This window comes from Parus major, chromosome Z (genome assembly GCF_001522545.3).
Source record: "Parus major isolate Abel chromosome Z, Parus_major1.1, whole genome shotgun sequence".
Lineage (NCBI taxonomy): Eukaryota > Metazoa > Chordata > Aves > Passeriformes > Paridae > Parus > Parus major.
In genome coordinates, this window is record NC_031799.1 from 24,913,809 (window position 1) to 25,018,632 (window position 104,824).

General features: G+C 38.7%; 2 protein-coding genes and 1 long non-coding RNA gene across 4 annotated transcripts; 1 reads left to right on the top strand and 2 right to left on the bottom strand.

The window, feature by feature from the left end:
• Positions 1-3,977: 3,977 nt before the first annotated feature.
• On the bottom strand, positions 3,978-20,752 carry LOC107198159. Of its 2 annotated transcripts, XR_001518866.3 has the most exons (6): positions 19,315-20,750; positions 12,279-12,608; positions 11,532-11,674; positions 11,139-11,206; positions 10,866-11,038; positions 3,978-7,946 (listed from the first exon to the last, which is right to left on the bottom strand). It is a non-coding gene; the product is annotated as an uncharacterized LOC107198159 (long non-coding RNA). The 2 variants fall into 2 exon arrangements; XR_001518865.3 differs by having other exon boundaries at positions 11,139-11,674; positions 19,315-20,752.
• An 11,310-nt stretch (positions 20,753-32,062) lies between these two features.
• PTCD2 (pentatricopeptide repeat domain 2) lies at positions 32,063-49,774 on the bottom strand. Its single transcript, XM_015653381.3, is given in 11 exon segments — positions 32,063-34,174; positions 34,176-34,264; positions 35,643-35,756; positions 36,513-36,587; positions 38,019-38,132; positions 41,318-41,409; positions 42,522-42,600; positions 43,842-43,959; positions 44,766-44,857; positions 44,859-44,896; positions 47,179-49,774. Coding segments are annotated over 11 exon segments (1,032 nt in total). The 5' UTR covers positions 47,279-49,774; the 3' UTR covers positions 32,063-34,053.
• Positions 49,775-49,809: 35 nt separating this feature from the next.
• Positions 49,810-93,153, top strand: MRPS27 (mitochondrial ribosomal protein S27). Its single transcript, XM_015653380.3, has 11 exons — positions 49,810-49,914; positions 51,756-51,833; positions 57,332-57,402; positions 59,290-59,348; positions 81,021-81,135; positions 81,624-81,702; positions 83,003-83,118; positions 84,555-84,657; positions 86,838-86,980; positions 88,469-88,624; positions 92,749-93,153. The coding sequence occupies exons 1-11, from the start codon at positions 49,851-49,853 to the stop codon at positions 92,986-92,988; spliced, it is 1,224 nt and encodes a 407-aa protein (XP_015508866.1). The 5' UTR covers positions 49,810-49,850; the 3' UTR covers positions 92,989-93,153.
• Positions 93,154-104,824: the final 11,671 nt, after the last annotated feature.

The following is a 104,824-nucleotide window of genomic DNA, read 5'->3' on the forward strand; positions in this document are numbered from 1 at the left end:
GGCAAAAATCACCCTTATAGAATAAGCAGTGCCTCACAGAGGAAAACCTTCTTCTTATTGGGGTCAGAAATATTCTCTTATTAAACATATCTTGAGCAGTAAGTTGCAGGCCTTTCAGACAAATTGCACTCATGCTGTTTTTGCAGAGTAAAACTCAGATTTTCATCCTCTGATTCCCAAAAATAATATATTTATAACAAACATGGAAAAAGCATATCCATTAAACTTCATTAATTGCATGAATACTTTGAACAATGTATTAGTTCCTGCAACTTGAAGAAAGATGAAAAGCAGCCATGTACCATCCTATTAATCACGAAATTTGTCTTATGTCCTTCAGATATCCCAGCTCAAAATATATATGGTGCATGTCTTCCAAATATTACTACCTTCTTCACTTACCTGCCAAGTTCTTGATTTGAAATCATTGCAATCATGCTCTCTATGTAGCAAGCTATAATTAAATATAGTTGTCTACTTATGGCTTGCTAAGACAAGTCATTTAGCTTCAGCTCTCCTATAAAAAAACACACACCTTTCAAATTAATGAACTTCATGCCTACCAGTTAATCAGCATTCACAGGGCAACATCCCTATTCCTCTCATAAAACTGAATTTGTGTAGTCCAAGGCTGCAGGCAGTGCTTTCCTTTTTCAAGGCTCAAATGTGGCATAACACATGCAGAAATTTATGCAGAAAAAGCTGTTGATAAAAGACAGAGTAACATCCAGGTGATTCTTCTAAATTAACTCTATGTCTGATGTGTATATTTTAAAAAATATAAATGTTATGCCAAATTGAACTGGAAGGTAGGTCACTTTCAGCCTAGAATTTAAAAAGTCTTTGAAAGTGAGGTGTATTTTAGAGGTACATAGTCATGTTTCTTCAGGGATAAACTGTTCTACCATAAACATTCCTCTTCCTTGCTTTAGCTGTAAGATGATGCCTACTGAAAAAAAGAACCATCTTTCTTTCAAGGTAGATATTGAGGACAAGCAAAAAAACTAGAAAATTTTTAGAGTAATGAGTGGAACTGTATTCTTTCTTAGACTATAGGGGAAATGATCAGGTAGAAATTCAGCATGGTCTAGTAGATGGTCTGCCAGAAATGGGAGCAACTCCTTCAGTTATATTCTTGGCTCTAGCTTGTCTCTGACAGACAAAAGCTCCCATTTGAGCATGTATACAGCCAAAAGCTGTGAGTAGTTAATTCTTAGAATTCTCTCCCTCCTTGTGGTGTGATTTCCAGCTGTGCACAGTTCAAGATCAGTCGACTCAACCTTTTCAGATGTATTAGTTCCCATGATAAGAAGAACAAGCAAGGAATCAGGAATCTCTTTGCAATTTCTAGAAAAGTGATCATGCAGGTGGGTGGAATTTAGAAAGTCCTTTGCTCCTGTGGTGTGTAAAGCAGGAAAGTATACAGCACTTCTATTGCAAAGTTTTGTCTATTAATTGGAGAGTACTATAGGACAGCTAAACAATCCTTATCAAGAAAGAAGCAAAATATTACATATCATTTGCAGTCCAGACAAATGGAGCAAAGGAGACATTTTCAGCAGAGTTCTACTCCCAGCCACTAATATCAATGAATGTATTCTATCTGGGCTTCAGCAAAGCCTCTGATACTATCTCCCATGGCATTCTCCTGGAAAAGCTGGCAGCTCATGGCTTGGGCAGATGAGCTCTTCACTTGGGTAAAAACCTTGGCTGTATGGCTGGGCCAGAGAGTGGTGGGTAATGGAGTTAACTACAGTTGGCAGAGAGTCACCAGTGGTGTACCCCAGGGGTCAGTACTGGGCCCAGCCCTGTTTAATACCCTTATTAATCATCTGGATGAGGGGATGGAGAGCCCCTTCAGTCATTTTGCAGATGACACCAAGCTGTGTGGGAGTGTTGATCTGCTGGAGGGCAGGCAGGCTCTGCAGAGAGATCTGGACAGGCTGGATCATGGGCCAAGGCCGTGCTGTGAGGTTCAACAAGGCCCAGAGCTGGGTCCTGCCCTCGGGTCACAACAGCCCCAGGCAGTGCCACAGGCTGGGGCAGAGTGGCTGGAAAGCTGCCCAGAGGAAAAGGCCCTGGGGGTGCTGGTGACAGCGGCTGAACAGGAGCCAGCAGTGCCCAGGTGGCCAAGGAGGCCAATGGCATTCTGGCCTGTGCCAGCAATAGTGTGGCCAGCAGGAGCAGGGCAGGGATTGTGCCTGTGTAGCGGGCACTGGTGAGGCTGCATCTCAAATCCTGTGTTCAGTTTTGGATCCTTCACTCTAACAAAGACATTGAAGTGCTGGGGCATGTCCAGAGAAGGACAACAAGCCACACAGCATCCTTGGAGGTGTTCAAGAAATGACTGGATGTGGCACTTAGTCTAGCTGACCAGGTGGAGATTGGTCAAAGGTTGGACTTAATGATTTTAGAAGTCTTTTCTTACCTAAATTCTTCTGTGTTTATGTGATTCTGTCACTGCAAAAACCACATCTGCTGGAAGCATGCAGTCCAGAGTTTCCTCACTCACCTTGTAAGAGCATGTGCCAGATGTGTCCTTAGGAAAGGAAATCACTGCAGACAGTTCTGGGTTGTCTAAACAGTTAATCCAAATTCTTTCAACCACACTCACTGCAGTCCCTTTAACCATTTCTACAGTTGCAGTTCTCAGTGGAGCAGAAGCACCTGACAACCACATACAGACAGATGGAAAAGAGTCCGAGAATGGTAATACTATTTGCAAGTAATTCATAATATGAACCCCTTTTTGTTGCGTTTTCATAGAAAGCAGAATATTTCTTCACAATGAGACTTCGAGATCCTGCCCAGTCACAAAGCCATACTAAGCTAATTCTAAAACACAGAAGTCTAATTCATTTTGAAATAGTTAAAAAAAACTCATTTAAAACTGTAAACTGTCAATAGGAGAAATTACAAACAAAATTATTAGTGAGGTAAGAAGACAGTGCCAAGTGACCCAAGCGAAGTGACTAGAAGATGACAGTCCTCCCTACAGTAGAACATAATGCAAATAGGTCTAAGATACATGTTACAAAGAGGCCTCAAGAGACAAATTAAAAGTGAAATAACAGCCTTCATTGTGAAGCACCTTGCTTTTCAAACATAAGTTATTTTCACACTATTTACATTGGCACCACTTTGAGAACAGACAGTAACAGCCTTTGCTTTTTAATAGCTTTGAAAATGCTTTATAGAAATTTGCTCTCATTATGAAGCTATTTCCCATTTGTAATTTTCAAGGGATTAGCTTCCTTATTTTGCCTTGTGTAGAGGCTCAGAAGTCCAATAGAGACATTACCTGTGTCCTGGACATTGGGGGATATTTTCTTCTTTTTCTCACTCCTAATGTGAGTTTATCTATCGTCTTTTAGCTATGTTGTGGAAAAAAAAGTATTTATCTTACTATTATTCATTGTTATTTGGGTCTTCAATTTATGGGGACATATGAAACTAAAGCCCAGTCTCCACCACCTCTGTATAACAGCACATCTATACCATTTCCCTGCATTGTTTATGCAGCCTTGTTTCATCCTTTTGGAGAGCATTACAGCAAATAAGAGTGACTACAAACTTGCATGGCTGAGATGCTTCCAGAAGTCAGGCTGAGAAAATATAAATTTGCCCTACCACAATGTATCTGAGCAAGTGAAGGCATGTGGTTTGTTAAGTTGAGGCTTTTCTGATGTTAAGGGTAGCAGGAAGAGTTCTGCAAGACACTTTGGAGTACAGAGGAGGTGGAGGAAAAGCCAAAACCTGGGCTAGTAAAGTTTAAGGGTGAAGATAGGCAACATATTTACAGGGAAAGCAAAGTTGTAAGTGACCTTGGAACAAGGTGTTTTCAGTCTGACCACAAGGACTCAGCTGTCTCCTTGTGAAACTGAGGTTTTCTGGCTGACAGACAGCCTTCAGTTTGTGACAGCAAAGACATGTGCTCTGTGTTCAGAAACTCAAAGCGTAAAATAATTTACAATAATATCATAATTAAAGTTTATCCTGTGCTGTTTCCTGTAAAAAAAGATACTGGAAAGACCAAGTAATGCTACTGCACCCCATGTTTTTACAATTCTGTGTTTGTCTACTACCTATTCTTTGACTTCTTTCTTCATATGGTGCTGCTGGACTCTGCTGTTTTGAGTGTACAGTTAAGAGGTAATATAAGTACTGTATTTATTATTCCTAGAAGTTTTAATAATTAACAGTTTTGAAAATGTCATGTCTGCTTAGCTGAACAAGATGTAACAGAGCTAACATTTTGTACTCCTAACAGATTTTGCAAATACTGTGTTGCATATTTATTTCACTTAGAACATCGAGTTCCTATTTAAAGCCACTGCTCATGAAGTGAACCAACTTTATTTGTGAATCTTTCATTTCCAGCTTTCTATCTCAATAGTAAAAGCATGCATGATGTATTGTATTAATTTAAGCAAATAAATATGTACTGGAGAAGCTGCTGTACTTTGTATTGAAGTGGATGTGGAGTTCTTGGCATACTAAGTATTTTATATGGCAAATGCATGGGTTTGGTCTGACAAGGTCATTCTTCACTGAGCACCACTGAAGAGTGGTTCTTGTAAAGGGGAGGTGAAATCAGTGATGGAGGACTAGTTGGAAGGCAAGAACAGAAGAACTGCCAGAGAGATCATTTTATTATTACAGACTACACAGGGGACATAAAAAAATGCTCTGGAGTGATTCCAGTATTTGTCAGCTGGGCTTCATATAAGCTAAAAGAGAAAGGTTTTTATAGAGACTTTTCAAAGAACTGCAACATGTAAAAAAAGAGGAAAAAGCAACCAGAAGTACTGTAAGACTGAAGTCAAGAAAGCAGATATACCATTATAGCCTAAGGAATAAGCAGAAGACTAGAATAAGAGACTTATTATTAAATGTTACTTTTTCTAAAGGAAAGGGTCACTTTTAGATTTTAATTAAACTCTTGAATTTGTTTGTTTGAATGAGATCCTGATTGAATTGGCATCATCAGACTTCACAGAGAGCACTTCAAACTTCTTAAGCATAGAGAAAGCAACAGGAATGTTTGCCATAAAGACAACTCAGTAACAAAGATAGATATTTTGTTTCTAATTCTGAGAGGTATATTCCTTAAGAAGTGGAGGAAGGCTTAGGCAAACTCTAGAAATACATGCAGGAGGCTAAAAAACTCCCCAGAATTTCTTCCCTGTTTTCTTTTGTTTTCCCGGATGCTTTGATGGTAGGTAACAACTACTATAAGGATTATAGACTACCTCTAAATGAGGAGGATGAGGATGTGTTGGAGAGTGATCTAGCTCATTCCCATGTGCATTCCCATTCAGTATCAGTGAATCTCAAAGCTTCTCCTTTCTCAGTCACAAAAATAGGATTTAGAGATATATATGTTTAGTATTTTTCACAAACTTAATTCAAAGCTGAGCCATGTTCACTTAAGTTTTCACTTACATTTTCAATCAGAAATTAAGTAGAAGAGAGAGACTCTCAAATGCTCCCAGGGGGGCATTTCTGAGACAGTAGTGACATGTTGAAAGGCTCAGAGTATCTAAAGGTATGGAGACAGCCAATTTAATACACAACCTCTTATCAAATTTGTCCCATTAATACACTCTTAGGCTCATGTAGCAAAAGTCTGGTCTAAAAACACATGCAGGATGTCAGTAATTTCAGCATTTGCAAATGATGAAACACGCTGCTAATGCTGCTTCTATATATGATAATGTGCAATATGATGGTGTATGTTATATGATGAATCATATAGCATAAATTTTCCTAATGATTGCCTGTAATGAAACAGAGATCTGTTCAGAGAACTGAACAGAGAACAGATACATTATGAATAAGTCTTCTGGTGTCCTATCATTTCAATTACCCTTTTTGATAAAATACATCTATCCCATCAGAGAAGTGTATTTAATTTGGGTAAAGCCAGACTTTCCCTTCACTGAATTATTTCCTGCACTGACATATTTCTTGTAGTGGGCACATTTTATGCAAAAGACCTCTATCAATTTACATCAATAGAGAACGTCAGCTTGCGTTTTTGGAGTTGGGATTCTCCGATCATATACCCTTACACTTCTGAATGGAAAATCACTGAGGAATAAATCACGTTCAACATACTAATTACCCAACTAAAAAATGGGTTGCAGTAAAACTGACAACGATGGGGTTGTGTGAAATCTAGAAAGGTATTTCTACTTTGTGGAGACTACTATGAAATTAATGGAAATTGAAACTGTCTAAAAATGTCAGAGAAGGTGTCACATTGATATGTCTTAAAAAATACAATTATAAAAGATAAGGAGCAGATATAAATCCACAAGAGTATTTATTGATACAGAGTGTTATGTTGCAGGGGAAATCTGCAAGTTGCTTTATTGTTTACGGAATTTCTACTACAAATTATAGGACTTTTCTAGAAACAGCAAATTATGAGCTTTTCTATTTGTTTCAAGGGCCAAGGTGATTTTTCAAAATCAGGTTATAAATCTAGACAGCAACATAAATATAATGACAACTAACAACAGGGCTGTGAGGAAAGTTACAGTAAAATTGAAACAGTATTGTGCCTAGTACAATCTATCCTGGAGGCCCATGAGAGCAGCACCAAGATCAGACAGGTCCAAAAATTACATAGGTATGATAAACACATGTGCAGACACTGCCTGAATCTTGAACTTACTTTGTTGGAAAGCATTAAAAGTCATTCCCTAATGAGAGTTTTTATTAAACTACTATGTAGCCGGTTCTAAAAGGATAGAGTTGCTGAAGGACACTAAATGATTCACACGACCATTCTCAGTGTCAGAACAAAAACCTGTCTCTTTATTCTCTGACTCCAGTGTTTATAGATTCTCAACAATGACCTGGGATTGGATAATTAAGTTACCACCTTCCCAAGCACACTAGTCATGTGAAATGTCCGTCAAAAGACATTTCTTAGAAGGAATGTGATAAACAACTTATGTTTACAGGACTTTCATAGGAAAGTAACTAAAACTCTGAAAACATTATCAGAAGGCTTAATTTTCAGGGTTTTATGAGGCAGACTTCACACGAACAGTCAAGACTAGACACTTGCAAAACAATTTCCACTGGAATATTTCCGACAGAAATGCCTGGGTTTGCTCATGACTACAGCGGCTCATACATGTTTGTTACCAGCGCTCTGTGGAAGGAACCACCCCCAGCTAGCTGGCAGAATGGATCATGGTGGAGCATTGTGCAAATGTCACCCATTACATTGCAGCTACTTTGTTTTAAATACATTATCCCCAGGTTAAGCAAACCTGCCTAATTTCACTCTGAAGGGGATGAAGCATGCTTGTGCTGCCTGTTCAACCCACTCTTTTGTAAAATGCAGCTGTAAGACAAACATTTTAAATAGTTGGACCCATTTCACTAATGAACATCTGATGCACTAGCATTCCTGATTTCAGTAGTGATGTCAGTGGTCTTCCTACCTGATTTGTAGACTTGTACTAGCAGATCCAATACCTGTACAGCATGAAACCATGCCACTACCCATTCCTTTTGGATACTTTACTTATTTTATTCTAGGACTTTAATTGTGCATTTTTAGTCTTTCATGTAGGGAGAATTTTTGTGTAGGTCCTATTATGCATGCAGAGGAGAGTGAAAGATTATTTGCATATGTTTTTGACAGATAGTGGCAAAATAGCAAAATACATTTTCTTATTCTTCTGCTCTGTTTTAATAAAAAATATTCTTTTTTCATTTTACTTGTTCTTTTTAACCCTTTAGGACCCTAGTGCTTAGACCACCACTCACCTTTCTACAAAGGATTCTAAGTAGTCAGGATGATCTCTGAGAAAATTGCTGCAGACCCATTTCTGGTTGGACTTGATGATCTTAAAGGTCTCTTCCATCCTAGTGATTCTGTGACTCTCTTTTCTGCAGCTCAAGCACCTCAATTACAATGTTTTCTAAAGGAGAGGAGCAATTGCTTGTACATTAGAAAATTTCCTCATTTAGATTTCTTGTTTTCAAGCATCTTCAACTTTTCACCTTAAAATCTTGTCCCAAATAGCCACCAGTCATACAAAAAGAGGGGAGCAGAGAAAGATAGCATAATCATTTTGGAGGTCTATTTGATTAATAAAATAGATAATCTTACCAATATTAAATGCCTTCCAAACTGTATAGTAAACATCCCTAAACTTTCTTTGTTTAGAGCTGCTTTATGTTGTGGAGACACAAAGACAAGACCCAGCAAGTAGAAAGCTACCTACCTACCTACCTACACTATTCAAACCTGAAAACCCCCCCAAACCATTAATTAAATATGTGGCTTTTCAAGACTTGTTCTGCATTTTTTCTTTTCTTTTCTATATTTTTTATTTTCTATATTTCTATATACTTTCTCAGTTCAGTCTCCCCTGCCACTTTCTGATTCAGTTACACAGGAGGATGCCGGGAGGCAAGGCCTTCAGAAGAACCACATCTCCCTTGCCCTGTAGCCCTATCCTTTTCAGCCAAGGTGTTCCCTGCATTTTACAAACTGGTTATGGAGCAAAACCTTTTCATCTTGATCTTGTGGGATATAAGCCTTTGCAGTCAAGTTTGTGGCAGAGATGTGAGGCTTTTCCCCACTGTGACAGATGGTCACAAGCTTCAGATCCTGTGGCTCCCACGGAGAAAGTGATCAGGGTTGCCCTGTGGCACGCAGAAAAATTGGGGTCAGCCTTGCCATAGAGAAAAAAAAAGGGTTGAAAAAGTGTACAAAAGACAGCTACATCTGTATGCCATGACTACCATGAGTCAGCACTTGTAATTTCTCCCATAAATCTCAGACTGAGTGGATGCGAGAGGCAGTGTCTTGATTAGACCCACTCTGTACAGTCGCTGGAATTATTTTAGGAAAGGTCCCTTTCAGGAGAGCATGAATACACTCAGGAGCAGAAAATTAGGCTGAAAACCAGCCCCATAGCTCAATCAGGGGAGAAAAATGCAGTCATAACCGAGACACAGCTGTGTATTTCACTTCTTCTAGCTCCTCCCTTCAATAAGCTCTACCTCCATTTTCTCAGGTCCTTCACCACTGCAGGCTACAAGCCTTTCTCAACACCTTCAGCAACCATCTGACAAGGATATCCATTCCTTGTGCTCCATTTCTCATTTTACTGTTATGGCTTTCCAACATGTGTAAAACAAACATACCACACCCTCAGCTTTAGCTCCAAGCTCTGGGGAAACAGCAGTTCTTCTCTTCAGCCCTCCTGAATGCCTCTCTCCATCTTGCTGCTTCCTCAGCAAGGTGACTGACTGATCTCCCTCACTGAGTGTGTGAGCTCTCATGTTTTTCATACTGACATAGAAATTTTAACCAATTTCTTGCCCATCTCCTCAAACCTTTATTTCTGCTAGCATTTTTGTGTTTGACTTTACAACCTGAATAATGTTCTTTTTGGGTATACATTTAGTTGTTATGGAGCTCTCCTTTGTGAGAGGGGGAATAGCATCACTTCCCTCAAGTGCCAAGAGCTATCTTTTCTAACAATCTTTTTTCCCCTTCTGCTCTATCTTCCCTTTGGTTATTCTGTAATCTAGGCAGCTGCTACTGGCACATCCTCTTAACAAGTGGGAAGCCGTAGGCGGTTATGTTAGTCAGACTATAAGACCAAATATAGAGCAAAACTGCATGCTGCTCCAGTGTGTTACGGTTCACTGTGTAAGAAAGCAAGAGTAGCTTGATACATGTGGTGGAAGGGATTACACTCTCAATGTCTAAATGAAAATTTAATTCTCTTGTCTTCAGCCATTCTATTAATGTTACTTTTTAAAGGGTAAATTTTAAAACCATGATCTATGAGAAAGCTGAATTGACTTTCAGAACTGACTTGCTTTACTACTAGCCAAGTTTAACTCAAGTTCTTACTCATGTGAGAGCAAAGAGGACTTCATGGACACAAATCAGCATACTTGAACAGCATCTTAGGTCTGTCTCCTGTCTTTAATGGGCAGCAGATTGGGCCTAATATCCAGAGCTGTGGTCACCTCATCCAATGGCAATGATGATACCGACCTGAGCTGTTTGTCCTTAGGCAAGGCATGCAGGCAGAACTTACAAGACAATATAGCCCAGCCCACAGCTCAGATGGAAAATGCTTTTAGCTCTCAGTTGAGGCTGCTGTCTGCAGCTTACATTTTCAGCCCATTACTGAGGAAGGGATGTACCTAAAACAGGTGCCAGTAGACCTTTCAACTTTGAATGCCTGACCAGCTGCCAGTTGTGTATTTACAAGAGAAGATAAAATAAGGTTTCTGACAGCCAAGTTTCCTTTGCCCTCTCTTCCTTCTCCCATGGCTGAGCAGACTCTGATCTGAAAATGCTCCTTTGCTGGTATCTGACTACACAGCATTACCCTGGTATAGTGCAAACCTGACCCAGTTTGACTTGGCTGTTCAATTTTTAATGGCATACAGCCAACTTGCTACCAGTTAGGCTATTCATGCTGCAATAGGAAGCAATCTTCCTGACATGCAAACTTCCTTCTTCTTCTGCCTGAGCAACACTGCAGTCAAAGATGCTGAGCTAGATAAAGAACTATTTGACCCTATAAAATATGAGTCTCGACCCAGGGGTTTACTTCAGCTTTATTGTGCTAGCCAGCAGAAAAAACTATCATTACCCATGGCAAACCAGAAAAGACAAAAATGAGTTCTTGCAGTAGAAAATCACTGTTACAGCTCCTAGAGAAGTACTTACTCCATATTCAAATGTAAATTTGTGACTTGCAAATCCCTGGGGAAGTTTGGACCATGAAAGGTGGTAATCAAAACAGGAATTCAAGGTGCCACTGCAGAGTTTGATTACATTTATCCTGCTGGCTAGGAATACTAACCTAGTAGGAAGGGCTTCATCACTTGTTGGTTAAATTGGTTATACGAGATCACTTTCTTCCTCTTCTTCTCTGTCCTCATGGAAGCTCCTAATCCAATTAAAGAAAAGTCTGCAGTGGGTTTCATGAATGGGTTTCACTGGTCTTGTCACTTGAGCTGATATACAGTATTCTTCCTGGAGAACAGCAAGTTAGAAGGAGTATCTGTTCCATCTAAGAACATCATGACATTAATATAAACCATGTGTTCGAATAAAGGTCTCCTTAGGGCCTTACCTGAAGGGGAAGGAGAAGCTTAGAACAGCAACAGGAAAGAAATGGGGAGCCTTTATTTTAGTCTCCAACTGAAACAAGAAAAAAAACCAATACAGCCTATACCCTAACACTTATATTTTTAACTATTCAGTTGAGCAATTGGAAATTAAAGTCACTGATCAGAAAGAGTTTAAAGAAATTAGAATAATTTTAAGTCTGTAATACCCGATTATAGGCTCTGTAGTGTACTCTCTATTTGCCTAAGCCAGAGAGAGATACGAAATCCACAACAGGAATGAACTAAGAGTATTCATAGAAGAATATAATACTTTTGTCAGAATAATTTTCCCTCTAAGCTGCTTCATCACTGTGACTGTGACATTTTTGAGTCAAGACCCCGTAAGAATCTTTTACCTCTTGCTGATCATTTCCACTAGTTTCTACCAGTTTCCCAGAAAAGTCAGAGGTGAATGAAGGCAAGGTACATTCTCACAAAGTTGCACAGTAGGATGTGGGTCCACACTGGCTTAAAACAGCCCAGGCCAGCACCTAGGAAGCTTCAACAGGAATGAAGACTCTGTTAGCCAATCTCCTCAGTCGGCTCACAGACAACACCAAGCTGTGTGGGAGTGTTGATCTGCTGGAGGGCAGGCAGGCTCTGCAGAGAGATCTGGACAGGCTGGATCATGGGCCAAGGCCGTGCTGTGAGGTTCAACAAGGCCCAGAGCTGGGTCCTGCCCTCGGGTCACAACAGCCCCAGGCAGTGCCACAGGCTGGGGCAGAGTGGCTGGAAAGCTGCCCAGAGGAAAAGGCCCTGGGGGTGCTGGTGACAGCAGCTGAACAGGAGCCAGCAGTGCCCAGGTGGCCAAGGAGGCCAATGGCATCCTGGCCTGTGCCAGCAATAGTGTGGCCAGCAGGAGCAGGGCAGGGATTGTGCCCCTTGTACTTGGCACTGGTGAAGCCACACCTCGAATCCTGTGTTCAGTTTTTGGCCGTTCATGACAAGGAAAATGTTGAGACGATGGAGCGTGTCCAGAGAAGGTCAATAAAGCTGTTGAAAGGTCTGGAGCACAAGTCCTATAAAGAGTGGTTGGGGAAGCTGGGGCTGCTTAAACTGGAGAAAAGGAAGCTCTGGAGAACATTATTACTCTCTGTAATTACCTGAAAGAAGGCTGTAGCCAGATGTAGCTTCTTCTTCCAAATAATAGAATAAAAGAAGAAGTACTCAGGTTGCTCCAGGGAAGGTTGAGATTGGATATTATGAAAAATTTCTTCACAGAAAGGATTGTCAAGTATAGATGAGTCTGCACAGGAAGTAGTTGAGTCACTGCCCGTGGAGGTGTTTAAAATATATGTAGACATAGTACTGAGGCACTCATTTTAGTGATGGACTTGGCAGTGTTATGACTGGATGATCTTAAAGGTCTTTTCCAATATAGATTCTATGATTCTATGCCTTTCTGGAGGCGTGCTTGACGTCACCAGGGAGCACTGCACGGAGAGAAAGATAGAATGACGTGTTCTGTTATTTATGTCAATGCACAGTATGCATGGAGAAAAAAACAAGTTCCATTTAGATCCTTGAGTTGCCTACATTTTTCTGCCTAGGATAAACACTCACTTGTAACTGTGTAAAAAAAAGCGGAGGAGGAGAGTTTGAGAAAGGCAGTGGATTTTAGAAAAGCAGTAGATTTGAATCAAACATCAAGTACCCTGAGGTGCATATATCTGCTTTCTGCCAAGAGACTTTACATAAAACATGCTAAATCTGGAAAGTTTGCAACTTGGGGTGTGTGTTGCACTCTGTTTACAAAGAAAGTACACAAAATTCTCTCTCTTTGAATACAGTAGGGACAAGCAACAGGAGGCAGTTTCTTTGTTCCGAAAATCAAATCTGTTTTAAGCCAGCATTCTGTCCAAAATTAGAACTCTCTCTCCCACTCTGGATCTTTTCCAGGACCATCCATCCTGCTGGTACTTCCTTGGCTCATTCTGGCTCTTTTTTGACTGCATTTTTTTAAAATTTGTGTCACACTCACACCTCATGATCTGGTCTCAACCAGTCATCTGTCTGCAGAATGTCTCAACAAAAGCTTTTTGACTGGTACAGACCAGGTTTTCTTCAGAATCTTGCTGTGACTTGGATAGCAGTTTCTACTGTTCCATCTCTTGCTAAACAGAAAGGGTATCTGATAATTTTCTTAGTGAGATTTATATGAGAGTCTTCTAGACAGTTATACTGAGGTCTGAGAACCACCAATATGTCAAATTATGAACCCTGATAGTTACTAGCATCTTTTAGCCTGGAAGTATTGTATTTGTTAAAAGAAAACAAATTTATGTATGCAGGAGTTCAACTCGCAAGGTGGCCATTGAGGAGATGAATATTAACTATATACAAGTACATATGTAAAGAGGAGAATTCTTATAGATTTAGATAGTCAAATGCTACAGTACTGTGAACAGGACTTGATTAAATTCCCTTTAAATACAAACTAAATTAGATAAAAAATTGATTCTTAAAAAGAGTACACAACAAGCTTAAATGCAACTTGCCTTAGGTGCTTTAAAATTATGTTTCACATCTTTGAGTGTCATCTTTTGCATCTAAACCTCTCTGACTCCTCTGAAATGAAATGTCTGCTCAGTGTAACATTAATATATACTGACATACTTGAAGCAGTATGTAATAAGCATTCAGCATTGTTCTGAAAAATTACTCCAGCTGATGATACACAAACCAGAAGGTATAACAATGCAACCTCTCTGCCAATATTGCTCTTAGCAGCAATGGCTATTAGCTGAGAGTCAAAACCACTGTGATTTAGAAAATGTTTGGCTGCTTGGAAGTGTGGCATATCCCTAGCTAGCCCAGTCTAGGAATCAAACAGGAGAGTTATTGAATTCAACACAGGGAAAAGAGCAAGCTGGTGTGTTGGTCCTAAAGCCAGCTGAAATCATTAGTGTAACTGAAGAGTAAATTGAAACATTGCCTCAGAAAAATGCTTTTTGAGCTCAAACTATTCTAAGATTCCCTTTCAGCAAATGGATGGCAGTAATTGTCTTAGCCTCCAAATCTGTTCCTGTGATTCATCCTCAGAGAAAACAGACACACATAATATATTCTCTGCTGGTTGTATAAGGAGACTCTTAGTGAGCACCCAGCTTACCTGGATAAAAGTTTGCAGCAAATATACCAACTTCTTATCCACAAAATGTTTCAGTATAATGCAAATCTAAGTCACACAATATGCTACAAATAAAGAGCTACTGATGTTTCTAATCAGTGCCCAGAAACATCTATAAGTACAATTTATGCTACTTATGTAATACAATTACATCAAGTAATATTTTCTTTTTTCAGAATAGATTCCAAAACGCAGTCTGAAGCTTTTCTGAATTAAAAAACTTTCTGACTGCAGAAATTTTCACTGAAGCCAGTACAACTTTGCAGGAGAGAAACAGGTTGATTTGAAACAACTTTTTTGGACAGAAGTTACTCAGAAAGCAATTTTCAATCGTAGCTACTCCTGACCTTATAAAAACTTAACTGTTCTCTAAGACTTGAAAGCTGTGATGGTTACATGTACAGTACTGTGTTCCTTTGACTTTTCCCCTTCCTTTAAAATGTAAACCCATGACAGATCCTTCTATTTGTTTATCTTTCACAGCACAGAGCCATGCACATTTCTTGTCCTATACAAATGATTAATAATGTCATGACATTTTAGCCACTGACTATGAAGAAAGACTTTTCTTCTTACCCTCTGCTTCATAATTTGGAGTCTCCCACCCCCATCCATGACACACAGGTCTGTCATTCTCTTTCACTGTCATTTCCTTCTATTTTATCTAAGTGTTTCAGGGTTTTCCCCAGGAAATTCTTTTCTATTCATTTTTAGTGCTTTTAAGGGAGCAAACAAGATGAAAGCTTAAGGAAAAAAAAGTTGTCTTTCTTGACATTGTAAATATAGCTGATGTTTCCCTTTTTGTAACAATTTGGGATGCAATCCGAGAACTATTAAGGTAAATAGCAAAAATACTTAGTTTTACAGCACTGCAAACACTGCTGAAACTGAGTATGTTTCTAAATTACCTGAAAAACAACAAAAATCAGAGAAACAGAATAAGGGATTTCAGTGGATATATGGAAACTAATTGCTCCTTTCCAAAGCAAGTAATGCAAAACATTGAACTATTTGCTGGTTCTTAATAATACCTTTAAATTCAGGAATATAACTCCATTGCCTTTTTTATGGTATAAACCAGGAATAATAATTTTATGATGAGTTTTTCTTACATGAGAGGCTGTTAATGAAACTCCAGTAAAAGAGATGAGTAGTTTCCTTTTCTCTAACTACTTTTGTGCAATAAGCAGATGATAAAATATCTCTCCACGCATTTTACTGGCACTAACAGCCTTGTGCAGACAATTTGCTGAACATCGTCTTCCAAAATCCCCATCTGATAAAGAAACAGCATGGTGAAATAAAAGATAATCCTGTGGTAATCAGGAATTTCTTCACCTTCACTTAGGTCTTCCTAAACTATGTTAATTAATCTAACAAGTGGGAAAAATTGAGATATAGGAATTCCCCTTGTTGCCATGGAAACTACCAGTTGTCTGACTGACAAAGGAAAATAGATTTGTTGTCTGAAAAGAACATAATATTTATGGAGTTGGAGAATCACAGGTTAAGTGAGGTTGGAAGGGACCTCTGGGGGTCATCTAGTCCAATATCTTGCTCAGAATGGATCCAACCAGATCAGGTGGCTGAAGGTGTCAGTTGAGTTTTGACTACCTCCCAGGGATGAAAACACCATATCAAGGAAATCTGTTCCAATGCAGTGGAAATTCTCCAATGAAAAGAGTTTCTTATTCATGTGTTCTGATTTGTTCCTGCTCCTCCAGTTCTGTCACTGTGAACTTCCATGAAGGGGGTGGCTTTGGCTCTATCAAAGATGACTCCTAGCCACTCATCTCCTTCTCTGTAGTGTTGCCCCAGGACGTTGGACTTGTCCTTGTTAAACTCTCTGAGGCTCCTGACACATCATTTCTACAGACCCTCAAAAATTTCAGCCTCCTCTCTGTATGCCCCCTGGCATATGTGCCATCCCCTGGCTTGATATCACTGGCAGGCTTACTGTGAGTGAACTTCCAATCATTAACAGAGACATTTAGCAGACAGGTCTCGTATAGGTTCCCCGAGGTGACACAGTGAGGAACCAGACAGCACTGTCTGTACTCATGGTCACACAACCCTGGAGTCCTGCAATCGCGCTACTTTTCCACATACTTGACCATCTGCATATCCAATCTCTAGCTCACCAGCACCTTGGGTGCTAGGACACTACTGGAGATCATGTCAAAAGCTTTGCAAAGTGTGGTGCAGCTATCTCATTATAGGAGTGAGTAGGTTTGGGAGCAGGGACATTTGAGCTGGTCATTTTGATTTATTTTGATTTCTTGATTTTCACCTATTTCTTTTAATTTCATTTCTAGTTTTTACCCTGATATTTACATGCAGTTAAAACTTCTGGTTTCTGTTGTCCATTGACACAGTACTGTCTGAAATCTCAAAAGTCATGTGAAAAGGGTAAATGGAAGCACAGGAGCTCATGGAAGGAGACCTGTACTATTTTATGGCTCCTGCTAGTTGGCACAACATGCATATGAAATATATTTTTTCAGTCGGAATGCTATTTTTCTTTACTGGCCAGGTTCCCTGGCTGCCTGAAGCCTCTGGGAAGGCACTGTGTGTTCTCTTCTGGAAAGAAATTTTTTTGCACTTGCAAAGATATGTGATAGAAGAATCTGTTTAATCATTGCTGATAGACAACAGTTTGCAAATACACTGTTCAAAAAAGAGGTCTTTCATTTCAGCTACAATAGAGTAAACTTCAACCACAATGAAAACCTTTACTGATTTATAGGAATTCCATTTTTTGGTTAAAACAAGGGTTAATTTTTCTTCATGGAAGACAGAATGTACTTGGGGAAAACATTCATTAAAAAATCTAGTTTTCTGCCAAAGACCAGTTTAGCCAGAAAATATGTGCAATCTGTTGGCTGCGGCTAGGTGTGTTGAATCCCTAGAACCTAGCTGAAAATTAAGTCATGCCCTTTAAAAGTAAAGATAGAACTGATGACCTTTATGTACCCTTTTTGTAATGCCCCAAGGCACTTCTAATAAAATGTCTGCTTGCAAACCACTATTGAAACTTTTGTTGCAATTATTTAAATAAATATTTCAAGTATTTTTATGAATACCCAATACTACTACTACTACTACTGCTACTACTACCACCAACCTATAATAATATAATTATCAGATAATTATTAAATATAATTATGAAATATTATATTATTATATATTCATTATATAAGTACATTAATTTATTACTATACATTTATTATATAGAAATATAATAGTATTTAATGGTATTGTTTTTATATAATATAATAATTATTATTTTTTTCATAGTTGTTGTGGTAAAACACATCAAACAGTATGGATGGTCCATTTATTTCTTTACAAATCTCTATAATGTAGGAGACCAACACAGATTTGCAAAAGTTTACATTGTTGTGCATTATGTCCAACATCCATGCGACCTCATGAATGACTGATGTGCTCTAACAAACCTCCATTGCATCCTTTCTCAGGATGTTCTACTTCCTTGAACTTTGCAGCAAAAGAATTCTAGCTCCTGTGTCATCATTGTATGACATCAGTTCTTGCAGATCCCTTATTAACACATATCTAAGTAGTTCCCATTTGAATTTGTATAAAGGTTTTGTGCTACTCAGCTAAAAATCACTTAATTTTGCACCTGTCCCTTCCTCAGTTTAAATAATGCGCGCATATTTCTCCTTCCTGCTATTGTTCTCCCATATAGGAAAAGTAAGACGATCCACAGTGGGTACCTTGTAAAGGAAATTACATTAATGTACATTGGAAAACTGCATTAATAATAAATGACTTAGCACGGAGTTGTCAACGTGTCTTGGTGTCAGCTTGCCTCTTAAGGATGACTATTTATATTGCACAGATGCTTATTCTCAGGGAAACCACATTCCCTCCAATCACATGCAACATAGGAATAATTTTAAGAGTACAGGTTCCAAAAACTTTGTTTTTAAAGTATGAGTAGAAAACAGCTATTGGAATGGTTAAGATTTTTTAGGTTTAACGTGGAGTCTAAAGCACCTCTAGTCACCCCTGTAGCAAATGTGAGGGAGAACATTAGTACCTCTCTGGACAAGCTGCAGATTTCATATGATACCAGCCTTCATAGTTGAGCATCCTAAATATGTTGGAAAAAACCCCATTTTCATACAATGATATAGAGCCTTGGGGAGAGCATTAAGGACATAATTCCTTCAGTGATGAAACTTTTGTAACTAAGGTGATGTATGAAGGTCTATTTTAGTCCTGCTGGAGAGACAAGTTTCAAGAACAGGGAACTCTGACTTTCTGAATTTGAGTTTAGTGAAGACAAGTTTCAGTTTTGTTCACTGAATATATTTGTACAGCATGTGAGCATTTTTCAGACATTTCAGGAGTTTTTCATGGTAAAATATTGCTCACATAATATTTGACTCCTTGCTGCTGAGAATCATGAACATCCAACTTGGGGCACCAATACAAAACAGTGTAACATATATTCAGAACAGAAAACCCCATCATGTTTAGTACATATGATGGGATTATTTTTTTTTTTTTACTTTATTTTTTTATTTAGCATTTTGGTAATGTGTGTACTGTGAGTCAAGAGGAGTAAATATCTTTAATCATAAAATTCTTCTAATTGCTCTTTTATGGGTAGAGGTGGATGGATGAAAGTCACTATAACCTCTAGGGCATCTTTAAAACCATATATAAATTATTTCTAGCATTATTCTGTATTTCCATTACTGCTTGAAATGATTCAAAAAATGCAATCACTTTGCTGGAATAACAGTTTATTACGTTCTTTAGTGTAAACATCTTATGCTCTAAATGATAGAGGGTATATTTTTATTTTATCAGAGTCACAGTAAGACAATTAATTTTGTCTTTTTTGGACAAAAGCTTTTACACATGAACATGTTTCCTTAATGTTCTGTCTTCTGATACCTGAAACTAAGGTCACAATCCCCTGAAGTTAAAAAAGCAGAAGTGGGGTTTAAGCAGACCATCTTCTAAATACTTACAGGTTTATTGTAGCCAGTAGATGCCTGTTCTGTCAGAAAATGAAGTACAGAATTCAGCAGGTATGCAATACAAGCCAAAGTGCGTATTTACCTGCAAAGTATCCATAACAGCACCTGTAGAACAGAGAGAAGAATCATGGTGAAAATACCTCTTGTGGGTTGACACTGGTGCCAGGCACCCACCAAAGCTGCTCACTCACTCCCCTCTGCAAATTGTCCAGAGGAGAGAAAATTTAACACAGGGTTCATGGGTTGAGATAAGGGACTGGGAAAGATCCCCCACCAAATACCATCACAGGGAAAACTGGCTCACCTTAGAGATGTGAAGTGAATTCATTACTAAAAAATATCAGAGCAGGACAATGAGAAGTAAAAGAAACCCTTAAAAACACCTTTCCCCCACCCCTCCCTGCTTCCCACCTCCATCTCCTCCCCCAGTGGCACAGAGGCAGGGAACAGGGGTTAGGTCAGCTCAGGACCTGTGGCTTCTCCCACTGCTCAGGGAGAGGAGTCCTTCCCCTGCTGCACCGTGGGGTCCCCTCCCACGGGAGACAGATCTCCATGAACTTCTGCAGTGTGAAGAAGGCAGCAGTCCTCCCCAGAGTGCTGCAGCTCACACTTGAGTGCTGTGGCTCACACTTCCACGGGGTGCAGTCCTCCAAGGACAGGCTGCTCCAGCCTGGGAGCAGGGCCCCTCTCTCCATGGGTCTCCCATGGGGTCACAGCCTCCTCTCAGGCATCCACCTGCTCCAGCATGGGGTCCTCCATGGGCTGCAGATGGATCTCTGCATTCCCCATGGATCTCCACGGGCTGCAGGGGCAGGGCTGTCTCACCATGGGCTGTCTCACCATGGGCTGCAGGGGAATCTCGGCACCTGGAACATCTCCTGCCCCTCCTTCCTCACAGGCCCTGGTGTCCACAGGGTGGTTGTTCTCACATCTTCTCACTCTGCTCTTATCTGGCTGCAATTACAACTGCACAATAACTTTGGTTTTGATTTCTTCTTGAATATGTTATCACAGAGGCTTTACCACCATTTCAGATTTGGCGAGCAACATGTCTATCTTCGGACTGACCAGGGATTGGCTCTGCTTGATATGGTGGAAGCTTCTGGCAGCTTCTCACAGAAGCCACCTCTGTAGCCCACCTGCTACCAAAAAACCAAGCTGTGCAAATACAATACATCACCTACAATATGGCAAGTAATTGGACTTAGGCAAGCCATGCTTACTGGGTCAATGAAAAACTTGCAGTTGTTCTTCTAACACATCAGAAATATTAAATACATTCCTCCTTACATCTAAAGTAGGTAAAGAATTAATCTTATTTATATGTCATACAATAGACACAGTAAATTTTAAGTAACTATTGCCCAGATGAAACATTGTTTCCTAGTTGTTTTGTTATGTTTTTGTGGGGCTTATTTTTGTTTGTTTGTTTTTTGGTATGTTTGTTTATTTGTTGGGGTTTTTTGTTTGGTCTGGTTTTGGGGGGTTGTTTTTGTTTGTTTGTTTGTTGTTTGGGGTTTTTTGTTTGGTCTGTTTTTTGGTTTTGGTTTGTTGTTTTTTTTATTTTTTAGGGGGGTAGGTTGTCTTGGTTTAGTTTTTTTCACTGTGCAAACAGATTTTGTTCTGTGGAATAACCAGTATAACTAGCACTTGCTCTCTGGGTCCCCAGCTGAAGAAAGTTTCTCCTGTGCAGATATAGTATGCTCTAACTGGCCACTCTGCATGTGACATAGAGGTACATGTGAGATACAGCTCTTTTTTCATTGCCCAAAAACTTCTTGCTGTCTTGCCTTCTGCTGTTGCTGATTCAGCATGATGATGATATCTGTATTGCCAGGTCTGATTCCAGATGTAAATGCTTTGTAATACTGTGAGCTGATCTCACATTATTTCATTTACCATATTTCAAAATGCACATGCAATTACTCGGTCCCATGAAACAGCAAAATACCATTCTGTGGATTTGCCCAGTTTCTGTCCAGGCTGCCAAAATTTATGGCCTACGACCACAGTGTAAAGTTTACGCAGACAAAAAGATGTTCTATGCCAGAAGAGCAGTGTCACATTCATCATTAAGGAGAGGAAGTGCACAAAGCACCAGCTGGCTTCAGCAGAGTATGCAAGCAGAACATTTTTTTTTCTCAGAAAGCCCTTTGGCCTTACTAGTTTTCAAACATTTGAATCCATCAGTAAGCTTAATTAGTCTCACCCTAGCTTTGCAGAAAAAGACATAGATGAGCCCAAATGTAGCAAGACATCTTTACCATTGTTTTGCTGTAAAAATGGTGAATTCAGAGTCTCAGTTTAGTCCATATATGTAAAGGAACAAGAAATAATTAAGAATGGCTGCATTTACCAGTAGCAGCAGCTGCAGTTGTGAAATGCATGAAGAAAGATCCCTCTGTAGCAAAGGTAAAAGTCTCTGCCTCTTCTCTGACCTGGCAAAGCAGGAGGCGTTGCTGAGTGATAATACTGTCCCCATAGAGAGAGACAAATCTGTGTGCGGAGATAAAGATCAATACAGGGAGAACTGCTTCCCTGAAGGTCAGGGCATACCAAAATAACCTTGCCAATGATGAGGCATGAATCTTAAAAAAAAAAAAAAAGTATTTATTGACTCACATTGTAAGGAAAATAAGTGAGATTAGACGATTAGACCAGGCCAAAATTAGGTTTGTGCAATAAATTGAAAATCTGCTGTGGATTCTTCTATGCTTCTGGACTGAATTTGTCTCTACTCAAAAAGACTGTTTTAAAGAATGTCTGATATTCTCAGTTTTATACTTTCATTTGTCCCCTCAAGGTCATTTAGAGAAACAGGAAGCATTTTTCATGTATTAAGTTTCTACTTATTGTTTAAACAATAGCATTTGCTGAGCTGGCCTTTTAAACAAATTTACAAGGTTTACAGATTGGATGCTTGGTGTTGGAACCCAGTGAAAAATTCTCTTACAGCAGAAGCAGTCAGAGCTGAAATTAAGTGGCACACAGTAATTTACACCAGTGGGTCTGACTTTTATATTTTCCTGAGCTTCTACAAAACTTCAGGTGCTTCTTGTATTTGAATGAAGTCATCTGAGATACTGTAATACAAAATTAGCTCTATTTCTAGATAATGTATGTTTTATGGAAATTTCAAGATTTATTGTCAAGGTTTCAGGATCTTTGAATTTACAAGGCATGTAGGAAAAATACAAGATCACACTGCTTCCCATCATCCTTACACACATATAATTCTGGCACAAGGAACATCTTGTGAAGTAAACCACCCTGGTTAAGTACACTTAGAGTGACTTGACTGCCAAGAGCTTTGAATTAATTTCACATAAGGAAGTCACCAAGATACCATATAGCTGCCAGCCAAAACTGCCAACAACAATTTTAAGGAAGGCATCCAGTCTGAAGTGCCTCTTTCTGGGACACCTTACCTTGTTCAATTTTCTGAACTACCAAGCAGCACAGAAAACCCATGTGAAACAGCATCTGAAATTCTGTTCCTAAATTTCCAGGGATGGTCTCTTTAAAACTGAGGCAAATATCAACATTTTGGCTTTAAGTACATATTTGTACATAAAATACATGGAATAATCCCTTTATATTAATATTTCTTAGACCCTTGGTGTTTCTGGCTAGAAGCTCAGGAATCAGGATGGCTAAATTACCTCAGATGTTTCTAAGGAACATATTTCAGTTCTCCCATGAGTTTTTGGTTATGGTCATAGCATCATTTTGAGAATACACCTTGTCTTGCACTCAGAAACAGAGAGAGATGCCAGTCTCTCATGCTATTTACAGGAAATTTTCTAAGGTATGGCAGAGAAGATCTGATTCTATTATTCATCATTACAATATTTTTCAATGTGTTTCCTTTTAGATGTGTATATTTATTGGAAGTATACTGGGCTATTTAGTAGGGTATCATGGGTGCTGAAAGAAATGGGAAACATTTTTGGCATAAATACAAACCAGATGATTTGCTATTACCCTTCCTTATTTCTTTTATTTGCCCTGATTCATACCAGGAATTGTGACTGCAGCCAGGACAGCTCTACTGAAGTACACACACAGTGATGTGCTTTTCTTATGCCATGGAGAAGCAGCTCTTGTTTCCTCTCCCCCAACACCCTGTTTTCATGGATCTCCTTTCTGAGCGTGCAATTTTAAGAATAAAATTAAGAAACCTAACAGTAGAACAGAACAGTATGACTCTAACTTGCCACTCCTAGGCTGCCTGCATAAATGTCTAGACTAATTACAGGAGCAGTCTTGCTCAAAACACACACTAATGGTCTGCCTCACTATTTATAGAAATGACCTTGAATATCTGAAAGACAAAAACCACACGTGTAAATTATTCTCTGCAGCTAACAGGAAGACTTTCAGCTTTTAAGCATGTAGGTGAACAAAACATGCATGATAATTGGCAAATGGAACACAGTTTTAGACCTCTTACTAAGCTATAGGGCAGGAATAGGACCAAACAGCACAAGGGAGGAAAAACAAAAAATCACACCTGGCTTTATATATGAGTACAAAAGAAAAGAAACACACTGACATGTCACCTTGGGACTGGAGCAAACATCTGACCGCTCAGATTGGGAAAGAAAGCAGCTTGTTGTTTGGACATCCAAACCTGGGTGAAAGAGAAGAGACAGCGCAGCAAGATCAATATTATTTATAAGCCTTGTAACATACTCTCACACAGGAATAATCAGAGGCATACTGAAATATTGCTTTTTATTGCAGCTATTTTGGCAGTGTGAAAAGCCTTTTCTTGATCTGGCTATTTCTAGATATGTCATCGGGATCTGGAAAAAGCTCATCAGACAAATATCCTTGGGAAAAACACCATGGACACTCCAACCCCTAGAAAAGGGTTTTTAAAGAAAAAGTGGTTAACTATGTAAATATTCCATTAGATGATGGACATGGGAAGTATTGGTTCAGGAAGTTGTACATATACTCTGACCCTAAGGAAAAGATATTTTCAAATAATAGTGTAAATATAAAAAGAACATTAATGAAGTATATGGGACTTACTGTGTACTATTTTTTGTAGAGATTCACCTGTAGCAGAAGGTGACTGATTATATCTACCCAGTAGGTAAGAAATAGTCCGTAGGTAGAACAGAATGGAGTGGCAGTGAGCTACCAAAAATCACCTGTCAGTGCATGAACAGCTCTTCACTCCACTCTCTGGAGATCACAGGATATTTTAGGCACCCTAACTCAGGGACAAAACAGTAAAAGTTAGTTACTATTACAAGCCCTAATTTGGAGTGGTTCTCAGCCCATACTTAAAATACTCCAAGTCATTTTAGGAGTAGGCAAGAACAGGAGCTACCTGTTTGAAGAGAAATGTACAAGCAAGACAGTTAAGTGTTTATTAAAAGGTATAAAAAATTAAAGAACAAGGTTGATTTCACTGGAAAAAAATGGAGCTACTTGCACATGGCTACAATTGCACAGGGATGGGTTTTTATTTCCATTCTCTGATGATGTTTCATGCTAGTCTCTGCCGATATGTAATGGGGATGGGACAGGGTGACCTTCCGGAAAACTCTCCCATTGTAAGTTACTCTATAGTTCAGTGCTTTGTTTGTAAGAAATAAAAAAAAAAAAAAAATCAACCCAAAATAGAGGTGTCACTAAGACAGTTACAGACACATGTAAAAAAAGTAAAAATCTAAAACTGTTTTTGGTAATGTAAATATTACAAGGTACCAGACTTTTCCCATCACATTCTTCAAGGTAGGAATCTAGTTTGTCTGTAAATGCACAAAAGAAAGATACATGACAACTCAAAGAAGAAATGCCTTTCAGTCCAGTTGAGCCCATGCAAAGCTGCATGTGATGAAAACTCTCAGGCCTGAAATTTGACATGCTTGTGTTTTCATCTGTGTGACTGTCCATAAAGAGCTGCACTAAGGTAACAGACACTTCAGGTTCTTTCATAAATTCAAGCATATGCTTTTCTTAGCGTTTTGTGAGAAAGTTTTCAAAGCTTTTATTTGCCAATACTCACAAATCTTAAACCCATTCCAAAGGGTAGTAAAAGTGCAGAAGAGTAAATTTTGTGGTCTGAATTTCCCCTGAAAGTCCCTAACCACTATGGCAATTCTGTAGATGTATCATCCATTCTCCATCACAGTTCTCTTTTTCTGTCATTCTGATGTGAGAACTGATAAAGCTTCAAACATAAAGAAGAAGTTCTCAACAATGTCTCTGCCTTTTATTTCTCCTTTTTATTCCTCCCTTCCCTTTACCCCTCCCAAGTGATGGCATTCTAGAGAAGGAGGATGAGAAGTTTCCCAAACTATTTTGCTCATGTTTAAGCATAAACTTAGGACTTCTTTAATTATGTAAAGTGAATTTGTGAACAGATTCTGTTCTAATAAGGGATGCTGGATTCTCTGTCTCCAGTTCTGCAGCACATGGTGGCTGAAAGGACTGCAGGACCTCTCCTTCTAACACTGAAGTCAGCAACAACAAAAAAAAAATTGTTAAAATCTTGCCATCCAGGGCAAGATTCATTTACTGTCGTAAAGCTGAAAGAATTGTTAGAGCACTTGTAAGTACTTATGGATGCAATAATTGCAAGGGAGTTGTTACTTGGTGTGTTGGTTTGGGTTGAGGTAGAATTATTTTCTTCTCAGTGACTGACATGGATTTTGTGTTTTGGATTTGTGCTGAATACAGGGTTGATAGCACAGAGATGTTTTTGTTATTGCTGAGCAGGGTTTGCACAGAGCCAAGGCCTTTTCTGCTTTTGGTACTGCCACACTGGTGAGGGGACTGGGGGTGCTTGTGAGGCTGGGAGGAGACAGAGCCAGGACAGGTGACCCAAACTGACCAAAGGGAGATTCCAGACCATGTGGCACCAAGCTCAGTGTATGAAATGGGGACAAGAAGGAGGAGTGGGGGCACACCTGGAGGGATGGAATTTGCCTTCCCCAGTAACCATTTTGCATGATGGGGCCCTGCTTTCCTAGAGAACTGCTATAGTATTGCACACCCATGAGAAGCAGTGAGTGGATTCCTTGTTTTGCTTTGCTTGTGTGCCTTGCCTTTCCAATTAAACTTTTAAACATTTAAACCTATTAAACTTTTTCTCAGCCCATGAGTTCTCCAGCTTTGACCCTTCCAATTCTCTCCTTGTTCTCTCTGGAGGGTGAGTGAGTGAGCAGCTGTGTGGTGCTTGACTTCTGCCTGGGGTTAAACTATGGGAATTCTTACTCAGCTGTTTCAAGTGTTATTATTAAGTTATCTTTTCCAATATTCTTTTCTAAAATCTTCCGTTGGTGCTACCAAGTCTCCTACTACAAGACATGTCCAGTTCCTAAAGTAAATGGGATAATTTGCTAGCCTGAATTGCCTAACAGCCACAAGAGTGGTGATTTTATATCTCATTTTGATGTTGCAGTTTTTTCTGGATATGATTAAAGCGCTAATCTCTCTTCAAGCACCACACACAGCTCAGCAGGAGTGAGACTCCACAAACTTCCCTCAACTGCATAGAAACTGAAAACAAGGACTAGCTTACCACTTAGGAAACGACACAAATAGTCTAACTTACAGACTATCTAGAATAAAAACCTTGAAAAAAAACACCTTCATGTAAACCAAGATGGCAATTTCTTTTCTGGACCAGGTGCTGGACTGGATACAGGGGCTGGCTCCTGCAAGCATACACGCCCTTGAAATGGATTTAGCCAGACTAGCTATTATCATGACTATTTGTAAAGCACATGGTTGTCATGATTTGGGAATTTGCACTGCTATATTCTGTATAGAAAAGGGGTAACAGAGATTCCAGGTTTGAGTCCAGAACTTCCATTGTAACTCATAACCCTCACGTCTCAAGTGAGCATTGGGGACAGCATAGGTAATCACCAGTCTTAGTATCAAAGAGACTAAAAAGAGAAGCTCTTCTGTAAAATTATGTAGAAGACAGCTACATCATGGTGTTCTGGGAATATTAAATCTTTGTTTCTCACAAGACCGGATTGTGAGTAGATCATTCAGGTGTATAACAGAACAATTCAGTTTGAATGGACCTCCAAATCACAGCTCAGAGCAGGTCTTATCAGGTTAAGTTTCTTAGGGCCTTGTCCAGGCTCCAGGTGAGTCTTGAAGGCCTCCAAGAATACAGATTTTACATCCTCTTTGGGTAAATTCTTTCATTATTTGATCTCCCTCATGATAATTTCTTTTTTGTCAGTACCTGACCAAAATGTCCCAAGTTTCAACTTGTGGCCATTGTGCCCAATCTTATCATCATACATTTCTGAGAATAGTGTAGCTCCACCATCTCTTTGACATCTGATCAGGATACTGTAGACAGAAATAAGGTTTTCTCTAAGCCTGCTTTTCTTAAGGCTGAGCAAAACCATTTCTTTCAGCCTCTTTTCCTCTGACAAGCTTGGTGGCAAAAAGGCAGAGTGCTTTAGTCTTCTCCCTGTCACTTGTCACCAGTTCCCCTGTCTATCTGACCAGTAGGGCCAGATTCTCCTCATACTTTATTTTGCTGCCAATATCCTCAGAAAAGACCTTTCTTGCCATCCTTCACATTCTTTGCTACTTTCAAATTCAACTAAGCTTTGTTTTCCCTGACTTAATTTCTGAATGTACAGGCAATGTCTTTGCATTCCTTCTCAGTAGTCTACCCTGCTCCCACCTTCTTTTTTGTGTTTGAGCTCAGTCATGAGCTCTGTATTCATTATGGCCCTTTGCCAGCCTGCTAGACTTTATACACATTGAGACAGATCATTCTGGTGCCCTGAGAACATTGCCTCTAAAAATCAACCAGATCATCCCAGACATTCTCCTTCCAGGGTAGTTTCCTACAGGAACTTGTCTCTGAACATACCAAAACCTACTCTTCTGAAGTTTTGGATCTAGATTACTTCTCTCAGGATCTTAAACTTCACACTCTTGACTCCAAAAGAATCACTGTTACTGCAGCAAGCAATGCTGCCCTTTAGACTATCAGCAACTGTTGTACATTTATGAGTCACAGGTCCAAGAGGGCACCTTCCTTTACCTGTTCCTCTGTCACGTGCACCAAGATAACACCCTCAGTACATTCCAGAAATCTCCTAGGCTGATTGTGTCCAGCTATGCTGTCCTTCCATTAGGGTGACTAAGGCCCAGACAGGAACTTGAGTCTGTGACATTCTCCAGCTGCTTCAAGAATGCCTCACCTGTGTTTGTGTGTGCATTCACACCATCTTTATCAGGCAGGATGTAGCAGATAACCACTGAAGCATCCCTGTCCTCGTCTGTCATCTGATCCTTACCCAAAAGCTCACTATTCACTCATCACCTGTCCCAAGGCAAAATCCATGCACCTCCTTCATACAAAGCTCAACCTCTCCTCTTTGCTATCCTTACCCACCCAGTCTATTCTGCATACCTCCACTGCAGCACTATAGTCATGAGAATTATCCTACCACATCACCATAATCCTAACAAGGTCTTAGATCTCCAGTTGTGTATCACAATCCTCCTGCTTATCCCTTATGCTCTCAGAGTTGTGTACAAGCATTCGAGATGGGTCCCAAATTGCACTGCTTTTACAGGGAAGTGAGCGAACCTTCCCTGCCATGCTGTTTGCCACATTTAGCTGCACTTTCTCTCTTGTGCCTTTGGTTCTCCCCATGTTGTGGTAACCCTCCTGGCATACCTCATGCAAAGACATCCTCACTAGGTTAGAAAGCTTGTTTGCAAAGCTTCCTAAGAACCCTCTTTGTCAAGCAAACCCCAACCCACCCACCAGTTCTCACTATGATGGTGGTCACAGAAGCCAATGGGCTGTCTGTGAGACCAGCCATGCAGCCAGGCTTTGCCAGTCTGTCACACTCAGTCCACTTACACTTTTCCCTCTCTCCTGGTCGGCATCAGACAGACATCATCTGTTCCACTTGCCCTTTACCCTTCTCTCAATTGCAGCCATCCTTAATGCACTCCAGGTTGCTCTCAGAAGCATTGCAGATGCCCACATGGAAGATCAGCAAAGGGTAAAATGAAAAGAATAAACAAACCTTCACACATTCCAGACTGGCTCCTGTATTACTGCCTTCATCTCCATAGGAAGGAGTCTCCTTTAACTAACAGAGGGCTTTTACCCTTCATGCAGACACACGGTTCAGGCCCAGCTGACTTTGATCCCATACATCTGATCTGTGCCCATGGTCCCTAACTCAGCTTCCTTCTAACATCAGTGCTCCTGCATTTATTTTGAGCTGCTGCTTGGCACAAGAACTTTGAAGCTGACTTTACTTGATGGTACACAAGGGCACTATACACAAGGGTTTGTAACTAGAGCATCTGTACTTGGAAAAAACAGCATCTCTGCTTGGGGAGTTGAAGTCAGACTATCTCAGTTTTTACTGCACATGCTGGTGGAATCATTAGGAAATCCAGACAACTGCATAAAGACACAATAAAAGCCCCTGAAGGTCTACAGCCAGGTATCTTCAATAGCACAAGCAAAGATAGGTAAGAAAATAGCACTTTATTTCACATTAGAAAACATGGGACCAGTAGTACCAACAGCAGTTTTAAGCGCCCCTAGTTCATGTTGCTGTTTAAATTTATCATTCAGATAAAAATGAAACTACTTAAAAAGGAGTCTGTGAGTAGGCAGCTAGACATTTGTTGAGTTCAAAATGTTGTTCATAAGCAGCAAGTTAAAAGAAACAGAAGATGAAGGTGGTGAATGACATCTTTTAAAAACTTCTTCTAAGGAGAATGTGACAGTAGAAGGACATGAAAGGAGCCACAACAGATGTAGTTTAAAAACAAATAAACAAGTCTCTTTCACAGTCAAAAATTTTTAGAAGGATGCAAACCTGAAGCAACCTTGAAAAAAAGAAAAACAAAAGAAAAACAAAGTTGTATATCCTTAGACTTATGTGTGGTAGGTTTGCCTCCTTTCTATACTGCTGCAAACTTCTAACAAATCTTTGTTTCATATTATTTGAACTTGTTTAGAAGGTTCATCAAATATATGAATACTCTTCTTGAGGCCTGAAAGCATTCCTGAGCTCTCCTGCAATGACTAAGCCTTTCACCTTCCTTTTTTATTGTGCTGAAGAAGAAAATTAACTTGAGAGAAGCACAAAAAAAGGTGAATATTACTCACAAGACTCAAGATGTTTGTAGACAGAAATATTAAAAAAAGACAAGTATTAATTCATGGAGAAAAGCAGAAGCATCTAGAGCAGAGGAATGTCAGTCCTTTGAAGACTGAACACAATACAGACCCTCTCTGAACATAGAAATTAATGCTTTTAAAATTCAAGTCAGAAAAGGGACCTGACTTTCTCTTAAAGGCAATGTAAGAAATTATAATTGTCATCTGTGTACAAGAAGCAACATCAACAGCCTGTCATCTAGGTCATTGATTAGGATTTCCACAGAATACTGTAAACACTGTAAGGTGATCATTGTCAAAAATGGTGTTTCAAAAAATGCTGTAAATTTCAAAGTAAGTGCTGTATATCTCTAGGTTTGCAGTCATTGCCAACCATTACTAACAATTTGAGACAGCTTTCAGTTGCCTGGATTTTCCATTCTAAGATGGCACACATTAAACAAAGGCCAAACCATTAATTCTGCCCTGCCCTTACATAAGTGACACTGCAGGCCATGCCTGGAAATAATGTTGGCCGGACAGTATAGTCAAGAAACGCCACCTGCTGTCTCCTGGATCACTCTTTCAAAAGCCTGCTGCAATGCAAGGAGATGCACAAAACTCATGCTTCATTTTACTGGAGGAAGAACATTTGAGTATGATAAAGAGCAATCCTTTCACACACAAGAATACCCCAAAGAGTTCTCAAATCCTCACCATAGCTACTTACAACACATAAAATTTTAAGCAGCACTTCCTACAGAATCTCTTGCTGTAAAACTTAGAGAAAAAGTGCAGCAATTCACTTTGAAATGTAAATGCCTTTGTTTTTTTCCAGATTGTTAAAAAACATTAATTGATCTTAAGAATGTTGACTTCTTTTTGAGTTCAAGGTTCATCATTGATAAAAACTGAGTATCAACTGCAGTAACAACGCATATACTATTCTCTGAAGCTGTCTCCAGAGAGAGCTGTCTAGCATCTCAGCCCTTGACATTCCAGCCACTCTAATCCAGCAAAACCCATAAGTATTTGCTTATCTTTAGACAAGTTTGGGTTCCTGATCTTGGGTGCTGGGATACCAAGAGTCAACACCACCTAAGTACACTCAACTAAGCATCAGACTGGAGATTCTTCAACGCAAAATCCAGTGTGCTAAGAATCGTGATACACCAAAAGATGAAACCATAAATAATCACCCAAATCCAAGATTACCCAAGTAACAGCCTCTGGGACTTACATGACACAAATTAGACTTAGCTGGAAATTATCTGTGTAAATATCAGAACTTGCTTATTTCTCCCAGCTTTTCTTCCTAAGGGAAAAATGTTAGCAGTCTTCTACAACAAAGCAAGAGTTAATATTCTAATCTTAATTGTCTGAATTTTGTGTGTGTTTCTTTGAACCTATCCTTTAATCTTAAGCTTCTGCTTTCCACTTCTATGGAAGTACTATTAGTTAAGTGCATCTCCTTTCTTTCTCAAGACAAAGATCTTATTTCTTAAAAAAAAATCAACTTAATACTTTAGAGTAAACAAACTTCAAGAAAACAAGTAGTCAAGCAAAAAAAAATAATGGCAAACATCAAGTATTTTGACAATTTTAATAGAAGTTATGACTACTTCAGTTGCAGGTAGGATACAGCCTTAGTTAGGGACCTAAACAATTCTGATTAGAATGCATGCAAGCACACATGCACAGTCCAAGAATGCAACAACTTCTGGCAAATAATACAAGTTTCAAAGTGCCATGACAGGAAATTAAACAGAAGTGAGTTTATGTATTTGCTATGCAAGGCTAAATGGGTAAAACTGTCTTTGATGGCCTTTAAAAATGTGGTATGTATACACTTTTAACACCAAACAGTTGTCCCAATCGTACTGGATGAGACCAGATGGTTTTCCTGTTCACACAAACAGAGTAAACTGAATTGTAATTTTGCCACTAATCCTTGCCACGCTGCAAGTAGCCTTTACAAATCTCGTGTCAAACTTATTTGTGGAGAAGAGATTGGGAACTTCTCAGTGATCCACATAGTACTGGAAATGTTGAAAGAATTTTCAATGAAGGGAAATTAGAATTACATACTAGAATATATTACAGAAAAGGTAATAGCTATGTTCTTAGATTAATGCATGTAGTGCTTTAGTCTATGCCACCAATCATAAAAAGGTAGACAGGATTCACAGAAGTGTGATACACACTTCAAATTATTCTTCACTTGCATGAAATTCCATCTACTTTGTAGTAGTTTTTGTACATTTTAAATATTAACAGAACACACTGTGACAAAAGACATAAGTTACAGAGTTAGAGCCTCAGAAGGAAACATCCTGCTGGCTGTAGCCTCATCTGTTTTGAAGCATGGATAGGTTCTTGTTTCTTTGGCGTCTCACTGGTTTCAGTGATATTGATGCAGATATTTATTCACAGAAAATATACTCTGAGTTCTGTCATCTGCTTGACAGAGTCAAGACAAAATTTGCAGAGACAAAATAAATAAGCAGAAGGGAGAGGAGAGATAATGCAGCCCAACTTGGCAAGTACCAAGCTGAGTTCCACCTAGTCTTGTGCTTAAAAGATTGCCAAGTTCTCTTACCACCATGTTCATCATTTCACATGCAAAGGCATCCAGAGGAACAGGAATGCTAGTCAAGGTATGTGTTTCCAATTCCCTCTATTCTGGATGGTGAGAGGGTTCAGATTATTGGGTATACAGGACTCACAGACACAAACAGTTTTTTATTGCTCGAGTCAAGCACATTTGATCTATAGTCATTAAAGCTGAACAAAATGAAGCTTCTTTGTACTTTTTATTTGAACAAAACATAGGGTAAACTATGCAGATGGTCTAATTATAGCTAAAAATGTGATCATAATTGCTCTAACAAACTTCCTATTACTTGCAAATTTGCATCAAGATTGGCTTATCCTAGGAATCTTAATACCAGAAAATTAGAAGGAAGCAATTTGTGAAGTCACTCACTCTGAAAGTGACTTTTGATCAAGAATCTCCTTCAAGCAAGAAAGCAACCACTTGGTTACCATGCTAATTCCCATGGAATTCCCATGATCCCAGCTGATATGAAAAAAAATACTAATATATTTCTTTAAAAGAAAAAGATATTAAAGTGAACAAAAGATGCTTGCCTTCCCTCTGATTCTCTTGACATCTACAGACTTTGAATTAGTAGTTCAAGCACTTCCATGCCCTTTTATCTGGACTTCTGCCTGCCTCTATCCTTTCAGTCAGAACATTACATCTGATGAAGACCACATTTTCTTCTCCTGAGCCACAGAAGTCAGCTCAGATACTCATACCACTTTGCTCACTTCCATCCATTCACAAATCCTGATACAAGAACCTAAGGAAAAAGTCAAACCTTTCTATCACTCCCATTTCTGAACAATGCACAAATACAGCTTTTTCTTAGGATCAAAATTGAAACATGGCAGTTATATGATCTGTATTTAAAATGAAATTTTATACAAACAACTTCAAAACACTCACTGTGTAAAAAGGGAAAAGACATTATTTGAGCCTCGATTATAAGAGATGCTATCAGCAGTTCAGCTAGTCATCAAATACTGAATTATTCAAACAACAGATTTGACCAAAGTGGATTAGCACCCTGATAGCCCAACTGTTTCTGATTTAAAAGCTTTGCAGTGGTCTTTTTTGAACTAGAAATCTGAAAAAGCATGTTTTCCAACATGATTATCTGCCTGTAGTTTTGTATAAATATTTCCTAATTTGACAGAAAGGTCAGGGTTCTCTTTCATCTTTTCCCTGACTGTAGCCAACTAAGGAAGATAAAGTGACAGATTGTTGCAGTTCGGCAAGTGGAGCTCTCATTTTACCACCAGACTGAAGAAAAGCAATAACTCACAGTAAAAAAAGTACACAGTGTAAGATAGGTGGCTAAGGCAATGACTCATAATGCAATGACGAGGATTTTATGAAGAGTACATTATGTATTACCACAAAAATGGTGGAAAGGCACTGGATATCTACTAAAGGGAGTTTATTAGATTTAAAACTTCCTCAGAGTTGTACAATCCTATTTTCAGTCCTAGTACAGACAAACACAATTATTTTCTATTTAAATCCAGGAAACACAATTGCTTCCTGGAATATACTTTCCAGATCAATTCTAATTATTATTACGTATCTGTGTAAATGCACAGTACAGTACAAATCCATAAAATTCAGACTACAGAAGACTGAGAAGGTCTGTTTGCCATATACAAGATTATGAGCTCAAGTATTAAGTAAATCCCTTTAAAAATATTATTATCAATAAGCATTTGTGAAAAGGGACAGTTAGGGCTAAAGCTTAGTCTTTTATTAGCAGCTAAAATTTCCCAAACAGTCAAAATACAACACTAATGCATGCAACATTTATTGCAATGACTTTACAAGATGAAATGCTGCTTAAAGAATTTTTCAATATAGCAGTTAATATATATGGGCTATGTTTGGAAAGGCTGGCCCTCCCCTTTTCCTCATATTTATTATTTTGCAAATTAGTTATTAATTTTGTTTACCAGGCAGCAATGAAAGTCTAAGTATTTAATTATTAACACAGTCCTAAATATCTTGTACTGTAAGCACATCCAAAATTAATATACTACATAAGCTTCAGGAAAAACAGCTGACAAACTTAGAGGGGCTACATATGTGCTCTGAAGGAAGCCTTCTTACTGTTCAAGACTGTAAAAAACATTTTTCACAGTAAAATACAGTTAAATAGCAAAAGCTACTATTTTCCACATCACACTTCCCTATATAGCATCATAGGTCTTTCATATATTACCAATCTAATAATATTGCTGTTACCAGAAACTTTATTCTCATTTCATATGAAATGAAAACAGCAGGGGAGGAAAGGAATTAAATAATTTAATGCCACTAGGGACAGTGTCATCTACACTCAGAAGAAATATGAGCTTCTAGAAGCAAGATCCACAATAAAAAATGAAGTTCTCAGCGAAGTGTTTTGTCCAAGAGTACAAGAAGCCAGCCAGCTGCTTTGGCAGTGGAATGCATCAGAACCCAAACTACTACAAAGGGCAAAACCACTAGCAGGGCAAACACAGTTATCTGCAGTTCTGTTGCTGAGCCACCACTGTCATGGCTCAGCCCAGTACCATGAACATTCTCTCATCACTGTATACGTACCACCTGCTCAGAAAACTCTGTTCTTTTCACAAAGGGAGGAGCATCTACTTCCACTGCTGCCTCTAATGCATTTATTACCTCTTTTAGCAAACCAGATCTGAGCTGGACGAGGACCTTAAAAATAAAATAAAAATGCACCACACAAATAGTACATATCATAATGCAAATTTTTATGGAAGAGTTAGAGGAAGACGGGAAGCAAAGCAAGGCAAAATACATCTCCAGATGGTGCCCTGAGAAAAATCTATCCATTGCAAGGAAAGAGATGGAATGATCAATTTCCTCAAATGTTTGGGGTTTTTTACCAGCTGGGACCTGGACAGGAAGGGTGAAGCTTGAGGTAGAGCTCCTCTGATGGAGCTGCACTATCAGCTCTTTTACAAAGTGTTTTTTACCATAGTTTAGAGGTCACCTATACTAGACATGCAGACTTTCTCTCAGATTGTAAACTGTATAGCTAAATAAAAAAATTGGTTTATGTACACATGTGGATATGGTTTGTAGTGCTGAAGGAGGCCTGAAGTGGGCAGAGCATTTACTTGGAGCTGGGTTTTTAAAATCTTTTGGCTCTAGAAGGCAAAAATCATAACTAGATATTGTTCATGGTTCCATGCTCACAGATGTAGGATTGGTCTACTTTACATTCCCACCTGTGGTAGAAAGTGATTTTAAAAGTAGGTGGAGACTGTTACCAGTTCAGAATGTAAGTCATCGAACTGACAGAAATTGTCTGTTGGCTCAGAAACAAGCTCAGCAATACTACAACACATGCCTGTGCCAGAGACTAGTCTTCTGTTACTTTGCACATGGGAGTTAATTGGCCACTGCAGAATACTCTGCAAGATTTTAATACAAGGCAAGCATACTTACTTTAAGATTATTGTATAGTTTGTTCTCTGTTCTCATTATCTGGGATCAATAAAATTTGGCTTGTGCTATATCATTCTGGGAAGGAATCATAAAAAATAAAAAATTAGTCATACATGTGTCAAAACCATGCACAATAAAAGAAAAACAAGAGTCCTTCACAACTTTTCAATAAATCACAAAGCAGCATCGAGAATCCCTTTACCAAGACTATAGACACCAAACAGCACCCAGCCTGCAAAAGGAATACCCCATGCCAGAGTTCCCATGTCATCAGGATCTTTAGTACTGTATGTCCATCACATGTAAATGTCCCACTATTAAGCATGAGATCATCTAAAAGATGGAAGGTTTACACACATGCTCAGTTCAACACATGCCAGAGTGATGAAGTGCAGCATATGTTACTCTGTATATTTATCCTAACCAGCCCATCTAACCTTTTGGACATACACATTTACAGTACTGTATCTATGTCATCAATTGATTTTTATAGACAGTAAATGTTACACTGACATTTACTAGACCAAACAATACTACTTGGGATCAAAAAATATCTTATTTACAGCAAGTAAGATGTCAAGATTCATTCCGCTTAAGGAACAATTAAATGTAATGCGGAACATTATTCCATTTACAAAACAGTAATTTTATCATGTCATTGTACTTCAGTGATGCTATTTTTCAGACTCTCCATTCACAGAGATAGAGCAAAAAAAACCACAGACTACATAGAAACTTTTAACAATTCTACTCCATTCATTTAATGGAATTACATTGTGAGTAAGACCAAATTTATAGCACTTCCAGTGTCCCTAACCTCTGTTTCAACATGGAACAGTGCAGATTCAAGACATACTCAACATACTGTATACACAAATAAATGGCAAAGAAATCCAAACTTGATTCCAAATTTCAGAATTCCCTAATAGTTATTCTTCTGCTCCATTTTCCACCCTGTGCTGCCTCAGCGCCTTTTCATATCAGTCCTTAGGCATGTGACGTATATCCTCATCCTCAAACCTTCCTGGGCAGAAACATGTTGTGGAGAAAGTCCATCTCTCCAGCAATAGGGAAATACACATCAAAGCCTTTGAGTCTGCTTCCCAAGACAAACATTTAAAAGAGATGGTTGTGCATACACTTTAAACTATCATTTTAATTCTATTTCAAGGAAATTGCCACTAAATAGCAGTATCTCCAGGACTAGGTCCATGGTGACACTTAGCGTGTTGGCCTAACTCTGTAATTTTTAAATATTCTACATGTTACTGTCAAAAAATATGTGTACATTAGACTCAAGACGTATGTTTAGATTTAGAAACTTCCATATCAATTTGTGTGAGTGCTGTCTATAATCCTACTCCTTCAGGAGCCTAAAAGTTCCAATACTTGAAGCTATTACATAGTTATGGTTTCTTCCTTTCACTATCTCTCTGCAACAAAACTAAAGCATATCTCTCTCTACAGAGACCCAGGCAAAGCCAAAAACAAAAACAGAGACTGTACCTGCTTGAGAGCAGTTGCCATTGCAAAGCAGTATGCTCTCAGTGACAACGTGTCCCCTTTAAGCTGAGCTTCTTCAAGCAGTCTCACAGAGGTTTTGGAAGACTCCAGGTTGCCCTGCATAGAAATAGCAGAGAAAGTTGTGCTTATTATTCTGGTTACCTGAAAGGACTATAAGCACCAGCAACCATATTCAGAAAGTATTCAGAAGTCAACATATTGTACAATCACAAAGTCAGTATGTATCTGAACCCAACCAAGCAGATTCTCTGCTTTTTGAGAAACACAACATCAAACTATGATACTCGCAGTGACAGAGGTCACAGAAGGGTAAAAGTAATTTCTATTATTTTAACAACTACACCTTTCCTAACTACTTTGGCTTCTGCAAGAGATGAAATAGTCACAGCAGTATACTAAACAAATACAAAATTTCATTTGCACTTTCAAATAATTTCTAAATCAGGAAGGAAGATTAATTTTGTTGTTATTTTATAGATAGTTACTATAGATACAGATAGTTACTGAAAATCAATATTTTCTAAGCTTGGAACTATTAAGTATCATTCCACTAAAGAAATCTGTGTATGTGTAAATTTGAACATTCAGCCATTTTTAGCCTCTCTTTATGATTACCTCTTAAAAAACATTTCTAAAGTATACATTCTAATATTACAGCTTATACATTTGCCTTTTTCCAACACAGAAGGCTTCCATTATTGTTCAGAATTTTCAACAGGCAATAATAAAAGGGAATGATTTTAGCTGTATGCTACCTCTCAAACTAGCAACTCTCCAAACCAATGCTGCTCACACTGGAAATTATGAGTGGAACTGACTGGACACCAAACAAAATAGCATCTGTCAAACCTAAAATCTGGCAGCAGGAAGGTTTTGTAATGATTGGTACTACCAATACAGATAAGAATCCTCAGATTTGATGTTGATTTCTATTCCTAGTATTCAAAGTGTCATTCCTGCAAAATATGGTTTAAAATATGTTCCTTGAAAATTTAGAAATATTTTCACCACCAGAAGATTGATTATTATTATATAAATACTTTTTCATCATCAAAAGGCCTATTGCTCTTTTCTGCACTACAAGAAAGACCATTTGTTACCATGCCTTATGGCAGTGCCTTACAGTGACTCAAACCATCCCAGAAGTGTTTTAGAGTTGTGTGGAGGCCAAAGAACCAGTCAGGCTGAAGCACACTGCTCTCCCTCGGAGAACTCATCCATAATCTACAGACCCTATTTTTATGGAAAGCAAAATTTCTCCCCCAGAGACCTTTGCAACCTAAGACTAATCTCTGGTTCACCATTGGTTCTTCCCTTTACTCTCCGCCCCTGTGTCTGCATCCTTTTGGCTACTGGTTTCTCCCCACCCCTCACCTTCCCTATATTGACCCCTTTTTTTTCCTAGTTTCAGGGAGTCTCTGTGCTGGCTCCCTTCACAGAGGGGTGTGCTATAGTGGAGGCTGATTTCTCTGTGGAATTGCTGGCCAGAGACCCAGTCCTTTCTTCCCTGCATTGCCTTCAAGAAGCTGCTGTCCAGCTAGACACCACTCACCAGGCTAAGAGAGGGATATTCCTGTGTCTCTGAGAGCCATCTTTCTCAGGATACTTCTTCAGAGAGGTCGTGGCACTCCTGCCACCTGCACCACCACAGCAGAGTTGACATCAAAAATACCTCTATGCAAAGATTAAACATTAATGCCTTTGTTTATACACTGCAAATAATTAGAGTTTTAAGCCTTGTACATTTTTCTGTATTGGTCTCTGGCAAGGTTATTCAAATGAAACCAAGAATGGTAAAAATCCAGCAAAGCTTTTAATGATACCAGTAGTGTTATTTCTATTTGAGTACTGCATCTTGAAGATACTTCATTTCAAAAATGAATAATTTTTTCTGACATATCTTATCTTGCATCATGAGAAAAAGCAAGTTTGAGCTTCACATTTTCTCCTCCTAAGTGACAAGTCAACAGATTAGGATTTTAAAAGAGCTCCACCTAATCCACTTTAGTGCATAAAGGGTTACTACAGTTTATTCCCCCGTTGATAATATTTATCTTAGTGAATAAGCCCCACAAATTCATTGTGACTATTTAACCCAACCAGTGCAGAATCATCTCTCCCTCTCTTTTTATCAATAGTAATAATGGGCTGGGTTCTCTATTGAAAACATATGTAGACAGAAAAGAAGCCTTGGTAAACTATTCATTCCTGTTGCACATGCATTGGATCCCAGCGTTCTGACTGCAGGCCATGTTAAAAAACATGGAAAGATTTTAAGAAAGAAGCTACCTAAAGCAGACCTAAAGGCAGCTTAATCCATAAAAATTGAGAATTTCAGAAAAACCACATTAACTACTGCAGGTTAGGCTAACTCCTTATTATCACATATGCACTCAGTTTCATTGTATGGTTAACTGAGAAGGCTGAGGAAGTTTACTCTAGTGGTATAATTTTTTTCCCCAGCTAGTGTCTTTATAAAAGATAAGGAAATGGAAGAAGAGTTTCCAAATTAGTTAGGGAAAGTTTCATATTAAAATTTCAAGCTGCAGAACTGACTCAAATCTGGAGAGGAAGATAAAAAAGTTCTAGGCTCTTACTTTGCTATGAAAAGGAAACAGTTCTAAGAAAACACTCACAGAACTGCTGTATTTTAGTTTCTTACCATGCTCATGCTCTTTTTCTTTGAGTTAAACATAAAGCTCAAGGTGCTGCCTGTTTACCTAAAGGCATTCATTTATGTTTCTTTTCTCTGCTCAGCTGTCCATCTTCATCAGGTGTGTAGGGAATAGATTACAATTCTATTCCTTGTCCAATTTGTGTACAATTACAGAAATGGTTCAAGACTGCTTGTAGGGAGAGGGGAGACATGCTAGGGGATGTTTGGCAAACAGAATATATCATGTATATGCCTTGAGGAAATGAGCCTATAAAACCAATACTGAAGCTGAAGCACATAGTATTGTTTGAAGAGATGCAAATATCACAGAGAAATAATATTCTAATGTAATCAAAGGCTGTATTAAATTTGTTCCTTAATGCTAATGTCCATGCAACTTCTTAGATATTTGCTTTGTGACAATAGCTTGTATGGGAAACAATGTATGTGCACAATATGTACCATGAAGCACCTTAAGACTTACATATGTTTAAAATACTTGCACTAGATACAAAATCATGACACAGAAAATACAGAAATCCAAACAAAATCCAAAATTTAAAATCCAAATAAAAGGAAGTGATAGATAAGGCATTTCAAACACTTTTTCATTTATAACACTTACCAGTTTATAGCATATTGCAACTGCAAGTAGATAGGTTTCTTTGTTGAAAGGTATACCTTGTTTTTTCATTTCTACCAAAACTTCCAAAGCACCTTTCAAAAATACATTAGTGTTACTCACTTCATTATTTTAGGCTATACCTCTCATAAGTGAAGAAACAATTCAATAACGTGTAAGTTCAATAAGTTTATTTGAAAATATGAATGCAAACCAAAATCTGTTATTTGAAAAATTCAAAACTTTTAACGCAGGTCATTTGGATCACTTTCAACTTAGCAAGGAGGTTTTCAGATCACATAGCATATGGCCTTATTCTTCTATTATTTTTATATGAAAATCTAAAACTAAATCCTATATACTTGAAAAAGCCACCCTCATTGTTCCTAATTGCCCAGAAAGCTCCCACCACTGTAGGGAAACTACATACAATCTCCTCATTAACTCACATGGTCACAATGCTGGATTTAGGTGGTGATCTAGGTTTCTTTTACAGTGGCTCAGTCTAAACTTTTAGGACAACTGCTGGACTTAAATTTGCCAAATGTTAACAGACCAGACAAGTTCAACAAATATCAAATAAAGGGATTCGCTTGAAAAGCTTTAAGGTTTTCTTATGGAAAGTCTTTTAAGTTAGGTCAGATGACTTTTCCTTGTCTTCACAAAGGGCCAAACTGATTTGAAGCAGTGGACTTTTACACTGCGGTAGCCATTCTGTGTAAGGATACAAGTAAGACAAACCAAAAGAAGGATATAGTGTGGTTTTGGAAAAAGGATACTCTTCCTTGCTCTGACACAAATGCAGAATGGAGAAAAAAATTGTTGAGGAAATTAACATTCCAAAGCTCACATAAAACAGATTTTGAATTGAGAAGAAAAAATGCTATGGGAAATTATGAAGCAAAGAAAAGTAACACTTTAGTGAAGAGGATTTGGGGAAAGACTCTCTTGGATAACAACCATTCTGTGGAACTTGGACGGCAAGAACTCTGTGGGAAGCATGAAACAAATAGATCCTTCAATTTTTTATTACACACTACACTGCAACTCATTCACATCTACAGTTATTTATACAATGTTTGGCCATCTAAACCCACAGCCCATCAGCAAATCCACACATGCCCCCCCACGCCCCCCCGCCCCCCCACACTTACAGTGAGAAGCATCCTCCCCAAAATTAATTTGTTTTAGCAAATACAGTACTTGCTTTCAAAATGGCCCTTTTAAAACAACATAGTCATCAAAATATGGAACGACGTACTGTCTGAGAAAAAAATATGCAATTTCTGGAGAGGAAATAGAGCAAGCATAAAAAAAGTCAGGACAGTGAAGAATCTTACTGTGAACAGCATTTAGCAGGTCTTCTTACTGGAATAAGTCTCATCTTTACAAGTTCAGCATTTAACTCTCTGGATTCCCTGACTGTCTATCTCTGTCAAATGACATCTAAAATACTAGTGACTCATTGTGGTCAAAAGCTCACTAAAATTAAACATGGAGAGTCCCACTACCGTTTTTTTTTAATGACCTCTAAGTCAACGGAACCATGAAATTGAATGACTTTTTGCTAATCACAATATCAAACGATCAGCACAAGACCTTGAGTGATGATGGTAAGAGTAGCAGAAGAGAGAGGAATTGAATTTTATGGTTCACTTCAACCACACTGTATGTTGGGAATAGACAAGTAAAATATCAGAGGTACTGAGCTTCCGAAGGAGAATCTGGAGAAGTGTTACTGTACCTTACTATCCACCAGTTACTATATACTGTAAGTACAGCAGCTCCTGTCTTAATGATACAGATCTCAATTAAAAAAACCCTCAAACCGATATAGAAACTACATACACTCTTTCTAACACATGCCTAAGTTAAGAATAGTAGCAAGACTTCTACCATTTCTGGCTACATATATGTCATGCCTTAATGAATTAATATCAGCAAGATTTTCACTGTCTGTGAGAGATTTTTGAAGTGCACACAGAATTTTAGAGATGTTCAGAAACAAGTCCTTCAGTTTCTTCAGTACTAAAATGGCCAAATTCCTCAGCTGATGAGTACCATACCACCTCTACAGGGTTCAGAGAGAGATTGATGTACAGAGCAACAGGTAAATCTGTTGGTGCAAGTAATCCAAGGAATTGCAGAGGACTAACAAAGAAAAACTCACAAGTGCTCATTTCCAAGAATGATATAATGCAACATAGGATGCAGGAAAACATGCATCAGCTGTATTAGTTTAAATAATTATTCTTTCATCAATACTTTTTATTCAATTCTTATTCAAATGATGCCATCATACAGAAATAAACTCACCAATCAAACTAATATTTAATTTCCTTTTAATTACTGTATTAAAATAAAAACCATGTAATCTGCATGTGTACACTAATGTCATAGACATCCTTGTTACTGCAATGCATCTTCAAGTCTATCAGCTCATGTAATGCTCATGTGTAGCATACCATTACTCATATTTGACTAACAATAAGAACAATAATATTTATAATATATATAGGGGAATTACCTGATCTTTGATAAGTTCTGCTGCAGGTCTTTCAAGGTCTAGCTCATAACACAGCCTCATAAAGAGTGGTCCAAATTTAAAATTATTTAAGGCTGTGACTCCATTCTGTTCATGGTATCTATGGGAAAGATTAGAAAATTAATCACACAGGGCAGGGAATTTACCAAGCTTTTTTTACAGCAAGATCTGTAGGTGCAATGATAGAGGCACACTTTCCTGGCTGCACCAGCCAAAGATATATAGATAACATGAAATTAATTTTAAGGAAAATTATTGTTTTGATCAAACAAGTAAGTTAACTGGTAAAAAGTAATCTCTTTTATTACCAATAAAATAACCTTCAATGGATAAATACTAGAATGTGCCTCTGCCTTGAAAATCCCAAGCTATTTTATCTTCTGTTCATGAAACAACAAGAAAGGAAGTTGCAGACATTTATTTTAGCAGCAATACCTGCTAAAATACCTCAACAAAAAGATAAAGCATTTAATTTTTTTCTCTATAATCCTATATTGTATTTGCTGGGAAAGTTTCCATTCACAAAAGCTCCTGTTATTGACTACTGGTTGCAGGCTACTTTATAACCAGGCATGTCTTGGCTGGAATGTCCCAAAACATGGAATGTCCAAAACATGTCCCAAAACCTCTGCCTCTCGGCTGTGGGATAATTTTTCTCTCTGGTTCACTGTACCGTAGGACACCACTTTGCCCTCATAGCTTAACTCTCCTTTGACCTGAAAGTCTCTAAAGGGTTGGGAGAGCCAAAGTATTTAAATAAAAATAGAGCCTTAAATTAAGGTATTAACTGTGCATATTGCGACTCAATCAGGACAAGACCTCAACTGCAGATATAACCTGGGATGATTTAATTAAAGTTAAAAGATAAAGACAAAAAAGAGACAAAACCTGGATTGTTAAAAATACCTGTAAATAACTTTTCTGGCTAGTTCCACTTCAGATGAAGTCTGACATAAATGCAGCAAGTTTTTTAATTAATTTCTGAGAATTATTCCATTTTTCCTTAGTTTTTTTTTTAATGTTTTTAAAATACTGATCTCAAAATAAAACACATACAGCAGCAGTCTATAGGCAATTCTATTCGCTGAGTTACATACTTGGTACCTGAGACATGAAGACTCAATGAAGCAGAACTCTTGCTTTTTTCACAAAGAAAACTGCATAAAACTTCTGACAGACAAGCATGCCAATGTGTTGCCATGAAGTCATGTCAGACTTAGAAAACCAAGGAGATGCTTACTGTGAACTTAATTTCACTAGATATGTTATGGAGCCTATCAGGAAATGCAAGTTTTAACAAGGAACAAAGTTTTGTGTTTATGTTCTTTTTCTAAAAAGCAAGCAAGCAAACAAAACCATTTCCACTCATCATTCAAATGACCATAAGAACTTCTATTCTATACTGCTCATACAGAAGACTCAAATTCCTTCACAGCTGATGAACACACAAGGATTTTCATACATAATCTACCTTTTTCTTAAACAGCCATAAACTTGGAGATGCTATCCTTCTGCTTCAGAAGAGAGGGTTCTCTGTCCAGCACATTTTCCTATGACAAAGCAAGTGCAGAGACTAGTCCTTCAGTTGGTAATTTCAAGCCTCCGACTCAGATATGCACAAGATTAAAATCACATATACCATCTGGCAGCTCCATTCCTCTCATGGTGCTGCCACCGTCTTGGGCTGGGAAATGAAATTTTTGTAGCAGTTGCTGGGTCACTGCTCTTCCCAAGCTAGTAACCTGCACGAGAGATGCAAAGTAGGCATCCCAAAGAACAACAGTGTACAGTTACTTAATACAAATCTGTTGCCACATGCAAATATGAATCCTTACTCAAGACTGAGGTGCAGAATTGAAGCCTGTGAAGCCAGATGATCGCATATGTACAAGTATGCATATATAATGGCTGTGACGCGTTCAAAGGAATTTCAGAATTTCAGAAATTAAAAAATATTTGGGATCTGAACTGTATTTACATAATTCTAGCTAACTGTTTAACTGCTGTAGCTAGTAGTATAACTATTGTAACTACTCTAAAATAATTGTAAATACTTGCCTCATGACAACAATAAATATTAGCTATTTTATATTCTGTATAACAGTTATTACTGCTTTTCCCTAAACTTTCTAAATCAAGTTTATTACTAGCCATAATTACTTCTTTTCATCTTTAAAGCACAACATTAAACATTCAATACAGAAACTGTGCACACGTACAGACAAATAGGGGCTTGGAACAATGCTTTCATTAGTTTTCAAAGGATACAGTTTGCACAAAACCAGAAGGTCAACTGTCATCTCTAGGGCAAAATATTTGGCTTCTACTAGCCTGCTTTAGCAGGAATGATTGACCTCCAGCAGTAAATTCAACATTTCTCAAGTACAGGATGAATAAACTACAATATATCATTATCCCAGCAAAATATAATGATATTATGGCTTACAACTGCAGATTTTAAATTCTGCTTAATATAGAAAAAACATCAGGGTGATTTTACTTCCCTCACTGTCCCAGAAGAGTGCTTTATATTAAACTAGATCTGATTATTTGTCTCTTCTTGCCTTAAAATTAACTACAACCCTTGGAATAGTTGTCAATTTGTATCACTAGCACACACATGCATGATAAACCAGGAGTTTTACCTTGATTTTCTTAAATAATACGGGCAGCTTTATGTTTATATTTGTGTTTCTTAAAGAAAAGAATTTGTATACATTTTAAATAGCATGAAAAAATTAGAAAAAAATCCACTGATCCTGCTCCTACATTTAGTTAGAAAACATGAATTTGGTTTTCCTATTCTGAGTAGCATATATTATTTGGATTTGGGTGTACAACTGAAAAATCACATTAAGCAAAAATAATCTAAAAAAATATGCTAACAAAATTTAGGGAGCAAATTTAAAAAAATAAATTACTGTGAAAGCCCTTTTCTGGTTAGTAGGGTAACTATTTAGCTTTGTGTTAACTTTCTGTGCTGATACTATACTTGAAGAAAGATTTGTAGACTGAAACAATTTTTTCTATTACACTACCTAACGAAGTTGGAAAAGCGAGGGCACAAACATTTCAGGTCTTATGTAAACACCTTACATACATGAAAGCTTCTCAACACGTATTCTCAACACACCATAACTAATATTACATTTCATTCTACAAAGCCTCAGATCTTCCAATAATGTTAAGTACAAATATTTGCAAGAGGAAAACATAATTTGTTTCTTTAAATCAGGTCAATTGGTCATATTATTATGACTTTGACTTTTTGTTTCCTAAGACTTATGCAAAAGTAGTGACTGCAAAACAAATGGTATGCCTTTATTGCCATGAAACTCATTTCTAATTGCTACCTTCATCTGCTGAAATTCTTGTAGCTTTATATCTTCTGCTGTTAGCAGATACCGCTTCCCTGTCATAAGAAAAAAAGAGGAAGGTTGAGTTTTATGTCACACTGTATGATTTGATAGTACGGAACCTGGCATGTATGAATTACTGACAACGATGTGATTCTAGACCATTGGGATATGACACTAAAAAACAGACTACAAAAACTGCAGTTACTCACAACACTGACAAAAGAACCCAAATAATACGTCAGAGCTTTCCAGAGCTTGTTTGTACAAAGTTGAAGAAGTATCTAGTTATTGGATGTGCAAAAGAAAGACTAGAGGCTCCATTCCTCTCCACTAAGCTAAGGCACAAGAAGGTTCTGCACAAAATTCCTGCCCCCTCCTTTGTACTTTTGTAAGGATTTATCTTGTTTTCTTTTGTTTTCCACAATTCACTTGTGGCACAGCTTGCTTGCCCCACAGGTGCTGTTCTTGCTGCTATAAAATGAATCAGTCTGGAAGCTCCAAATGCAGTGGAAAGACACAAAAAGCTTATTTTTTTTAGTTTATAAAGACAAGTGTATTATCTGGATTGTAGTAACACTTGGGAGACCTAGTAATGTTTTGCTGTAGTACAGACACCAGAGGTAAGACCGTCACTGAGTCTAGAATGTCAAAATTAACTTTGGGTGCTGACTTTACTTGCAACTTGTGTTGCAAGCTGCTTTAGAACAGCATCATACATAAAACTATTTGACAAGCTTTTGCTGTCACAAAAAGAGGTGTCCAGAGGATTTTTATTTGCTACTACTGACTTTGTAACAGAGAGTAACAGCTTACACTGTTACACTGTAATATTTTAAGGTTTTGGCCTATAAAAAATTATTCTAACCATGAAAGGACCAAGTATTGAACTGAGATAGATTGTTTATTCTCATTCTGCATATCCCTGGGAAAATGTAACTGGCCACATAAATAAAAACTCTTATTTTCTAAGCAAGTGAAGCATGATAATGACACACTTCATAAAACCTGAAGAAAAAGAAAGCCATTAAATGGCACATTTATCCATTAAATTTAATAGAAACAGTTTCAATGGATAAACAAATATATTTTATTCAGCATGAAATTGACCTATATTACACTGCCATTTCCTTCCCACAGACCTCTGCTGATCTAGCACTGAAAGACCTGTCCTTGTCATGCGCCTTTCCAAACTTGGTGTACAAATCATTCTGGTGTCTGGGGTGGGACTACTGCACCACACATCATGGGCAGTCAGTGGTCACAGTGTCAACAGAGAGTAGGGCAGCAGAATTTTATCCTTCGTGAATTCAATTTGCTGAACTACACAGTTTAGAATCCTTAGATTCATACCTTACTTACAGTGTTATAGAAATATTTCAAAACCAAGGGGACCACCAAGGAAAAATGAGATGGATATGAGAGCTGGCATGTGCAGGTGGTGCAGGCTACCCCAAGGAACTTAAACAACCAACCTGCTTAGCATCAGGCAAACTGCAGCCATCTACATGGTCAGGCCCTGAAAGTGATGGGCAGAGCACCACTCAGAAGGAGGGGTCTCCATGTCTCTGAGGGGTATAACAGAGGTGCAACCTGAGCAAAACTCTCAGCACTGCTGGCACAGCGAGCCAGGAGCCCGGCCAGGGCCTAGGCTGGGGAGCCCTCTGCCATACACCTCTTTTCCATGTGCCTCTTATCTCTGAATCTCAGGCGCTGGAGAAGTTTGTCATCCTCCCAGAATAAATACACAGTTATGAAGCTGCATGTTAATTTGTTTGTTTGGTTTTTTTAAAGTGTCATACCCTGACAGCAGCAAGCAGGGGATACGCTGACTAACACTGATCTCAGGGGTGACCTTATTTTTCAGTGGGGCCTACAAGAGAGCTGGAGTGGAACATGCACCAGGGCATGTAGCGCTAGGACACGTGGAATGGTCTTCAACTAGAGTCACAGGCTTTGATTAGAGAATAGGTTTAGGTAAGATAGGAGGAAGACATTCTTTGCTGGGGGGGGTGGTGAGACAGTGGAATAAGCTGCTCCAAGAAACTGTGGATCTAGCATTCCCGGATACGCTCAGGGCTAGGCTGGATGGGGCTCCGAGCAGTACGGTCTAGTGGAAGGCGTCTCCATGGCACGGAGTTCGAAGCGTATATTCAAGGTCCCTTCCAACCCATGGCATTAGGTGACTGCATCACCGATTCTGTGACGCCAACTCTTCTCGTGGGGCACCTCTGCCGCGCCAGCTCGGCCTGTCCACCGCAGCGCAAACCACGGCGCTCCCTGCCACAACACCCCGCGCCGAGAGGGGCATCCGCGCAGAACTACAGCTCCCGTCAGGCACACAGCCGGCACCAGCGGCCGGGCCTGCTGGGAGCCACAGTACTACTGTAGCTCCCCAGCCAGCGGGTATCCCGGCGCCCACCCCCGCCGCACAACCCGCGGTACCTGCGGGCACGCAGCCCCAGCCGCCGGGGGCGGGCGGGCGGACCGGCAGACCCCCGAGCGCCGCGCTGCCTCCCGCACCTCCCGCCCAGAGCCGCCCGCCAGCACCGTCGCCATCTCACGGCCAGGCCCGCGGGGCGGGGCGCTCGCAGCCTCCCCCGCGCCGCCCCCCGCCTCCTCAGGCCTCGGCGCCATGGCCGTCCCCGTGCTCCGGCGCGCCGTGCTCTGCAGCAGGAGCGCACTCGGTGCAGCCCCAGGTCGGTGCGCTGGTGGCGGGGCGGGGGGTGCGCCGCTGGTCGTCGTGGTTGTCACCGGCTGCGATGGGGATTATGAGCAGGGACGGGATGCTGCGTAGGGACTTCATTCAGCTTTCCCTCTTCCTCTCCTGTGTGCATGTGTGGAATAGGAGATAGCTCAAAAGGCCTTTAATGGCTAGTATGTACTGCAGGAGACTGTTCGCAGTTTGTTTTTTTAGTAGGTAGTCCCCCGTGCCGATTTCATAGGTCGACATGGTAGGACCTGCCTTTTTGGGTCAGGGGAAGCCACGCGGAATTTTACTGGAGGCCGCCAAACCGCGGCAGTGCGTGTTCGGCAACACTGGTACCGGCGGTGACGGAGTCCACACCAAGGCTGATGTTTTGGAAAAGCCAAGATCTGACCTTTGGGAAGAACAGCCCAGTAACGTTAGATACAGTGTGGTGGCGATGGGTGGCTGCTGCGCCTTCTGCCCTCGCCCAGTGCGCGTTTCTCTGTGCTGCCTCCGGGTAGCTGGAGACGCGCGGCCCCACCGTGCCGCCCTGGCTCTGGGCCTGGCCTCGGCCGCCCTCAGCGCCGCGCTCGCATACGCCGGGCCTGGGCTCCTGGAAAGCCCCGTGCTTGCTAGTGGCCTTCTTAGCTGTGAATGATGAATAAATGAGAGAACGACTTTTTGTTTATGCTGAAGGAAAATACCGACAATAAAAGACCCAACACCCGCCACACCAAACCTCCCGAATCTTTTGTGTGCCTCTTTTATCAGCGAAAAAGACTACTAAAGGAAACACCACCAACCAACCAGAATTACCGTTTTGTTTTGTTTTTAATTTTCTAACTGTTAGGTAAAGTGTTGTACATGATTTTGAAGTCTGACTGCGGAATTCTGTGTTCTGAATATTTTTGACGATATTTTCCTGAGGTGTTTAGTGCTGGATGTGTTGGTATAATTGCGTTTCAGAAGGATGACGAGAAGGAAGAATTGTTTCACAACCAAAACAAACTTCTAGTGCTAGCAGATAGATATTTAGGTAAAGGCGTTGAAGTAGCTGCTAAGACTTCTGTGTAGGATTGTAGTGTCTGTTTTTAAAACAGTCTTATTTCATAACATAAACTTCCTGCAACCTTCTGCATGACTTTGTAGCTTCCTTCAATAAATTTTATCCAGGTGTTCCTCATTCATTTGCAAGACCTCATCATCCGTGACTAATACACAAATTACTCCAGCTGAAGCATTTTCTGTTTTGTTTCAAAAGCTAGCACAGCATCTTGAGCAGTTTAGGTGGTACAAAGAGTGTTTGGAAAAAGCTTTCAAAAATATTACAGTGAGTCTGCAGTTCATAGGAGATGGAAGAATGGAGATTATTAAAATGAAAGTATTTTCAGTTAGATGTACCTTTATAGGTGAAAATAATAACCATTCAGCAACAACAGAAAAGCCTGCTTGTTTGTAGATTATTTTTTTCCTTATGTTTTTAACCTACATTTAGTTAATTGGTGATATTTGATGAAAAAGGTCTCTGTGCACAAAGAAATTGCTTTTATTGTTGGGGAGTTTTCCTACATTTACAAATTTGCTATTTTCTTAAATACAGAATTTAGGTTTGGAAATACTTGTTTCATACTGAAAAAAAATTTAGGGAAAGGCTTTCGGTTTTAAATATTACAATGTAATAGCTGATCAACATATAAAGAATCTGAATTTTTACATTAGTAGCTACTGATATAAAGGCAGTTTAAAGCATCCCACTTGGTAAATATGACAGAAAAAGGAGATACCTTATAAAATGTTTGTTTAGAGCTGTGTAAGCAACCCAGATTACATAGTGATTTCTCTCTTCATTAGGTCGAAGATCTCTTCTTTCCTCAGCCTATGTGGATAGCTCAAAATGGGAAAAGAGAAAAAAAGAGGATCATAGCCTAGGTGAGAAAAGTTTGTTTCTTGTCTCCACTTTGTCAAATTAATTGCAGCCTGAGCTTATTTTTGGTTACCTTACCATCTGTAAATCCTTCAAATAAAAAAGGGTGCGAAACAAAATGCTTCTGAGCTTCTATGTCAAAAAGCGCCCAACATGTTAAAATTTTGTCTTATGTATTCAAAGCTGTAATGTAGAAAGAAGTTAGAATTTGCCTGTTTACTTAATGTTCAGTTTCTACAAGCTGATTTTTTTGTTTCACAAAATTCAATGACTGTTTCTGACTGATGTCTTCATTGGCATTGTTTTAATAGTACTGCAGGGTGAAAAAAAAGCTATTGTATTAGAGGACAATCATATTTATGGACATTTTTTACAGAGGAAATTTTCCTCAGGGATTTTCAGTTTCTTCTTGAATTATAAATGTTTTTCAGAGGGGGTGGGGAATAAAGCTAAACTTTATTTTCAGTAAGTTACATGCTAAACTGTATCTGCACATGGTACTGAAATCTCCTGTGCAGATTTTATAGCTAAATTATTTGTCTGGATTACATTTGAAATGACATTCCACTCTCTTTTTGGTGGCTATGTTAAATATGAAGCATCTTGCAAAGCATTTTTCCATGCTAAAGATAGGTGGGTTTTTTTTATATTTTGTACCACGAGTGTTTTGGAGATGCCTTATTTCATAGTCTGTTTTCTTTACTGGGTCCCTGAACTGTAGTTGTTACTTGCAACACAGATTATGAGGCTGAAAGAAGAATCATCAGGTGAAATTCTGGGGCTTTTGTCAGGCAGGAGGACAGACAATGTCAGACTGATGTTTTTATGCACTAGTTTGTTTCTTTTATTTGCCTATGAACATTTAGGTGGGAATTGTCAACGAGTACTGTGCATGGATGAGAAAAAGTCAGTGGGTCCTCCTGTCTGCAGCTTGGATCCTGCAGAGACTGTTAATACTTTGTTGCACTTTGCTTTCAGTAGCGTGTAGTGTATTTTGAGCTGGAGCCGCAGATTTTTTGCCCTGGGATGCATCTGAACTAGTCACCTTCAGGTGAAGGTTCTTATTTCAACAAACGTCGTAGCCAATAGAAATCCATTGTAGAAAAAAACGTGCTGGTGCTGGTACAATCCATGTTTGGCTTTCTCCAGGCCTGGCAAGACTTTGTGTAACTATTTGGCAGGCACAGTTCTTGCTGCTCCTCTGCTGATGGTCTTGAGCCAAAGCAGATGTCTGTTCCATGATTTTCAAAGAACTGCTTTGCATTTTCATTTTGTGTTCACAGAAAAGAGAAAACAAGTTAACACTGTGTCAACTGTATTAGCATTTTCAGAGAGGAGACAGCCCTGCAGACGTCTGCTCTGTAGCTGTCAATTGTATGGTTGCACATACAATCTTGTTTGTACTAACTGGTGATCATAGCTAGAGTGAGCTCCTTGTGGTGAGGAAATGCTCTTTTATTTGTGTTTTTCAAACATTGTTTCAGAACTGTTGTTACACAAAACTATGTTATGAGGATGCTTTTAAAGCAAAAAGAAGTATTTTTTGATTTAAAGTCATTTCCATTTCTGTGCTGCAATGATGTGCTATCCCAGACACAAACTCATTTGCTGCATCCATGTAAGACATGCTTTATTGTCTTCTCTGTAACCTCATTTTAGAATCCAGGAATGAATGAGTTTAGTAAACTTCACTACTGAAGAATGTGTGGGAAGGAGCAAGACTGTGTTTCGTATACATGAAATGCTTTTGTTCAAAAAGATAGGAATTGAAGATGTGTTTATTTGGAATTTGAAAATTGCTTGTTGGTAGGAAGATACCTGCCTAGAAGTAGTTGGGATTCTACTTATTAAAAATGAAGTATGAAGGAAACCAGAATCTCAGTGGATGGCAGAACCCAGATGAGAGGAAATTTCTTTTTTTGTTAGATTCACAGTACCTAAATTGGCTCATCTGCAACACCAGGTGGCGTTGCTGCTCTTACAGACGTGAATAATTTCCATTCAAAGCCTTGTTCAGTACAAACCTGTTGTTCTTTCCAGTCATGTGGAAATAGAGATAAATGTGGAGCAAATAAGTTTGTAAGGCAGAATACTTGCATTGGCCTTTAGATTTTAGTTGGGTCTTTAAAATAAAACAAGGCTTTTTTTATATAGCACCGGTAGCCTGTGAATTAAGGTATTATCTCTGCCTAACACTCCCTGGACAGGTAAACTTTGCCTCTCAGTTGTATTGTCATTTCCCACTGCTGGATCAGAACTCTCTCTTGAATGCAGTGCTTCTAAGAATACAAGGATGTAAGTAGAATAAAAGTGACCTTATATGGTGGCCAAATGTGCTACTTGTTGATGTGGCTACATTCTGTGGATATGTACACACTGTGAATCAAACTGAAACTGTGATGATTTCCTAGGCTACCAAACTAGTATTAGAAGTCATAACCACTGACTTGGGAGGTGAGGGTCAGTATTTTCCAAGTCATTGTCATGAACTACCCTGTTGCAGGCAGCAAGGCGTTGAGTTTCTATGAACAAATGAAGATAAAAGTGAATGCCATATCTCATATACCAGTGTTATAGAGACTTCTGTGAAGTTACGGCCTGAAATTAAATCACCTAAGCTTATATTTATCGTTTGTTTCATTAATTTAATTAATTCTTGAATATGCAGTAATACATTTTTAGAGAAATTAAATTCATGGAGTTAATCTTATAGAAATGTATTTTTAGGCAGCATATATGAGAGATTGTATAGAGTAGTGGTTTTTTTTGATGAGTCAGATAACAGCATTTGCAGTATATATCTGTTAAAATGTACATAGAATTTTGATTTGGTCATTAAAGTATTGGTTTGGTTTATGGCTTGTAAGCACTCAGATTTTACCACCAACAATGCTAGGAGACTTGTGCATTCACAAGCTTGCATTCTAGTAATGATGCTTTAACTTAGAAGAAACGTTAATTTTGATTATTGAATAGCAGTTTATGGAGCAGACTTGATTTACAAAAGGTAGCTGAATTATTGCTAATAATAAATTTGAGAAAAAAAGTCTGGTTTTAGGTGTTCTCCACAGAAAACAAGCTAGGAAATAATTACTCATCGTTATTAATTATTGTAATACTGTTACTGCAGAAACAGCAGCTTGTCTGAAAACAAAGCTGAATTTCCCATTATCTTCACTGTCTGCTATTCCTTTAGATTTATTCAGCCCTCATTTTGTTGTGACTCTAACAATGGAGATGATAGATAAGTGTTTAATGTTTACATGGAGTTCATAGGTAAATACTTTCCATACTGTAGATCTGATGAAGAGTTTCAGCTTTGTAGACAGCAATAAAGGCCAGTCATTAAAATTCTGTGTGTGAAATCTCTCAGAGGATGCTGTTGTAAAGTGGGTAACAGTTGTGATCTTGTATTTGTGGCATTGTATTAATTTGATTTATATTCTGCTAAAGTAGTCAGTGTTTCCTAGAGTGACCTCTTCATTTCATGAGCACCTAGAGAAAAGAAATGCCAAGCTCAGGGCTTGATTGTGGCCCAGAATGGTCATAGGGATCACCTTCTAATTTCAGGAGGGTGATGCATAATAAAAACAGTTCTGGAATAGGTGAATCAACTCTTGAGTCTCAGGTCCACATTGCTGTATCATCAAAGAGACCAGGTTTACTGATAGGAAGTTTACTTCATTTAGGCAAGAACCTAGCTGGTGCTTTGATCTGGATGAGCTGAGTTGGTTTCAGCGTCCCTTTTCTCTAACTTCTAGTGCTACTGGGAATGCTCCCTGTGCCTTTACCCATGTGCTTTATCATGACCTTTGTGATTTCTGGAGACATTATGGGCAGTAAAAAGTCAAAGGCTCTTACAGGCACTTCTTGTAAGGATATTACCTTATAAATTTCTTTACCATTAGAAAATTGCATCTGTTGTTTTAGTGGTTATCTTGTATAGCATGGCCTTGATAGCCCACATCACGTCAGCATCTTACGCTGTCTTTTGTAGGAGCTTCTACTGGCCTTACTGACTTTGCCACAAATTTCTCTTTGCTTGCTTTCTCATGGTCATGAAAAGTTTGCCTTTCCTTAGCCAGAGGATAAATGCTCATTTTGTTTTTTGAAGACTTCTCAGGAGGAGAGTTGTTATGTAAACAAGGAGTACTTGCTATGTGGTAGACGGCAGCATTGTACAGGAGTCAGCTGTTTTATTCTAAGTCAGAGCTCTATCATTTTACTGAAAACTTCATCCATGTACTGTAATTTGACAGATTACTTACAAGGTCCGAGTAGCAAGGAATGCCATTTGTTCTGTTAAAACTGTACTTTCCAGTGTTCACTGTGGTACATGTGTTTTTAAAGTAATAGAATATGATGTCACTTGTTTTGTTGACAGCATCCCTCAGAGATAGAGCATGTTACTGATGAAGAGCTGTTTCCTGCCCCTGACAACTTTGCAAGAGTAAAAGGATGAGTCTGTTCTGATGTAGTGCTGCAGTTTCTGCCTACCTCACATTTCACTGACAGGTGTGGAGGCAGATTGACCTTTTTGGAAAATTGATTGTAAAATGAGCCAACCCATCAGCTCACCAGGGATGGCCAGCCCGCCATAGTGAGAGGCGTCAAAGGAGTGACTCACGGAGTAACGGTTGCAAAGGAGGAAGGGAGTTCTAAATGTTACAGAGGGAATGTGTTAGATCCTGGTCCTCAGGATGGAGGAGAATAGCAAGAAAGAGTATGACTGAAGTCTTTAAACCTTATGGATTTGATATCATCCATTCATGGTCAAATAGATAACATTGAGCATATGTTGAGCAGCTTACTCTTTCTAGGTAATCTTTATTTTCCAGGAACAGTACAAAGGTAAAACTCCAAATTAAATTCATTTAAGCTCCAATTAATTCATTAAATGCAATGGTTGGCTACCTGTTCGAGAGTCAGAAGTTGAAGTTCCTGCATGGTCACATTAATATTGTTATATGACTGCTGGACCAGAATGCTATAAAGCTACTTAGTTACTGGCACAGTGCCCCATTTGATTAACAGGATTTCTTTGAATTGCTGTTTGTGACTGTAAGGTTTATCAGTATGGTACCACATGTTTCTGTGTCTCATTGTTTTACCATAAAATAAAAATCCATGCCTAAAGCACTGTCCAGCATAAGCTAGGCTTAAAAGCAAGTGGGAATTGTAAGGACATCTGCTAATTTTTTGTTTTAGGTGATTTATATTAGTTATAATGATGATTTCATCCAGCACTTTAGAGAGTAGGTTTTTGTACCCTTTTTTTCTAGTAAGTTAGAATCATCATGTTGAGAACTTGATCATGTTTCATTTTCTGTTAAAGAGTTCAACAATAATTGTATGTACTGTTTTCATACAATTTTAAAATGCGATGTTAAGAACCCAAAATTTGATTTCATGGACATAGGTTCTATTCTAGGTTACATGATAGCTCTGCAGATTTTCTTGTTGTGTTAGTTGATTAAACACGTGCTTTTTCTGCTTTCTCCAGCTGAATTAGCCTACTTAATGGACAGAACCTATGAAAGAAAACTGCCTGTCAGCTCTTTGACAGTAGCTCGGGTAAGGAAATAAATCTCACTCATAAACTGGTAGAAGTGACTGTGGAATGCTTGTGTAGTCAAGTGAGCTGAGAGGCAATAAATGATACCACTTCTGTTAGAAGTTCCAGGATTGTAAATGTCTTGTTATACTATTAAATTGCTGTGTAAAGATGTTTTATTGATACTCATTGTACTCATTAGTTAGTACCCAGACCATAGGGTCTTCGAAATAGATTTCTTTTTAAAATCAGGCCTCACTGTCGCTGGGTTATGTATTTCCCGAGTATGTTTCTGTCATGCCTTCCTATGGCTTCTGTCTTTTTGAGAGTTTTAAAACCTCCTCAGGCACTGTGTAAGAACCCAGCCTACTAAGGGAATGCATTGAATTAGTACATTATACTGTCTGTCTTCCTCCAGTTCCAGGCTTCTTTCAGAGTGAGACAGAGGTGGACGTATTTTGCTTTTATAGCTTTCTTTTGTTGCAGCAGACTGAGACAGAGCAAATGCTGACATGGGTTAAGCAAAGCTATTATTTTTACTGGCATTAGTGACCAGTTCCATCCTCTGGATGGGTTAATCTGGAAAAGGGCAGCAAAAGCAGAGATATATGTTTTTAAATTCCGTGTGTAAATGACTGTAATGAAGAAGGAGAATAAATACATCATTTGTTTAAAAAACAAAACAACAAACTAATAATCAAAATTACCCAGAGATTAGTTATTTCAGTAATATCCCTAATTAGTAATATCACTAAATAGGATAATTTGCACCACCGAGGAGTCACAGAATGCTTTGTTTGGTTACAAGAGGAATCATTTATACAGATCAAGCATTCTTGACCATTGCTTCTGAGACAGTGTCCATGAGGGTGTTCCTCTCCTTTTTATGAATCAGATTTATTCTTTTCCTGCCTTGGGCTGACCTCCCTGGAGAAATGGCATTTTCAGATTGTCAAACAGCCCTGCTTTCCAATACCTGGAGCTAACATCAGATTATTATTTTCTGAAATGTAAAGAAAGCACACAGATGTGCCGTTGTCATGCTCAGAAGATGGGATCTCTAGGTATACAGCATGCAAAGAGAAGAAATGGGAGACCAAATACCAGTCAGCTGAAATTATTGTTTTCAGCTTAGGCCTAAGGTAAAGAGAAGTACTGACTTTGAGAACATGTTTGTTTATTCTGAACTAAAGGTATTGTATTATAAAGATGCTGGAGTATTCCATCGCCTTTTTGCTTATGTTAGTAAAACATACAGGAAAACAGGATTCACTGTTACCATAAGACAAAGTCTGACTGAAAACTTGGCTTGTATTTAAGTAATTGGTAGCTCTGGGAGTTGTGTGAGAAGACAGGATTGTAAATGAGAGGACAGTTGAGCATGGGGAGGGATGATTTTTTCTTACTATTATTTGTAAGTATAGTGAAATACAAAATTTCTGTCCTTGTGCTTCTGAATATATAGTATGAATAGGCACAAAAGGCAAACTATAGGAAAAAGAATATTTATTGGAAAAAGCAATGAGACATGTCAAGACTCAAAATTGTGGCAAAAAATATAAGTAACTGAATATATGCATAGAATAAAGGGTATGGTTAAAGAGCAAAAGATGTAGAGAAACAGCAAAAATACAGGATATTGAGCTATAGGTGTTTAATTCTCAGATGGCTTTCAAGATGCATAAATTTTCTCAGAATTAAGGAAGGGGGTTGTCTCAGTTTAAAAAGATTTGCGTTTTGGCAGTCTAGAAGAAACCAGAATTAGGAGCAAGCAAAGATGTGAAGAATTACTGTACTGTCAGACACCTAAATATGCCAGACAAATGTATTTTGCCACTGCATTTTCTTTTAATATGCTTCATGTGAGTGTGGCCTTTTTAAGCTTTTATTTCTTTTTTTTTAATCAGTTCATTGACAACATTTCTTCACGAGAAGAAGTGGATCAAGCCGAATACTACCTTTACAAGTAAGCATCTTTTGCCCCCAGCACAAACTTTTGAGTCACACAAGTAAATACCACAAAGTCTTATTCTTTGAAGACAGATGCTTTCCAGCTTCTTGGCTTTGGTTTTCCTCTTGCAAAGTATGCACATCTACTTGTCTTGCAATTCACAGTCAAGGGCTTTCTTGCCAACTTCTCCATGGTTATGGCTGTCCTTCTCTGGCGTTGTCTCCTGTCAAGCATGTTAATATGAGATACTGAACTAGCAGCTAGTGCAGCCTCCAGCTGTGGTTTATGTTAGAGATGCTGAAATTAGAAGGAGTCATGTTTGTTCACAGTTTTTCCTTCTGATACTTTTTTTCTTCTCTGAGTCATTATTTGTCTTAATTTGCTAGGTGATATTTGGATGTCTAAGTGTGGGACTCAAGGAAGCTTGTTTACTTAGAACACAGAAAAATGAAAATGGGCATCCTGTGGTAATAATCAAGTCAAGTATACAGGGAACCTGTAGTAGTATCTGACTGACCAGTAGTGTCAGTTTGAATGCTTGCTTGCTTCATGTCAGTACTTCTCAATATTGACTTTTAAGAGGGTAGCAACTGTTGCTGATCACTAGAATAAATTAGTTCTTTCATGACAATTGTGCACACATTTTGAAAACGAAGTTTTATAATGGGGACAGTAACATCGTCCTGTTAATGTGCATGAGTCAGCATCCTTACAAATAATGTAAGGTTGTTATTTGTAAATACTAATGATTTGGTTTTTTTAGTTAAGGTGTTTTCTGGATAGCTGGTTAAGTATATGCACGGTTTTAAATATGTGACTGCATTGGACTTCAGATGTCCCTGATTCTGTGGTACTATTGGGACAGTATCCAAACCTCAGAACTTCAAGATGGAAAACAATAGAAATGGGTTAATACAAGCAATATCCTGTAGTTTAAAAATAAAAGTGGGAAGAAGAATCTCTCACAGAGGTGAGTGTAGTGGAATTTCATTCCTTTTAATCAAGATTTCACTAGTCTTTGCAGAATCTGTGGTCAGAAATCAGTTTTCCATCCTGCAACAGCAGAGATGAAAACAGAAGAAGGTAAAGCCGGTTTAATGCAAGCTCTCTCATACCTTTTAGTAACATTCTTGTATGTGTTACGTTATGCCACATGTCCTTAAGTCCCCTCTGATGGAGGCCCTCCAGGGTCAGGGATTCCAAGAAACCTTTGACTTCCCTGACATGCAGAGGAAAGTGGGGTAGTTTCTAAGTCTCAAAATCGTACAGATAAAATCCAGATAGTGAGGTGTCTATAATGTATTTTACAGGTTCTTTCTTCTTGAAAAAAGTTCAGAAATAGTGAAAAAAAGTTAGAAACATAAAAAATGATACATTGTAAGAGGAAGAGAATATTATGGGGATTTCTGACATGTAAATATCCTTCATAGTTTTAATATATTCCTGGTTAGTACCTCAGGTAAAAACACAGGATTACTATCCTTAAGAACATATTCTAGTAGAGAGAGCTACAGTTCAAAACCGATCATGATTATTCACTATTTTCCTAAGATAAAATTCCAGTATGACTGGTGAGAGTATAGCTGTGTGCATATCAAGTATTATCATTTGTCATTCATGCAGATTTTAGTTTTCCATATGAAGAGAATAGAAAAGTATTGATGTGTGTCACATGGCTTGTCAGACATGCTCTGGCTGGAATTTTTTTTCTGTGTGTCCCTGTGATGCTGCTTTGTTTTGGTGTTGCAAAATGCTATCTTTTGGTGATATCAATTTTCAAGGAGACTTCATTCCAGCATTGATCCATGAAACTATTCTCAAAATTGGCCTGTATGCAGGTAGTGAAACAGTGTAGAGGGGTCTGTAATTCATGTAAAAATCCTAGTTATAACAGCATTTTCTCTTTCAAGCAAAAATAAGTGTTCTAGCTTTGGGATATAGGAGGTGTGGGTATTTGGAAGACCCTCTAGTTGGTCTTTATGTTTTACATTTGGCTGGAAGTAAAATGAAAGCCATTTTTATAAAGGTAGGTCTTTCCAGCTGTGAGGATGTTTGACAGAAAAATGTCCCATATAAATGGCCACACCATGAAATGAGGGGAGTAGGGAGGGAAAATTAAGAAGCAGAGAAGCTTTGACAATAAATCTCTCTTTTTCTGCCTTAATATGAAAGTTCCAAGTATGATTTTTCTTTTATTTAAGGAGATGAAACTTCTGAATAGGAGAAAGGCAGTGTCAGAGAAAAACTGGTTTTATGTCTGTTTCTTATGTTTCGTGTCTTCTGAGGTATACAAGTCCTTTGCAAACAAACGTTGTGTACATGGCCTGATAAGTTGACTATATGTGCATTTGCCTGAACATAATTAATCAGAATGCTCCCAAAGTCCAGTGGTTTTCCCCTTAGCTGCTTGTAGAGTATAAAGAGGGGAATTCAATACCTCTCTGACAACCTGAGGGAAAGGGTAATCAGTTCCAAGGCCCCTACAAGGTTGGAAGTTGTTTCTGGTACAAAACGCAAACTGCCTGTGGGAAGAATCAGAGGGAGGTAATGGCATTTCCATGCTTTCAGTGTGGGGTTTTCCTGGACATGGGAGTGACAGATCTTAAAATTGTTAGCTTTGTAGATTGGAGACTTTCCATCTATAATGTGAGGCAGAACATAGTTTCAAAAAGTAGTATTCTGGAGCACTACCATAATGCATTTAGGATCCCAAATAAAATATATGTGCTATATTTAGACCTGTTTCAATTTTCCATCCTTTTAAATCGGTGGATCTCCAGCCATATTGTCTCCACAGAGGATCTTGAGCTTTCAAGAATAGCTGTGTGGAAACTGCTATGCTACATTGTGGAACATGTCAGTAAGATGGTAAAGGCCAGTTTGAGGCATGATGTCATGTGCTTTCAGTGCTCCTCTTTTTGTTCTCTCCTGAATACCTCCCCGCCTTTGTTAACTGTTAGGCTTCTAAAAAATCTTTTCATCTCCTAGGATCCCAACAAAAATTCTCATCAGAATGCAGAGCACTTTGAGCCAGATCAAAGATCTGTAGTTCGTTGTACTTTGTCCTGTCTCACTGAGATGTCAGTATTTCACACATCAGGGTGTTTTTCATATGATTGAAACATTAGCATAATGAAGAGAGGTTTTGTGATGAGGTAACTGCTGATTTTTTATGTAGGTTTTATGCCAACAAAGATTTTTCAATGAGTGTGAAAAGAATTGGTGAAGTTTTTTTTATGTTGAGATTCCTCAAGAGAATTTTTAATTGCATTAAACCCGTGACCCACCATGTAGAAAAAAGTATACACAATGTCTGGAGAATGTGTGTTTGTATGTGCATGTCTGCAAATTCTTGCACAATCTGACTAGATCTTCCTATTACCTTTCTGTGATTGGCAATTTTTTTTTCAAAACAGGGATTTTTCTGCAGACTTCAAGATTTATTACCTGGGGTCCATAGTCGATACTTTGATAATTGCAAAACAGGGCAATAGCAAATTATTAGAAGTTATTCTTAAATGTACTATATTTTATAAAATCATAGCATTGTTTAATTTGGATGGTAGTAAGTTACAGGTTTGAGGCCTGATTCCAGCCTTTAAATCACTTTGGGGCTGTGATCTCTCTACATATTAAATTGTACTTTTCCCTACTAATACCTGTGTGTCGTTGCTTAGGGCAACGTTACATGCAAAGTAAGTTTCACCTGCACTCTATATTTGCATGTCTGTTCTGTGGGTGCAGGAATTGCATTTTTACTTTCATACCAGTCAAACAGCTTAGTGTCTGAGAATGTAGTTACTCTAAAGTGTAGTTTATAATAAATTTTCACAATGGACCAAAAAAAAAGTATTTCTGAATGATATTTGCCTGGCATTCATTCTCACTAGCATGGTACTTCGTTTGTGTATGTAAATCTACAGAAATAATGAATACCGTTAACCTGTTCTGGCACAAGTAGAAGAGATGTAGACACAGTCCTATAACATATTTAATTCTTTCTTTGAGATATTTTCATTCTCTTAAGGCTGTAGGTGAAATAGACATCATTAACTAATCAAATCTTGGTTTTCAATGCTTCCAGAGAAGTATATGAGTTGGAAAAAAAAGGTACAAAAATAAATGGGTCAGAAAAAGCTGCAGCAGTTATATTTTGAAATGATACTGAGAAGTGGTGGAAGCATCTGAAGAGAAAAATACACTTTGTTGGCAGAATGGTATATTTTACCAGTTCGGACATCTGCCTAGGCTGAGTGTTCTAAAATAAGTTCATTTGCAAAAGATTAGGGCAGCTCTTCAGGAGGTAGGGGGGCACAAGGAAGGGAAACACCAGAGAGCTGTACCTCATTAGAATATTTACTTATTTTCATGTGAATGACAGAAATACCAGTGTTTAGTGCTGTTCACTATGGTTGCCAGTGTGTCATGCTGCTTTATGTGAAGAGATATTGGTCACTATCCAAGCCAGTGCTGTCAGATGTAGGTGTTCTGGATGTAGAGACTTGACTGTGCTTCTGGCTTCACCATTCACTCATTTCTGCACAGAGGGGCACACGTTCTTACTTTCCCTCTCATCTTTCACAGTTTCTCTGTTGTGTTTGTCTGTCTGTGTTGAACTGTCGGAATCTTTGGAAAAAAACGTTAGTAACTACGTTTCAGAACCCAGAGCCAAATTTCAGCAAGCCTTATCCTGTAACCACATCAAAATTTCAGTGTGCTCAGTGTAACATGCTGTGAAGTGTGGAAGAACCATCAATAAAGATAAAACATTGAAGAGCATTCAGAAGGATCTTTATCTGTAATACATGCCTTTTTAGTAGTCTGCTTTTCATAGTTCATCTGTCCTTTTGTATATGTAGTTTTCTTTAAACTTGGCATAAACTGGTCAAGAATTTTCTAGGCATGGCATGTAAATGCACACAAAGTTGGAAGGCATTTCATTGATGCTAATTTTTTTGTGTGTGTGTGTTTCCAATGCTAGAAGGATAAGCATTTGGATTTTAAAAGCTTTATATTTAAAACAAGAGGAAAAGAAGGATTCTTCTACAAACAGAATGCAAGTATTGGGGTAATCTGTCCTTCTACTCATCCACATTATTTCTGGAGTCAATAGAAAGACAAAGCCAGTGAGATTTAGAAATTGACAGAAATTACTTGGTCCACACTCCATATGGATACATTTTTCATTTAGTATTGAAATATGGGCTTTCATTACAATTCTTGGAAGAAAAGAGTATTAATAGAATTTCCATATCTTTCACCCATCATCTTTCTTGCCAACAGCTCAAAGCTTTCTGTCTAGTAGCTTCTAATGGAAATACTCTGAAGTACAGTGTGACCAAATCTCTGCTTCATATGTTGAAGGAGAAGGGGCAGTTTTGTCTCAGTTTGTCCCATTCTTATCCTTGAAGGTCAATTTTGCTGTATCCAGTGGCATTCCAGAAGTTATTTCATGAACCCTTGCATCATCAAAAAGCTTGTCAGGAAGCAGATCTTGCATTATGTTTTGGAAATACTGAAAGTCCTGACAGAAGTTAAATGAAGCCAAAAATGTAGAGAGCATTTGTATGTGCATTTGTATGAATGCAAATAGCCAGGACAGACTAAAACCTCTTATAAGCTTCAGAATTTAAAACAACCATGAAGATCTGTTACTTTGCTAGCTTTAGTGAATGACTAATATGACTAATAATTGTAAAGATATACTGGACAATTATCTCCATCTGGCTTCCCCTGCAAGGAATTCCTGGTTCTGCTACAGCCCCTGAGCAGCAGCAGCAGTCAAAGACAGTCTCCAGTTCCATGTACACAGAAGAAAAAAGCATATGAAGTTAATGTTTTTATTGAGTCTCTTGTCCTTTAGCTTTCCTAAATAGTGTTAAATGCTACAGCAATCTTTTCTCTTTCAGTTATGTTGAAAGTGGCAGCTACCAGCATAAACCCATGAATTTTTATTTGGCTTGCAACCATTACTAGAACTGCCATGGTCCTTTCCTTAGGAACTGTTAATTTTGTGATTATTGTATCCATCAACCTAAATCATTCTTCTAGGTGGTGCAAGTAAGTACTTCCTTTTTGAATCAAAATAAATGCAGTAGGAAAAAATAACTATGAACTAGTCATTACTATCAGCTTGTTATGGAATAATCTTGACATGCTGTAGACCAGAGCTGTCTTATTGCAAATAGGTTGATTAGAATTAGCATTATTTGAACTGTTGACTTTGTCTTAGTTTAGATAAGCAAGCAAGAAACCTTAATTCATATAAAACATTTTAATAATGTTTCATCTTTATAATTTAAATTATATTTTTAAAGAAAGCCTTATTGCTGTTTTATGGCAGCAGGAAACAAGTTCTTTAAACCAGTTTCATTTCTTTGGAAGGATTGTACTTAATTTGGATCCATCTTCTTACTGAGCAAAGAGACAGTCTTGTCTAGATACTTCTATGGTTTACAGGTATTTCTTTGCAGCTTTGTTTTATATATCTGATATAAAACATATATATTATATGTATATTATATATTTTCTTTTAAAATAAGAAATAAATGTTTACCAAAATGCTATTTTTCCTGATGTGGACAGCTGGCTTTGAGAAGGAGCCTTAAATGAAAGTATTACTTTTCTGCAAATATTCACATTTTAATGAGTATGTAAATATTAATTATATTAAATATAACACAAGACATTTAGAACATGTTTTCTATTTAGAGTAGCAATTTAGGAAATCTTATTTTTATTTGGTTAGATAAGATTCTCAGTATGTCAGGATTTTTGTATTTGTAGGTGCTAGTTTTGATTCCTGTTTTAATTTAGATGTGGTAAGTATGCATTCCTGCTGTTTTGAGTCACGTATTACTCATTTTTGAGCTGAAATAAATACAGCATAGAAGAGTAAGGAGTATATTATGTCTGCAGCTGTAGAAAGGGCAATAGTTATTAAAAATTCTGTTTGCAGTTGCTTAACTAGTAACTTTCTCTAGATTGTTTTATGCTGCTTGTAAAGCTAGCTGTACAATATATGTTTCTTGGGGAAACAAATGCATTTAGTACTGATTTTTATTTGCAGGGCATGTGAGCTGATTGATTTTTTTCAAATAGGAATTATGTTGATTTTTTGGTTAGCTTTAATTTACAAAATTGTAGTGCTGAGTAGCACTGAGTTGTGGGGTAGCTATTCAAATGAAAGTATTAGGCGTTTTTAACTTCATCTATTCTTACACAACACATATGAAATAATAAAACCAGCTAAAAATGGGAGAGTGTTTATCCCATACTTTCGGAAATTCAAGTTTTTGTGCTACTGCAGCCAGTATATTCAAAATGCTGTACAGTTTAAATGTCATAAACAGAGGGCCAGGTAAAAAGTCGAAAGGCTTCCAGACCAGGTGGAAAAGGTCTTACGAAAGTCAGGAACAAGAAGTAAAAGAAAGAATAAAGGTAGTTTTTGAGGTAAGTTGAGATGTTACTTTGTTGTCCTTAAAGGTGATTTTCCAAGGGGCGAATCAAGATGTTCCTGGCTTAAATGAATTTTGCAAACAGCTGTGGATGAGCTTCTGATGAGAACAATAATTTTATTGGAAATCAGTTTTTAAGAACAGGATGAGTATTTAGAGTCTGTCTTGTGTTAATTTTATTATGGAAAAAATTAAGTTAGGAGCTGGAGAGTGAAGATATGCAGTAAATTGTATCAGCTTTCAAATGTCCTCAATCTGGGAAATAGGAGTTGCATAGCTTGCCGCATCTGTTGTGTTGCAAATACATCTTGGATTAAAGGTACATGCTGTTAAGTTGGCCCTCTTACCAGGATTTACTTTGTATTTTTTCTTATAATTGTTTTCTCTGACATGTAACTAAAGGAAGGCTTATAAGAAAGTGGGACTGGACATCCAGTAAGGATGTGAAATGTTTTGAAACATGCCTGGGCATATCACATGGTAGTTTAACATGGGAAGTGATATCTATCTGGTTTCCTATATTATTTTTTTTTTCTTTACAATGTTGGAGGAAAGATTTTTTCAGGAGACTAATGTGAGTGCTGGTAAGAGCTATACAAGCAGTGTCATGACATTTTTGGTTTTCTGCCGTGGTAACAGTATATGCTCTTGCAGGTTCCATGGAAACAGGCCTGGGACCAAAGTATTTCTGACATTCCTGCCTGAAAATTCCTATTCTGCACCACACTTGTTAAGAAAACTGCCAGTATGGTTGAATGATGGCAAGTCATGTGCTAGTTTGCAGGGTAGACTGACGGTGGGAAGGACAAAAGCATTAAGATATTTTTTCCTGTCACATCTCAGCCAACGTATGAAATACAAGGCTTTGCAGTAATTCAGTGAGGACATCCCTTCATATTACTATATGTAATGAGAAGTCCATATAATCTTAGTTTTAAATCATTGTTACATAAAATCTTGATTTATTTCACAGGCTTTTAAGATGAGTGTGGTCTGAACAAATACATTAAAAAGGGACTACACCATCTAACTGGACTTCACAGTCAAGAAAAGTGTTCTGTGCTTTGTTGGTAACAGTGAGGATGTTCAGCTTAGTAATATACAGTAGAGTGGATCCAGTACTATCTGTTGTGCTCAGACTCTGGTTTTGATGCACATTGCTGCACAGTGTGCAGGGATACCAGTTCCAGAAAGTGAAAGCCTTTGGAGATAGAAAGAACATTTAAGATGACCATGTTAATGGTCAGAGGTAGAGTGATGCACCACAGTTATAGATCTGATCTTACTTTGTTCTGTTATACTCCATTTTAGCAAAATAGTTTTATAACCAAAGGAAAATTACTATGATGGGGAGGAGGTAGGTTTACATTAGCATGCATCTTTATCTTGTAAATTATTTGGCATGTTAATTCTCAAGTAGCTGCTTTTTTATTAAAACAATAAAATATGTTTGTGCTTTTGTATGACTGAAAATGTTACATCAACATTCACTTATCAAGACATCTAGAAAATTATTTCCAACAGACTAGATTTCTTTTTTGCCCCAGTAATAAAGAAATTTGGGGAGTCTATTATGTTAGTCTATTCCAGTGGCTCCGTTTTTTTCTAAATAATTCCGTCTTCAGAAATGTCCAAAAAGACTTGACTGCAGAACAAAAATGAAAATAAGTAGGTACATTTATTTAGCTTGTGTATCTGCTTATTTCTGCATATACATTTGTGCCTGTGAAAAAGTTTTCTCCCTAAGGGCAGAAGCTTGATTGCAGACAGACCCACAAAACAGTGCTTTGCTGTAATTGAATCGAGGAGTATTGAATGAGTAGATAAACAAAGGTCATAGTTATTACCCATTGTTTAGCAGAAAAGGGAAGTTAAGGTGCAAATTGCTGAATATAAGATGCTCTGTAGCAAAATAAAAAAACAAAACAAAACAGTCATTCAGGATACTTAATTTTTTGTTGGTTGGTTGCTATGTTGGTTGCTTGGTTGGCTGTTTGCTTGGTTGGTTGGAGGATTTTTTTGTTGTTCAAATGCTGCTTTAATAGCTATTTTTAAAGCTGCATGCTCCAGATAATGTATCTATATTGTCTGCTGGAATGAGTCCAAATGCATTTTGTGTGCCTCTCTGTATTAAGCACTCTGCTGAGCTACCTGCAACTGTTCCTTCTGCCATTGTTTCTGTTAACGTCTTTCTGTTTCTGGGATTTACTTGGTAAATCCTTGGTTCCTAATTAGGTTGACTAATCCCTAAATAGTCCCTTTTTTACCTTTATTTTGTGTTTTGTTGTGGAGGGCATTGTGGAATGGAAGGACAATACGGGTTTGGAAAAAGCTTAGATAGAAGTCCAAGCCTCTATTGTCAGCTGATTTTTCCCCCTTACCTATTTCCTAAAGTCCTGATGTGCCTGTCCCTGAAGAAGAATGTCCCTAGGCTTTTCAGCTGCTGCTCTGTCTCCCCTTTGCTACATCAGTTTGAAAGCCTGAGGACTCAATTAAATGTGGAGATAGTAATTTCAGAAATAACACTATGGCTGCTTTCAACAATTGGTTTCCATCTTCACCACTGATAAATCTCTATGGGATGCTGGACTGCACATTCTTGAAAGGTGCTGGGGTTGTCCCTGCCTCTCAGCTTTCATCTAATTAATGATCATGTGCATGTGTGGTGTGCTAGGTCTTCAGCTGATTGAGGCATGTCCCTAGTAGCTTGGAGAAACTGTGTGTTTTCTCTTTCAGCTAGGTTGAGGATTAGACACAGGATCTGGTTTAGGGAGCATTTAAGCAGCATCAAAGAATGCTTTCTTGGAATTACTGTTAAAATTGGAAAAGAGATGTACAAGAGAGCAGCTTATAGAAATGCCTGTACATGCAGATGTAAATGTAGACCCAGTAGTAATTCCTTTCTCATGCTGAAAAGAGAATGGGGATTTTGGTTATTTCCCACCCCATCCACCTCCCTCCCTTCAGTCTAGAACTTTTCAAGCTGAAAGCACACAAATTTTGGGATCACCCTGAAATTACAGCCTTCTGATTGTATGGAGTATTGTAGTTTTCTATTATTTATTTTTTGATTGTTTATAATGCTGCTAGTTTCTTTGTTCATTTTTTCTTTTTTCATTTCTTTTTGTTAAACCAAAAAGGGTGAGATGTCGCCCTGAAAACTCAGCTTCTGAGCTTGCTGACATGGTTTTCTAAGGACTTTCCCAGGACAGTAACTGTAAACATAGATATGTGTGCATTCTTTGTGTTACACGTCTTCTGATGGGCATCTCTCATGGCCAGTGCAGTGAGAAAGTGTTATCCTGACCATCCAATCCCTGGCCGTGGTAAGAAGCCTATAAATCCTGGGGGGAAAAATAAACTCTGCTTTTTCTTTCACCACACCTCGACCTGTGTCTATGTGATCTGTTGATCTTCAGCAGTAACATTTTGGCATCTGGATTTGCATGCAGATTTTCACCTTTATAAGTAGTATCTCTTCTCAAGAATTGGTGTGGATATAAAGCTGCCTTTAATCACCAGAGTCAATTTTATGATGATCCCCTTTATGTTGATATTTATTCTAGTCTCTCCTCTGTAACTATACTATACTGTTTCGATTTAAAAAAGGGGAAAAATACTCCTTTCTTTGAAGTTCCACTAGGGACTGAGCTGAGCTGGACTAAATTGAGCTACACACTAAATAGATGGCCTCTGGCAGCAGACAGCTGGGTGTGAAATGGATACCATCTCCCTTCCCCTTGTCTACAAGACAACTGTGCCAAAGTCAAAAAACCAGACTGGTTGCTTGTATGTCTGACTGGGGGTGGACAAGGTGCAGCAGCTACTGAGAGAATGACAGCAGCGCATGTGCAGCAGGAGTGGTACAGTCCACTTCAGCAGCAAAAGGATTTTTTTTTTTTTTTTTTGTCTTCATTGAAGTTACTGTCCTGCAGTGATGACTTGCAGTTTTTCTTGCCCAGATTAAGTCATAAAGCAGCAAGTTCATCTTATGTAAGATACTATTGTATTGTTGTTTTGAAAGTCATGAGTCATGAAGCCAGGCTGAAGGGCATGCAGTACATAAATGCAGATAGCTGTAGTGTTTCTCCTGCTTTTCTGTCTCTTCTGTTTTCCTGTGCAGCGGGAAACATGATATGGAAAAGGGCTCTATAGCATGTCTTGGGGAACTGGTGCTGTAAATGTCAGTTTGGAGCCTGAATACAAGGTCTGAGTAAGCTGCTGTAAAAGGGCAAAGTAGCAAGTCATCCTGGCCTTCTGTTGTGGGCCAATCATTAGCAGAACCAAAAGTGTTAGTGAGCTATCATAGAATATGCTGAGTTTGAAGGGATCAATCAGGCTCGTGAGCCCAACTCCTGGCTTTTCACAGGACATCCCAAGAATCACACTGTGCCAGAGAGCATTGTCCAAATGTGTACTGGACTCTGGCACTCTTGGTGCTGTGATCAGTATATTTATAACTAGCAATCTTGGATGTGTTCCTGTCTCAAAAGGGGAGAAACTACAAAATACCTTTTTGCATTATGAAATCCTCTGCCTGTTTTGGGTAGCATGACCTCATTTTACCGTGCAGCTTTCAGCTACCTACGCAAGGGAGCATTTGTCCTACAGTACATGTAGTACTTGAAGAGAGGTACCTGCTGTCTCTAAAAAACCAATCTGATGGCACAGTGTTTTTATTAAAAGAAAAAGACTAAAACAATCTGATAAGCTGATAAGAACCCACAAATTTCAAACTGCCTTACAAAATGTTTGAGTCTGGTTTGCTATGTTTATCCTTGATGCACTTCTTGTTCCTTCGGATTGACATATGCAGTGAGGCAAAGGACATTTCTGTCTTACTGGTCTCAGAAATTAGATATACTAAGAGGTATGCTAACTAGATGCCTCAGAAATACTGTGATTGGATACTGTGGTTAGAAAACAGTTAAAAATGTGTAAAGGACTTGAGTATTTCTTGTTACTCATTACTAAAAGTATTTTTATTGGGAAAATGTGTGGTTGGAAGAAAAAATAAATACCATTAAGCTTTGCTCATTGAGACATGGCATTGAAAGTAAGCAGAATAACTAACTGGTAGCCAAGATCTGCCTATTCACCAATGGCCAACCTTTTGGAAATGGTTGCCTTTTTGACAGTGGCTATGGCTGAAACTGCAGGTGGCAGGGGTTTTGTCCTCTTTTTCGGTACTTACATTTAATATGAAAGCCTTCTTGTCTGCCTCTCCTTCACTCAGGGGGTGCAGAAGGAAAGCAATAGACAAGAACATCAGACTGTAGCTGTGAAAAATTTAAAGAGAACAGACTTTAGGTCAAAATTAGGCTAGCTTGGATTGTATGCCTCTGGCAGCAAATCTGAAAAGGTGAAACCTGGACTGTGCAAACCTAATTTGTTAAGTGTTTGGCAGCAAATGCAAGATTTGACTCTTCTCCTGCTTAAATTGGTTACTGAGATCCATTCAGTATTTGTATTCCTGAAGCATATTGTCTTCCCAACACCTCTTCGATGCTCTGATTGCATGTAGTATAAAACTTAGTAACTCTGCAGAATAAATGGTTTGGCTTGTGCACTTCTGAATTGCAACCTTTGACATACTCAAGACAAGAATACATCATTTATGATCTGTGCAAGTTCAATTGTGATCAAACCGAAAAGTGTCAAGGGTTATGTCAGTTGGTGTAATGTTACAGTAGTTTGAAGCTAATGTGTGATGTATTTCTGGGAGCTATTTTGTGACCCATAAAGAATTTGAGTCAAATAAATGGAAAATGCAACATGGTTACAATGTAGACTGCAGCTCTTAGGAATTAGGTCTCTAAAAAAATCCTGTTAGTTTTACCCCAGGTTGAATTTACACTTACATTAGCAATTAATAAAAAGTTGCTGTTTGCAAATACAGTAGTATCAATGTCTAGTTAAAGGCTGAGATTTTTTTTTCCTGACATAAAATCAAGAAGTCATTATTTGCTTTTCTTGACAGCACTTTTTATGCATACACATGAAGTATGCCTATTAAATATGGTGTGAAAGGGGTATTCTGTCATTGTTTAGGCTTAGTGCTAAAAGGCAGAAACACCTTTATGTGTGATGCACTTCCCTCTGACACTGAACTGTCACAGAACTTAGAGTCACTGTTTTGTCTACGTGGAAAGCCCTTGGTGCTACATTTCTGTCCAGCTGGGTTAATGGAAGGCAACCTTCACTGTGACATCCCTGCAGTAGTTGGTAGCTAAGAGATGGAAGTTTTTTAAAACATCTGCAGTAATTTATTTTTTAAAAAAATAAGCCTAATGAGCTTTAAAACAGTTTAGTCCCTCAAATGACAAAAAGTTATCTGTGGTTGAAGAAAGTCCATAACATAAGTACTATTTGGTACACAAAAGATTTTAAACTTACTTTTGAAATACAGCTAATTGGGAACTACCTTTCTGCTGGAAATTGACTTTCTGGCAGCCTTTTAGTGGGCAGTCACTTGGCAAAGTGAACAGGTGATAACAGTAACTAGAAACTGCAAGTAGGGTTTTGCAAACATTTATTTTTCATCTTGAGAAATGAGTTGATAATTTGTGGAATAGCTTTCAGACAAGTTAATTTTTTGAAGTAATGATAGGCCTAGCTGAGTTAGTAAAATGGTGACAGTCAAATCAATGCTTTACTCATCTGTACCTTTTTTTACGGTTTTCAGAGATCCAAGTAAAAGAATCCAGCAGAACTGACCCTCTGTTGAGCTTTGAACCAAGAAGTTTTATCCTGATGCACTTTGAAATTGATGAGATTAAAAAAAAAATCCCTGAAGCAAGAAATGCAGTATCTTGTATGGTTCTTAATTTGTCTCTTTTTGTATGCCAGGATACTGAAAAAGATATAATTAGTGGAAGAGTTGGTTTTAAATTAGACTTTATTATGGTTGCATGGGGACAAGAAAAGGCACTTGAGAGAATCTTATATATCACTATAGCAACAGTTCATTTTCTCATTCCTTATGTATTTTCTCAGCCTGTGGTACTTTGTATACAGTATTAGTGACATTTATATTCAAAATCAATCATCTCAATTGTAAGTCCAGAAGTATTTGTCACAGAGGGCTTTGTCTTTTGCAGTCAATAGTTTGGCTTTTTTTATTGTTATTATTATGACACAACCTTTTCTTCTTAATTGTTGCTTTTTGAGTGAATGTCATTTTTATGGTGAAAATAGTATAGATTCTTCATGTGTGTGAGAAGAAAACTGTTTTTTCCTGATTGTAATTTTTTAAAAGGACTGGGAGAAGTGAAGGGTGGTGGGTAACTATTATCCTGGGAAGAGAAGAAAAATACAAGTACTGTATTCAAAAACCTGTTTATTTGGTTTCCTTCATTGCAGTTCACCTCATCATTTTGTTAAGTCAAAAAGGGGGGTTGCTTTGCATTTAAGATAAAACTGAATGTGATAAATTTGCTTTTTTCATGAAACTGTAGCAGGCATCACCACCTTTTCTTGATAGCAATGTTCTTTCACCTGCAAGTCATGCTGAGGATCCCCAAATGTCCATTTCTAGAGAGCTGGGTGACCTTCCCTTTAACCTAGAACAAGGAATCGTGTTGGTACTGGATTTTCAAATGTTAATGTCTTTTGTTTCTAACTAGGTAAGACCTGCGACTTATGTCACCCTATTTTAGGTTAAGCATACAGAGCGTGTTCAGCCAAACTGACACAGACTAGTTCACTTTCTTAGAACTGAACTTCCATTGGAGTTCTGCCAGGCAGTGCATCATTCTGAAGTACATTGAATCTACATGGCTAGAGGAACATTTTAAGACACATATTTAGCAGCCTCAAAGAGTTTTCCCAGGGACGACGAGTGTGCTGAGTGTATGTCATTTGAGCCTTGGCTTTGCTTTTTCAGTCTGAACTAATTAGAATAAAGGTTTGAGGCATTTGAGGTGAGCCTATCAGGTTGTCTGAAAGATTGCTGCTTTGTGCTTTGCAAATATTTCTAGGGGGCTCAAGGCTGCTTGGTGTAACCTGGTGGCAGAAGGTTGGAAGAGCAACTCTACTCCAGTTCTGTTCTGTTGACTGCCTCTGGATGGAAAGATTGATAAATGATGAATTCAGAAATACCAGTAATAGTTTAAAATCTTGCAATACCAGGAGTATTGCAATAAATTGCCATAAAGTACCAATAAATTGCTTCAAACTTTGCCATAGACTCCTTATCTGTTGTAATGCTATTTCTTTTGTGATGACTCTTTATTTCTTTTGTGATGACTCTTGTCTATTTATGTATTAGCAAGGCATTTCTTTCATGCTGTGGTAAACTGTTTTTCCATTAATACGTTATTTTGAAATTTATAAAATTTATCTAGAATTTTGCAACTCTTTGATCATGCTGGTTTTCCTTTTAATGTAATAAGGCTTGTTTCTTAAGTTTTACTCTTGAAGGTGCCTTAAATTCATCAAAAGGAGGAAGCGTGTTTAGTGATAAGAAGCTGACAACAATGGGCAGAAATGCTTTTTGTATCAGAAATTCAGCTTTTTCTTGAGAAAAATTTGAGAATTTGTTACTTGGGTAAAAACTGTCAAAATAGCTGGGTCAGTGAAGAATAAACTGCATCTCCTACCTGCTATATGGTGAATGCTGTTGTGATAGTTATTGTTAGAAAAAGACTTTGTGAAGCTGAGCTTTCTCTGCATGAATGTAGTTTTGAGCAATGCAATAGCCACCCCGAAACTACTGAATAGTGGATTTTCTCCCTTAAACTGTTGGAAAAGAGAGATTACCCAGGTGATAGCCTGAGTTTTCCTAAATACATGTGTAATGATTTCTAGCTAAAATAACTCCATTTCCAAATCTAGTCTTACTACTGAGCTTAAGGGTTAAGAAAAAGATGAACTTGCAACATTTAAGTGAACAGAACTAAAAGCTGAATGTGGTAAAACAGGAAACAAGACATAATACTAAAAATATCCTTAGTCTCCTGCTCAGCCTTGATGTTTGACTGTGCTTCTGTACTGTAATTTCTCCATATCTGATCATTTAGGTCTCTTTTGGGACCATGATCCAGACCAGACATGCATCAGTAGTGTAAGAGCAAATCTTGAATAAAAAATGTTGTCCATGAAATAAAAATTCATGTGGAGGTGGAGAGAACTTAATTTAGAAGAAATAATTTTAGCATCAAAGCAATCAACTTAAATTAGTTCAAAATAAAAGACGGGGGAAAGTCAATAAAAATTAAAATACAATAGGGACTGAATGTGGGTTTGTTTTTTTTCAGGGAGTCTGCAAACCAGTTTTCTGCTTGTGTAAGATTCTGCCTTATCCTTAGACTATGCTGTGTTACAGTTGTCATGTCTAATTTTTTAACCTGTCCTATTACTGCTTTGGGTAATTGATTTCTTATAGTGCATGTACTCCTTGAGTTCATTACTTAACACAAAAACTATGTATTCCCTCTGTTTTTGAGTGTAGGCAGTTAATGCACGAGGTATTTCCTATAGGACTGGTAGGTATGAAATTTTTAAGGGATTTTTACAAAAAAGGTGGAGGCGAAAGTGGCAGGCAAAGAAGAGATGGAAAAATAAAGTTCTGTTCATGTTTAAAAGGAAATGTCTGTTAATAAGGATTGCTTTTCGAGGATTGTTTTCTTTGACACTGATGTATGAGCAATGCCACTGGGTCCATTTAAAATGTAGATTTTCCCCAAGGGTTGTGGCTTGAAATGACAAACAAAGGGAGAGTTTTGGGTGACAGCCTTCCAGTTTCCAAGCTAAGCCTGCCTGGAATCCATTTGATCATTATGCACTGGAGCTGAAAAAATGTGCCTGGGAAGAAGAAAACATGGCATTGCTGAGATGCTTCTCAGCCCTGTATGACTTGTATAAAATGTGGAGCTGCTTTGGATTTATTCCACTGAGATGGCTTCTTCCTGGTTTGCAGAGATATTTCCTACTATATTTATTAATTTTAAGTCTCTTTACATTTTGTGTGGGGACTTCATAGAATTTTAAGTGGATGAGAAGAAATCTGGCACTTTCCCTTCCTGTTAAAAGTATGTGTAGACACAGGTTTCTCTCTAGTTCTAAAAGAAGAGAGATAGGAAGCGTAGGATGTGTGGATCATTACTAGATGCTTTCTCATTAGGTCAGGTAAAGGTGGAGAAAGGAAGGGTCCCTTCTTTCTGTTTCACAGATCATGGGAGAATGAAGAAGGGAAAAAATAGTGTCTTGCACAAGGATAGCTTATGGGAGTACCAGGAATTGGACTAGCCTTTAAGAAAGCCACAGAGTACAAAATGGAACTTGTGATCAACAAAGAATGCAAACTGATATGCTGAGCTGGCTTTCCCTCTATATTACCAGGAAGAGCAGAGCTCTTCCTCATGGTATGTTACTTCTACTTCTGTGTGCACTTTCTTTTCTGTAATGCCACAAATCTTCATTCACCATCTTTCTCATTTGTGGCTGTCCCCAAAGCAATGAAACCCCCTTTATCAACATAGAGAAAAGAATGCAGACCAGCAAGGAGTGGTTCTGTTTGCTGTCAGGTTTGCTGCATAACTTCCGTTCAGAAGACAGGGTGTGTGAAAGTCGATAGAGTGCATCACCATTTGATGGCACAAAAAAATTGCAAGACTGAAATAAATGAGTAGAGCAGGAATTCAGCTTTTCTACAGTGTGTGAGGGCACCAGTATAAGTAAGTCATGCTTGCTGTAGTAGTACATGAAGCACTCTCAGCATCTGTTAAACTTCTTTATTGTTTGGTTTCTTTCACACAGCATGAATACCCCAGCACTATTGAAAATAATGAGAAGTAGGGCTTTATGCAGTGACTTAGTAAACTGACAGTGTAGCCCACTGTGCTGGCCTATTTGCGAGCAAGAGAGTGTACTAGCTTGGGTGAAAACGTTCTGGTTGCCTTGTACTGAGGCTGTACACTCCTTGTATCTCTTCCAAGTTATTATCATTTTGCAAGTACAAAGCAACTGTTAGTGAAAATAAAGTTTGTGGGCTGCATAATTTGAATGAATTTTAAAAGTAAAGAGAATTATAGAGTATTGCGTTGTGTGCTGTTAGATTCACAATGACCTTGATATTTCAGGATCTCCCTGTATTACAGATATTTCTGTTTTTATTCCCTGTGGAGGCAGATGTTCTCAGTTCAATGACTAGAAGGATGACCATATTGATTCTTTAGCCATTAACATTAAAGTGTACCAACAGAGAGCTTCTCTAATACTATTACAGTTGCTTCTTTTCTTTTCTGATAGGAATCTTGGGCTTCTCAGGTTTTTATTAATTCTCAGAAAAATTAGTTTCAGCACCAGGTATCTGCAAGATAACCTTCCATTAAACACATAGCAGTTACTAAAGGCTTCCTTTATTTAATTCATTCTGAATCCTCTTTTTTCTGTAGTTTTAACTTCCTTCTGTCTTTTCATGTGTCTTTGAACATATTGCCTTGCTTAATTATATCCTGTTTGGTGGACAAAGAGAAGGAGGAGGATGTTAATGCTTGTCAAAATGATGAGCAGCCTCCTCTTTTTCCTGATTCTATTTCAAATACAAGTGCCTGCCACAACATTTGGTTGATTTGTGTATGTTAACTTTAAAAAAACACATACTCTGTTGGTTTCTCTTCTATGGATCAGAAACAATTAAAGATTGCAGCGTAGTTGTTTCCCTTTCACTTCCAATTCTACCACATCATGGATTAGTGGAAATGTCTAGTGTTGAGGGATCTTGTACATGCATATATATATTGCATTCCTGCACCAGTCCCCTCTCTTCATTCCCATGCAACTGATTTATAATTAATTGTTAGAATTAACTAGAAAATTACTTCCTTGAGAAGCTGTTTGCTTTCCATTTACATAGCACCTAGGGCAGGCAAGACCTGATCTGAGCATAAAGATCAGTATATAAATCTTAATAGTTATATTACATATAACTATAATATACATATGTTACATAGAGTAATTATATCTGAAAGATCCTGTGGTTGTCATACACACACACACATGCACACACATGTGTACACACACACACACACACGTGCAAAAATCAGTCCCAGCCCTGTAAAAGCTGATGTGCTTTTTTTACAAGTGCTCTGTTTTTTTGCAAGTTTTTATAACATTCCTCTGGATTTTGCGCATATGGATTCCAGCAATGAGTGTTGATTGAGGATCAGCTTAATTCTGTTTATAGGCCATATTGCATCCCTGTTAGGCCTTTTGCTGTCCAAGTCCAATATTACTTTGAATCCTAGAAGCTTTCATTACAGTATGCTTTAGCAATCCCAAGGTGCAGTAAGTATTGGAGTGCTCTCTCTCACTGTGCTGTACTCAAGAGAATAAATTGAGCTGTGAAAAAAGTTGAATTTTCAAATTCATTAAAAACAGCTGGTTGGGATTTTTTTGTTGTTATTTTTTGAGTACATGCTTTTCATTTGCAAAGATTGTGTCAGTAGAAAGCCTGAGTATTTGAGAGCATCAGCATCATGCTTTTTGAAAGACAGGACTGTTGTTTTCCACTTGTGAAACTATTTTAACTATTTAATGAAGCTTTAAAAGACGTTGGCAGCATTATTGCTGGATGCTGGTGTTCTTCTTAAATGGCTGGTGAAAGAGTCTGTAGCAATTAGATAATTTTTTCATCAAAATATGGTGAAATCCAAATTCCTGTAGTTGATACTGCCTGAAAACATTTGTCCATGACACAGGACTTTAATGAAAGCAGATACACTTTCTTGCTACTCTCAGTATTTGAAATTCTGAGAGAAGAAAATGGAAAGCAATTACAGCAACAGAATGGATGCTTGTAGTTTAATATTCAAAGCAGGCTTTTCTTTTCCTATTAAATTCTAATTTAATGGGGAGGTTTCATATGCCACTTACAAATACATATATTTAGATTCTGTAGTTGTTTAGCTTCACTTTTGGCATGGCTATCTTCTTCATTCTGAAGGCTCTCTAGGCTGCCATGCTTTTCCAGGCTTGGTCATCTGTGTAGCCCTCAGTGATAGACAAGAAATTCACTGAGGGGGAAAGAGGGTTGGTGGCCACATTAGTCTGATAAACGTTCTGGAAAGCATGCTCACTCAGATGGAAGAGTCAACCCTGCCTCTAAATGGTGCTGCAGCTTGCCTTGGGGCTGCAAGCATCTGCAGATGAACCCAGCTCAGTCATTGGTGTTCTTTACAGAAAGTGGCAGTCACTTCTGTGCTGGGGACTAAGATCAGTTTTCGTTTGAGTTGAGAAAGACTGTATGCATCTCTTCACATGGGGGTGTGAAATTCAGCTCAGGACCAAGGCAACATCTCCTACCACTGAACTTTTAACTGATGTTTGAATGTGTGCCAAAGCTGAAGTTGCATGTCCTTTTTGTCACCATTTCTTCAAATATGGAGTGTGGTGCATGTGGCTGAATAAGGATGAAATTAAATTAGAAGTGTTTAATTCTACAAACTGTTTGAGCACTGGAGTGGGTTGCCTTGGACGACTGCTGAAGTCATGGCATGAGGTGTCTCAGAATAGAAATCAGCGCAGAGGGGCAGGGAAAGGCTTTTCAGCAGTTTCCCCATGCATGAGGTATGCCTCACTGGTGAAGTATTTCTAAGGCAAATGGAGCATGCAGCAGCCCAGGGATGACCTGTGCTGAGGCATAATAAGTTCTTAACTGGTGAGGTGAGGCATTATTTAAAGAGGTTGAGAGGCACCAGATTACACAAGCTCCAAAGTTTCAGATGCAGTTATACTTTGATGTAATTCTGGTACTTGCTGATGACATCAGTTGTAGCTCTTTGACAAAAGCAGCAATATTATACATCAAAATGTTACAATACAATACAAAATAAAATACAATCTTACACAATCACGAGGACAAGGTAAAAAAATACTACAGTATTTACACCAATCTTCATAAATATACCAAACTGTTATTTTTTAGTATTCTTATTCTCAGGAAAAAAGCAGTAGGCTTTCTGGAAAGTGGGAAGTTTAAATATTATGCATTTGTGAAAAGGTCAGATTACTCTTTGTACATACTAATAATGTGTCAAAGTTTTGTTTCTCTTACTTGAAAGGGCTGCCTGGAGCTCTTTAGAGAGCAGTGATTGACTGCAAAGTGAAACATGGAGAAACAACAGAGTTGATGAATGGTGAGGTTTTGAAACTCACAGTTGGTTGATTACAGAATTTGTTTCTGTGATAGCAAAGTCATATTGTCACCAGACCTTTTTTCCATCTTTAGGTTTCGGCATAGCCCAAATTCCTGGTACTTGAGAGACTGGACCATTCACAGCTGGATCAGACAGTGCTTAAAATATGGCGCTCAAGATAAAGCCTTATACACAATACAAAACAAGGTAAGTTTTACCAAATATGCATGAGTGTATCTGATCAGCTTTTTGATTCAAGTGTGGCTTGACAGGAACTCCTGTTGCAGCCGGGTCCTGCAGACTGTGGTTTTAAGATCGGATTTCTTCATCAAAATAAAAATTACTGTTGCACCTGAATTTTAGCAACAACCTTTTTATAGCTTTTAAATCCTCTCTTTTCTCAGAAAGCTTTTTGGTTTAAAATAGTGTTGGTGTCCAAAACATGTTAAATGCAGGGGAGGCATAATGTAATAGGCAGTGCCATTCCTGGTCCGAAAGGCTCAGATCAAATGCTAAAACAAATCCAGTGCATCAGAAGTTGGAGGATTACAGGAGCAATGCTAATCTCTTTTGATGCTTGACTGTACATTGCATCAGTGTGCAGTGTGGTGGTTTTGCTCTTTCTGGTATCTGCAACACTGTGCCTTGAGCAGCACATTTGCACACTGAACTTTTTTTTTCCTTCTTTTCTTCAGGTTCAGTATGGAATTTTTCCAGATAATTTTACATTCAATATTTTGTTGGATTGCTTTATAAAGCAGAAGAAATATGAAGGTAAGAAAATGCTTACCAATGCTTACTAATGCTTACATCTTTAGTTGTATGGTCTTATATTTACAGATCTTTTCTTTGAACTAAAAACTTGTACCCCATATTTTTTCTGAATTCATCATAAAACACAGCCTTCCTTTGAAATATTTTTTGCATGGCTTTGTCTCGTTTTTGTTGGGATTTTATTAATTTCATAGTTTTGAAGCTTGTGTGATTTGCAGTTTCTACTGTTACTAATCCTATCGCAAGTGTAAACCATCTTCAGTTACAAGTCTGACGTATGTGCTAATGATATCACAGGACTTATTAGTGACTGTTAATTAGAGCATCACCAGAATCAAAATGTGTGTTGATATTCATCTTCCATACATTTAGCTATTCAAAAAGCTTATGTATCTAAACTATTTGTGTAGGCTTTCTGTCACTGGAGCAGGCCAGCTATGCTGGATTGCCACAGTGGGGCTACCTTTCATTGTTGACTGTTTAAGTGTTTGGATGAGTAATTCTCTCATGTTTGATGACAGATACTAATTTTGATGACCGATTTTTACTTTTCACTTACAATTTTCTAGTACTGTAAACTTGCAGTAAGCTTTCCTTTGCATAAAGCTTTATAAAACAGATAACTGAAAGGAACTGAAAGATTTTGCTAAACAGAAAATCAGTACATCAGAAAATGTATATTTTTATTTTGAGGCACACCTCCTCCATCTTTGAATTCCTCCTTTTCTGTGTATTTCTTTTCTGTGTGAAACTGAAGGCCTTTTTCCAGACTGTCCTTCCTGACAGGGAGTGTCACTGGAACTCTGCGTAGAGCTCCTCTAGAGCATTGTTTGCTGAATGGAGACCACAGACCACTGTGGGATGATCTGTGACAACACTTCTGCTCCTTTGTAGATTCCTGTTATCCTAAGGCTAATGAAGTTAAGCCAATCTTCTTTGTTTTTAATCAAAACACAAGAACAAAGGAAGATTTTTAAGTGATTTTTTAAATGATTGAAGAGCTGAGGAAAAAAGAGCCAACTGAAGTGTATAGAGCTAAGATGATTTTAAGAGCTCCTTGAGTTTTGTCCTTAAGAGTTTTGTGCTGTTCAACCTATTCTTCCTTCTTGCAGTGTGTTTGAGCAACCCAAAGGAGTAAGACTAATTCTATAGGTGTGTTCTAGTGGAAGGAAATGTTTAACTTTCTCCTTAACTATTTCATGGCATACTACAGCAATAAAGTGTCAGTGAACATGAGTGGATGCAAAAGGAAGATAATGTATTGGAGGTTATGCTGGTTAAGTATAATTTTCCTCCACAGATGCTATGGCAGTAGTAACAGAGATCATGCTCCAAGAAAGTTTTGATGAAGTATCAACACAGCTTCTTTCTCTCTATGTTCTACACCAGTACCTGGCAACCAAGTCTGAGCATACGGTAAGCTGACCACACTCAGAATGAGCCTCTGCTTCCAAGTGTTGTGGTGCAGTCAGTTAAGAGATTCAATCATGAATATATTTTGTTTTCCCTAACTTTATTTGGGGAAAAAAATACTCCATTTTCTCATTATTTTTGTAACTGCAGAAGAAAGAAAGAAAGGAAAAAAGAAACAACCAAGTATGAAAACCATTAAATTACTTGTCATCCCTTTTTTTCCTTTCTCTGAAAGGGAGAGTGTGTAGTGATTTCCTGAGGTAATGTATGCTCATTGGAAGGACATGAATTGATACTTCTGTTCACAGCAGCCTGTATGAGTTACCACCTTTTGTACAGGACCCCATCAAGCTTAGTATTGCTCGCCATTAGAGCTTGATGATGGTGATGTTGCAAAATTATCAAGCATTTTTACTAGGTTTTTTTTGTATCCCATTTGGCTTTGGGTGTATTGCTTCTTATTATTTACCTGTTTTAAAATTAAATTTGTTACATTTCTCCTGTCTCCAAGGATTACAATTTTATTATTTACAGCTTACTTGCTTAAGGCCAGAGTGACAGTTCAGGGTCTTGGAAGTTGCATTATTCTACCTTTGCAGAGAGGGCACAGTCAGTAAAGGGCTCTGCCATGATCTCTGTTGGAAGCTATTTTTAATGCAGTTTGGCACAAGCCTTCAATAGCATGATGTCATCTGTATGGCAGATGCCTGAAGCCTCCATCTGTGTTACATGAAACATCTTTTAAAATGCATTTTAGAGTTGCCTTTAGGTTTTACCCAACTGGCTGTAATTTGAGTTTTCATCAAAGAAAAGAAAATCATATTTACCCTTTTGGATATATTCTTCATTACCTAGAAATTAAGTATTCTTTGTCACTTGTATATGAAAAGCAAAGGGATGAAAATCTCATTTTTCCATTGTGTTTGTCCATGTTTGCATATCCGTAATGTGAAGATAAGCATTTGTCAATCTGTTTAGTGTTTCATGAAAGCTGAATGTGCAAGCAAGGGTGGTGTGAACATAAGACATGTTTAAGGCAAGCTTATTTATATAGCTGTGAGTTAATATGCATTTTGAAGTAATCCCATCCAAAGTCAGCAATGAAATATTTGTATACACCATTCAAAGTACCATTCAGCACCTCATAATGCTCAGCACCAGTTTTCTGTGTTTGGTTTAAGATGTAGGGATAGATATAGTAAGGAGAACTTCCTTGAAAAATTTCAGCTACTCACATTTTACAGTCTTCTGCAAAGAGAGTTGTTCCTCAGTACAATTTGTACTGTTCCTTAGAACAGATAATAATATAACTGAACACTGGACATGTTTAATGATTCTTTATTGCTAAGATGTGATGAAAGCCATGCGTGCTGTCTTAGCTGCCATTTTGTATTTGTGTTTGTTAAGGAACACTTACTCAGTTGATACATTATTTGCAGTGGGAAGAAGAGAAAAATATTGGAGCATCGCTACTGCTTACGGGTCTAAAGCAAAGTAACACTGTGGGTTTTAGTTCCCAACTCTATGGTTATGCATTCCTTGGTAAGTTTTACCTCCCTCATTGTCAGCTTTCCTTTCTTGTCTTCAGTGGCTGAACTAAATTGGCATCTTTGCTTTACTAAAATGTAGTCAAGGAGAAAGCAAGGAAAAAAAAATAGTGGAAGGACAATTTCACAAGTACGAGTGAACTTATTTTGTCGTCCTGGATGGTAGAACTGATTTGAATTTGATTCATCAGACAGCTTCAGAAGCAATTTTAGGGCTTCCTGCAAGTTTGGGTTAGATGCTGAAAGAGGGAAGATACTCTTGAATAACAGTTGGATTGGTCTGTTGGTTGACAAACAAATTAAAAAAAAATTACCCTAAAATACAGATTTCTGTGACACACATTGTAAGGTTATGGACAACAGACTCTTCCCGATAATGAGCGTCTTAAAATGATCTTTAAACCTTAGGAGATGGGAAAGTGCAGCCTAGAAAACACTATGTGTGTTTAGAACTTTTACTAGTCATTGTGAAGTGAATGTTGGGGTTGTGAACAGCAGATAGCAGTGCCTTTATCTGTATCTGTCTTTATCCTGTTAAAAAGTCTTCACTGTTAATAACTTGCTATATAGTATTAAAGAGAAGTTAGATCAGAGTATATTCAGAATTGAAGGGAAGGGAAATGGGCAAACAATTCTTGAATTTCCTCTGAGTCTTTAGTGGAATATAGTACAGATAGGTTTTGTTCTTCTCTACAAAATGATTATTTACTAGAAACTACATAAGTAGTCAACAATTTATGTAATTTTTTGTTTCATTACTGCATTACTGAGGGTAATAAAAAGTGAATTTGTTCTTCAAATGTCACCTCAAAATACAATGTGTGGTGGCAGAGTTAGGATGCTGATTTGTATTTATCATGATTATAAAACAAAAAGCTCATTTTTAGTCAAAAACGGGGATAAATGTGAAAACTAATTTGAAAGCAGGATTTTTCTTAGCACTGTAGTTTGTAATCCAGTAGAGATACTGGTACAAACAGGGACTTTGCTGTCCAGTTGGCATTCAGTTTGGAGAGTTTTAAATGTCATATAGATTGGTGGCGTAGTGGCTGTATTTCAAAAATGCACTTCAGTCTTGTCTGAGAGCAATAGTGCTTGGTCCATAATATGGACATTCAGTGGATCAAAAGCTATTTACTTCTATGTCACATATTCCAAAGTCATGCCACCGCTAATGGAACTGACCTCTCAGAGAGTAAAAGATGTCTGTGGGCACAGAGTGGCGTAAAGCACCTCACCTGTTTTAATTTAGCCATGGTTCATAGGCTTTGTGCTCTTACTACCTTGCTTTTCCTAAACTGTTCTATTCCTTGTGAAGAGGCTGTCTTTCATAGTTTTGTGTCATTATAGCCAGGGTGCAGATTGGATTGAGAGCTTGGACACAACTCCTGTAAGCTACACTTGAAGAGTTATTATCTGCTATGTTGACAATAACAAAATCAAAGCCCATGAGTGACAACCATTGTAAATTGCATCAACTACAATGTGATGTGCATTTCCTCTATTATGCAGGAGCTTCATGGTCTCAAGTAATTACTGTCAGAAGAAAAGCCACATTGTAAGTGGTGCAGTACATCATAAGTCCTGCTAAAATCAATGAAAACCTTGTTCCATAGATTGTCTTATATCAAGAACCAAAATTTCTTTTTTGTTGGGTGTCCCATATTTTCTCTTAGGAAGCCTCAGTGGAAACAGGGGTAGTGAGCTGAGTAATTAGCCAAAACATGTACTGTTCTGTGTGAGTAAACCCTAGAGGCTGCAGAGGTAAATCTGGAGAAACAGATTTAGTGTGCACATGCTCAACAGTCAGCTGAAAGCTAAGGAGACATTTGTCTGAGATCTTCAGGCATCCTTCTATAAGCTGCTGTTAGAAAGCCAAACAATCAGAAAACTTGGCCACTTACTCTGATTTCCATCTGGGTAAAATGTCTGGGTGGTGGGGAGTGGGGTGGTATCAGAAACATGCACATAATTAGATGAAGTTGAGCAAAGAGAAGGCACCTTAATAAAATAAGGCAATGGAAGTTCTATTAGAGCAACTTTGTAAAAGTGTGTTGTTTTTACCACTAAAGCCAAGACACTTGCTGTCACTGCTAGAAACCAGAGCCAACCTATACAGGTTCCATTAAGATTCACATGTTGAAGCACTAACAATAAAGTGTGTTTTTATCACAGGGAAGGTGGAGTTGACAAAAGGATTAAGAGCTGTGTACAATCTAATGCCACTGATGTGGACACCTGGATATTTTAATAGAGCCTTGCAAGTGATGGAGAATGTGGCTTCATTGTCAGGGGACATCAAAATCTGTAAAGAGGCTGTAAGTATAAAGGCTATAACCCACTGAACAAGGGGGATTTTATATAAAACAGACTTCAGTAAAACCTGTGAATTCTGTGCCTTGTTAATGAAAAGATGCCCTGCAAACTTCAGAGGCCTTTACAAGACAGGAGAAGTAATGTTTAGAACAGAATCACTGCTTAAGTTGATGAGCCAGTGATAATGTCTACTGGCATGTCCTTGGAAATGAGTGTGTGTTACTGCCACAGACCATTTAAGTATGTTTTCTAAGCCTTGCCCTCCCTTTAAAGACACCTGCATCTGTGTCAGAGGAAACACATGTATGCGGGTATGGGAAGACACCTTTGTTTCTCAAGTTTTTGAAACTACTCAGAGACATATTTCTTAGCAGTAAGGATGAACTATCCCATCTTCTCGCTCTCATGGCTGATTGTATATGTTCTGTGCCCTCAGATGATATCCTGAGTGGTACTAGTCCAAAAAGCTGACAGAGTGATTTCCAGAAGGCTTTTACTGCCCTCCATCAGGGAGGATGGATAGATTCAAGCCATTTATGAGGTCAGCACTAAATAAGGGACTCAGGGCTTAGGAGTGCTGTAGGGAATCAGGCTGATCCTGGAATCAGACAGTTTAGGAGTAACGTAGTATGTCACTACCACATGGGCTGGAGCATAGAAATGTGACTGAGGTGTCTCCTCTACTTTTTGGTACTTATTCCTGAAGGTGTCCCTGATGATGGGAGCCTGTCTTTCACTCATGTTACTACTAAAGTTGCAGCCTCTCCTGACAAACAAAAGTCCAGGGCACTGCTCAGCAGGTACTCCTACCTATTGCTCTATTTCTGAAGCTTCTCAGTATAATACTGGAAAGTCCAAGACAGGTCATATCTGCAACTTCCTCCATTTTGAGTTACCTCTTCAGGTGTGTGGTTTTGGAGGGATCTTTCCTACTTCAAATCTGAAGAACTCAGCCTAATACACTTGTGATTTTTTTTCTGCCTACAAACCCTAGACAAATTAAGGATCTCCTCATCTTGCTCTGGGTTGTAGATTAACATCCTGGTGTTGTATCTGTCTCTGATACAGTAGGTCCGTAGAAGATTCTTTCTGTCTTCATACTGATACTCTGAAAATAGTAAATGCTATTAATACTTAAAAGTACTATCTGTATAGAGGTACTTTTTACTTTGTTCAGTGAATAGCTAAGAACTTGTAAAAGAAGGTTCTTGCTGATTCTTTAATAATGCTGCATCTCTAAATATGCAGTAGTAGAGCCCAAAAAGTAAAACATTGACTGTGAGTGAGATCCACACATTCCAAGATCCTAAACACAGTACAGAATTCTTCCAAAATTGTCTCATTTCCTTCTAGAATTTGGTTTTCTGTTTAGCATATACAGAAGTCATCTCAAAATACAAGGTAATTCATTAAGTTGTTTGAATACATGACAGTTGTGTTAATTTATTTCCAAACACTTGATGCTGACCATGACAAATGTGATTGTTCAGATTGATGCCTTGGAGACCATTTTGCAGTCTGTCCTTGAAGCCAAACCTGATCCAGAATCTGCTGAAGAAGCCAAGAAATTAGAGCAGGAGTCACAATGTGCAGAGTCAGAAGAAACAGAGCAGTCTAAAGTACCTGAGTACTACAGCCGATTTAAGGTAAGACAGTTTAATTTATCTAAATATTCTAAGCTGTGGTAGATCTTTGTGATCCCTACTAGAAAATACAGATGCTGACTTACCGTGGCTGGTAGACCAGCACCTCTTCAGTGCATCAGGAGTTCTCTTTGGCATTTTTGAAACTAATGTCACCTTATATTTTCACTTCTTCAAATAGGAAGCAGCAGCCTACAAAGACATAAATGCTCAAGGCCACTTGTCTTTTGTCTGTCTGCTGGAATTTTATCTTCACTTTTCATACATCAAAATGATAACTCCAGTCCTGTTTGCAAAAGTGGTATGTCATTAGAGACCCATTATCTGACCTTGTGTGGGCTCTTGCTCATTAAAATAAATTGTAATGGATGTGAAACTACTCTGAATTTATTGTCCAGTTGTGTACATTGTAATTATGTAGGAATGTTGTATCTTGTACTTTCAGACTGGAGAATTAAGTCAGGTTCATACCACCTTTCTTTTATCTTTAGACTGTCATGCTGATAATATTAACAAGCACAGAAAGCTATTCATTAGGGCACATCCATATAATAAGTGCGTTTTATTTAATCATCTCATAGCTATAAATGAGCTTAAATGACCTAATTTTACTTTATCATCTCCGATTTGTGCTGTGATAAAAATCAAGTACTTCAGATTCAAAGTTACCTGGCTTACAGTTCCAGGAGCCATACTCTTTCCATAGCCCATCAGTTTCTGTTGTCTCTGCTGGATGGCTGTGACCTTGGACAGTTGTGCTGGATACAGACTGTTCTAAAGAAATTTCAAAAGTTAAAAGGCTAGTATGCTATGGTTTCAGCTCAGACACACACACACACATATGCACACACACTCTTTTCTTTGCTTTAATTTTTACTCACATAACTTTGCCACTAATCTTTAGATACTAAACTTGTGTTGTAGGCAGTTAAAACTTTTTAATTGAGGTGTTTGAGAATCCGCGGGTGTGCAGCATATGGTAATTAATGCCTGGATGAATTACAGTGAATCAGGTAAACACAAGTGCCCTTTGAAGAAGGGACTGGGACATTTTTATGTGTCTCTTACTGTCTACCCATTGTCTAGCCTTGAAGAAAATAATGCAGAGTGCTCAAAATGAGCTCTGAATATCAAACTGGGGACTAGTGTCAAGAATGTAGTTTTCCTCTAAGCTCAGTCTTTCCATGGGTTCCATAATTAATCCCAGTTCAGGCATTCTGTAGTGTGGAGTGACTTTTGGCCAAAAAAATAGTCCCAATGTTTAAAATCTGACCAGAAAAGTCTGAATATGAGAAAGGCATGTGTAACATCTAGGCATCCAACAGTAACAAGCCAAAATTTCTGGTTGTATGAATGAGAAAAGGAGGTCTTGAGTTAGCATGCAATTTCAGCTATGCCTGAAGGAATTCCTGGATTCTTCTCTCAATTCCATTAGGCCAGCAGTAGTGGCTCTTACCAGCTGAGCCCTGGGACACCTACAGGTACAGTTCACAGGACAGAGAAGAAATCCATGCAAGTGTGAGGGAAGGCAGCTCTGAGTCAACCTGGTGATGCATTCCCAGCTGCTGTCCCAGTACAGATCATCTGTGCCTTCTGTGTAACCCCAGCAGAGGGTTTTCACTTCTTCTGCTGAAAACAATTCAGTTGCACTTTGTTTAGCCCTGCATTAATTTGCCAGTATGTCCCAGTCTTTCTCCTTGAGACAAAACCAATTGCTTCTGCCTCCTGCACTCCCAATTCTGTTTCACAAATCAGAGTTACAATTAGACAAATACACCTTAGAATGCAAGGAAAAGCATATGGATTTGCTTCAGACATACACATGCTCCTCCATGGGAATGGCCTCTGTGTCTCTTTCCAACCTTCAGAACAACCACTTGTAAATTACCTGAAAAAGGCATGGAAGTCTAACTGATAGGGATACTTGTCCTTTGCTTCCACTAAAACAAAGAGGACCTGAGGGCATTTGGCTCTTTCCAGAAAAAGCTGTTAGAGCTGTAATCTAGACTCTGACACTCATTTGTGTTGTAATTACCTGTTTTCAGATCCCATATGCTGAGGCTCACTGCTCTCTATAGTGTTCTTCAGGCAATTCATTCCATCTATGTCAATGATCAGTAGGTGGCAAAAATCTTATCACATAAATGCTGGGAGCACCTTCTCCAAAAGCAATGCACCTTCTTCCCTAACTTGTCTGCATGCAGAGCCCTGGAGACTGCTCATAAAGATCATGATTTAGCCATTTAAGAATGTGTCTTTTTGGTACCTGGACATACAGCCTGCAGCTTTCCTAAATCAGTATTACTAATATATAGTATACATGTATAAGAGAAGAATAGGAAGTATTCCAGGATACCAGTGATGCCAGTAATGGCTTAGGAGACAAGACCTGCTTTTTTATTTAAACAGTTTATTGCCTTTCTGTAGTTCAATTTCCTTTGTTTAAGTTTAGCCTCTTTCCAGCACATCCTTGGTAGAGTTTAGTAGGAAGAGTGTGAATGATCTAAACTACAGTTTAATTCTAAGTTACATTTAAACTGCATAGATTAGTTAATCTATTAGCACAATTGTCAAGTTTCTTTCCCAAACCCAAGCTGTACAGTCTCTTCAGTTTTCTCACTGATGCCTTGTGTACTTACTGACATCTCAAACAAAACAGAGACGCATACACCTAAATAAATTTATTGAGTTTGGTTTAATTTCATTACCTTTGAAGACGTTGGCTTTGTCTTCATTCTTTATGATAAAATCAAAAAAGAGACAGAACCAAATATGCAAGCCCCTCAGACCTGCATGTCTAGAATTTTAACGAGTCTTTAATCTGGTGTCCGTCCAATTCAGACCTCCAAGGTAAAACACAACAAAGCCCGCAGTTGTATTGGCTGAGGGAGAGAGAAGGGGAGAGGCCTCAGAGGAGACATAGTAGTTTTCTATCTAGGAACAAGGCAGAGCCTCCAGATAGGAGCTGGGGGGACATGCATTTGCAGTTTATTGCCAGTGTGAGCTTTGGGTAAGAGGAATGCTGCACAGTGTGTAAACTTTGAGTGATAACTGGAACTCTGGATATCTGCATGGCTCTAGAACTGCCATTTTGTTTGGAGCAGCAAATCCCCACATCTTCTTTCCCTTGTACTGCAATGCAAAACAAGTTTCAGTCAAATGAAGGAAATATGGGTGTAGCTTTCATTAGAACACTTACTTACTTTAAACATTCTTGCAAGTGCTCGGCTGAGTATAATGTTCTATTTGAAAGAAGAGCTGGGAAAGTGTGTTTTTACCTAATGAGTGAACAAGGGATAAAGGATTTTCCAGTGCTGTATCATCTTCTCTTTGGTTGTGTATCTGTACTTTCAAGGCAATTAATCAGAATGTTAAGGAGCCATCAGGCTGAAGATTACAGAAAGCCAGAAATAGTATCACTGGATGATTCATCATCTTAAGCGAATTAACATTTTATGCTGCAGGGAAATCTAGATAAGTAAAGCTTAAGAAAACCAGAGTTCCTTACTGAGGTTTTGCTCTGTTTCAGTGTAAAATATCCCTGAAAAAATACCCCTTGCTTTAACATTGCTGTATAATCTGTGTAAGTCTAGTCACACCTCAGACACGGTAAGTTGGGAAGAAAAATTATGGGAGTTACTTAGTATGCTGTTAGAATATCTGAACTGACATGTACCTGTTGGGAGGGATGCTGATGCAGGCAGTTTGGATGAAACCATGCAGCTGGTTTTGAGGGAAGACACAAAACCAAAGTGTCTGAATTTGTTGTGGCTGACTGGTCAGCTGATCTTTGTTAATACCAGATAATTGAACTTGGAAAAAGAAGAGAATCTGAGTAGTTAACAAAAAACGAAATTTTATTCGTTCAGTTTTATTGCTAAAAAGACAAATACACAAGGGGTTATTATTCCAATAAATAGTAGAAACTACCAGAGTTAAAACACTTTTCTATTATAGTTACCTGGCCTGTATAGCAGCAGTAATAATAATAATAATAATAATAATAATAATAATAATAATAATAATATTTAGTGTTATGTTGGTTGTAGAAAAGTGATTTGTGTCTGATTGTTTTGTGATTGACTGGCTTTCTTCTTGACAACTCTCCAAATCTCTTTTTCTGACAGGAGCTGTACTCCAAACTGCATTCACTTGGCAAGGTTGAATCCGAAAGCCTGTTAACCCTGACCACCCAGCTTGTCAAGGAAAAACTGCCAGAATGTGAAGCAGAAGACATTGCGAAACATGAGCAGAACCTGAAGAAGTGGGAAGAACTACAAGTACTTCTCATTGAGAGAGAAAGAGAGATGAGAGAACAGGCTAAGCAGGAAATGGAAGCTAGGAAGCTAGCTAAAGCATCTGCTTAGTACTGGAATTGGGAATGCAGTGCTATGCACTCCTCTGCCAATGAACTGAAGTACCATTATTAACATTTCACTTCAATCATGCTGCAGGTGTGACTGCTGTATGCAAATTAAGCATCCCGCTTTGTCTGTTTCTTGAAGTAAAGCACATGTGGTTTAGAAATCTTGGTCCTGTGTATGATGTGTTTTTCTTCTACTGTCAGCCAGGCAAGAGAGGATAGAGACAACACAAAGAAACAAAGGCATAAGGAGTAGCTTGCCTGTGATGGAAGGTCTAGAGGGTGGAAGCAACAAAAGAAAAGGGAAGAATTTCAAACACAAGTTGTTTCAGTACGGTTTTCTCACAGGAAAGAATGCCTTTTCTACTCTGAACTGCAGACACTAAGAGGATTAACGTATATTGACTGGGTTTTTTTATTTTTCCCAACCCATTTGGAAAATTCAAGCTACTAAGCATGGAGTTGGAAACCTAATTTCAGTCTGTTCTTAGAACTATGGAGAGTTTCAGCCTGGTGAGTTAGCAATTGTACATGCATTCAGATGTGTCTTTACTGTAAGGCTGTTAGAAATTTCTGCATTTACTGGTGCTGCTTTGCTCCACTTCTAGTCACTAGAGAAACACACAGTCATCTCTGCACACACCAAGGAGCCTCATACTGCAGTGCACTTTCTTTTTATATTCTGGACACTGTTTCATGAGGTTTTTGACCTAATTCCCTTCACGGTCCCATGCCCCATTCTTCAGATCAGTAAAACAATGTAGCTATTCACAAGAGCACAAGGAAGTGGCAAGGGAGGGAAGAATCATAGTGCATTGATTGTGTTTGTGATGCATCAGCATCCATCCCTTCATACATTCCCACTGAATCTTGTCAGCTGCAGCCAGGAGTTTTTGGAGTGCATAGTGGGACAAGGCCCTCTAAAACAGGGAGACCAGAGTAACAGCACTGTTATCTCACTCTACTTTACCACAGGGTCTGAATAAGCATTTCGAGTTTTACTGTGCATCTGTCTAGCTTTGCAGTGACAAAACTCATACCACAAACCCACTGTATATCCAATGGGAATATGCTGCAGACCTGTGAACTTAAGTGTAGGAAAGCATAGATGAAATACCACCAGATACCTTTCTTAGAATTCCCAGCAAACATACTCAGACCCTGATTGCTCTTTCATGTCCAAGAAACTTGATACTAAGGTCCTTAACCCCATCTTGTCAGCAAGTCCCATAGTTTCTCCCATAGAGGAATAAGAGAGTGCTGTCTTCAGCCAGATAAATGGATGATTTTGTGGCTTGTCTAGCAGTGGAGTTTCCTAGAAAACTTTTGAGAAAAGTCCTGTTGCAGTCAGCAACCTCAGGATCTCGTCCAGGGAAGGAGCAGGATTCTGGGGACCAGCATCAAACACCAACAAGACGGGCTCCCGGTTCATGAAACCATTTATTCAGCATGGGAACAAAGTCAGGTCCAGAACAGAGAGCCCTGAATCGAGGCACAGCAGGGGTTTTTGAGGGACAGAACTCTTAAGGGTTTCCACCTTTGAGGGTGGAGTTCAGGGTCAGGGACCAGTAGAAGCACACCAAGGGAGAAACCCCCCAGGGACTCAAACCCAATCAGAGCACTTGGGCCACCCTTCACAAGGGGTTTGGGGTAGGACAGTGTAACTCTTTGTCCCCCTGAGGCTGCTTCCACAAGTCCCCTGATTTTTTTTTTTTTTCTTTCTTGGTCTAAATGCTTTCTGATTACTAGGAGAATCTTGGGAGCCTTGAGGAAGGGTAGAAGGCCAAATACACAGTTAAGAACAATTTCTATAAAACTAGTGGCTTTAAAGAACTCATAGTCAATCCTAATTGAGACACAGGGAATGTAGTGTCCCTTCCCTTCCCTGACCACATATTTCAGTTCTTTAGTTTCAGAACATGGGCTATAGCTCCAAAGGTTTCACAATCACTCCTGCATCCAAATTCCTGCATGAACTTCTCTATATAGGCATCAGCTCTTGGGATCTTCTCTACACTATAGTTTTAAACGTTTCTCCTTGGTTATTGTTGGCCTCTTGGCAGCACAAGGAGCCTGTTTCTGGCAGGGTGGAGTGGTGGAGGGCACCTCCACCCTCCCTTCCTCAGCCTGCTGGTAGATACACCAGGCTGCTAATGCTAATTGAGCTCCAGCAAGCTGCCAGCTGCTGTGTCCCTGCTGTCTCACAGGATTGGCTTCACTTCCCCCACAACTACCTGCCTTTTCCATCTATTTAGATTTAACTATTACAGCAATAGGAGAAAAAAATCCTCCTGTGAGCTCCGAGTAGCCTGCTAATGAATATTATAGGTTGCCTCTTTGTTTTACTCCAGGCATGTGGGTTGGAGTCCTCTGACTGCAGTTCAAAGCATAAACTTAAACCAGTAGATTCAACTTTCCTCTGCCTTTTCCCCAGTCTTCTTCCAAATCCCCTTCTGCCCTTGGGAGAAGGGGTTTCTTTGCAAAATGCTTTGCAGGCAGCAAATCAGATTCATGGGGCCAGATGAAGGACACCAAACCCAAGACATACAGCAGAGGATCCAGATTATTTATGATATAAACCAAAAGCCAAGTCCTCTCATTTATCTGTCCCCTTGGTATCAACCTGAGTGCGAAACCACATTTGACACTTCAACCAGCTGGACCAACTGCACACCAGAGACCTTCTTCCCCTTAGGGCCCAGCTAAGTATTTCTCCATGGTCCAGTAGCTACTGTCCTGCTCCTTCCCATCACAGGTTTCACCATGGTCTCAACAGCAACCAGTTTCTAATGTTTTGTCTAGCCAAACTGTTTTCACACCTAGCAAATCCTTACATGTTCAATACCTGTAACTGCACCCTCCTGAATTCTCCAGCAATTCTCATTGCTGCTTCCTTTTTGATCTCACCTGTGATTCCCTTCAAGTTCCTCCTATGTACCATCTCACATGTTTTTGTTCTCCTTCTCCAAGTAGACTAGCCATGTCTCTGCCCTGCATCCACATCTCAGTTGTGCAAGCAGCTTGGGTACCAAGTGCTTGTGTACCCTGAGGTTTGAGGACCATGGGTACAGCTGAATCTCAAGATGCTCAAAAAATGTATTGGCAGATGGAGCTTGAGGGAGGGGAGGAAGGTACTCTCCTCTTTGGTGTTCTATCCTACCTGCTGGCTTTGAGCAAGGCCAGCAGTAAGACAGACAAATTGTGAGACAGGCTAATTCAGAGACCAGTGCTGTTCAGGCATATGCTCATCTTCCCTAGGAAGACACACATAGTAGCTCTGTACTGAATGCAACAGCATGAAAAATCAACAGAATGTCAACTAACTTGGCTTAACTTACCTGCTTTTCTCCTTCCCACTCCAGGAAGTCTAAGACTTGATTATTTGCCCCCTTGCACAAATCATGTAGGATACAGAACGTGTTTTTTACCTGCTTGCTGAATTGCTCTTAAAAAAGAAGTTTGAAGCAGCACCTAGGAGTGAAACTGGGCCCCAAGTAGTCAAAAGCCTTTCCTAGTCCAGATGCGTGCAACCATGAGTGCTCTGCTGTGTTCGCCATCGCCTGCTGTGATGCAGCTGTCCACATTCAGAGGGAGGAGGGGCAGGGAAGTCAAACAGCCGCTTTTGATCTGCTGCTGCTGCTTAAATGTGAGCTCTGATGCTAAGGGAAGAATGTGGATGCATATAATCTGCATATAAAAAAAAACAAACCAGCTTTGTGCTCTACAAACACAAAAAGCTCTGAGTTCATCTAGCCTTGCTCCCTGGTACTTGATTTGATGTTTGATGCAAGCTCCCAACCCAGTGAGCAGTTTCTCACTAGGATGCTCTCAAGCTTTTTGAAGCATTTCTGGTTCTTGGCTGTCCTGTTTCAGACAGCTGTCTAGACCTTTCTATACGTGGATAGGACTGGCTAAATATTTCCTGGAGGGGACAGACCAAAATCTTTCTTAGTAGTAACACTAGCTCTTATTTTTGGAACACCTCTCCTAGAAATGTTCCTTCACATCCTGTTTTCGTTTGACTACAGCTGTGATGAGGATTAAAGCTATTGCAGTTTCTCTCTTGTCAGTATATTTCTAAATCACAGGAGTGCATCTTCCTTTGTGCAAGTTTTTGAATAATTTCCCTACTTACTCTCCCAGTGTTTTTATAGCTGAAGACAGGAGAAAAATCTCCCATTGCTATAAGCAGTACATTGGCATGCATAGTCCCTGAGCTTTGATGAGCAGCCCAAATAATACCTGACTGTGGTAGTGTGTGTGGTACAGCATTGCTAGACTTTTACATGCCAAACAATGTTAACAGCTCTCCCATGTTTTCCCAAGTCTGGGAGGGACCCTGCAACAATACTTGCCTAAAGAAAGGCCAAAAAATGCAAATTCTGCATGGTATGTTGGTAAGAATTCGGTTGCTCTTAAATGAAAAAAAGCAGCATCCCAGTTCAAACCCATGGCAGACACCAAATAAGCTGCTGCTGAGGCAAGCAAATATGTAACTTTCTCCCCGGAGCGTTACTGACAGAACAGTTCCAGCAAAGCACTGAAGGTCATTATCCATTATTCACAAGAAAATTACATATTTATACCCTCGCAGCTCAAATAAATGTTGCCAGAAGCCTTGCACAGATGGGCCCTATTTATGGTAACACCTGACCTTGCCAAGATAAGGTTACAGGATACTTTCAGACCTGGTCATATGCTGTGTCCTACACACAGTGCTGCTGTCAAGCACCTGTTTTCTCTTGAAGCGGCCTGTCCCAGCTGTTTATCTGCCCATCCCAAGGTTCTCTGGTCACCCTTAAACTGTACAACTAGGACAATGATGCTTGACACTTTGGGTGAAGGTTGGCTGGTACAAAGGGATTTCTGACCTGCAAAGTCATCACTGCTCAGGTGTGGTCCACTAAAAAGCATCCACTGCATCCACTAAACATTATCCACCTCCATTTGCTGAGGTTCCTGGGTCAGTTTATGCACAAACTACAATTCAGCTTTGCAAAGCAGATGTGAATATTTGAGCACATCTTTGGAGAGTAAAGTTAAATTTACCTTTCCAGAAATTTAGTGATGGGAACTATTGAGATGAGGAAAAGGCTTTTCAACTGTAGAAGAAAAGCTACAGCTATACTACTGACAACCTGAACTTGGGACAGTGACTCTTTCAAAATAAAACAGTGAAGAATGAAGTATAGGTCAAAAATTACTGACAAAACATTAATTCAAAAGTAATTTTTGATGCTAAACATGGCAGAAAACTGTGCCACCTACTCTGGATCAGCGTCCCTATAGAAATCAAAGCTGTCACTGAACTCAGCTAGCAATTGCACAGTACTGAGTCTTCCTTCTCTTAAACTCTACCCATTCCAAATTGTAAATGCCCCAGAATTAGAATTAGAATTAGAATTAGAGCCCCAATGACAAGCACAGGACAAAATTAATCTTCCAATATATCTTGCTTATTGCAAATTTTGACAATTCCTCCCTTCAAGTGATTTGGGAAAAGAAATTTTCAAGCCTGTTCTGATCCTTACACAGTGTAATTGCTGGTATAATTCCATCTTTGGAAACTGTAAACTCTGTCTAGGTATACTGACTTGCACTCTCAAGGAGCGTTCATATTAAGTATTTAGTTGGCTCAGTGGTTCAGTTTACCTGTTCAGCTGTTAAGAAAGTAACACAGGTGAACTGTAAAGTAACATGTGAACAATATAACATGAGGTTTATAAAAGCTCAGTCAAAATTATTTTCTGGACCTTAAAGGTATAGAGGATGCAACTCTAGTGCATATAGGAATTGTTGTGTATATTTAGCTTGCTTTGTATTAGGGCACGAGTTCCAGATATTTCAGTTATCTTTTCTGTGTGACTTACAAGCACAGGTAATGGACCAATCTGCACTATTTTGTGTAAATTGTGGTATGCAGTTGTTTTGGCAGTGAAGCTGGCATCAGATGTTCATCAACCTCCACCTTACAAGCAATTCCTACTGCGGCTGGTAATTCTAGAATTGTTGAGGTGCAAAAAAGCAGCTGCATTAGGTGGTAAGGATCCATGAGGACCAGCGAAAAATTCTTGTGCAGACTTGTGCCTGCTGATTTAGTTCTGTAGTTTTTGTCTGGTTTTCTTACCTATTGGAAATAATGCTAAACATACAACAGTCAAAAACCAGCAAGTCTTCTGCTACTGTGAGGGCAGTCAGCATTATGCAGCCTCTGGTAGTTTTTGGGCTGAATCTGAATCACAGAACTAATTAGGCTGGAAAAGATTTGAGAAATAGACTTTAAGATTAGCAAGTCCAGCAATGACCTAACACCACATTGTCCACTAGACTATGCCACTATGGCCATATCCAGTCTTTTTTTAAACACCTCCAGGGACAGTGACTATGGCATCTCCCTGGGCATTCCAATGGCCAATACCCTTTCTGTGAAGAAATGCCTTTTAATGTCCAACCTGAACTTCCCCTGATGCAGTTTAGGACTCTGTCCTCTCTTTCCCTGTCACTGGCTGCTGAGGAAAAGAGCCCAACGCCCACCTGGCTGCACCCTCCTTTAAGGCACTTGTAGAGAGGGATCAGGTCACCCCTGAGCCTCCTTTTCTCCAGGCTAAACAATTCCAGCTCCCTCAGCTCCTCCTCACAGGGCTTGAGCTCCAGACACTTCCCCAGCACTGCTGCCCTTCTCTGGACATGCTCCAGCACCTCTTTCCTTCCTAAACTGAGGGGCCCAGAAATGACAGGATTTGAGGTGCAGCCTCACCAGCCCTGAGTACAGGTGACAATCCCTGCCCTGCTCCTGCTGGCCACACTATTGCTGGCACAGGCCAGGATGCCATTGGCCTTCTTGGCCACCTGGGCACTGCTGGCTCCTGTTCAGCTGCTGTCACCAGCACCCCCAGGTCCTTTTCTTCCTGGCCACTGTCCAGCCACTCTGTCCCCAGCCTGGAGCTCTGCTTGGGGCTGTTTTGGCCAAAGTGCAGGACCCAAAACTTGGCTTGTTGAACCTCACATTGTGGGGTTCTGCCCATCAATCCAACCTGTCCAGGTCCTTCTGCAGAGCCCTCCTACCCTCCAACTGATTGACACTCACTGCCAGCTTGGTACCATGTGCAAATTTGATCATGGTAGACTCAATCCACTAATCAAGATCATCAATAAAAATATTAAACAGAACTGGGCCCAACGCTGATCCCTGTGAGACACCACTAAAGCACAACTGGATGCAGTACCATTCACAACCACCCTCTGGGCCTGGCATCCAGCCAGTTCTCAGCAAAGGGTGCACCTGTCCAAGCTGCAGGCTGCCAGCTTTTCCAATAGTTTGCTATGGGAGATGGTGTCAGAGAAGGCACACACAGCGCAACAGAGGATGGTACACACTACTGTGAACTAGTCACATCTGTGGAAGATGAGTAGCAACTATAACAGCAGGCAGTGGTCAAAAACAGCTTGCTGAATGAAGGACATGGGCAATACTTTTAGAAAGTGAATGCTTCCAGAGATGCTTTAGAAAGCCAGGGAGTTTTGTTGTAATGTTGGGCACAAAAGCTGGATATCTGGCATGTCACTGTAGCTTTTATTCAGAGACCCATCAACACCTCTTTTTTGCTGCATCCTGGGAACAATGAAAAGCTAAAATTTCCTCCCATCCACTAAAAAAAACTAGAACACAAAATCAAGAATGAACAGTCTAACAATCTGGGATGCCACAAGACAGATCCCCCATGACTTATAGACTGAAAAGATATGAAGAACCATCATGTTCCCCTCAAATCTGAAATATCTCATAAGCTGTTAAATTTGTTAAGTTGTGTTGAATTTGTTAAGCTGTGTTGAAGAAAGGAGCTTTCATGTGGCACCTAGAGGTAACAAGCCAAACACTACACACCAGGCTGACCTGGCACCTGTTACACCTATGCAAGTCCAGAATTTAGCTAGGCATCAGCAAGCAAATGACTGGGATTGAAGCTTGACCTGGTCTCCTTTGCACAATCATTTTAATATATTTTACATAGCATCAGTTACTCTGCCACAACAGCTTAGAAAATGTTGATGTACACATATGCAGAACTATACTTAGGATATAAGATTTGCAGCACTTCCCTCATCTAGTCATCTTTTTTCTCTATTTCACCATGCTCAGCCCAATTGAAGCCAAGTGCAGCATTTCTTGCTGTCATAAGAAGCTACACTTTGTAGATGGACTTTGTAGATGAATAAGGGCCTGCAAAAGAAGATGGCTGTCTAAGGATGAAGGAAATCCCACAGGACCTCTGCTTCTCCTTGCATTTTGCTGCCCCAGCTTTTACCTGCTTTCATGCTATCACCATTGACTGGTGTACCTCAGTACAGCAGGCATTGCAGAAGCAAGCAACTACGAAGGCAGAAAGCCTGATCTTAGAGCATCACTCAACAGCAGTAGAGGAATTCTAACGTTCATAGAGCAAAAAAACTGAAGTGAGAGCTCAGCTTCCCCAAATGCTCTGTCCCCTCTAACCAAGATGAATGGGCAGTGATGGTCAGGAAGCGTCCATAACTACTGCAGACAAGCTGCACATTCTTGTGGAACTGCTACAACTTTGGAAAAGACCTCAGGGTGGGCTCAGTTTGATGTAACTTTATTTGACATCATCTGACTGTGTACTTACTGAAAATTAGGTGTTTTCTCATTCTGCTGAGGACTACAGAAATGAGAACAACAAAGAGAAGCCATGTCATGGTATCTCATGGTAATGCTTTACACCGCAAGATAAAAGTATCCTTCCATATTTATCTTCCAGTTTCTGAGGAGTGACTGGGGTTTGTCTGGCATTCAAATAATCATTTATCTTCAGAAAAAAACCCCCATATACTAGGTAATCATGACTAAGAGAAAGGGTGAACTTAAAAATACATACATACACAAAGACAAGAAACATGTCAACACCACTTTACCACTTTTGTATTTTATTGTGGAATTGAGTTTGATTCCTTTACATCAAATATCCTCAATGGAAGAGGGGATATTGCACACAAATATCATAAAAGCACTACATATTACTTTCACTGGAAACTAATTTTCTACATTAGATATGACTGGATAGAATAGAAGTGATGCAGGATTATAAGACATAATACCATACACAGCTGCAGACTGACACAAACACCATTCAGAACAAGAGAGAGGAGGTGTGTGAGGTGCTTCTCAGCCAGCCACAAGACTTTCTTTCCATAGTTTGGAAGATAATGGCTGCATGCAAATGCGTGAAAGCATATTTCAGATTTCGTCTTTTACATTGAGATTACAGCCCAGTCTTGAAGAGGTAGCTCCTTGCCATCTGGAGCTCTTAGTTAGCCTAGTAGAGAGAAGTTGCTTTTTAAATTTTTTTCTTTCTATATTTAATGCCATTGATTTATTTAGTTACTTGGAGTTTTTTTTGGTTTTTTTTGGTAAAGTCTCAATAAACAAGAGTTTTTTCTTTTTTTTTTTTAATAGCAAACATTTTTAAACCAGGTGAATAATATAATTGCATTCTAAGAAATGCTTACCCCTAGTTAATTTTAGTGTTTTGTTCAATTATTAAGTGAAAAGATGAAAGCTTTTCTTTCAAGTGTAAACATTATATTTTTTCATATTGTTTTAGCAAATCAGATCAAGAAAATTATTATTTCTCTCAAAAACATCATTACTGAGCAAGAACCTCTGGCGACAGATGAACAAAGAGAAGCGCATGACAGAGATGTTCCAAATGCACAGCAAGTGCTCTTTGGAGCTCATTTGCTTGTGTTGGGAGGGATTGAAAAGTCAATTAACAAATTTATTAAATCTTAGTAAAAGAGTACCAGAACTCTCCTAAAATGCATAAGCTATCATAGACAATTAAAAAAACCCCAACATTCATATACACAGTTATCTCCATTCACCACAGTATGTAAAATAAGTAAAAAAAAAATCAAAAGTGATTTTTATGAAAGATGGGGTGAAAATAGAGGTCAATGAGTCAGGCCCACCACAGGACTTTGAAAAGGCATGCAAGAGAGGCCCTGTCCAAGTTCAAGAGTGGGATGGGATCCCCAAAGTTAATTCTTCATTGAATTATATGAAGCATTATATTAATAGCATAAAGATCATGACTGGGAATGCTGTTATGGGTAATACCATCATTGAAATGGAGTGTTCTTTGCACTCAAGATATTGAATCTTTACAATTAGAGTAATCAATAACAAACCATGCTCCTAGAAATCTATGCTGATCAACAGCACTCATCGTTAATGTACACAGTACATTTTGATGACTGTTACACTAAACTAGTTGTGTAGTACTAGGATTAGCACAGGTAGATTAGTTCCACAGGCAGGAAAGTCATTAAGGGCAAGAGGAGCCAATGGAGGAGCTCATTGCTGTGTTGAATCTAGGTGCCATTGCCATTTGGAAGGGAGCAGATGGAAGGCATTACAATACCTCAGAATAGCCAGACCAGGGTTTTAATGTTCTTGTAGCAGCAAATAAAGCAAATGTACATGTTAAGGTTAACTGTAACTGTCTAATTATCATTATTATTTCAGAAGTAAAACAAATGTTTCAGCCATCATTAACTTGCTTGGGCATATTTAAGGCTTGATTCCAATTTAATTTACAGTAGGATCAGATGACTGTAACTTCCCTGACAGTAGTGAAATTGCTCCTGATTCACAGGAGTAAGTGGCACAAGTGAGATTAGTCACAAGACCACTGCTGTACTTAAACCAGCTTTCTACCAAAGCAGAGATACAAAGCATTTCAGGTGTTGTCAGAAAATCAGAAAATCTGTTCCCACCCACTCAAAAGGTTTGAATTCTGACCTATATAATAAAGTGGACAAATGAGAAAGAACTGTAGAAATAGTACAACTATTCTGCCAAAATTTTTGCCCATATCTTTGTAGATTATGTATTACAAAAGCATTTTTAAGTGAATGACATGAGCCCAGCAAACATGCTTGTTTTCACAATACATTTCCATCTGCCTTTTGTGCCATAGTCACTCTGAGTTATTCTTAACTACTTAAAAGGTATAGCAATAAATAAAACAGCATTGCTAGAGAAACCTAAAAAAAGAGAAGACATTAAAAATAAATCAAAACCCCAACCACTGACAAACAGTAATTCACAGCATTAAATGGGCATGAGAAGCCCACATTTACAATACCCTAAACCAGTATTAAAAAACCCTCATAAAAATTAGGAGTGCAAACATACACCTATTAAACAAAAATATCCTAACAATGTAAAATTGAAATAAATTATAAGTAGAGAAAAAATGAGGTCATAGTTCACTACATTGTAAAACTTAATACCAGCCATAATAGTGAGTCATACAATCAGCACATAACTCTGTGCTGGAGGCCTTTACACCTTCTAAAATTCAGATTTGCAGACCTTCTGCAATGCAACAAGATTTTTTAAATTGGGCTAAAACTTCTGAGACTGAAAAAATCCAAACTGTCTTAAATCACAGAGCAGTGGTGCTGTTCTTCAGCAAGCAGTCTAGAGAAAGAAAAGGAGAGAGACATGAAGAAGGAAGAAAAAAAAAAGAGAATAGTAATGGAAGAGGCAAGGAAAGGAAGAGGAAAGGAAGTGAAAGAGTAAAAAAAGAGGAAATGAGAGGAGAGAGGAGTATAGAAAAGAGAAGGAAAGGAGAAAAGGAAAGGATAGAGGAAAGAGGAAAGGGGAAGAGAAGGGAAAGAAAGGGAAGGAAAAGGAAAGAGAAGGAACATATTTTAGCTTATTGCTTGTTCTATCCTTTTTCAAGATCTTGTGAGGGTTGAGAATGTAGGTTACAACCTTTTAAGTATTGGGCAGTCAGCTTCTCAAATTCTATTCT

Coding starts and splice junctions, on each gene's coding strand:
- MRPS27 (XM_015653380.3), top strand. CDS start 49,851: ATGGCCGTCCCCGTGCTCCGGCGCGCCGTGCTCTGCAGCAGGAGCGCA. Junction 57,403..59,289: donor GCTCTTTGACAGTAGCTCGG/GTAAGGAAATAA, acceptor TTTTTTAATCAG/TTCATTGACAACATTTCTTC. Junction 86,981..88,468: donor TCAAAATCTGTAAAGAGGCT/GTAAGTATAAAG, acceptor GTGATTGTTCAG/ATTGATGCCTTGGAGACCAT.